The 112,500-nt window shown below is 43.0% G+C and overlaps 8 protein-coding genes across 13 annotated transcripts; 5 read left to right on the forward strand and 3 right to left on the reverse strand.

The window, feature by feature from the left end:
- The first annotated feature begins 8,567 nt into the window (after window positions 1–8,567).
- Window positions 8,568–23,920, forward strand: psip1a (PC4 and SFRS1 interacting protein 1a). 3 transcript variants are annotated; one of them, XM_056586266.1, is made up of 17 exons: window positions 8,568–8,631; window positions 9,100–9,188; window positions 9,288–9,364; window positions 9,684–9,822; window positions 10,149–10,238; window positions 11,417–11,554; window positions 12,306–12,365; window positions 12,637–12,697; window positions 12,809–12,902; window positions 13,795–13,981; window positions 14,397–14,479; window positions 14,611–14,666; window positions 15,117–15,187; window positions 15,298–15,399; window positions 17,584–17,785; window positions 18,571–18,664; window positions 21,160–23,920. In XM_056586266.1, exons 2-17 carry the CDS (start codon window positions 9,117–9,119, stop codon window positions 21,188–21,190), a joined length of 1,557 nt encoding a protein of 518 aa, XP_056442241.1. In that variant the 5' UTR covers window positions 8,568–8,631; window positions 9,100–9,116; the 3' UTR covers window positions 21,191–23,920. The 3 variants fall into 3 exon arrangements, with proteins under 3 accessions (XP_056442241.1, XP_056442242.1, XP_056442244.1); XM_056586267.1 differs by lacking the exon at window positions 11,417–11,554 and having other exon boundaries at window positions 21,160–23,919; XM_056586269.1 differs by lacking the exons at window positions 11,417–11,554; window positions 12,306–12,365 and having other exon boundaries at window positions 21,160–23,919.
- Window positions 21,426–26,166, reverse strand: snapc3 (small nuclear RNA activating complex, polypeptide 3). The gene is made up of 9 exons (XM_056586270.1): window positions 25,859–26,166; window positions 25,665–25,748; window positions 25,480–25,561; window positions 25,248–25,349; window positions 24,949–25,098; window positions 24,611–24,693; window positions 23,453–23,611; window positions 22,744–22,851; window positions 21,426–22,328 (listed from the first exon to the last, which is right to left on the reverse strand). The coding sequence occupies exons 1-9, from the start codon at window positions 26,083–26,085 to the stop codon at window positions 22,181–22,183; spliced, it is 1,143 nt and encodes a 380-aa protein (XP_056442245.1). The 5' UTR covers window positions 26,086–26,166; the 3' UTR covers window positions 21,426–22,180.
- An 84-nt stretch (window positions 26,167–26,250) lies between these two features.
- LOC130379436 (tetratricopeptide repeat protein 39B-like) lies at window positions 26,251–34,189 on the forward strand. Of its 3 annotated transcripts, XR_008895121.1 has the most exons (19): window positions 26,265–26,447; window positions 26,776–26,810; window positions 27,085–27,189; window positions 27,520–27,651; window positions 27,797–27,873; window positions 28,405–28,534; window positions 28,990–29,095; window positions 29,324–29,389; window positions 29,628–29,736; window positions 29,919–29,986; window positions 30,751–30,810; window positions 30,898–31,059; window positions 32,012–32,103; window positions 32,195–32,315; window positions 32,600–32,711; window positions 32,820–32,937; window positions 33,271–33,387; window positions 33,471–33,807; window positions 33,916–34,183. XR_008895121.1 is itself a non-coding variant. In XM_056586265.1 (18 exons), exons 1-18 carry the CDS (start codon window positions 26,415–26,417, stop codon window positions 33,583–33,585), a joined length of 1,755 nt encoding a protein of 584 aa, XP_056442240.1. In that variant the 5' UTR covers window positions 26,251–26,414; the 3' UTR covers window positions 33,586–34,189. The 3 variants fall into 3 exon arrangements, 2 of the variants coding, with proteins under 2 accessions (XP_056442240.1, XP_056442239.1); XM_056586265.1 differs by having other exon boundaries at window positions 26,251–26,447; window positions 27,088–27,189; window positions 33,471–34,189; XM_056586264.1 differs by lacking the exon at window positions 33,916–34,183 and having other exon boundaries at window positions 33,471–33,885.
- Window positions 34,190–34,315: 126 nt separating this feature from the next.
- Window positions 34,316–45,950, forward strand: dnajb14 (DnaJ heat shock protein family (Hsp40) member B14). The gene is made up of 8 exons (XM_056586271.1): window positions 34,316–34,508; window positions 36,322–36,502; window positions 39,467–39,612; window positions 40,145–40,333; window positions 42,001–42,083; window positions 42,339–42,448; window positions 44,206–44,378; window positions 44,933–45,950. The coding sequence occupies exons 1-8, from the start codon at window positions 34,376–34,378 to the stop codon at window positions 45,055–45,057; spliced, it is 1,140 nt and encodes a 379-aa protein (XP_056442246.1). The 5' UTR covers window positions 34,316–34,375; the 3' UTR covers window positions 45,058–45,950.
- A 213-nt stretch (window positions 45,951–46,163) lies between these two features.
- Window positions 46,164–49,775, forward strand: LOC130379443 (group XIIA secretory phospholipase A2-like). Its single transcript, XM_056586277.1, has 4 exons — window positions 46,164–46,515; window positions 46,685–46,761; window positions 46,891–47,056; window positions 47,606–49,775. The coding sequence occupies exons 1-4, from the start codon at window positions 46,302–46,304 to the stop codon at window positions 47,722–47,724; spliced, it is 576 nt and encodes a 191-aa protein (XP_056442252.1). The 5' UTR covers window positions 46,164–46,301; the 3' UTR covers window positions 47,725–49,775.
- A 7,087-nt stretch (window positions 49,776–56,862) lies between these two features.
- LOC130379442 (caspase-6-like) lies at window positions 56,863–69,482 on the reverse strand. Of its 2 annotated transcripts, none has more exons than XM_056586274.1 (8): window positions 69,376–69,482; window positions 69,210–69,251; window positions 67,935–67,953; window positions 67,307–67,444; window positions 66,305–66,381; window positions 66,036–66,214; window positions 59,123–59,270; window positions 56,863–57,630 (listed from the first exon to the last, which is right to left on the reverse strand). In XM_056586274.1, the coding sequence occupies exons 1-8, from the start codon at window positions 69,404–69,406 to the stop codon at window positions 57,395–57,397; spliced, it is 870 nt and encodes a 289-aa protein (XP_056442249.1). In that variant the 5' UTR covers window positions 69,407–69,482; the 3' UTR covers window positions 56,863–57,394. The 2 variants fall into 2 exon arrangements, with proteins under 2 accessions (XP_056442249.1, XP_056442250.1); XM_056586275.1 differs by having other exon boundaries at window positions 69,210–69,248; window positions 69,376–69,476.
- Window positions 69,483–73,283: 3,801 nt separating this feature from the next.
- LOC130379441 (caspase-6-like) lies at window positions 73,284–80,049 on the forward strand. The gene is made up of 8 exons (XM_056586273.1): window positions 73,284–73,409; window positions 74,248–74,289; window positions 74,904–74,937; window positions 75,125–75,274; window positions 75,427–75,503; window positions 76,206–76,381; window positions 77,402–77,552; window positions 77,949–80,049. Exons 1-8 carry the CDS (start codon window positions 73,379–73,381, stop codon window positions 78,182–78,184), a joined length of 897 nt encoding a protein of 298 aa, XP_056442248.1. The 5' UTR covers window positions 73,284–73,378; the 3' UTR covers window positions 78,185–80,049.
- Window positions 79,472–92,544, reverse strand: mcu (mitochondrial calcium uniporter). The gene is made up of 8 exons (XM_056586272.1): window positions 92,027–92,544; window positions 84,398–84,470; window positions 84,129–84,299; window positions 83,578–83,682; window positions 82,374–82,540; window positions 81,557–81,760; window positions 80,820–80,936; window positions 79,472–80,711 (listed from the first exon to the last, which is right to left on the reverse strand). Exons 1-8 carry the CDS (start codon window positions 92,132–92,134, stop codon window positions 80,634–80,636), a joined length of 1,023 nt encoding a protein of 340 aa, XP_056442247.1. The 5' UTR covers window positions 92,135–92,544; the 3' UTR covers window positions 79,472–80,633.
- Between the last annotated feature and the right edge of the window lie 19,956 nt (window positions 92,545–112,500).

Below are 112,500 nucleotides of genomic sequence, written 5' to 3' on the forward strand. Positions count from 1 at the left end.
ATAGAAAATTAACTATAATCAAATAAATTAATTTATAATATATAATGTTATTTTCCTTAATTTAAACTGCCAAAGCGTCAAGCATCAGCTATGATCGGCAAACATATATATACGGTTCCTCCCGTTTATCCCGTCATGGCGGGGAATATAGGGCAAAATAAAAACGAGATTCTATCTGGAGCAGCGTGTGTTCTACATGGCCGACCCCTGGAAAATCAGTCTCTGGCCAGAGCTCATCAACAACTCCTCCCCGCGTTGACCATCACCTCTGCCTCCTTCCCCCCCGCCCGCCGCCACGGGGACAGACCCTGGCCCCTCGCTCCTCATGTGACGTGACAGTACAGATGTAGGTGACCAGTGGGTGGCCCCCCGCGAGAGCCCGACCAGAGGTCAGGGGGGTCACTGTCCCTACGCGGAGGCCCCGGCGTGCACGGCTCTCGCCCTCGTTATTTATCTCACCCTGACAGTCCATTCCTCTTCCTGTCAGCCTCCCCTCGGTCCATCCCTCCTCTCCTCTCCTCTCCTCTCCGTCCCACCTCCTCTCCTCTCCTCTCCTCTCCTCTCCTCTCCTCTCCTCTCCTCTCCTCTCCTCTCCGTCCCACCTCCTCTCCTCTCCTCTCCTCTCCGTCCCTCCTCTCCTCTCCTCTCCTCTCCTCTCCTCTCCGTCCCTCCTCTCCTCTCCTCTCCTCTCCTCCCCGTCCCACCTCCTCTCCTCTCCTCTCCTTTCTGTCCCACCTCCTCTCCTCTCCTCTCCTCTCCTCTCCTCTCCTCTCCTCTCCGTCCCACCTCCTCCACTCCTCCTCCTACTCCTCTCCCCCTCTTCCATCCCACCAGCACCTCCCCTCCTCCCCGCCCTCCACTCCTTCACTCCTCTCCCCCCTTCCTCTCTCCTCTCAAATCCTTTTCTCCCCTCCTCTTCCCCTCCCTCCTCTACTCCTCTCCTCTCGTCCTCTGCTCTTGGTCCTCCTGACGCTCTGGCCCCTAGAAACAAGGTGGTGTACCACCACCGCGCGCCCAGGAGGGTGGCGGTACGAGGGGGGGGGGGGGGGGGGGGGGGGGGGGTCACACAGTGAGCCGTGACCCCTCTGCTCCGCCCCGGGGAGCCAGATCAGGTGACACCCTCGCCTCCAGCGAACCTATAACTACCTCCTCCAGGGACAGGGGAGGGGGTATAGGAGCTGTGCCCTGGACTGCCCGGTGGGAGGTTGGGGGGTTTCCTCTCAGCAGCCAATCCAGAGGGGTAATTACTGCCCCGGGTCAGACTCCAAACTTGGACTCTTTGCCCCCCCCCCCCCACACACACACACACTCCCCAAGCAGGTCTCACTGGACCGTCCGGGACATGCAGCTATCCTTTCATTAGACGAAGAGAGAAGCGGATGAAGTCAGAGGCATCCTGGCTGTGAGACACCGGGAAGCCCCCCCACACACACACACACACACACACACACACACACACACACACACACACACACACACACACACACACACACACACACACACACACACACACACACACACACACACACACACACACACACACCTCCTGCGTTGGCCTCCGGTGATAAATGGGTTGGACTCTCAGACTTGGAGGTGGAGGAGGATGACACTCAGAGGACGAGAGGTGGAGGTGGAAGTCACAAATACAGTTAGAGGGAAAAGGAAGATATAAATACCTCCAGTAAATACTATACGGACACGGGGTGAGAGACTCATCCACGGTGGCCCAGAATTATGACCGTTGACTATTTGTACTCCAGGTAAATGGCGTCTTCAAGTAAATGGCGTGTTCAAAAATCCCTCACACTATCCGTAACAAGCGTAAAGCGACACAGTGTTCGGGGGAAAATAAACTAAACCAAACCTGTAATTAGCGAGTGGTTTCATGTGGGTGCTCTTTGATTTATAATTCAGCATAGCAAGCACCCCCACCCGACGACTGGGAGAGGCCAGGGCGGGGCGGGAGGGACTGAACTCGTTTGAGTTCTGTTTGAGTTGGACTTAAAGGGAAAGCAATACGTGAGGTCCATAGCTCAAGACCTGGCTGTCTGACGCACAGGATTTCAAACCGTCTGTCCATCTGGATTTTCCTTCTTACTTTCCGTCTGTATTTCTGCCTTTCGTTATGTGCTACTTTCTTTCATTATTTTGATTTTAAGATCATTTTGGTCTTGCTCCGCTTTTTTATTTCTTCCGCTCATTCTCTCATCCTTTTTTATTTTCTCACGTTTCTTACTTTGCCTTGTTCTTATTCTCTCTTCCTCTGGATATGCTGGAAACGGCCAGTAGTGTGCCTTGGGAATCTCTGTGAGGGAGGCCACCCTTGTCCTCAAAGTGTCACCTCACCCCACACTGATCCCCTTACTATCCAGTGGCTTTCTCGCACTAAGACAAAGACAAGGGGCTGTGAACCGTATCTTGGAGGGAAAATAACCCCCATCTTGTATATTCGGTCGTGTTCTGTGGGCATTGGGAAGCTGTATTCCCACATTCAATAAAACTTTGATAAGGAAGCCTTCTCGTCTGCTGTGGCCTGGTTTCCTCCCCCTCCACTCGGGTCGGTACATGCTAAGATTCCTCGTCCTCCCGGGGGTGCCATGATCCCCTGATCATCGTATATTCTGCCGCCCGTATAAAGCTAATGTGCTGATGCGCTGTTTTCAACCTGCCGTGATCCTCCTTCAATCCCCCCCGCCCCCGACGCTTCCCCCTTCGTTCCCTCCAGTCCCGCTTTCACACTCAAGCGGGGATCTGTGGGCGCTTTGATCACAGTCCCCCCGCTAAAGGTTTAAAACGTCTCAATTCCTGATGATCGTCAGGGCCTCTGCGCTTTTCACTTTAAGCATTTCCCCCATGCCACCCCCTGTCCGAATTCACAACTGCTTAAACGAGGAACCCTATTCTCCCAGCTTCCCTTCCCCAGCGCAGCTTTCAAGTTACCCCCCCACCGCACCCCCCATCGGGTGCCGCGCCGGTAAGCCCTAGATTTTGTCTCCTCCATCGTTGTCAAGCCCATTTGCCAAATACGAAAAAAAAAGAGCCAATAAGCTGGGTCTTCATCGCTTCTCTGGAATGTAATCCCCAGATCTCCCACTTCTCGTGAAAATCAATGCCGAGGTTGAGTCGAGGTGAAACTCCCGTCTTAACTTATCACGCTGTAAAAGTAAGACAACCGAGTGTGGTGACTTTTTTTTTGGTAGAATGAGGAAACTAATTGTCTAATTGCATGCAGCCGTCCCTCCCCTTACCCTCTGCTATTAAATAAAGATGTTATCCGTATCTGCCTCATCAACTCCAAAATAAACAATGTTTGTCTCTCTCTCTGTGAGGTGTGGTCCTATGAATGTTGCGTTTAATTTATTATAAAACTTGAATGCGTGATTAAATGTCCTGGTTTAGTGTTTCCTGCTGGAGCAAGGACCCAGGGTTGCGTGTGTCTGGTGGATAAGGAGGTGTCTAGTGGGTGGAGGGGCAGAGCAGGAGCTGGCAGCCACCTCACCGTATGTCAAGCCCGACGGAGGCTCCGAACCAGTGGGGTGGGATGTTCCACTACAACCCTCTCTGCCCTATAGGGCTACCTCTGTAATTAATATGTTGTTGTATCAAAGTTGAGGCGTTTGCCTTCCGAAACGTCCCGCACGCAGCCCCCCTCACGAAAGGCCTGACCTCCAAGCAGCTGAAGGTTGGGCTGCGAAACTTGGCTCGCCCCCGAGTGAAAACATCTGCTTCCCTCGCAGGCAAGGACCGCCGCGGACCCCCTCATCTCAGCTGGCGCCCGTAGCCCAGTGAGAAAGAGCCCTTCCCCTGTCCTCACCAGCTGACCCCCACATTTATAACCCCCCCCCCCCCCCCCCCCCCCCCCCCCCCCCCCCCCCTCCTCTCCCAAACCTGAGTCTCCTGGTTCCAGGGCCTTGCTCCTCCTCCATCAGCCCCACAAACCCCCCCCCCCCCAACCCTCCTCCGATCACCCCGCACACCAGTGTGGTCACACCGTACCGCTGTGAGGACTGCTCTGCTCTTGTTATCCACCCCTCATCACAGCCTGTCGAGAAGAAGAGGAAAGAAAGCTAAAGGGAGACCTGGAGGAGGAGGAGGAGGAGGAGGAAGAGGAGGAGTAGGGGGGGGGGGGGGGGGGGGGGGGACGGGACGTGGAGGTGGATCTGCGCTGCTCCCACAAAGCGGCGACTGTTGGAACACTGACAGAAGCATCTGTCATCCCCCTGCCTTCACACACCTTGCCTGCTGTCCTCAGGGCTAGCCCCTCTCCCCTACTCCTCCCCACCTGCTCTCTCTCTCTGTACGCTTTCTGAGGTACGACGGGAAGCTCTACGACGCCTCCTTTGGAATTTAAGCGTCACACTTCTCCACCCCCTGGATTCATTCTTCATGTGATGACGAACATAACTTTAGAATCACAACACATGTAGTTTAGTGTAGTTGGCTCATTGGTTTGATTGAAATCGCGAAACGTAATCTACCCAAATAATGTCAAGAAAGTGATGTGTACAAAACACAGTAGTGTCATTTATAAATATAACTTATAGCAGCAAGACGCAGAACATCTATTAAGTTGGGAAATTAGGTCATGTGCTACACATGTGTGTTCTTCCCTGAGACCTTGGGACATGAATTAGTACTTTATGGAGAAGTACTACTTACTAAGGAGAGAGAGAGAGAGTGAGCAGGAGTTAATGAATATGCTGACCTGGCTGGTGACTACTTTATCATTCTCCAAAGACCCCCCTGCCCAGCCCCCTTCAACTAGCTGAAGCTTTGCCAGCAAGTATAAGGAAAGATGCCAATCCATGTATATGACACACACACACACACACACACACACACACACACACACACACACACACACACACACACACACACACACACACACACACACACACACACACACACACACACACACACACACACACTGAGCTCAAGGACACCATCACTCACGATGCATTGGAAAGGTGATCTTGAGACAATGTCACACTGAAGTGTGTTGTCGGTTGTCGTTCATGTTTTTGTTTTGATCAATAGATGGCAGAAGTACTGTGCAAGCAGACACTTTCTTACTGAAGACAATATGCATAGGTTTCTAACGCAGGTTTTAAAGAGCACAATGTGCGAGTGATTCATCATATAAAGTGCTAACAAGATAATTGCGAAAAAAAAATTGATAATGCGCATTATCACATCAAAAAAATTACAGCTGAAGGCTTTGCTTCGAAGTGAGATGGGTGGGAGTGAAGGTGATTATGAATGCCATAGACAAACTATAATGGTTCCTCTTGGAATAGAAGCATAACCTCACTGATTTTATTAAATTGGTTGTTTAGCCGAACTCAACGGCCCTAAGAGCGATCTGGACAGTTAACTTAAAAAATATATATATCACGACAGCAACACACAGTTATAAATATACGTGCTCCTAGCACACATACTCATCGACCTACACACACACTGACACACACACACACTTACAGGAGTAGGGCTGCAGATCAGATAGCTTTGTGCATGTATGTGTTCGTGTGTGTGTGTGTGCGTGCGTGTCTGGCTGGGTTCCAGCGTCAAGGTCTCTTACTCCCAGGCCATGCAGGGGGGCCGGCCAGCTCCTCTGAGTTATTCCTGAGCATCGGCCGGTGTCTCCCCTCTACCCCTCCTCCTTCCTTTGTCTTGTCCGCTCTCCTCTTGTCCATCTCGGCCCCCGTGTCTCCCCAATCCCCTTCTCTGGGACCCTGCGGCTAATGGACCTGTCCTTCACATTTATCAGCATCTCCTTCCATTGTGCTTAATGCGCTGGCATGCATTACCGCACATGGACATATGCATCCTCTACACGTTTTCAAACACACACATACACACTGATGAACCCATGTGTACGCAGAAACACACACACCTATCCGTACATTCCAAACAACTATACACAGACATGCATTCATTCACGCACACATTGCATTGTAAATCGACAAACAAACTGATAGAGATTATGTGTTTCGGGAACAAAGTTGAGGGAAACTCAACTCTGACAAAACCTCTTTAATAGTGAAAGAGTACAGTTGTACTGTCGAAGAGGGGCCATGATGGACTAAATGAAAAGATAACCACTGGAGGGCGCTAAATCCACACAATCCACCATGCTCTTAAATAAATGTATGCTTTGACAATCAAACAACATTTTTGAATAATGCCGAAAAGTTGTAATATTTATTAATAATAATAATAATAATAATAATAATCATAATAACATTTAATATTGAATTTATTGGTTTGTATCCTCCGTATAGCTCTATCTATTTCTGAAAAAAAACCTTTCAGAAAGCATTCTACTATAGAATATGCATCTCTGATTCAACATTATTACGATTACTCAAAATACAACGTCGACAACATTTCTTCTTTTCTTAATAGCAGATTAAATATTTTTATTTGAATCGGGGAAGTATATAGGTATTGTTTGGGCACCTTCCCTTCTAAAAAATATTATATACATCTGCCTTATGCACATATGACTACAACTGTATGCATTTAGTGGCAAAAAAAACATTTGACAATGTTGAACATATGAAATAATGTCTATATCGAAACGTATAGGCTACATCAATCACATAATATAACAATTTGTAGTGGTGAATACCACATAATTTAATATCTAACCATTATAGCAACATGAGTGATGTGTTTTATTAATATATTAATGCATTATGTGAATCTAACAGGTTAGTGTTATATATAGCACACCAAAATAAAAAATTAAAGTCAAAGAACCAGTTTGGATTAATATTCTGTTTTATATTTTTGAATAAAATAGGAATACATTTCAAAAATCATTTTCATTTTTGGATAGGCCTAGCATTTTATCCAATGCCGAACCTACTTGAAAGGAAAGTGGAAATCAATTCTTCCCCAACACTGACAGAACACTCTTACGAGCAAGCAAAATCTCCCTCAGGGGGAAAAAGGAAGAAACATTTTGATTCCTATCCAACTGATTGGAATGTTGTTATTTTACCTGTAGGCCTAATGATTTTTTGGATTGTTCAATTAATTAATAATGAAATTATTTTTAAAGCATTGGTTGAAACTGTCACCACGTTTTTCATGCGGGACGTGATAAAATAAAGTTTTCAGGTTATATTTTATTTAGATTAATTAAGGATTGCAGTATAGGCCTAATACAACTATAAAACAAAATATCTCTGCATTGATGTACAAGCCCTTTATCCATGCACAACATGTGAAACAAAATTAATTTAAAAAATAATAATAATCTGGAAAAATCAAATCCGGAACTACTACAAATAAAACTACTACTATAGCAATATTTTTATATTTTATTTGTGAAACAGGAATAGTCACCCCTTTCGGTTCAATTTCGAAATTAATTTTAAGATTACCTTGTCCACGAAAAATATTTCTAAACGGTTGGGGAAACGGCAGTTTGGTGTGAATGAACAGAGCCAAACGAAGTTCTCGCAGCAACAGGTGATTTTTCCGTGAAACCAAATCAAATTCACCAGATGCAACGGGTGAATTATTAAGTAAAATCAGACGAAGCGGTGAATAAAAGTATAACTTACTCTGGTTACCTTGGCGATAGTGAAATGGTCAATATTAAGCGTAGATGGCAAAACTACCCAATGTCCATAGCAAAATAGCCTCGCCTACTTTATAAATGTAGTGGTGTTAGTTTCAATGTGTTGTAGCAGAGGAGGCTGTCCTCTGGGGGGCGCTAGAAAGACACAGTGGGAATCAAGACGAAAGGCTTCGTTCCGTTCAATCCACTGAAGGTTGAAATAAAAATAAAATGCTCGGATAGGGAGGGGTGGGGGAATCATAATCCAACTACAACATTAAAATCAATAAAGTGTTGTGATAACGTACAAATAAATTAAAACAAATAAAAATAATAATAATGATAATGATAATCAAGCGCAGATAGGACTATTAATAACCACAGAGGGAAGAACCCTCATAATAAATAAAGCAATGTAATACAAAATAAATAAATTATCCAATTAAATTAGTTATAAGCGCTATTAGAGGAAGGATTAAATTATATTCAACAAGGAAAAATTAACTTATTGCAAAAGCAAGAAATTAATACACTGGAGTCGGATTGAGGAAAAATAATGTGTTATGGTAGGGTAAGTAATAGGGATAGCGTTAGTAATAACCCAAACCCTACGACTAATCCTCAACCTTTTACTTACCCTAACCCTATAAATAGCAGGGTTAGTGTAAGTAATACGGTTAGGTCTATTAATCCTATTTAGCCCCGGTTTATTCCTCGTGTGCTTCAGCATCAGTACCACCAAGGATCCTTTGCTCACCAGTAGTTGCTCATAAGAGTGACGTCCATTCGCATCCGGGGTAGCATCCTCATATGAGTATCATATATTTATTTAAAAAAATATCTTATGGCATATTGATTGTCTTTAAGATGTATTTTTTAAATCAAAGCTTCATCATAAAAAAGCATCAGCCTTATCATCCTATGAATACTTATACATAAATGTAGTCAAAATAGAACCTCCCCCCTGTTTTGCTTTTTTTTTGGTATAGTCCGTTGCAGGACAGCGCGGGAGCGGAAAACGTGCAGTGTGTACGGGAAGAGTAGTGCTGCGCTTTCAGGTAAACAACCCTTATACTTTTCGAATACATCCTTTAGTGAATTATTTCAGTTAATATTGATGTCGTTTAAGCATGTAATGAGACGCTACTGAAGGTTCACCGCTCGAACATATTCTGTATGTGTTATACGATGTATTTCTCGAGCTAGCTAGCAGGTTGCCTGTTACGCACACTAGTAGAGGTGAACTCTGTATCCCGTAGTAATGTTACATCTATTCACTTTAGTATTGACACATACACTGCGCTTATTGCTTGAACGACTTAACGGTATGTAATGACATGCACTGTGTGGATTTATTTGTTTGGACATCTAATGGAGACCGAACAGAATTCTCATGAATAAGTTCCGTCTTGAATGCGTGAAAGTACTTGAGAGGCCACACGCCCACTAAAGTCAGTGCGGCGTGTGTAAACTTTTTCAGATGTGAGGATGGATGCCGGTCTATTCACCTAATTATTGTTTGCTAGGTGCCAAAACTGTGAATATGGCTCGAGATTACAAACCCGGGGATCTGATTTTTGCCAAAATGAAGGGATATCCCCACTGGCCTGCCAGAGTAAGTAATGGTTAACGGTATATCTAGGAAATGAGTAATATAAACGGTGGCTTCTCTTAATTTTTGCTCTATTTACTGGTCTCTTTCTATTGCTGCTAGATTGATGAAGTCCCCGACGGTGCTGTGAAACCGTCCAACATCAAGTTCCCCATCTTTTTCTTTGGCACCCATGAAACGTCAGTATTGTTAATGACTTTAACACAAATTATGTATTTCTGACCTGATTTACTTTGATAGTTAGTGTGCCTGAAAGACAATCGGTCTCAGAATGTTTGCCAACTATGTTACTACTAACAACTATGTTACTATTTATTAACACAAAACATTTAAGATTTAAAATCACTATATTGCTATTTATTTTATGTAATATGACCTAAAGGTATGTATATATAAATAATTAAATGATCATGTGACACAGGAAACTCCTCATTAGAAAAAAACAATGGGTGAGATTGGCAACAACAACATTCCAAATACTCTTCTCTTTTTGAACAGTGCATTCCTTGGTCCAAAAGACGTATTTCCTTACCATCCTAACAAAGAGAAGTATGCAAAGCCTAATAAAAGAAAGGGCTTCAATGAAGGCTTATGGGAGATTGAGAACAATCCAAATGTTGAGTTAACTGCACCCAAGGTACACCATTCACTATTTTATTTTCCTTATTTCTTCCTTCAATCTACTCTATATCAAATTAGCATTTTATATCTGTAGACCTACTTGTTCTTATTTCAAGGATGTGTATAATATTAATTCTATATAGCTAAATACATAGTGTGTGTGTGTATGTATATATGTGTGTATGTATATATGTATATGTATCTGTGTGTGTGTGTGTATGTATATATTACAGTATGTGTGTTTTATATATTATAGCTTTCATGTAATTTTCTACTTTTGCTCACTGCTGGTGGAGGGTGTTGTTTGTGATGAATGTGGGTATTGTTCCGTGTGGTTTAAAGCCGACTACTCTGGATACGATGGGCGGGAAAGGTTCTGACGGCGGTCCAGAGGGTGACGAAGACTGTGACGTCAAAAAGCTGAAATTCAAAGTGAGTAGATCCAATCACACACATCTCCAATGATACACCTGGTTAGTGTCTGTCACATGAGGGACGAGGGTTTGAAACACTGCAGTGAAGCTCCAACCCCTAATAGTATTGCATGTGAACTCTAGTAATACTAACCTCAGAGTAAAATATGACTGATGAACAAAGATGGCCCGCAACAATGCGGGCGATTATTGCTTTACTTCCTAATTGCTGGGTGTTTTGTACTCGGACCATTAACAGATAGATAGGCTAAAATAAGTTATGTTTCATGAGTATAAATTCATCTTAGATTCATCATATCAAAGCAGGTATCTAAATCTGTTCTAAGCATATATGGTTAACAGTCTGCTCTGAACTGCCTTAACATTTTCTTATTTTAAAACGCATAAAATCATGAAAAGAATGCTGATGCAGGCAAGGCCATGCTTAAATGCCCACTATTCGACCGTTCGAATGAAATGCTCATTCTATGGAATTATTGAAAGACCAATTTTGAACATGCTGCATGCCAATTCTGACTTGTATGTCAATCAACACCAATACTGGTGTTATAATTGTCCAGTCGTCCAGGGTGCTCCCTTCGAGCCAAAAGGCCAGGGGTAACCAATATCTTCAGTCAACCTGCATGCTTGAGCAAGATGCCACCTCCTGCCTGAACACTAATGATAATATATGAATTCACTGTAAGTTGCATTAGACAAAAGCATCTGCTAAATGACTCGATAGTGAATGGCACTACTGGGCCAACTTAAGGGCAACTGAACTAATGAAGCCACAGCTGAAGATGTAATTTAATTTTCTTATTTTATCCTTAATTGTTGGTGTGTTTTCTATCCAAGATAGCCTTTTATGTTCAGTCTCTTGTATTTTATGCTGCCATTACATAGGTCTACGGCTCCTTCATAGGCCTTTTGTCTGTTCTCTCTCTATCTTACCAACTGCCTTAACATGCCTTCTGCTTCTCTGTCCTACGTGGGATTTGCACCTTGATGCATTGTACATGTTTCTGTTGTTTCTGTTAGTTTGGTTTTGCCCAAGGAAGCTGAAGGGAGCTTAAGACTGTTTTCCCAAGAAGTGAATAGAGGACGTAAGGACTGGCACTAACTTTTCTTTTTCTTCCAAACACTTGTTTAACCCTGCCCACACTCGGATCTATGACGTGTCTTGGGGGAATTCAGGTTCCAGAAAGTGAGGCTGGACAAGAGAATGAGGAGGAGGAGGAGATGATGATGGAGGAGGAGGAGGAGGAGGAGGAGGAGGAGGAGGAGGAGGAAGGGTCTCTGGAGGTGTCTGGTCAGGGCCCTGAAAGCCAGGATGTACGTACTTTGCATGGGGTTGGCCTCGTAGAACGTACAGGTTCTCCCGCCCAGTGTTGAATGGGTGCACGTGGTGGTTGGTTCCATTAGGCATTTGTAATTGATTTGTATGCTTTGGTTTTGGGGTATTTATGATGGCTTTTTTATGGTGCAGGTTGGACAAACGTGGAATCACAATTAAATACGTATGCGAGTTGGAACACAGTTGAATACCTGTGTTGTAAGTAGGCACAGAAGTTTATATGCCAGATGGGGATGGTTTGTTCTGTGCCAACAAGGAATAAACTGGGAATTAGTTTGAGGATATTTATGTCTTCTCTTATTGCTGCTTTGATTTCCATCCTTCTCACTGTTTATCTGACCTTTTAGTTGCATGGCAGTAATAATAAGTGCTAAAACAGGTCAGCTGTCCCTTTATACTGTTTGAATTGCTGTTTAATATAGCGTTTTAGATACGCACTCAATACACTTATCCTATCAAATTTATATAAATGTATTGCTCGAGAGCACAGATGTGTTATAGCTTTCTAACACTAGAGGGGTCTAAAACCCCAAACCCAGACTCAAACTATAAGGAACGCATATTTTGTCAAACTTATTTCTTTCTGGTCTTGCCCAAATTCCTATCTTGCTCAATTTTTACCTCACTTTTTTACAACATCCACCATTGGTGGTTTGCCAAGAACACCTATAGACAGTGAAATATGGTGGCTTGGTCAAAAAGGCATTAACCAAAGGTTTCATGTTCAAGGATTCTTCACAAAAGGGAACCTCAGACGCTGCTAACCCAAAAAGAGGGAGAAAGAAAAAGGTTTGTTGTTTTTTATTAACAAGTATGGAGGCCTGTTGTGCTGGCTGCTCTGGTGATGGAGTTGGGGATGAAGAGCTTCTAACATTGACATTGTTTTTGCTTCCTGCAGCAAATGGTAGCAATGGCTTTTCCCTTATTAAGGCCATTTAATTAGTTTAGCCCTTGATCACAGATACAGTCTACAAGGACTCACAGGTCCCCATTACAGTATATGACAGCCTTCTTAACATGGAAGTTCTTTCCTCTTCTTTTTTTGTCTCTTGGTTTCCAGGGTGATGGCGACCAGGACTCTGAGAAGGAGGAGGACCCTGCCAGTCCAGCCAGCCCCTCAGGTAGACCATCCCTTTGAGGACATCCCTTCACCCACCTTCCGCCTCCGGCATGCGTCCATGGAAATGTGAACATGAATGAAAGAGTCTTGTCTGTGGGCGTTGCTTGAGCAGGTGGAGAAGGTCCTAAGCGGCGAGGAAGGAAGCCCAGGTCTGAGAAGAGCCTCTCCCTCCAGCAGCAGGACCTCCAGGGCTCTGGCAGTGAAATGTAATCACATTCCACTACTCCCTCCCCCCTCCCATATCTACAAACGTACAGAAACAGGGATTCAGGGACATCTTGGTTTAGATATGTGTTCTAAAATGTGTGATTCAGGATAGTAGAAACCCTACTGGTTCAGAATATTTAGGAATCAGTAGGTTCCTATATAGGGCCCGACCGATTCATCGGCCTGCCGATTTAATCGGCCGATTATAGCCTTTTTGAAAATAATCGGCATCGGCCAAAAAGACGCAGATTACAACCGATTTTTTTTATTTTTTTTTATTTTTATTTTTTATTAAATGTTATTGCGCTTAGTATCCTGCAGATTGCGCTCCTACTCGCCTTGCTAACCAACAACTTTAGCTGGAGTAAAAAAGAGGAGATTGAATTTTACCGTACTACATGAAAGCACGCTCGCTCAGGCAGCTGCGCGCTCACCTCACCAATGTACACAAGACGCGTTGTTTGAGCATGTTGTGCCTGTTTTTCCTTAGGTCCCAGGCCATGTTAATTTGTTATACTGTAGACTCTTAACGGTGAGACCATACTGCTCAGCACGCACGTGTTAGTCACTGCTCACGAGCGCAGCACATTGGGAGTTAGTTATTTATTTTACATTTTACATTACACTCATTTTTGACTGTAAATGTATTCTAAAACACTCAAAGGTTCTGCATTCAATTCACATATTCGTCAAAAGTGTTTAAAGTATATTTAAGGTATCTAAAACTACGTTTTATATTTAATTTTTATTTATTTTTTTTTCTCTGAAAATAATCGGCATCGGCACTCAAAAATCAATATCGGTCGGCCCCTAATATATATATATATAGTATTTACAACAATTGATTCTCAATGGATATTGATATCCCAAGCCGTCTCCGTTCTCCCCCAGGGACTCTGCAGAGTCGGACAGGAAGAGGAAGCGGACAGCGGAGGAGTTCAGGAGTGCAGAGCAGCAGCAACAGGAGAGGAAGAGGAAGGAGGAGAGCAAGGTGAAGGAAGGGGACGGGAAGGAGCCCGAGGCCAAGAGGAAGAGGCAGCCCAAGGAGGACAGCTCCTCCGGCTCGGAGGACGAGGAGGCAGGTGGACCACTGTTTGACCGTAGAACGAGCCTAGAGGGACTCATGATGAGAGGTGTTTTAGTGCTGAGAGTACAAGATTGAAGAGGTGAATGTTGAGGGAAATGATACATGAACCTGAAATGAAGTAAAAGTATAAGGCAGAAATAGGTTATGACTTGAATTTTTCATAATTGAGCGGTTTAAATAATGTTTATTATAAAAATGTTTATGCGTTGTATTTATTTACTTGTATATGTTAGTCATTAAGGATCACTTACAATCTTGATGTGTTTCAGTGATATTTGACTAAAGCGGTTATTATCGCATTTATTTTCAAAAAATCTGCGTTCTAAGTCTGTTTTCTTGGAAATATAAAGGGAAGGTCGGATTTAAAAAAAAGCTTTTTAATGATGGGATGTTTTGTGATGACCAGAAAAGCAAGAATCGAAAGAGAACCCCCAACTCCATGGACAGTGACAAGGATGTAAGGCGGCGCAAGGCAGATGAATTCAGGGAGTAAGTGCACACATAAACACGCACTTCATTCACTCACCGACTCACAGTAGTTGTACAATACCGCTGCTCTGCTTTGCAAAATAAACTAAAAATGAAAGTGGAAAACTTTCTAATCTCACGTTTCCCTGCAGACAAAGCAAAGACGATGCAAAGAAAGGTGAAGAGAGGAAAGGGGATAAGAAAAAAGGTAAGCTTGTCATTTTCCTAAAGGTTCATAAAAGGCAAGCCTTAGAAACCTGTGATCCTTCCCTGATGTGATTGTGATGTCTTGAGTTTCACATGATTATTATAATTCATGGCTGTTATTTATGGATTCTGGGAACCAACAATGCGAACAAGCGGCCGTTGTGATGACTAATTACTTATGACTATCCTCTTATGACCCTTATGACTGTGGTATAGGTTGGTTTGATCGTTGTTGCGATAATTTGTTATTTGTAAATGATGACCTTTACAACCCAAACCATGACTATTATAACAAGTATGTCTAATTATTTTCCTAAAAATCCTTGTACGTCCGTAGTCTTCAATGAAAGGGAGCCTCAGTTATTGGCACGCAACTGTAAATGTTACAAACGTTGTATTTCCTCTTTAACTATGTTGATCTTCTATTGAATTTGATCATTCTTTTCTACAGAAATCTCAACAGAATCCAAACTGCAAAGGTTGCATGGGGAAATCAAAATATCTCTAAAAATCGACCACCCGGTTAGTTTCCGGATACGGTTAGCCATCACACTATATATATCGCACTAGGAAGATGGATCCCATTTCATTTGAACACGTGTAATCCCTCCCCCGACCCCCCCCGTCCCCAGGACGTGAGGAAGTGTTTGGAGGCGCTGGATGAGATTGGCACGCTGCAGGTGACCACGCAGCACCTGCAGAAACACAGTGAACTCATCGCCACGCTGAAAAAGGTGAGGACAACTCCCTCCTGGTCTATTGTGGTGTCTTCTAGGCAGTTTATGTATATAGTGAAGCAATATACATTGAATACCATTAGGAGTATACAATACTAATGGACTGTATGTATATTGATGTCAGTTCTATTATGGCGTTTTTCCACTCTACGGCACTGCAGCCCAACACTGCTCGGATTTGCATTTCCATTGCAACCGGGCCCCACACTTGTGTCTTTAACTGATGACGCGCTTGTCTCGTGTTGATGATGCAACAGTACTCACACTTTTATTGCCCATTTAGTTTTGCATTATAGCCCACAATAAAATCGGATTGATTTGTTTAAGACGCATTTGGAATACTCAGGTTGTTTCACACGGACGGCGACATACAATGATATCCGGACAAGGTATTTAGTTTGACGTTCAATGTTCCCCTTTGCTTCCCAGTCTCAATAGCTCATCGAGAGCCGATTTATTTCATAGTCCTCTTTACACACTGGACAATGTTTTATACATTTTTCCCCAGGTGCCACACGATGTCCTTGATGTAAAAAATAACTAATAGCTGGAATTATTGTACAATAACCATTCTTTACACAATGACTAATTCAAAAAAAATCTCTTTCAAAGAGCTACTTTGTTTTGCCAGTATATTGTCAAACTAGCGTTGCTGGGGTGCATTTCTATTAAACCTATATTACCCTTTATTATTAGGCTTTAATATAGTTCTAGAAAGCTGTTGAGAACTCTAGCCCTACTCTTCGTGCATGCATGGCGATGCGTCACATAGACAAGAACATATAGTTAATTGTATTTTTAAAGGTCTATATTCCTACAATTGGAGAGACAACTTCTCGCCCAAACGGCAAACAGGGCTGACGTCAGCACAGCCCACTTTGAGGCGGGGCTGGCTCACTTTGGTCCATATCGGGAGCGGTACGGTACACTTAAACCTGTAGTGGAAACGCTAATTTGCACGGCAGAATGACATGGTTGAATCAAGAAATATTGGTTTATTGATCTTTCAGGATTTTATTGGCTATATTGTTGGTCCAGCAAATAGCAGATGGTTGTCCCCCTCAAATCGCATTCCCTTAGAGGTGGCATATGAATAAATATACCAGCCTAGGTCTTCAAATGTGGTTATATAACATATACAGTGTTGTATCATTCAATAAGTTAACATGTCCTTCATGTTGGAAGTGGAACCCACAAGGAATTGACCTGTCGCTAAGTCACGCCCCCGTCGTGAGCCTTGACGAACTTGGACAAACCAGACTAGATAACAAAAACATATGGAAAAATGTCTGCTGACGGTATATCAAAACAGGTATTGGAGAAGTTTTGGGCAAAAAATAAATAAATTTCTTCCAGGAGGAATCGAAAGGGACTACATTACACTATGGAGCGGTATATTAAAAACTTCAAAAATACATACAGAAGGTGACAAGTTTAAATTCAGTTGGTATTCTGGCCTGCCACACAGTCTGATCCACATTACACTTTTTCTTGTCCTGTTGTGGCTTGGGAAAAGGGATGAAATATACCTCAGCCTCTCCGGATACCGACTTATTTGGTTTACACAAACAACATAAATCCACCATTAAATTAGAGTAGTTGAGGATGGAATGTCATTGGCTCATTTGCGTTCTAAGGGCGGAGCTTAGCGACAGGTCAATTGTCCCTGGATGCATTTACCCGGGGATTATATGGATGGAAAATTTAATGAAAATGAATTTGAAAGGGCTGTAATGTCCTGATGGATGTTTGATAGCATTAAACAAGGTATTTTTTTTGTGATACAATGAATTGAGTTTTGAAATGGTTGGTCAACTTTAAACTCAATCGATGTTGTATCTCATGGTAGGATATGTTGAGGCTTGCATGTCCTGTCCCCTGGGATTTCCTGTCTTATCTTATATACAACATGACCAAATCTCATTGAACTGTGGATGAATAATTTATGTAAAAATTGCAATACATAACAAAAATATACGTTTTGATATGTGAGTAATAATGATTAAACATTGATTTGTAATTAAAATATCCGTGGGATTCACCCAACACCGTTGGTTTCGCTTCATTAACCCGAGGCCACAGCATCGGTACAAGTGTTTCCATTCAACCCAACACTCTTCAGTGTGAGCTTACAGGACTCCCTATTTGTGGGTCACTTATGATGTGTGGTCTTGCTCCAAGATCCGCAGGTTCAAGGCCAGCCAGGACATCATGGACAAGGCCAGCATGCTGTACAACAAGTTTAAGAGCATGTTCCTGGTGGGGGAGGGGGACTCCATGATCAGCCAGGTGCTCAATAAGTCCATCGCTGAGCAAAGGCAGTATGAGGAGGCCAAGAAGGGAGCGCTGAAAAGAGCCGAACAAGCCCGGGAAATGAATGCAGGTGAGCTTACTGTGATGGAGCCAAGGATTAGTTTGAATTCAAAGCCAGGTAGTGGCTACTTTTTCAGATTCTACGCCGGTAAAGGTATGTAAATGTACTGCTGGCACAAATTAACATTGAAAATAAAGTGACAGGAAAACTGATGACCTTTTTTTCTATGGTCGACTGTCAACGACAAGCCTGCTCAAATAATTCTGTAATCCGACCATACCTGACCAGATATATATGGTCATAAATGAGCCATATGAAGAGTCTATGGGTGCTTTAAGCATGACCATGAAAGATTTGTTCCATACATCGATTTATTTCATGTGATGAAGAAAATGGTTGCTCTTCAGGCGTCTCACAGACTCGTCATGTGGCCTACTTTGATATCGTACGATCCCACTGTGATTACTCTGCATGAAGCACTAAACCAATCGGTGTGATCAGGAGGCTTTCCACCACTTCTTCCCGTCCCAGGCCCGACCATTCATTGGAGTAGCACCATCCACAATGAGAGGTTCTGTTTTAGACTAAAGCATGTCAGATTGACCAAACTATCCCTTTCACCTCAGTGGTGCTCAGGCTGAGGCATGTGTTATCACATGCACTTCTGAATCCTCCTCTTGAGTTGGGCTAGGTTATTCATTTGTGTGTGTGTGTGTGTGTGTGTGTGTGTGTGTGTGTGTGTGTGTGTGTGTGTGTGTGTGTGTGTGTGTGTGTGTGTGTGTGTGTGTGTGTGTGTGTGTGTGTGTGTGTGTGTGTGTGTGTGTGTGTGTTTTCTCTTTGAAAAAAAAAAAAAGATAACAAGATCTCCAATGGTGATTTCAACTTGTTAGACAAGAAGGATACTGAGAGGGAAAAGGCTGATGAGGAGACCACACTTGGAGATAATAGGTAAGACAAAAAGGGGTCCATTCAGCCATGGCCATCAATATAGCGGGGGCCATCAGAACAACTGGCTTAGTTCATTCTGGGGAAGTTTTCTAAAAGGCATACAGTCATGTGGAAAAGTTAAGACACCCCATGAAATTGTTTACCTTTTGTTTTAACACATATTTAGACATATGGACATTTAATAACAGAATTTAGAGATGGATGTAATATAACTATTATTTAATTATTTGGAAGATATTAATAGAAATTCGATTTTCTTTTGAGGGAAAAGTTAGGACAACCCTCCCATCGTCCTAACCACAACCCCCCCAGACTTGTGACAAGTGGAAGACATTTAAGACAACTGCAAACATGCCCAAGTCAGGCCATCCTAGCTCAGCCCAATAGCAGACCTCAAGATGCTTAATGAAGTCTCAGAAGATCCTAAAATGTCATCACAGGACCTACAGGTAGCTCTTGCCACAGTTGATCTCGAAGTACATGAATCTACTAATAGAAAGAAACTGCACAAGTTTGATTTGTATGGGAGGTGTGTAAGGAAGAAACCCTTGCTGTCAAAAAAACATCAAGGCAAGTTAGCCAGAGGACACCTAGAGAAAGACCAGGGGTCTCATTTATAAAACTGTGCGTGGGATCGTTGCTAAAAATGTGCGTACACCCAGAAGCCAAGTTTTGCGTGCGCCAAAAAATATTCCGATTTATAAAACCCTGCGTACGCACACCGTACGCAATCTTTGCTTTAGAAATCACATACTGACTATAATTGTGCGCAGCTGAATCAGCTTCACGTTCCGCCCTCTACACGCCCCTTTTTAACCATAAATGGTCAATGCAAATGACCTCATGAATGCGATCTGCATATAAAACAGACTCAGATGCCGGTATTATGTCTTGTTGGAAACAATGGCAGAAGTACTGAGAAAATCAAAAAAGCGAAATTTCACGGAGGTTGAAGTGGAGACACTTGTGGGTGAGATGGAGGCCCGAAAGGTAGTTTTGTTCGGCGGTCACGGGATTGGAATCGCCAACAACAAAAAGCAGAGTGAGTGGCAACATGTTGCTGCAGCAGTGAACTCTGTCAGTAGCACGGAGCGCACAGTCCCAGAATTAAAAAAGAAGTGGTCTGACATAGTTACATATTTTTATGTAGCCTACCAATAAATCGTTATGGTCCCTAAATACCCTCTCCCTCCGAATCCTGCATGGTCCGCCAGAAGTGCCATATGGTGCAGCATTACCACCGCGCTCACCTCTGTATTTATAGGGTTACGGTAATAAGACTGACGAGAACGCCTTGGATAATCAGTTTGTAATTACCCACGTAAAATGTTCTTGACCATAACCCCTTTTTAATGCCTGATTTGTCATGAAAAGCATCAAGAGTAATGGACAACGATTGTGATGAGTGTGGCTTGGTTTTTCACACTTGGGATTTAATTGACATTTGATCATGTGTTTACAGTGTCACATAAAAATATTGTTATTGACACATGTTGGACAGATGCTTTATTCCATGCAGTCGCGCCGTCAGTGGACAGTATGGAGCGACGCGATTAAATATAGAGAATTTCTTTTTATTTCTATTCTAAGGAGATATTTCTGGAGTTATAACTGAGAAATAACGCAGTGGACTTAAATTATTCTGATTAGGATTTAACGCATGATAAGGGTTGAAATTAAATTGATGAAGGGCGATGATAAAACATAATCGTTCTTCTCACTCTGCAATTCTTCGGTCTGACTTCAGTTCACCACCACACCGTCTGTCGCCAATTCTCCTTTTCCTCCAAACCATGCGTACGCATGGGTCAGAGTTTGCTTAGGGCTGCGCACATTTTCCCGTCAAGTTGGTTTTTTATAGATCACAACCTTGGCGTGAAAAGTCACGTACGCAACTTTCAGCCCCGTTTTTTGCGTACGCAACGGTTATAAATGAGACCCCAGGACTTCTGGAACAATGTTTGACAGATTAATCCAAAATATAGTTATTTTGGCACAGTAACAGTAGGCATGTTTGGCGCATACCAAAGACAGGATTTGAGCACAAGAACCTCATACCAACTGTGAAGCATGGGGGTGGAAACTTCATGGTTCGGGGCTGTTTTACTGCAGCAGGGCCTTGCCAGCTCAAGGCTCACATCATGTGACACCATCGATTGATGGACTCATTTGAGTTCTGTAGTGTTAGAAGCTGATATTCTGAGCACAAGTTTTGGTCCGATTATTCATGGATAGGTTCAAAATCAACCAGTGTTTGTTGAGAATGACGAAAGTTCACATACTCATTAAAGAAGGTTGACATTCCAGACTAAACCCAGACCTCAGACCGGACAAGAAATCGAATAAAAAGGATTCATAGAAAGAAAACCCAGTAAAACTGCTTTTTTTGTTTAAGATTCAGTGAAAAGTAATCTTATGAAACGAAGATCTGGGATGGGAAGACTATTTAATATTGTATTGATAACCTGCTGTTGATACTTCTTTTTTTTTTGCAGTACTGGGAAATGCGTGGAAGATGCCATTTGAGTCAACAAACCTTTCTGGAGAAATTACTTTTCCCTCAGTTTTCTTACATGACATTGTCTTAACGTATATTTAAAAAAACTGGCATCAGATTCCAATACTGCGCCTATCGATGTGCCTCAGTTCTGTGAAATGCATATGGTTTGTCCACAGGTAACATTGTCAAAAACTTTTTTTTTTTTGCTTTTAGTTCGGCTGTTCACTAGGATGGCTTGCTTAAAAAAGAAATTCAAAACGCACATTTGATTCAGAGAGGTTTCAAGCTGCCAAACCCTGGGTTTAATAGAGATGTTGAGTATTTGAATGTTGTTATTCAAGAGAAGAAGCTGTTCACAATGTTCTTTGTATAAAAGCCAAGTTAGTGGATTAAGTAGTTTCACCATTGTATTCTGAGGTCTGTTTTTCAGGTGTACAATAGAGAAGTGATGGACGCCAAAGTTTATTTTGCCAAAACGTGCTTTAATTCAATCATGTTTTAAATGTTTCTCTAACAAATGTAAATAAGAGTATTTTCCTGTCTATCATAGCGTCCTCTAATAAAGCGGCAGTTTCTCAAATGTTTCCCGTTAGGTGTTGTTTTGATGATATTGCAAAACAAATTTTTGCAATGAAGAAATACCTATTTATTAATCATCTCAAATTCATCATGTAATTAGCTACCACAGGTAACGATGTGGCCTTATCCGTCATTACTAAATAATATTCAATGGACACTCATGTGAAAGGTGGAAAAACATTTTACAAAATGCACATGGGTCAATTCAACCTTTTCAAACTACAGACAATACCTGGTTTTCCTTCATCAGAGCACTGTCCATACAAATAAGAAATAAACAGTGTTGCAAAACATTTACAGAAAGTGCTATATTGTTCAATTTCCACCAGATAAACTGAATGAGCATATTGGTTTTCCCCATGAAGCATTAACAGGAACATGAACAGTCTTGAACACAACATCCGAAAGAAAATCCATTTAAACTTTGTTTGGAGACTTCAGTTGAATGCACCTGGGTCGACGTAGGGGTACGCTTGGAAGTCCCCCAACTTGTTTCCCTGGTCGTCGTAGTGAAGCATCCGGAAGCATTTGTCACAGAAGAGGCACGGGTCGCACGGAGCGTACTTGTCGTTTGACGTCAGCCATCTGGATTATTACCAATACAAAAATTAATCTTCCATCATCTTTGAAAGTTCACATTAACGGACTTAAACACTTGTTATAAACACCTATTGTTGATGCACATCGGAGCCCAGGTCCTATTTTACGACTGCAGCCTTTTACTTTGACGAGGCTAAACTCTTTCTGTAGACGCCACTACTTCACAGACATTGCTGCAATGGGCTTAATAGGACCAAAACGTCAAATGTATAAACCATATCTATAAGTAGCAGATATTCCTTTTATTCACATATTACAACAACTCATGGTTCTATCTCAGATAGGAGGTTAGAGATTTCCATGAGAGTTGGCAGCACTGAAAGTAGTTATTTATTTGCGGTACCATTTTTCTTTCTTAAAAAAGCCTGGCCATTTGTTGTGACATGTGATTTTAACTTGCCTGCCAATGTAGAGATGGCAGACGGTGCATCTGCGTGTGGTCACCCTGTGCTTGTGGGTCAGGAGAGGGTAGAGCTTCTTATCCAGACAGTCAGTCTTATGGGACAGTCTGAAAGATTGCAACAAGAAACACACTGAGATGAGCCCAATACTTCCATTGAAACGCATACTAGAATGATAATTAATGACAAACATTGTCAATGGGCAGGACGCTGATCATAATTATTTGGCCTGTTAAGCTCTTTGAGACTGTAATGGTGATTAAGGGCTATGCAAATAACATTTTATCTTTAGGTCGGAGGTTTTTCCAGTCCAACGGCTCTGGTTCAAACCCCAATGTGTGCAACAATGTATGTGTCGACATCCCTTGACCCGCTCCATAATGTATCTTAAATTCATTGCAACTTGTCGATAAAAGCATCTGCTAAATAACAATAGCTATATTTGTTTATAAGTCATTAAATATTTCAATTCTTGATAATAAATTGCTTTGAGCTTTGAAATAAAAACAGGGTGCATTTGTCACATTCATGACGTGGATGCATTCCTGGTAAGATGTGACGCTGTGATCATGCCAGATATTTCCAGGAACTAAAAATGGATGCCTTTTTTATTTTATTTATAACCTACTTCACTGTATGTAGAAAGTAAGCATGTCAGAAATAACGTGCATAGGTGGTTAGAATTAGTCTTGAATTGATCGTACTTGCCTTACATCTGTGATGATTACAAGGTGCTCACAGTCTCCTTGGTGACAGTAGAGATAGGGGAAGCCCACTTTGATTTTCAGATCAATAAACTTGGTGTCCTCCATCTTGGCTTTCTCGTAGGAAGGGAAGTTGTGGCTCTTTGCCCATTCAATCGTGGTGCTGCGGAACACAACCATGACAATTCAAATAAGATATTTTCTAAATGTCTTTACATTTCACTGTTCTCTCCCTTGTAAGTTCTTTTGGATAAAAGAACCAAATTATAAATGTGAATCCAATATAAACGACAAGATACATCTAGAACATCATCGCTATGAATATCGCTATGTTACAATGCATAATAAAGGCTGTATACTGATGATTAATTACACACAGACATGTGGTTTTAAGTGTTCTACACATCGGTGTTGGCACTTCAAATTTGAATCAAATAATCATGAGAATACATAGCAGGTCTTTCATGCATGTACAACTTTCAAAAAGGATCATATTTGACTTTCCTTGTGATCCCTAACACTTCTTTCATCATCCACTTCTACTGTGGAACGTTTTAACAAATTAAGTGAATGAATGGAATCCTACTCATAACTCGTCTTGTGATAATGATGTCAAAATTGTGGCAAATTTATCTCATAGCTCATTATCACAAGATGAACGCTTCTGGTACTCAAACTAATTCAATATTCTTCACTTCAAACTGCTAACCTCCACCCCCAGGGCATGAATTAGTCAATGTTTATCACTAATAGAGATGAGCCTATACACGCTTTAGAGCCTTGTTTGACCACTACCTTGGGGAGGGCAGCAAGGCAGTATGGTGCGTAAAAGAGGCATTGTAGAAATGGCTTTATGTCTCGGTTGTAAATTGGGATAGCCTGAAAGTTAGCGATGTTCGCAACTACATTTTTGCTGATGTGTTTTTTTTAACAACTCCCCGTGTCATCCTTTTCATAGTCATCCCACATTTATCAAAATTTCACAACAGAACACCACATTTCAACACTAATGCAACAATTCAGTGTTCTGTGTAAAACATAATTTCAGAACTGAATATTTGATAATCTCAGGCCACCATTCAAGCAGTCATCTGAAATTTCAAATCACACAATTCATGTGGTTAGAAAAAAATGATTTTGTATAGTAAGTAGGCCAACTTACCTACTGATGTCCTGACACTCTGGGAATCTCATGTCATTGTAGAAAACTCCCTCCAGGTAGAAGAAGGATGACCTGTAATGATCCTAAAACAATAAGAATTAAAAAAGCACTTTGAATGAAGCGCTTGAAAATGGCATTCAACAAGCAGACAAATAATGCAACAAAACAGTTATTCCATGAGCTAGTTTGAGAGTACCCATTAATGCCACTTAATCATTCATAAAGTAGGAGTCATAATATCATTTCAAACAAAAGGGTGGCATTGAATGAAAAGTTGTGCTTGATGGTCGAATTAACCTGCGGCCAGGAAGCTTACATGGCCTCTCTGTGCTCATTACCTTGCTGATGAAGTCAGGAGCAATGTCGGGTGTGTTGCTGAATTCTCCACACACTTGCAGGTCACTGACACAGCAAATGGCGTCCCTTAAATTTGCCAATGTATGGGACCCGGTCATCAACAAAGTCATGTGGGGTCGAATATACTTAAACTAATAGAAGGAAGAAAGATACCATGAATATTGACAGCTGAATACAGTTTAAGCTTCCCATTGCTTTCTGCACTTGACTACATTTTAACTAGTCAGATCACAGCTATGCAGGTTTTTTGTTTTGGGGTTAGACCAAATCCATACTCAACTCTCTCAAAAATGGTGGGGTAGTAGACGTTGACAGAGATAATAACTTCTCCTTCAGGGATCTCGTTTCCTTCAGTGGGGTTCCTTCCAAATGTCAGTCTCTCCTAAATTCCAAACATCAAGCCAGAACTTGACTGACCCACTACATTCTGAATTCATAATATAACATACATTGATGTCAATGACTGATATTCACTATAGAGATAGTACTTTGTATTGTGACATAACACTCACCAGCTCATCCGCATAAAGGTCATGTCGACCAACTTTTTGGACTGTGAGATTTGATTTGTAATCCTGTCTCCTCTTCCTTTGTCTGTAAGAAATAACGACATTTTTGTTGAGCAATATGTTGTTCCTACGCAATTGGTTTGACTTAAGGATAACCTAAGGTAAAGATGAACAAGTGTGTAACCTACATTAGTGTTCTGAGAGTTGAATCGGGCGGCACAACGTTTGTATCTGTGGGCCGATCCACAGGATTGCAGCGAAGTGAATCGAGGCTTCAAGCAAAACAAAACGAACGGATAATCGTGTTATTGTGCAGAAAACACAAAATACGATGGTAGTAGAAATATGCTGTTTAGTTCGAACACAGCCTTGGGTTTATTACCTGCAAATGGATTTCAGATCATTAACGGTTTCAGCGTTGAGCCCGAATTCTTTGGATAATTCTGTCTCAAATTCCTCATCTTCCTGTTCTTTGTATGAGTAATGTGATGGCTTAAGCCTTTCTAACCATAAATCTCTGAAAGCACCTATATCAAAAGTTTTTGTGTTAACATCAATGTATTCGTAATCTGGGATGTTTTCCGACACCGACTTGCCGCAAGTCGCCATTTTCCACAGTTGATGTGACCTCCAGGAACCATGGGAAATGTAGTTTTTCGAAGGACGTCTGCTGCTTTGTCGACGCTAGATCAGCTGGTGTCCGACTTGGATGAGAGCCGTGTCAAGACGGACCTCATCGCGTTGAAAACGAGATAATTGGAAAGGGGGCGTGAGGTTTGTGTGTGAAAGTCCCGAGGGGCCATGGTACAACACATAAATGGCTCGCCTGTGGAGCGTCTTCTAGTTTAGCTCCGTTTAGGTAATTTGTATAAGTCCCAATAACGACATTTGTCAGTTAATCATTTTCGATAAAGAATTTTGCTCTTAACCTTTTCGCAATGGAGGATAAGAAAGAAAATCAAACTATACCGGTAACTCGTTTTTTTATTATTATTATTTAGAAAGAAATATAATGTGCTGCGAGCGTCTTAGTTAATTGTAGGCTTACCCAACTCAAAATGATGATGTTGAATATCAGTATTCCACGTTATAATTTTCAGTTGATGCATCTGATCATTTTGATTTGATTCTTAATGGTGACAACAAAATAATTAAAGACTGATGTTACGTCACATTAAACATTTCTATATCCGATAATTTTAGATTTTTACAAAATAAAACATGATAACTACTGCTAAATACACAGCTATTAGATTAACTTACTTTGATTGAATGAAAGCATGTTTTTTTCTTTTTCAGACGGAGATCAGCAGCCATTTTGCCGAGGACCTACTGTGAGTAGGCCTATTACAATATATTAATTGATGAATTCATTATAGTCCATCTCTTGGTTTGGGCTTGTCCAGATTTTCTTTTTATTATTGTACTTGGCATTACTTGTTCTTTTTAGCCAGGGTGAATGCATTATCCTCCTCAGATTTCAGAACAAAAAACAAGCCACTGATGTCATGTAACTGGCCTCTATTTTCCTTTTCATGATATTTTTAGATGTACTTGAATATTCATATAATGTAACTTGATAGCTGATGATCGTACTTTGGAATAAAGCAGTCCGCAGATTGATCTGGAGCATGCCCTGGTGGACTGCTCCGCTGGTCTGGAGTTATTCCTCAACAACCGCTTCTCTGATGCGCTTGCTCATCTAAAACCATGGTGAGTGCGATATTATTATGTGATATTTACTACTATAAACTTCCAAAAACGATGAGAGTGGGCTAGTAAGTAAGACGGAGACCTATGGAGGCTCATGCTGGAACGCCAATGTATATTCTGAAACGACTTTTCTCTTTTTTGTATATCTTTATCTTTCAATGTCAGTTCAATCTTTTATAGGCACAGATGCATCAGCTCAGGCATGACTTCTCTGTCCTTACTTATCTTGCATGGCCAGAATGGGGTATATCTTCTAATATTTGAGAGAATATCTTATTCTGAACGCACACATTGCACACCAATATCTGTTTTTGTTTTTCTTCCCATTAGGAAGGCCAAGAGTATGTACCATGCCATGGGCTACAGCAGTATGCTGGTGATGCAGGCAGGCATGACTTTTGACCCGAAAGATGTAGAAGCAGCCATGACTTCATTGAGGGAGTCTCTAGAGACATGCCAGAGGTAGTACACTTTTTATCGATCACTATTTATTCAATCTGTGCTCTTGTCAATGCCGAGTTTGGCTGCGCTATCGAAACTCCTTCAGACTTTTATCAGTCCTTCCTTCTTTAAATATGCTTCCTTTCTTTCATGTGTTCCTCCCCAGCTTTCGTAAAAAGAGTGGATTATTGGAGACCATAACGAACTTGTGGTACCGGCAATCTTCTGACAATCTGACAGAAGGTGAGAAAGATCTGATTATCTCATATTTGGATGGCCTGGGTCAGGCAAATCACAACCGATCATCCTACAAAGGGCTACTGTTTCGTTGCTCTATCCAATTGCAACTTTTTTTCTATTCATTTGAATGGTTAGTTGATTCAGAGCTGGTCAGAATTTGTTTGCTCTCTAATTTACTTCAATGTGTAGATAGAGTCTCTTTAATAAGATTGTTATTATTATTAAAGAGGGGCTTTCTTGTGTTTCTCATTTGAGTTTAGATATAGCTATTACCTACCTGGCACCTGCCTTTCTCAGAATGGTCCCTGAGAATTTAAGTATATTTGTGTCATAAAAGCACAGTATCAAATGCAAGATAATGAATATATTTTCTTTATAGTATACAATTATTATATTTCCTTTGAACATACGATTCATCAATCAATTTCTTCCATGCGTACATTCTCAAAGTTGAAAAAGGTTGGATTAGGGAACATTGATTTTCATTTCTTTTAACATTGATTTTCATTTCCAAATTAATTATTTTTTAAATAGAGGAGATGCATGCTGAGCTCTGCTATGCCGAGGTCCTTCTTCAGAAAGCCTCGCTGACCTTCATGGACGAGAGCATCATGGGCTTTATCAAAGGAGGGATGAGGATACGAAACAGTTATCAAATCTTCAAGTAAGGAACTCGGAGAGGCACTGTTTGTTATCGTTTTAACCAATTCCCATCCCACCGCCAAGGTTAAGGGTTTGGTTCCCACTACACCCATCCTGGCTGAGAATATTATGAGCATGAAGTATTTGATGGTGCTTTTGAGAAAAGCGTCCACCAAATGCCAATTTTTCTTCTGTTCAACCTAGACTGGGGGCTAGTCGTATTAAGGTATAAAGCTCCTTACTCATTCATCTTATTGTGATTTGCAATGCGGGCCAATAAGTTATTCACTTGAGGGGACAGTAATTCGCTCCCGCACCCCAAAGAACATTCTCTGGCACTTAAGAGATTCACCTCAGTGGTGCCCCCCCCGTTGGTGAAAATGTGAATACTGACTGCATTTGGTTCCACCGAGCGCTGTGTTCAGAACATTTGTTTCAATCTGACTTCACTATCGTTACTATATTTCCCTTTACCAGGGACTGTCAAGTGATTGCAAACAAAATGGATGAAGAGATGCAGCAGAAAGCCACACACCTTCACTTCAAATGTGGTGTCAACATGGGAATCGGATCGTTCAACCTGGTAAGCATGTAGATAATCTTGTGGAATTTTAATTTTGAATTTCTATTTATTTGATTGCACTGTGTCTATCTTTCTTGGATGCATTCAAATCAATTATGTAGTGGTATTTATTCCATTAATGTACATGACAATCAACTCGAAACGGTTGTGTTTGGAAAGATTGATGGGTAACTGTATCCTTAACTATTTGATACTATTGAGGTTTTTTTTCCCCCATCCCTCCGTTAGATGCTGTCTCTGCTCCCAACACGAGTCCTCAGACTGATGGAATTCCTTGGCTTCTCTGGAGACAGGGTAGGTGCTCCTGCCTGACTATTTACAATCTATATATTATTTTGCTTTATTCTATTCAATTCATTTTGTACATGTGTGTGTATGAATGATATGGCTGGATAATAACTGCTAGTTATTCTTTCATTTATTTTTTAGCCATCTTTAAAAAAGGCTTCAATATTTTGTGATCTTTAAATTCTGTATGGTTTGTGTTGTTAAATGAGCCCTTTTAAAGAACGCACTGTTGGTAATGTTCCAGGATGTGGGTCTCTCGGAGCTGAGAGCTGGCGTCGCCACAAATGGCCTGCGCTCCATCCTCAGTATGCTCACACTGTTGATGTACCATCTCTACATCACTGTCATACTCGGTAAGGGAACAAGAAGATATTTTCAGGAAACGTTCAGATCTTTTTTTTATTGAGAGAACCCAATATTGCCAATATATCCAAAGTTATTTTGGATGACAACCTTAGATATTTAAATGTATCATTATAAATATAATTTTTTTGGGTGAAAATAACATTTACAATCTCATTACTTTCAACAAAAGGCACAGGTGAGGTGGACTTGACAGAAGCTGAGAACCTGCTGGAACCTTATATTAAAAAGTTTCCCAATGTAAGTTCCACACCCTTACAATGGAAAGTTAATCCATCATACATTCTACTAGAATACCTGCGGGCGGATTCCGTGGGAATTTCAGACCACATCAATCATTTATTTTTAAACTGTTTTAAGAATAACGAGTAATCCGAAAGTATAACGATTAGGGTAATATATTTAGGTAAAAAACATACAATAAAATACAAAAAACCTACAACAAACATAATCCGAGGCCTCTCATTAATCGGAGTCTTCAGATGGGAGTTCGCCCTGCGACTCTCTACAGTGGCACAGGTCTCAGAAATGCTGAGAACAGGTCTGCTCCACACATGATGCGGGATGGAAAAATCCATATGTTTCCCCTTCATCATGTAAGCTCTGTCTCCTATTCCTCGCACTGTCTAGCCACCCTACATGTTCCTAGTTTTATCTAACGTTAACCTTTGTGCCTGGGGTTAGGGTTAGGGTTTGATCCCCTTATGCATTCTTCTTCTTGATGAGAATACAGGCAACTCTGTCCTTTTAAGTAAACATTATTTGATTGAATCATTGACAATTATAATGTGGGGTGACTTAGCGGTGACTTCTCAGTTGGATCCTTTGACCCTTGACCTCCCCAAGAGTGTCAGGGAGAAGGCACAATCAACAAATGGCAGTTACAGAAACTGAATCTGAAAATATAATTTTCCCATTACAGGAATTATTGAAAACTGTATACTGTGCAGGGATTTATATTTTTAACTTGACTTTTCTTTTGTTTATAAACTTTCCTTGATTAGGGAGCTCTGATTCTCTTCTACACTGCCAGGATTGCTTTGCTCAAGGGAAACTTCACATTTGTAAGTATCATGTCTCTCTCCTTTGTTCTTTTGAAACGATTGGAAACCGGTTTTAAAATAATTTTTACGTTTTACGTCCTTCTTTAGGCTAGGGAGAAGTACCTGGCCTGCATCGCGGCCCAGCAGGAGTGGCGCCAGATACACCACCTCTGCTACTGGGAGCTCATGTGGGCCCATTCCTTTGAACAGGAATGGAAGAAAGCCTACCATTACGCTGATCTGCTCTCCAAGGAAAGCAAGTGGTCCCAGGTAACCCGCTGGCACTGGACTTCAAACCTGTGTGTGGATGATGGCTGGTTTAAGCAGCCTTACTGGCCTGAGTCCGACTGATGATAGACTCTAGGGTTGAATGAGGCTACCAACTGTTGTACATTAAGCAATCAGTGTTAACAGGTTAAATCAACAATCACCACACACACTGGAGGAGATCTCCTGCAAGGCAACATGGAGCCCCCATAGTCATGTGTCGTTGTCTGCACATTTTACAGTTAATCGGATTTCTAACACCAACTACCTGCGTCCTTGTCTGGAGGTGAAAGCCATCTTGGTGGCGCATGGAAGCCACCAGGTGGTGTGTGAAGAACTATTGTTGTTACAATGGCCTCCCCAGACAAGAACGAAAGGTGGTTGGAAATCCAGCTAATTGTAGGAGTTAAAATGAAGAAAAGTGAGAGAAAGAATGAAGGAGGCTCCATTCTTCTTTGTGGCCGCTGTAGGCGTCATAAGGCCCTCCCTGTCTCTTCCTTCATTGACTCTGTAATTCTCCCACACTTATTTAATTTCTATAGGCAAGATAATGCAAACAACTTTGCTAGATTTCCCCATATTTTTCAAGTAAGCCTGTATGATGATCCTTACGTCTTCTTGTTGGAAGCACTGGGGGGATGGGAAGATAAGAAGGGCCTTCATGAAAACCTTATCAGGGGGTATTCAACAAACATACGTGCAACTGTAGCCACAACTGAAAGAGGTAGGGAGGGCATTCAGTTCAGACATAAATTGTTATTCAAACATTGTATTGAGGCAGATCTCAGATTTTCTGGAAGTTTGCGCTTCCTAAAAGCTACAAGCGTGGTTTGAGTTTTGGGAAACAGAAGAGGCCGGCCGTGATGACCTACTTGCTCAATGTCATACATTCCACATTGCTTTGATTTGTTATTGTCATTTTGCTTGTTATTCCTCATTTAAAATCTCTTTCCAGTCCACTTATATGTACCAGAAAGCTGCCCTCTTGAGCATGCTCCCAGACGCAGAAGTGGAGGCCATGGGACAAAATGCAGAAGACTTGTTCAAGTGAGTGAAGGGAGACTCCCCTGCTCGCACTACTCCTGATTTGGACAATTCTGCTCATTCACTGCTGTCGTCCACTGGTGTGGTTTAACAGACAGGTGGAAGGCCTCCGCCTCAGGATTGCTGGGAAGTCGGTCCCAACAGAGAAGTTTGCTGCCAAGAAGGCCCAGAGATGCTTATCCTCCAGGCCTACAAAACCAGTCCTCCCTGCATTGGTGAGCACCAGGCCCCCTGATATGAACTGTTATACCAGTATACAAAACCAGTCCTCCCTGTGTTGGTGGGCACCCGACCCCCCAATATGAACTGTTGTACCAGTATACAAAACCAGTGCTTCCTGTGTTGGTGGGCACCAGGACCCCCTAATATGAACTGTTGTACCAGTATACAAAACCAGTCCTCCCTGTGTTGGTGGGCACCCGACCCCCTAATATGAACTGTTATAGAAGTATAGAAATTTCCTAAAACTGTGATTTAATCAAACCTTGTGGGATTCCAGGAAATGATGTACGTGTGGAACGGCTTCACGATAGTAGGAAAGAGACCAGAGCTGACATACAGCATATTGTCCACCATACAGAAGGCCGAGGACCAACTCGCAAGTTCTGCAAGTCAGTGAATTCTTGTGAAGCTATTCATCGAGATGCTCTGAGTAAAACAAATTAATATCACCATTTTTAAATCCCCGAAATCGTGTCTAACGTTCTGACTGTGCCCAGGCCAGTCTGATCATCATGTAGACGACCAGTGTGTGGTCCAGCTCCTAAAGGGCCTGTGTCTCAGACAGCTGGGCAGTCTCGATGAGGCGGAGGGCTGCTTCAACCACGTCATCTCCAGGTGAGACCCCGGGGGACTGATCACACTACTCTGATCCGGTACAGGTCTAGTCATGCTACAAATCTTAGTGGAGCATGTGGAAAATTGACTATCTCCTTCCTAATATGGATGCTTTGATAAGATAGTGCAAAAAAAAAAGATGCATTATTATTCATGAGACTTTATGCAAAATGGAAGAAACGCATTTTAATTTACTCATTACTAAATAATATTGAATATAAGTAACTAAAGCATCTTGACATGTATTGATCAAGGGAGTATTTGGGAGAGCGAGGTCACTCTTCTGCTCTATCTCAATTCATTACTGAAGAGCCCTTTCTTTACTTTTCACAGTGAACAACAGATCAAGTATGATGACTACCTGGTGCCCTTCACCATGTACGAGCTGGGCCTGATTTACAAGCAGAGGGGGGATACCCACAAGGCAGTAGAACTCCTGGAGAAAATCAAGTGCGTCGTCAAGGCTTTTTCTTGCCATATCGTTTGGTTCAGCAGCGTCCTTAAACTATTGTATGTACTTTTTGTCCGAACAGGGTCACCTACAAGGACTACAGCATGGAGTCTAGGCTTCACTTCCGCATCCATGCAGCACTCAACACCATGGGCACTTTCCCAAACAAGCCTTACCCCTCACGCATCCAAGCCTAAGGAAAACAGTTGGAGTCTGGAACTCTCAACGTTTATGAGACTGGAAACACACACACACACACACACACAGACACAGAGAGAGAGAGGCGATGGTGTTAGTACCTGGTTGGTGTTGGGTGGAATCCGAGTCAGGAAATGAAGTTTAGTTTTCAATGTATGATGTATAAAAAGAGTTGCTCCTTCTTGCAAGAGTGTCTGGCTGCATGATCACTCAGGCGGTAGGTCTGCAGCCAGGTGCAGGTCTGCAGCCAGGTGCAGGTCTGCAGCCAGGTGCAGGTCTGCAGCCAGGTGCAGGTCTGCAGCCAGGTGCAGGTCTGCAGCCAGGTGCAGGTCTGCAGCCAGGTGCAGGTCTGCAGCCAGGTGCCTGTCCCCAGTTGGGTAGGCCAGAAACTAGTCCTTGAAGTCCCAGGGTAGGCTACGTAATTGCAATCGCAATAGTGACCTCTGTTGATCGCAATGGATAATCCACCCGTGCCAAAATATTTATTTTTACATTTATATTATTACTTTTAAATATTTAGGCTTTTTAATTCAAGCATTTTTTCGAGATATCTCTCATCTTCATTTTGGATTATGACACGCATGTTAATAAAACATTTTACGCTATGAATTGTCGCTCTTGCATTTCCTTTCGATCTTCTATATCAACAGGTAAATGCAAAATTATAGAAGTCAGCAAATAGAGATGGGTAAATTATCCTCTTATCTGCTAACACACTTGACAGTCCAGACCACGTGGTCTGGGAGATGATCAGCTGACCGAGCCGGGGGAGGAAGAGGAAGAAGAAAGATGGAAGGGAACAGGGACGAAGCTGAAAAATGTATAAATATAGCTTCGAAAGCGCTCGAAGCTGGTGATAAAGAGAAGGCGTCAAAGTTTCTAAACAAAGCGGAGAAGCTCTACCCCACGGAGAGAGCCAAAGGTACCGTATTCATTCAATGGCGTCCGACCTCCCCGTTATTTCCAGTCAGCATACGATTTAGCTAAGGGTTAAATGGACTACTAGCCAACTGCAAATTCACAGTAGCTGGCTACGATAGCCGTGCTACGTTATCTGTCAATTGGGTCAATGTTTTACGGTCTATAAATGTGTATATATGTAAATGCAATACAAGCCTTTCACACATGTTATTAATTTCGCCGAACGACGTTACGTTACTCTCGTTTCAAATGGTACGCATTTACACGGTGCTTTGCTAACATGAACGTTAGCTTGTGACGGTATATTGCCAAACAGTGTTATCTTTCTGTCAAACCGCTGCTGTGTGTCGGTGGCTGTACAATGCTGTGAATTTAATCATGACCGCGAGTTGAGTGAGAACAGAGTACACACACGGTTTAGAGAGGGTACTGTACGTTGGACTAGCTGTCCCCGGGCGAGCCTGGCTCCTGTCAATCCCTTCATTGACTCATCGACCCAGAGGCTGCAGTTGGAAGTAATGCATTAGCCCTGGTATAAGAGCCATGGTATATGGTTGGCTTTTATCTAAACGAGCAGTCTAATTCAAGACGTAATCGATTGATGGATAGAACGCTCTGCACTCGTACATATGTGAGTGCATTGTTGTGCAGTATTATGCGATGACCTATTTTACACCCTGGACAGAGCAGCATGCAATCTCTGACAATATCTGTGTTGACAATTGACTTGATTCAGCTGTCAATCTGACTATAGGCTACTTTAGTATTATTATCCAGTAGTTTAACAGAGTAAATCCCCTCACAAAAGCCATTGGCTTTGAACCATTTTAAATAGAAGTATCTCCAATACGCTTTTTTTGTGTAACTTTTGTGTAACTTTTTGTGTAACTTTCTGTCAAGATGTATGAAGGGCTCAAATGAAGTGTTCTGAGGTGATTGAAGCTTCATCAACTACCTCTGGCTTCGTTATTCAGTGACATTTGAATTAATGTTTTCCATCCATACCTAGACTTGAATCTGGTTCTAGAAAACATGTACATTTTTTGAAGCAACAGAGCAGCTACCGCTTCAATATTAATGAAACAAGGGTAGTTAAATCATACTACGTAACAAGTTATGTCATATTTGAAGGAAAGAGTATTGTGTCTGTGCTCAGTGTGCTTACAATTCATACTATCCCGAGTAGTAGTGTGGAGAAGATGGAGTCAGATTGACGGACATAAGCATAATTATGGACCTAATGAATACAACAATGGGTGTCTAGTAATTCATGGCTTACATCTGGGCTTTGGGGTTCAGAACGTTTTTTTTGTTTCCATTATGGCTCTTGGTATTTATTTTTGGGACTCGCTCAACTGGTATAAGATATTGCCGTTGGAATTTGTGTTGTACATCCTGCAACTTTATGTGAAGGTCCTAGGACCTTCACATAACTTGAGGACAAGTTGGCCTATGTTTATACTGGTATAGATAATGCAGGCGGACATTGTAGGGTTTATTAAGACGAATGCCACATGGTTGAGGAATAAAATGGAGAGCTGCAGCTAATTTTTTTTATTCGTTTATTTAAATTACATTTAAGAAATATTCACTTGAAATGTAAGTTGCATATTGTCTGAATTAGTTTCGGCATTATAACATTATGTAATATTGACGTTGTCAGTTTCTGATCTATTACGATTTTGAAAGTTTCCTCCAAAAAACACAGCAGGTATTGATTTTGTATTCCGAAACCTCCCATGCACACCAAACCATTCCCCCTGTCCAGCTGTGTGCCTAGCCTGAACCCTCACCCTTGGTCTGTCTCTCTCCAGTGCTTTTGGATGCGCTGACTAAGAATGGCAGCTCGGCGGGGAACGGAGCCCACTGCAGGCGGCGGCCTGCGAGCAGCGGGGAGAGTAACGGCTTGCACGCAGACCAGGAGGGCCATGATCCAGCAGGAGGAGGGGAGGCCGCCAAGATCTTCACCAAGGATCAGGTGGAGGGTGTGCAGAGGTGAGGAGCCCGCGAGCTGGTCTGGTTATCGTTCTCCACACACGTGTGAACACGTTCTTGTGTTTTTGAGTGGTGGTTTGTCTAGAACATGGGTATTCAGCTAAAACAGAAAGGGGTCAAGTTAGAGATTTTGTTTTTTTAAGCAAAGATCCGGAAGATCATAATAATGTCTAACTGTTAAGTGTGATGTATATTTTAGTAGCCGAGTAGTTGTATCAACATCTGCATGTAATCAATACCCCACTGTAAAATCAAATAACTTCAGTAGAACTCAAAAACGTTTTGCAAATATTCATTGTCACAGAACATAAAAATGAGCATACAGTACATGTATGACTGCAGATATACTGTAAATACAATTATAAAATGTGAAAATTGCCAATCAATAAAAATTAAAGTAATGTATTCGTGACAACACCATCAGTAAATGGCTTTTTGTGTTAACCCAAAATCCAAGCCACTCTGATGGAACACTCATGAGCAAGTTTTTGTGTACTGAATGTGTGGCTCAGGAGGATCCTGGTTGATTGGTCATATTGGGCTCTGAGACTACTTACTTTCTGGGATCTCACTTCAGATTTGAGTGGGGTATGTTTGTTTAAAACCTGTAGTTTTTTCACATTGGCACTTTTTATTATCCTCTGTCATTCGTCTGTATCTATCCGTCTCACTCGTCTGTATCGCTATCAGTGTTTCCCACAGAAATTGTGGAGACTATGGGGGGGGGGGGGGGGGGAAGGTATGGAGCGAATGTTGACCGGGGGGGGGGGGGGGGGGGGTGGTATGGAGCGATTGTTGACGGGGGGGGGGGGGGGGGGGGGGTTGTTGAGCGATTGTTTTGTCTTCAAACTTCGTCTGAGCAAAAGACGAAGTTTGTGGGAAACACTGGCTATCTTTTTCTTTCTGCCATATTTTCACGAATAACTTGCCTCTAACTCACTCATCTGTCTTCGCTGAGTTTAAATGTTTACCGCCTGGAATGCACAGACTTGATTGGCTGATTAATATCACGTGGGATGGCTTGTCTCACATGCAATTGGTCTGTGCGTTTCCTCAACCACTAAACCACTACCGTAAAGACTACAGATGCTGCGTCGGTTCAAATAGAAGCTAGCCGTCGTTTTATATCATAATCTGCTGTAGGTCCGAGTCCTTAGGGTAAGGCTTCTGGGTCAGGAACCGACTGCGGTCTTCCTGTTGGTGACCTCTGGTCTAGAATATGAACTATAACTGCTGCTGTTTCCATATCCTGTTGACAGGCTGTAGAGTTCTCCTAGATTTGGTCCAATGCTAAATATTGTCATTGTGATACTTGCCATGGTAGAAAGCTGATTTGAGAAGATATGGACTGAGATTTGAGAGGCCAGTGGGTGCTGTACATACAGGGGCTTTTGTTTGATTAAATTGTTCACCTAAGGCAAAAATCTAAGGTAGATATAAAAAATAAACGGTTGAGGAGCTAAACCCAGGAGCTGAACAGGTTGTGAAAAAATAATTGTGAACGGCTGATAATACGGGATTCCTTCCTAAGGGAATCTGAACCGCAAGGGTTTCAATTTTAATTTAGGATCAATCTTGTATGGTTGCTGTTAATGAGAGCCAGATGAAGATCGACTGGACGAGTTGTGATTGAAAGATGCATATGGATGGATATAGTGGTAATTTGAAAGAGCGAAATAAAGAAGACTTCTCAAGTCTTCCCAGGTCCTTCTTGGCCTTTACGATTGAACCATTGTCTGACCTTTCTGATCATGTGTTTATGGCAAGAGAACGATACCTAAAGTAGATCATTGTATTCCACCAGTTTCTTTTATGGAGCTAGGGTGAGAAATGGTGTTATATTGCATTGATGGTCATTTTCTATTTGTCCATGGTATTTTTCATAACAAATCTCTTCTGACCCTAGCACAAACTTGAAGCCACTTATCGCTCCACTCAAAACATGCAGATATCACTTGACTTCACTCCTTAATGGACAATACTAGCCCTGTCCACGGGTACTGCCCCCCCCCCGCCCCTGAGTTTATGCACCTTTTATATTCCCGGGCCATTTGAGGCCCCCACACGCTATGCAGTTCTCTGCACACACAGCAGATCTCCATGGGAACCGCCAGTGCTTGGATTCCTGCCCTTAAGGGGAGGGAGGACCACAGTCACACAAACACGTGTAGCATTTTGACCAGAGAAGAAGACTTTGCATCGAGCAGGAGTGTTTTGAATCACAATGCACAGTACAGTTTGATGATTGCCAACTCATTGGCCATGCACCCAGGTCTGGTTCGGTTGTATCATTTCCAAGTTAGAGAACATGGCATTTGTCGTCCCCTGTGCAATACTTTCAGTGTGTTGCAGCGTTCCTTTCTTTGCACCCACCCCTGGAGGTTTAAATAACAAACCCTTCAAGGGTCTCCAAGGTCTCAATATAACCCTGAGGAATCTCCTGTGATACAGTTTACTGAGTTGCTTGTTTGTTGTTCTCATTTAGAAAGCCTCCTCATGACAAAAGGAAAACATCTCCCACTCATGGCTGATTAACAACTAATGCATTAACAAACGATAAGCCTTGCTTTGAAAGCACAAGGCACAGTCACGTGTCGCATTCTTGGATATGCAAAACTTATAAGAAAGGTTTTGCTGTGTTAGGTTGCAGAAGACGCAACAATGTTTGGTGCCTCATTTACACATGTCTGCTCTGGATCACGTGACAAAACCTGACACATTTAATAGGTTTTGTTTACGTTCAGCTTCATCATGATTGGGAAATGGCAGCCTTTTTATGTTTTTCTGACCTACTGGAACGTGGATTGAAATGGATGTAAATAACATGTAGCAAATGATTGGTGAGAATCAAATGGTGTCACTTCAACTTGTACCGTGGAGGCGGTAAGAGCACTAGCGGTTTAATTCACTGACCCCATGAATGACGTGAAATGACTAATGTGGCCCCTGTACTCGTGTTCCCAGGATAAAGCGGTGTAAGGACTACTACGAGGTGCTGTGCATCAATAAAGAAGCCGGCGATGAGGACCTGAAGAAGGCCTACAGGAAACTAGCGCTCAAGTTCCACCCAGACAAGAACCATGCGCCTGGAGCCACTGAGGCCTTCAAAAGTAAACCGTCTTATAATGCTATAATGGATGTTATTCCCAATAACATAAGTTTACTTACCACCCATGGATACTTTGATATGAACCCAGACGACAAGGAGAAGATGAAGAAAAGGCTGTTTAACCATGTCCAGAGGCCAGTATAAAAATATTTTGTGTAGCAGAGGTGAAGGCCTTCACCCCTAAGGCCACCACTCTAGACGGCCGGTTACATCTGTTGTTCAGTATCCCAGCTGAATTCCTTCTGTATCAGGAAAGGTTGTTAAAATTGGCATGGTCTGATAATGTGCACGGTGCTGCTGATGTGCACGGTGCTGATGTGCGCAAGTGCATGGCGCCCAAGTGCAAGGCGCGCAAGTGCAAGACGCGGATGTACCTGATGCAGAGAGGTTTTATTGTAATCCCCGGTTATTCTATAGAGGCTCTGGGTCATTCTAAGACCATTGAGTTGTGTCAGTAAATTCCTCGCAAATTTTCCCAAAATATGTATTGGACCTCCTATCTACATTAACATATTGCTTTTGTATTCCTCCAGAGATCGGCAATGCGTATTCCGTGCTGAGCAACGCTGACAAAAGAAGACAGTATGACCTCACAGGGGGGGAGGAGCCTAGCAGTCCAGGCCAGGCCCAACCAGGGGGCTTCGACTTCCACAGGGGCTTCGAGGGGGACATCACTCCTGAGGACCTGTTCAACATGTTCTTCGGTGGCGGGTTCCCCTCCTGTAAGTAAATCCTATTGCATACAGTCAATTGCTCGCACAATCACATGCGTTTTCACCCAGTCACACAGGCGCACGCTCACACACACAGGTGAACTCACACATACACACTAGGGCTGTCACTTTTTATTCGAAGTTCGAATATTCGTTCGAAGGTGGGGTGAAAAGTTCGAATTCGAAGTGTAATTCTCCATTCGAACTGTAAAAATGCGCTATAAAGAAGAGAGCGGCGAGTGGCTTTTCCTCAATAAAGCGGCCCTCCTGGATCCCCGCTTCTCCCGGTTAGTCCACCTTTACCCTGAACAGAAACATCTCGTGACTGAAAGCCTCTCACACAAGCTCATTGAAACGGAGACCGACACTGATCGCACACGACAGGGAGAAAAGTCCGCTGCTGCGCTGGGCGCGATGGGCAGCCTGTTTGGGGACTTATACAGCACGGCTGACAGAAGCAGCTGCAGCGGTAACGGAGAGCTGCGAGACTACTTGTAATTTTCTTTCCGTAAGGAATAAAAAGAGCAGCCTGCCGTGTTGGAGGTCGGCCTCACAGATTGTTCGTTTATATAGGCTGTGTGTGCCATGGACGACATGCGTTCCGCATATCGCGCTCCGAGCAGTTATTGTTAATGCGTAAAAGACAGCCGCACTTGTGTGTCGGAGCTTCCTCTTGTTGTGTTTACAAATGTGTTATCAAAGATGTGTTTTTATCCTGTGCTGTTATGAATTCAGTAGGTATACGTGATTTCCACAATAAATAAAAAGAAACACGACAACAGTCGTTGTCGTGTTTTTTTTGTTTTTGTTTTTTTAATAGTTCTATGGGGGGGGGGGGGGGGGGGTCGAATGTATTAGAATTAATTATGGACATTCAAAATTCGTTCGAATTTCATTTTTGGAAAAAGTGACAGCCCTAATACACACGCACTCCCTCACACAATCATTGACAACCACACGCTAGCACTAGCGCACACGTTGCTCACAATCTTATACCATCCCTAAATCACTCTAACAAACGTGCACAACCTTTTTCTGCATCACACATCTCTACACAAATGTGACATGCGTGCCTTGATTCAATTATTTTCAGTAAAGTTAACATTGGGAATCCCCATTCAAATAGCTTTACATAATGGATAATGTATTCAGCCTTTGCTGTCTTTTTTTCAGGCTTCATATAGCTGGAGAGGGGTTTGGGTTAGAATATTAACCTTTTATGACTCCTCTGGCACACAGTATTTCTCTGCTCCACTGCACCAGCAGGTTTTATTTTGAGCAGAGCCTGCTAGGTAATTCACTTTTTTTAGTCGACGTAAGATATTTATAGAGCATATTCTTTTCATGACATTTTACACTACAAGTAATGAAACCAATCGGACCACAATGACGACAATATTTAGCTCTTCTGTTGCACAAAGAGCTGTGCAAACAAGGTACAAAATATAGATGTATTTATATGAAAGGTTTATGTAAACACTTTAGAGATTAGTAGACTTAGTAGACAATAATAGACTGATTTTGAAAGAGTCATAATGCAGGCTATGTCTGAATTTGCAGTCATTTTTGAATTTCTCCTGTTTGCCAGCAGATGTCACACTTGGACAGGTTTCTGCTATAACAAAACCCAATGCATAGTTGACTCCTGTAATCTGAAAATGTATTCCTTTCCACAGCGAGTACACACACCTTCACCAACGGCAGGGCACGCTACAGCCAACAGACGGATCAAAGACAGGAGAGGGAGGAGAGGGCAGACGTATGTACACTGGCATCGTTAACTCGAGGATTCATGTACATCTTGGAGATTATCAGGTTTTACCAAATGGAAGTCCAAGGAGAAATAATCCTGGACTGATTTGGTTCAATGCTTTAGCTGGAGTATGTAACTTTTCAGTACAAACTATTCACAGTTCTATGATAAGGAAATGGCAGCCATGTATTTTCAGTGTTGATTCTGCCTGTAGGGGGCTGTAGATGATACGGCCTCATTTCCTGTCTTGTTGTTGTGCAGGGTGGCTTCTCAACGTTCATTCAGCTGATGCCCATCTTGGTGCTGATCCTGGTGCCCATTCTGAGCCAGCTGATGGTGTCAACTCCACCCTACAGCCTGTACTCCAGACCGTACGTACATATTCAAATGGTGCATTCAAAAAAATATAGATTTGGAAAGAGGATGCACATTTGAACTGCAAAAACTAACCAAAAAATGATATTGCATTTGTTAAATATTTAATGTGGAAATAACCGAGCCGGAGATTTGAGATTTGAACTTGAGACTTGAAAACCGGGACTTGCAACTTGACTTACTCTAGACTGAACTTCTTAGAGAAAAAAATGTGCTCAGATTCTAAGGCCTGTGATGATTTGAGAATTGAATGCATGCTAGTTTGTTGCATTGTTATTCAATAAACAGCATTGTAGCCATGCACATTAATGATTGAATTGTATTAAAGGGGTAGTTGGTAGTGGACATAGGGCCTGATTCCCAAGTTAGCCTTATAAAGCCAGACTATAGATGTAAATGTCTGTGTTGATAGAATAATGGTAGAAATAAAACTAACTTTGCATCGCATGAATCATCGCATTTTGAGGGACTACTTTCTCAGCAGCAGCGGAATTTAACCTAGGTATCAGTCTCCCGCTGCCGTAGCCTACTACCAGGAATATAATGCCGCTTTTCCACCGCACATGTAGCTCGACACGACACGACTCGACACGACACGACTCGACACGGTAGCAGCACGTGTCCTTTTCCACCGCAAATAAAGTCAAAGTCAAAGTGTGTTTATTGTTGCATGTACCAAATTGCTTCAGCACAGCAAAATTCTTACGACTTGGCAAGCATCATTCATCTACGCAGTATACGTTATACATATAACATAAAACTCTATAACACTATGACAATAAAATAGCACTACCTCCTGGACGTGGGCGGGGTCGGCTGCGCGAAAGGGCCGTGACGTATTTTTGTACGCGACGCAAACAACACCTACGCAACCCACACATGGACAAAATCCACATAACAACAATGGAGGACATCGATGCGATGGTATTCGTGTTCGTATTATTAGCTGGCATGTTGAAGAAGTTGAAGAAGTGGAATATGTTGGCTGCGGCGCTGCTATGGCTGTTACCAGCATGGTTGCCATGTCGCTCTCGTGACTTCGTCACACTCTGGCCAATCAGTGGCCGGCCGTCTGCCGACGTCACCTTTTAGCATCGGCTCAGCCGCTTGGAACCTAGAGCGAGGCGGTACTAGAAAAAGCAGCCACTTCAGGTACCAGATACCATGTTTTCGCGGTGGAAACGCAAAAAAGGCGAGCTGAGTCGAGTCGTGTCGAGCTGGTACCATGCAGTGGAAAAGCGGCATAAGACTGCTGCTGAGACACAGCAAGTCCCTAAAAATGCAATGCAAGGTTGGTTTTATTTCTAACATTATTCGATCAACACAGACATTTACATCGACCGTCTGGCATTATAGTTGATTTGCCTCAGGTGTACTCTGGAGCGGGTAAGACTGTTTTATTAGCAGGCTAGTATTGCCCGTTGCCGTGCGCTAGCCTAGCACGAGCAAACTCTGCAACTAGAAGGACTGAATGACATGTGTTAAACTGTCTCCAATGATAAAGAACACCAAGGCTAACTTGGGAATCAGGCCCGATGTCCAAAATTCCGAACTACCCCTTTAAGTTGCCCCCACAATGTGCAGATTCCTTCTCTGCTTGATGAATGTCAAGCAAAGAAGTGATTTTTGGAATATGATTTGGGCACCTTGGAAACCATGTTCAGAGACAGCCGACCAGCAAATGCAATGGATGTACATGTGTCTTATGTCCTCCGTCAGCATGAGTTAGTATGTGCGCGTCCTCTCTCCCCAGGTCGACCGCGCAGACGGTGAAGCGGCAGACGGAGAATCTGCGTGTGGACTACTACGTCACCCGGGACTTTAGGTCTGAATTCAAGGGCAACAAGCTGCATAACATAGAGAAGAACGTGGAGGAGGACTACGTGTCCAATGTTAGAAATAACTGCTGGAAGGAGAGGCAGACAAGTAAGTATTCCTGTCCGTGATGAGACGCTCCTGAGATGGGCTAATTTCTGGAAAATGCTCATACACATTGAGTATATATGCATTTCAAACACTCGGGTCTGCTCCCTGTTTAAACGATCAGTCAATATAAATGTTAAAGAAAATCCTTCACTTGTGTCTTGAATAGGAAATTATATAGGATTATCATTCTTAGGGGGGTCAGGGTAATGTAGTGGCCACAGGGGTTGGACTTCCAGCTAAAAGGTACTGTGTTTGATCTCCAATGTTCACAGCATACCTTTTAGTTGTCCTTATGAGATCCCCTAACCCCTTCCTGCGCCAATAAAGACCTGATCTAGTCACTTTGGATGTAAGCGTCAGAAAATAAGTAAATGGCCCATTTCAGACCTCTGTTTAAAGGGGACATATTAGAACATATTATATGGCTAATGCCATTCACACCTTATGATCTAATAATATGTTGCCTTTATTTATGTGACTATCCCTGGCATGAGTACATTTTCGGAAGTGACTAACTTTTGCTCACATGAGTTTATTTTGCCCGTTTCTCCCAGAAACAGACCTCCTGTACGCTGCCAAGGTGTACAGGGACGACCGAATGCGCAAGAAGGCCGAACTAATGACCATGGACAACTGCAGGGAGCTGGACAGACTTAACGACCTATTCCGAGGGGGATGAGCTGGGGACGCCCTGTTTTAAATCTTATAAATGTATATGATAGATGTATGTACATGTTTTTTAAGGAAATATCTTTGAGGTAGACGTAAAGAAAATAAAAATGACTAAAATGCTTTAGCCTTACTGTTGAGATTTTAAGGAGTCCCGTCATACCCTATTTTTCCTATTCCTGTCACCCCACCCTCTCCTCTCTCGGCCCATCCGTGTCCCGGAATCTACCTTTTTTATTATTATTTTTTGTATTATACTGAACCATTCTCACCATATACTAGAAGCCTCCATGCATCCTGATTTTCTTTTTCTGGAACAAAGGAAAAAGACACTTGATTGTAAAGTGGAAAGGGACTTGTGGCCAACAACAGGGATTCTTCAAATGTCCTCATCTCAACCTGAACATCTACATTTTCCGCTTACTGTAAAAAGAAAGAAAAGCTGTATTTATTATGGAGACTGTCGATTTTTCTGAAGTACCTGTCCTAGCTGCCCTAGAGCGGCTTGTGGAGAACATAAAGAACCTAATTGAATGCTTCCTGGCTACCGACCCACCCATGTAGATGTTTTGGACATGGACCGAGAACAGTACAACTTTGATTTTGCTGCTCAAGAACATTGTATATTGTCTTCTCAAAATGTGAAGTTGTTGGGACATAGGCTGAAGGACTGCATTGAAGCTGTTATTATGAATACCTTGTTTCATTTTTGAATGTTTGGATTTTATGACATTATTTAAGTAGAGAAACTTTTTCTTTAATGCTCGACTAATCATTTGAATAAAGTAGAATATGTGACCATCTTGACACATTGGTCTTATGATACATTGAACCAATGGATCTGATCGAACATCATATGTATGTATGCATGCTGTTAATTGCTAGTTCATGTTATAGTTGGTTGTTACGTAATTGCGATTAAGAAAACTGGAGCAGTTTAGACTCTTGCTCTTTGCGGGCTTAACCATTTGAGATAGACTTCTAACTTGATAACAAAAAAGCAGCACCCTAACTAATGATGGGGAGTTGCTTCAATGTGGGAGGTAGTGTTTAGAAAATCCGACACGTTGGCGTTTGATAAACGTCATTTTCGTTATGTAATCAGTACCACGTGATTACACCGAACCCGGAAACTACTTGACAACTTCAGCAACCTTTGCCACAATATTCTTGAAGCGAATTAGGAAAACAATAAAGATGGAATACTAATATATACTAACAGGAAAATATTTGTAGTTGTCAATCAAGTGCAATATGCGCTACTGCGCCTCGGTGGGTGTTTTTGGTTTGTTTTTCTGTGGGGTCCTATTGCGTGTGTCTATGTCTAAACAAGAACCCGAAACGCCAGACTGGCGAAAGACTTTAAAAACAATCCGTAATGGAGTTCACAAGATTGATACATATCTAAATGTTGCGCTGGACCTGTTTGGCGGCTATGATGGTTTGTGCCAATATAAATGCACTGATGGTAAGCTATCCTTTCTGTCCTCGTTGGCATAGTGTAAGGTTTTCATTAAAGTTGCTGGCTGATTAAAAAGTGTGTCATCTGTTGTAATTCTGTGAAATATATTGTCACATAATCTTCTCGTAACAGCCAAAACGTGTAATTTGTATGGTATGTCATTTGCCCCTTGTAGGATATCAGCCAGCCCCTCGTCCTGGCTACAGACCACCGCCCCCTAACGGCTGCGGATCTCCACTGTTTGGATTCCATGTGAGCCTGGATTACATTATGAAACATTTAGGAAAAAATGAATTACTACAGTATACCTGTTTTTATGTCGCAATGTCTTACCATGTAAGCCAAACAAGAGTGATAAACGATACAAATGTCTGTTTGAAGTTTGACATAGGAATCCCATCCATGACCAAGTGCTGTAACCAACATGACCGTTGTTACGACTCCTGCGGTCGTCAGAAACTTGACTGTGACGAACAATTTCAAGACTGCCTTGATACCATCTGCAGCAACTTGCAACAGACTCTGGGATTGGCCCAAGGGGTCCAAGGTAATAACAACCGGCGACAAGAAAATATGTTATTCAATGGCACAACGTGACGTTTTAAAGCTACGTAGGGCACTGCTGAATTCTAATGGGTCAGAATCTTTTTTGTTTTGTTGCAATAATAGGTTCAGCATTGACATTCATATATTTTTAACTCTACTGAGCTCATAAATGACATTATTTTCTAGTAGGCTAATCTGAACCATCGACACAAACAGCTAATAAATAGGCTAGGGTTTTATAAATGACATTGAAATTGGTTTAGTTTGATGTTTCAACCCTTAGAGGGATTATTTCAACGTCGCGGTTGGCCGTCAAAGGCTAACTTTATTTCAGTAAAACCATGTATAACAAATATGACCGCTACAATTTTACAACTTTTCATGAATTGGGACATTAACAGATTTAAATGCACCATGAAGTGAGTAGGCTACACATGCTAATACCTGTAGGGTTACTTTATAATTACTATGGTGGTGTATTGTCTAAACGGGGACATTATTTTCCACTTGTGTGCTGCTGAGTGCTCATGTACTCCTTGTCTCCCGACAGCGTGTGAGTCCGCGGTGATTTTGCTCTTTGATGCAGTCATGCATTTGGGATGTAAACCTTACCTGGACAGCCAGCGGGAGACCTGCATTTGTCAGTTTGAGCTGTTGAAGGAGTTGTGACCAACAAAAAAACACTGTGAACTGGGCTGTGAAGAGCAAGTGATTATCTAAAACACTGGAAAAAGGAAACTACAGCTTTTCAAACTTTAAAAAGTATTACTCAGGGTTTAGTGGTGGGGTATTTCTGGCAAGTGAATGTGGATTATAAGCATTACTTTATTAATTATTTATGTATTTAGATAATATTTGAATTCTACAAATGTGCAATATTGTTTAAATCGATTACATTCAACTTAATACAAATGTTGTAGGACAATATCCAATGGAAAACAGCAAATAAATGTTTGTGTGGAAATACAATTGTTGTCTTCCAGGTCAATCGATTGTTGTTCGACCAGGTAACTACAGTTAACTTAATAGATAAGATTTTGATTTTGATATTAAAGATGACATAAAAATGAGAGTGTTAAACTGAACATGCTGCTGTGTTACCGTCGCACCAATCAGACACTCTGCCTTTAAAAACGAGCCATCGTTTTATAAATTACATTGTTATTCAATTATTGGAGGGATATTATCCTACACTCATACCTCTACTGTACTGTATCCTCCTCTTTTATAGAGAGGTTGACCGTTTTATTGACAAGTTTATTTAAAAGTCAGCAAGTAAGTAACAAAGTTGCTGGAAAGATCATGGGGCACCCATGATCCTCCAGCTGTGTTCACTATACGTTACAGGGCTCTCCTGTAGTAGTCAGTGCAGCTCCCGCCCCACACAGTGATGCAGCTGGACAGGATGCTCTCAATGGTGTCCCGGTAGAATGTGCACTTGATGGGTGGAGTTTGAGCTTGAGTTTGCGGAGGAAGTAGAGCTGCCGCTGTGCTTTCTTTGCCAGCGATGCAGTGTTGGTGGTCCAAGAGAGGTCCTCACTGATGTGCACCCCCAGGAATTTGGTGCTGCTCACTCTCTCCACAGCAGCACCATCGATGGTCAGTGGTGGGTGTTCGTGTTGGCATCTCCGAAAGTCAACAACAATCTCTTTGGTTTTGCTGACATTCAATAGGAGGTTGTTTTATCTGCACCACGTCGTGGTCAGAAGGTTGACTCCTTCCTGCAGTGGCTCTCGTCGTCCTTGGTGATGAGTCCCACCAGAGTTGTGTCGTCCGCAAACTTCCCCATGTGATTGGTGCTGTTGAAATTACATTGTTATTCAATTATTGGAGGGATTTAACTTGGCAACAGTCCCATACAATTGGAGCAGCAGTAATTATTATATTTACAAAAAATTATAAATGAAATACAACGTTGACTCTTTCATAAATGATTATCCACATGACTTTAACTATATTGCTTATACTTGATCTAACTCCCCCCATTCAGTAGGAGGTGGTTTTATCTGCACCACGTCGTGGTCAGAAGGTTGACTCCTTCCTGCAGTTGCTCTCGTCGTCCTTGGTGATGAGTCCCATCAGAGTTGTGTCGTCCGCAAACTTCCCCATGTGATTGGTGCTGTTGAAATTACATTGTTATTCAATTATTGGAGGGATTTAACTTGGCAACAGTCCCATACAATTGGAGCAGCAGTAATTATTATATTTACAAAAAAATATAAATTAAATACAACGTTGACTCTTTCATAACTTCACAACTTTCTAACTTACTTGCTGACTATTAAATGAACTTGGCAATAAAACGGTCAACCTCCCTGTAAAAGAGGGGGATACAGTACAGTAGAGGTATGAGTGTAGGATAATAATGTGTACCGTACAGTGAAGTCAGGGAAAATCATGGACAATGCAGGAGGAAAGGACAAGGAATCCAAGTTGCCAGCTCCCTTCTTTTTCTTTGTTCTTCATGTAAAAAAAAAACTGAAAACTGCTGTAAGGTATCTCTTTTTGATTTTATATGTTGTTGAAATAAATATATCCAGCCTCCAAAGGAATTGGATTAAGACTTTTCTAGTTTCTCCTATTCTTATCCATCCTCAATGAACATACCCCAGAAGCTTGTTGGGCACTAGCCTCTAACTTGGGAGATTGTTAACAAGTGACTGCAATTCTTCGTAGGAGGGAACAAGAGTTATAGTCTCATCTTAGAAAACCTTTGGATCACATAACAATACATATATGCATACATATTATTTTGCTCTTACTTCTGGCATGATTCTTAATGTTTGTTCATTTTAGGGTTAGCGTTAGTATCAGTTTATTGATATTATTACTGTGTGTCTGTGTGTGTTTCCTTTGTTTGTGTGTCTGCTTGCCCCCCCCCCCCCCCCCCGTGTGTGTGTGTGTGTGTGCGTGCATGGCCATGTGTGTGTGTTTGAATACCTATGTATGTGTGTGTTTGTGTGTGTGCATATGTGTGTGTGTGTGTGTGTGTGTGTGTGTGTGTGTGTGTGTGTGCGTGTGCTGCCTCATAAAGTGAGGCTATAATCCAAAATGTCTCGCAATTACATACATACATTTTTTAAATGGGTGGCCTCAGCAGGAATCGAACTCCTAGCCAATGGTGTATGGTCTATCAGTTGAGCTGCGGGCATGGTGAAGGCTGCCAGTCATTTGTCAGAAGAGGATACCTCCAATGCCTTGAATTCAAACAGATATTGTTTTTGTAGCAGACTTTCATCTCACTTTCATCACTTTGACACCAGTGGTACTATTTTCTTAATGAGACATATAAATGCATTTCTGTATGTCTGTCAGGATTCTCGTATGGACTGTTGTTTTTGTCTCCCCCTACCTGTTGGAGTGTGATAATTCTGGACTTTGTTTATGTTTGTAGCCATGTGTTGACTCATGTGCCCGGAGTAACACCATGTCCTTATTTGCGCAACTTCCTGCCTTTGTTTGTTTCCCCCTGTCTGCCTGCTTGCCTGCCTGTTTACGAACCCCGCCTGTACCGGAATCTGATTTGGCTGCTGGACTGTTTGTGAATAAATCATTTTGATCTGCAATTGATTCCCGTTCTGATTCGTGACAATGTCTGTTAAAGACGTACCTTTATACTCCAACACTATACTGTGTTGCATTATGTCTAAAGCAACTCAGGAGACATGTTTTCATCTATTTAGCCACTATCTTACCGTAAAGTATATGATTCCTCAACGATTTCTATGAAATAAAGCCTTTTGATTGAACATGCTCTGACTCTGTGAGATTATTTGGGGTCAAAAAGTAAAATGGGGGGAGAAATCATTTCTGAAAGGTGAAAGTAGCTTCAACATATGAGTTGAAGAAAAAATACATGGTTAAGGGATGAAGGGGACCTTTTTAATTCAGATTATATTTCAAGATCAGTTCTGTAACATTTATTTTTAAATACGTCTGTCTATTTGAAAGAATAAGAAACTGTTTGGATTTTTTTTAGTGTTTTGATAATATTTGATTGTTAGAATTCTGTTCAGTGAACTTGACTGTACAGTGCAGACTGTACAACTTGACTAATATGTTGCCATTAGCCTGGTTCTACCAGACTCTCGTACTTCACTTCATTTCATTTGTACAGAGAGGGAAATTAGTAGGCTACTGAAGGGACGGGCCGGGGGTTAGCCTGTCCGATGTGGTGGATACCCAAAACAACCGGCACAGTCCTTCCGTTATTCTTTGATTCTGCGTCCTAATTCCTTGTGTAAATCCTGCGTGCTCTCCCATTTTTTTTCTCTGCAAAAAAAGTAATTTGCAAAATACAAACGAAAAAAGAAATCAATTGCCCTTTTCATGAAAAATGTAAATGCAAAAAGTATTTGAATATAAGATTGAATCTCTCCCGGAAAGTTGATGTAAAGAAAAACTATACATCATTTGTCCGTATTCTTCCTGCATTAAATGTTCTTGATCCTATCAAACTATAGTCTGTGTACAGCTCATTCAAATGGATTTGTTCACCTCACTCCCACATGAACCATGACTCTGGTGACAGTGGCTTACTGACTAACAAGTAAGCACTCCTGCAACCCCTCATTGTTCAAAGGGGATTGAACATTGAGGGATGCAAGAGTGCTTACTTGTTGGTCTGGACTTGTGTTAGTTGGCCCTTGATACAGTATTTGAAGACGTTCAAGAAATTCAGCCATGGTGCAGAATTACAGCCACTTTGAGCCAGTCCCACAATGAGCTTTCCACAAACGTGCCGTTTTTTAGAGGCGGGTCAAGGTGGAGGGTGAGGGTGTGGCCCTGAGCAGCTTGCGGCCATGTTACCATGCGCTAGTGTTTACTGTGGATGTATCGCAATTGCTCGGATTCATAATTTCATCCGGAGGCGCACACAGCTTTTGGCCGTGTTCAGTAAATATTCTAGAACACTCCGGGTGCTCCGGAGGGAGTCCTGGAGATCTATATCTAAATCATGTCATATTATACATAGATATCTATATCATATAATATATATTATCACGGCCAAAAGCTGTGTGCGCCTACAGATGATATTATGAATCTCAAACGACTGCGTCGGGTTCTCCGACGTCTCTGATTCTTCCACTTCCACATCAATCTGAAGTAGACTGAACCGTGACATAAAGGACAAAGGGATCGTTGCCCACGATTATTGACCGCGATTGCCTCCCGCACCGCTGCCCGCTGCCGAGGCACCACCTCCTCGGCAGCGGGCAGCGGGCAGCGGGCAGCGCCCGCTCCGGCGGGTAACAATCGTGGGCAACAATCCCTTTCTCCTCCATGTTGCGGTTCATGTACTTCAGGGAGTCAATGCCAAAGTTCCTTTCCCCCAATTCCTTCTCAACCATGGCTGAGATACCCCCCACTACGAGTCTCGGACCTATAACTTTGTTACGTTACGTTCAGAACACCATATTTTATCTTTAGCATAAAATCAGCAGCTGCCATCTTGGCTGTTTTATTCAATGCCTCAACAGCACTCCAATAGTCAACATACCAAGCCCGAATTTCAAATTGTTGACCAACAATGGGCAGAAGTCATACACATAACACGCAAATTTGCAAATCAAAGGCCTTTGAAAAATGAAAGCATATTTTACTCAGATTTGTGTTTCTATGTGTGTATAAAACTCAAATACAATTTTTGTGATTCACTATTGCTGTCATGCAAAGACAGATATAACAGTCAGTGTGTGTGTGCGTGTGTTCAGGGTATTTTTCCTTTAGGGATCCCATCAATGGCTCCTGGTATATCCAGGACCTCTGCAAGACCCTGGAGGGGTACGGAGGTTCCCGGGAGTTCACAGAGCTGCTGACCCTGGTGAACAGTAAGGTGTGCAAGCGGTCCGTTGAGAAAAGCAGAATCCCAGATGCCATCGGGAAGAAGCAGATTCCCTGCTTCGCTTCCATGCTCACCAAGAACCTCTTCTTCCGACCAAAACAGTAGAAGTTTTATTTTTTTAAACGGTCGTAGTTGAATGGTGTTTTATCTTATAAGGCTTTACAACGAGACCATATTAGCATAGAGTACCTCCGGGATGTTTTTCTGTTAAAGATGTAGGTTTATACTCTGCATGAGGTCAGCATACGATACCAACATGCTGTGATGCATGTTGTATAGTGTCTACACAGCTTCATGTTTGAATAATAATCCAGTGCCTATCAATGGTGTCTAAAACAACTCAGGAACCATGTTTATCATCTTCTAGCCACCATGCACCTGTAAAATGTATGGTTCCTCAAAAGTTTCTATGAAATAAAACCATATGTTCAAGCTTTGACTTTGTGTTTCAATTGCTGAGATTCATTGGGGGCCAGAAGATTTATTGAGGGAGGTGGGGAGAGATTATTTCCGAAAATGTGAAAGTGTAGCTAACATATATGTTGAGTTAAAAAAAGTTACATAATGATTAAGGGTGATAGGGGAACATTTTAATTCATAATATATTTCAGGTCCAAGCCAATAGCATTCTGATGAAGGAATACGTTCCGGGGAAGATCCGCGAAGGTAAGACCCACTGACCATTGCTTACGTTGCACATTTTTCACTTTTGTTTTAGCTTTGATGCGCTAGCGCAAACCTAACCTAAGTGTTTGGAATTTTACAAACCGAAAGGATTAAAAAATGAAAGCTCTGAATGGTATTTCTCAAGTGAATTAGTTATAAGTCCGCCCCCTGTCAACATATGTTGCTAGGAGACTGAATTATATATTTGAACTTTGATTTACAACACATTAATCAGCTTTGGTTTCTCTTTCACATCAGTAGTTTTCTAGCCATTTTATCGTCAGACCAATTGGTTCCAAAGGACAAACTGGCTGTACAAACCAAACAAACGATTGCGATAACATTATATCCACTGGTTAAATGATTAATGAAGAAATGTACAACACATTTCAGTTTTACACCTCTAGGGGCCATTTTCAAGTCCCCATGTGCACGGATGAGATCAGGCTGAACCAACTTATTACAACCAGTGCAATGTTCAAAAATCGAATGTATTCAGTCATCATCGGTTGAAGTCAATGCAGCTTCCTGCTGCTTTTTGATGAACTCTGAATCGTTGTACACAAAGAGGTTCTGTGGTTGTTAATTCAAACTTGATATTTAAGGTGTGCCACGTGGAGAGAGTGAGCTTCTAATAGCTTGGTGGATGAAGCTGAGGGGAGAGGGTTCAGCTTCCTGACAGCCTGGTGGATGAAGCTGTTTGTTAGCCTGGTGGAGCGGGCACGGAGGCTCAGATACCTTCTCCCAGAGGTCAGGGGGATTAACAGACCTGTGCGGGGTGGCTGGCGTCGCTCTCAATCATGGTTGCTTTGCGGGTGAGGCGGGTGATGTATGTGTCTTGCAAGGAGTGGAGTGGGGCACCCATGATCTTTACAGCTGTGTTCACTATGCGTTACAGGGCTCTCCTGTAGTAGTCATTGCAGCTCCCGCCCCACACAGTGATGCAGCTGGACAGGATGCTCTCAATGGTGTTCCGGTAAAATGTGCACATTATGGATGGGGGGAGCCCTCGCTCGCTTGACTTTGCGGAGGAAGAAGAGGTGCCGCTGTGCTTTCTTTGCCAACGATGCAGTGTTGGTGGTCCAGGAGAGGTCCTCACTGATGTGCATCCCCAGGTATTTAGTGCTGCTCACTCTCTCCACAGCAGCACCATCGATGGTCGGTGGTGGGTGGTGGGTGGTGGGTGGTGGGTGTTGGGTGTGGCGTCTCCTGAAGTCAACAACAATCTCTTTGGTTTTGCTGACATTCAGCAGGAGGTTGTTTTATCTGCACCACGTGGTTAGAAGGTATTAATGTCGTGGATCTCTTTGTCCTTGTTGATGAGACCCAACAGAAACGTGTGATTGGTGCTGTAGGTTGGTGTGCAGTCGTGAGTCAGCAGGGTGAAGAGCAGGGGACTGAACACACAGCCTTGGGGGGCTCCTGTGCTGAGTGTGATGCTGCTCGAGGTCTTGTTGCTGACTCGTACAGCTTGTGGCCTCTCACTGAGGAAGTCCAGCAGCCAGTTGCAGAGGGAGGTGTTGAGCCCCAGCTGGTCCAGTTTACAGATGAGTTGCTATGGGATAATGGTGTTGACTGCTGAACTGAAGTCTATGAAGAGCATTCTCACATATGAGTATTTTGTGTCAAGGTTGGTGGGGGCTGGGTGGAAAGCAGAGCTGATTGCATCCTCTGTGGACCGTTTGGCTCTGTATGCCAACTGGAAGGGGGCCAGGGTTGGGGCGAGGATTGATTTGATATGTGACATGACTAGCCTTTCAAAACACTTCATGATGATGGGGGTAAGTGCCACAGGGCGATAGTCATTGAAGTAGGATGGAGCAGGTTTCTTTGGCAGAGGTATGATGATGTTGGCCTTGAAACGTGATGGAAAAGCGGTCTCAGAAAAGAGTTAAAAACATCCGTGAAGACATCCATTAAGCTCCTCTTTGCAGGCCTTCAACACATGGCCTGGAATGTTGTCTGGGTCTGTTGCACTGCGGGGGTTGATAGTGGAGAGAGTCCTCTTCACCCTGGCAGCAGACAGGCACAGAGAGTGATCGTGGGGGGTGGGTGGAGTTTTCTGTGGGTTTGTGGCTTCAAACCGTGCAAAGAAGCTGATGAGGTTGTTGAGCAGAGAGATGTTGTCGTAGAGAGATCTGTGGCGCAGACTTGTAGTCCGTGATGGTCTGAATTTCCGGCCACAGTCTCTGCTCGTCTCTGCTGTCTGTGGCAGGTTATCTTTTTTGTATAGTCCTGTTTTGCTTTCCTGATGGCACGGGACAGGTTGGCTCTCGCTGTTCTCAGGCCAGTTTTATCCCCGGCTCTGAAGGCGTTGTCTCTGGTCCTCAGCAGCTGGTGGACATCCCCTGTCAGCCATGGCTTCCGGTTAGCCTGAATGATGATAGTCTTTGTATGAGTCAAATCATCGATGCTCTTACTCATGTAAGAAGTAACAGTGTCTGTGTATTCCTAAATGTCTGTGTGGTTGTTGTATGTGGTTGAGCGAGAAGTTAACGGAGCCGTGCACTAGGCCCTCTCGAATGCCGGGCCGAAACAACATTTGTTGCACTACGACTCCTTTCAGCTGCCCACCCCTCCTTCTCCAGCAAAAAATAATTACAGAAAACGGCTAATAAAACGCTTGCGGTGGCGTTTTGAAAAGAGAAAACTTAATTTTTTTAGTACATGGCATAAAGATGATTATGAGCCTTTGATTGATATGATTGGAGACACATTTTTTGCGGAGACACATTCTTGTTCCCCACTTGTATTGGAGTGAACGGAGATATCTACTTCTGGGCCCCTTGAATCGAGGGACCCGTCCACAGCCCGCTTAAACAGCTGCAATACCAGGCTTGGCCGCTGAGCACTGGTGGATTAGGGAAGTATGCACTGTTACTGGGGGCTTGGGTGTGACCCACACAAAGACCATCACCACATGGGCTAAACCAGAAGCGATGGCTGACAGGGGATGTCCACCGGCTTCTGAGGGCCAGAGACAACGCCTTCTGAGCCGGGGATGAAACTGGCCTGTGATCAGTCAGTAACCTGCTATTTGAAAGACAGCAGAGACACACAGAGCCTGTTGCAGGGCCTTCAGACCATCACATGCTACAAACCCGCACCAAAGAACTGCGACAGCAAAATGTTTCTGCCCAACAACCTGAACAGCTTGAGATTTGTTGAGAAAACCACTTCCCCCCCACACCATATATTGAAGCTACACTTCCCCCTCTCCCCCCACCCAAAATACATTTTCCCAATGAATCTCAGCAATGAATCTCAGCAACTGAAACACAAAGTCAAAGCTTGATCGAACATAAGGTTTTATTTAAAAGACAGGAACCATGCATTTATACAGGTACATCGTGCTAGTAGATGGTAAACATGGATCCTGAGTTGTTTTTATACACCATTGATAAACATTATTATAAAACTTGAAGCTGTGTACTGATAGAACCCCCAATATAAAAAAAAAATTGGGATGAGATAAAATAAGTAAACAAAAAACATTTGTAAGGACTATGATATCTTTTAGTGATTTACTTTATTTTTGTTTCATTCTCCTTCATATATTTTTTTGAACCTTTAGGAAATCAATATATTTATATCCAAAATGAATTATGCATCATGATTGTTAATTACTCGCTATGAAGCTTTATGACTTCTATATGATGGTACATTGTCCATTTAGCCAACACATCAGTTCCAAATGATTGGAATGATTCAGGCAGGATATAAAATCCCATTCACCTACAACCCTTTCAAAAAATAAATCATCTGTGAATATTATCAAAAGCCGGGCTATACAATCACAGAAACCACTTTGAGATTATCGATCTGATACTACTTTTTTGGTCGGAAGTAGAGCTTCTTGGTGAGCATGGAAGCAAAGCAGGGAATCTGCTTCTTTCCTTCGGCCTCTTTGTTGCTGCATTTCTCAACGAAACGCTTGGCCATCTTACTGTTCACCAGGGTCAGCAGCTCTGTGAACTCCCGGGAATCTCCGCACCCCTTCAGGGTCTCGCAGAGGTCCTGGATGTACCAGGAGCCTTTCTTGGGATCCCTAAAGGAAAAATATCCTGAACACACGCACACATACACTGACTGTTATATCTGTCTTTGCAGGACAGCAATAGTGAACCACAAAATTGTAATTTGAGTTTTATACATACATAGAAACACAAATCAGAGTGAAATATGCTTTAATTTTCAAAGGCCATTGATTTGCAAATTTGTTTGCTATGTGTGTGACTTCTGCCCATTGTTGGGGAACAAGTTGAAATCGGGTTTGGTACGATGACTATGGGAGAGCTGTTGAGGTCTGGGCCCTTTGCTCCCACTGCACGTTCAGAGCAACAAGTAAGCACTCCTGATACTTGATAGTCGCATTAAGCATGCATGTTTACAGTCAATCGAATTGGAAGTTGAATTTGTGTTCTGCGCATGCTCGAGATCTTTTACGTGGGTCGTGAGCCGGAAGTAGAAGGAGACGGTAGAAGTGTTGTTATCGCTATTGGAAAACGAGAAATGGCGATTTATCTGAAAAGGTGTCGCAGAAAATGGAGGAAGCCAGTGTTGTGCCAATGTAGTAACCCCCTATAAGAAGTGTATAATAATCAACGTGCATTCAGTAAACTCTACGCTTTGATTTCACCCAAGGCTGAATTAAAAGTACATGTTTTTCTAAATGTTGGTCATCAACGAGGTTGTAAAGTAGTAACTTCTGGCACATCAAAATAAATGTTTCTTTCTTAAGACGTGTTAACGAACTTTATTCATTCATCGCGCCGCGGCCGAACTGAGAGGGCTATTCTCTGATGATATGAATCTAAAAGACTCCGTTTGGAGTACTCCGACTCTCTGGTACTTCCACAAGTAAAGACCCGAAGTGGGGGTTATCTCAGCCATGGTGGAGAAGGAATTGGGGGAAAGGTACTTTGGCTTTGACTCTCTGAATTCCACATTGAACCGCGACATGGAGGAGAAAGGGATTGTTGCCGTATGCATCTTTTTGTAGTTGTAAATGCCGCCTGAGTTTGTAGTTGCTGGTGACGTAAAGAGGTCAGCCGGTGGCTCTATAACCACTAGTTGAAATTGGTACAGCGCCACCTATCGTACCGGGGTATGACATGCTTCGGCCAATGAATACATTTTCTCACTGCCATGTATATTCTAAAAATTGCAGTTGTCCAATTGAGGAGCATAGTCGAACTATGGCTTTAATCTGATTAAGCTGTGCATGTAAACGTACTGATTCACCATAGGCATGGTTCATGTGGTAGTGAGGTGAACAAATCCTTTTAAATGAGCTATACACAGAGAGTTCAAGGAATAAGGACTATTGAATAATTTCCGGGAATAAATCTATCTCACATTTGATTTTCTTTTAGGTTTCCCTTTTTCGTGTATAGGGCAATTTTTTTGCAGAGAAAAAGCATTGAGCAGGTACGATTAACATGCATAATTAGGACGCAGAATCAAAAGAATAACTGAAGGACTGTGCTGGTGGTTTTGGGTATCCTGCTTGAGCCCACGAAACAGGGCATTTTCAGCTGCCGTACCCCGTCTCACCTTTGGCCACACAGTAGCACATGAGGAAGTCAGCACCAGCAGGCAGTGTGTGGAATACACCAGCGTCCGCCACCACCTGGTCCTCCTCATCGTCACTGTCCCCGGCCATGCCAGTCACAGGGAGGTCGTACTCACGCCCACGGCAGGCCTGGAGAAAGACAGGGTCGGTTAGTAGGCCTGTAGAAAGACAGGGTCAGTTAGCAGATCTGGACAGACAGTTAGCAGGCCTGGACAGAGACAGGGTCAGTTAGCAGGCCTGGAGAAAGACAGGGTCAGTTAGCAGGCCTGGAGGAAGACGGGGTCAGTTAGCAGGCCTGGAGGAAGACGGGGTCGGTTGGCAGACCTGGAGGAAGACAGGGTCAGTTAGCAGACCTGGAGGAAGACAGGGTCAGTTAGCAGACCTGGAGGAAGACAGGGTCAGTTAGCAGACCTGGACAGACAGTTAGCAGGGCTGGACAGATAAAGGGTCAGTGAGCAGGCCTTGGCAGAGACGGGGTCAGTAAGCAGGCCTGGAGAGAGACAGGGTCAGTTAGTAGGGCTGGCTATCACCCCTTACTTAGCATTTGGATAGCTAATCACATGGTCCCGGCTTGATTAGACTTTTATTCAATATGGAGAATCAATGAGGATTACTTCAGTTAAAATACCAATTGCTTAAAAATGGGATATGGGAACTATACAGTGAACTCTCTCTAACTGGTCATGTTCATCATTAATAATAGGACCCGAAGCATTCAATTAATTTACATTGTTATATATATAGCACTTTTCATACACAAGGCCGAATCAAAGTCCTTCACATATAAACATTATCATACAATTAAATAAAATGATAGATAAGTAAAAGAAAACGGAGTAAAAGACATTGAAAATAAATGTATTTAAGATCAGATCAACAGTCTCTGGTACCCACGTCGGGACTCCAACCCGACCTAAAGGAACTTTGTCCTTTCTCTGGCACTCTAACCCGGATTCTAGGACTCTAACCCAGACAGAACTAGGGTCGCAAACCTTTCAAAGTTCATGTCTCTCTGGTACCCACTAGGGATGAGTCGGTCGCGACCGATTCGTTCACAACGAACGAATCCCGAACGTGAACGACAAGAACTGGTTCCCCAAAACAAGAAGAACTGGTTCTTTGATTCTTTTTTTTTTAACATAAACCAAAAATATGGTCATGTAAATAAAATATACAAACGAACAGAGCTTTGTCTCCCCGCGACTTATATTGATTGAGTCTACAACGTTCTCAAAGATTCAGCCAATGAGAGGTAGCAATGGTGTTGCAATGGCAACTGGGTAAACAAATGACAAGGCGGTACCGTCGAATATGCGCGCTTTCTCTTTCATGACGTATCTTGGGTCATGAAAGTTCTGTAATGCCTGAATAATGAAGAATTAAATGTAAAGTAAAATAAAATTATAAATGTAAAACCATGAATAAAATATAGAGAGTAAGCAAGTGGTATAAATTTTGGTGGGACGTTTGGTTATACTATATAGTATATCTTCTCGATTTTCACGGGGGTTAGAGCCTAGAAATCGTTTAAATTATGCTCACGGCCGTCTCGCGGGGGGGGGGGGGCAGACACCAAATGACGTAATCTGACGTAACGAACGAATCAAAACGAACGAATCAAACAAACTAATCGTTATAGTGAACTGAACTGAAAGAACTAGTTCCCGGGAAATAATCATTTTGCCCATCCCTAGTACCCACGTCAGGACTCCAACCCAACCTAAAGGAACTCCCTGGTGAGCTTGGTTCCTGGCCGAGCTCACCAGGGAAAAAATCATGAACGCGCATTCATGAACGGGCGCAGTGCACCCGCACATGCATGTCCTTTCTAAAGCGTAGGCCTACACAGCTTTTAAAAAACATACTCGCGTGACACGTCGTATGGAGGCGCATTAGAGAGGATCATAAAAAAATAAAAAATTAAAAAATAGACACAACTAGGCAGTTCAATGCTTCTAAACTTTTAATCAAACGTGCAGACAAAGTTCGACTTTATAAAGTAAAGTTCATTCATGTTGCGTGCTGCTTAAATGTAATACAAATGAGCCTTAGTCAGTTGCCGCACAAGGCGGCAACTGAAGGCTAATTTGCTTAGAACGTTAATGAGAGAAATAGCTGATTTGTGATTGGTTGCAAGGAGTAGATGCGGCTGGCCGCCATTCCTATGTTTAAAATGGTATGGATGATTTACTTCGCAAAAGTGAAAGTGACTTGTGATCGGTTGTTTTTTATTCTCAAAGGCGGCAAAAGTGAGTTTTGGCCTCTTTGCCTCCCTTCAGAGGCTAGCCCCAGACGTAACATACTCAGGGCCCTATCTTTCATCCGGCACAATTGACTTTCTCACTGGTGCATGTGTCGTTGCTAGGTTGCAATTGGCGCAGAGCGTTCTTTTCCCTCCTGCGCCACGCGTCGGTAAATTAGGGAATGATCTTGTGACCCAAGGGGCGGTTTGGCGAAAGGAGGAGGCGTGTTGTGGCGCTAACGTTCCCTGGTGCTATTTTGCAGTTTCAGAAACCACTTGCGCTAAAAACCAGGAAATACCTGGTTTAAAGTCAGTGGTGCGTTGTTCAGATGCTATTTTAAGGGCACATGCATAATCTTGCTTGTGCACCTCGCGCATACACTTTGTTTCTCTCATCTACCTAGCCACACATTCTTGGTAAATTATTTGGGAAAGACCAGCTGATACAGCGGTAATAAGTTGTACTTTTAAATCAATGCATCTGCAAACACTGCACAGCAAACACATATTTTCTTGACACAGACATCGTGTACATGCCCATAACTTTTAGGATTGATGAGTATTTGATTGTGAGAAAACATTGTTTTACCGTGAGTGAGTGTTATTAAGAATGAATGAATGCCGGCACGCGTCTGTGTATGTGTAAAATAATGAATGAATGCGGGTGCGCGTGTGTGCGTCCATCTGTTTAAACACACGCAAACTAAACACGTAACGCATAATACAGTTCAAGGCAATGTATATTAACGGGGGGAAACATGCATATTAAGAACACAAGTCGATAACGATAATGCATACAATACTGATAAGATAATGTATTGCGTATATCATTAAATAGAACCACAGTTACCCACATATCATATGTGTGTTAAGTTTTCTTTGTCGAAATTCATTTGAGGACTCAGTTTTTCTGAAGTTGTGGAAGAAAACCTTATTCCATGTGTGAATTAGGCCATATTATTTGGCCATAAACTGAGCCATTTGAAGTTTGAAATTCATGTGCATCTGTCTCATCGGAGACTGCAGACGCACTGTCAAAATATAAACTCGTCAGATTCAAATGCGCTCATGGTTCTTAAAGGGAATGGGAGCTGGCACTCTCATTGGTTTATTGCATGTTACGCCCAAACCACACCTACTGGTAATTAGGCTACTTCAGACCAACCCTTTTTAGATTTGCGCCAGGCGCAAGAGTCAATTTTGCGCCGGTAAAATAGCGACATCGCCATAGAACCGGCCACAAAGCTACTTGGGCTTGGCGCTTCTCACTTGCGTTTCAGACCGTTAAAATAGGGCCATCAGAGTAACGTCAGCCAGCCTTCCGCCCTGCAAAGGCACTTGGCAATTATTTTTCAAAATGTTCATGCAATATTTCAGTAATAAAACACACATTGCATATATATAATTTTGAAAGTAAATTATTTTTAACAATAATTTCATCATTACGTAAATCTTTATTTATTTTTTTACATCACAAGGAGGTGTTGCCTCCGTTACTGCCTCTAAGGAACCGCCCCTGACTCCAACCCGACCTAAAGGAACTTGGTCCTTTCTCTAGGACTCAAACCCGACCTAAAGGAACTTGATCGTTTCTCTGGGACTCCAACCCAGAATCTTGAACTCCAACCCAGATTCTAGGACTCTAAACCAGACAGAACTCGGGTCTTAAACCCTTATCCTTTTGCTCTGGTATCAGATCATGATACTCTCTGGTAAAAATAGAAAATATAGGCAAAGTTAAAAAAGCATTTTAGTGCAATGTATTTAAAATTGAAAGCTAAAGCAAACATAAAAGTCTTCAGTCCTGTTTTAAAAGTGGTCAGAGTTTGGGCAAGTCTTAAATCCTCAGGGAGTTTATTCCAGCTATTTCTTGCATAGTAACTAAATCCTGCTTTCCCATGTTTTGTGTTTACTCTGGGGATAATTAACAGATTGGTCTCATAAGATCTTAGTGGTCTAGAAGGCTTATGTAGTGGAAGCATATCAGTTAAATATTTTGGCCCGAAACCATGCAAGGATTTATAGGTTAGCAACATGATTTTAAAATCAATCTTTGACCTACAGGAAACCAATGTAACTATTTAAGAATTGGTGTAATATGTTCACATTTTTTGGTCTTTGTTAGAACAAGCTGAAGTTTCCTTAGAGGTTTTTTTGGTCGACCTGTAAGGAGACCATTGCAGTAATCAAGCTTACTAGTGATAAAGGCATGTACAATTTTTTGTAAGTCTTCGGTGGACATGAGCCCTCTAAGTCTTGCTACATTTTTAAAGGTCCCATGACATGCTATTTTATGTATTCTTTAATATAGGTATTAGTGGGCCACTAACACAGTATTCAAAGATGTTCCCGAAATTCAGCCGTGGTGCAGAGTTACAGCCACGCCGAGCCAGTCACACATTGAGCTTCCCCCAAATGCGCTGTTTTGGCGTCTGTAGCTATAATGCAAATGAGGAGGAGCGAGGCGGGTCAAGGGGGAGGGTGGGGGTGTGGCCCTGAGCAGCTTGCAGCCACGGTACCATGCGCTCTGTTTACAGTGGATGTATCGCAATTGCGAGACGCACACAGCCTTTAGCCGTGTTCTGTAAATATTCTAGAACACACGGGAGTCCTGGAGCTCTATATCTAAATATTATCATATAGCTTACATAGATATCTATATCATATAATATATATTATCACGGCCAAAAGCTGTGTGAGCCGATATTATGAATCTCAAATGATTGATGCGTTGGGTTCTCCGACGTTCCTGGTTCTTCCACGTCTACATCAATGTGAAGTTGACTGAACTGCGACAAGGAGGAGAGAGGGATTGTTGCCGGGCAGCGCTTAGGCACCTCCCCCTCCGGCGGTGGTCCCTCAGCGGTGCTCAAGCAGGAGACATTCGCCGCCAACAATCCCTTTCTCCTCCATGTCGTGGTTCATGTTCTTTAGGGAGTCAAAGCCAAAGTTCCTTCCCCCCAATTCATTCTCAACCTTGGCTGAGATAACCCCCACTACGAGTCTCGTTGTAGAAAGACCAGAGACGAGAGTCCGACGTGTTATGCACCATAACACCAAAAGCAGAACGGTTATCCAAATAACAAGGAAGTGTACAACACTTGCGTTACAGTCCTGGAGCTCTATATCAAAATAATATCATATAACACATAGATATCGATATCATATCATACATATTATCATGGCCGTGTGGCTGTGTGCGCCTCCAGACGATATTATGAATCACTAACGACTTTGTCGGGTTCTGCGACGTCTCTGGTTCTTCCACTTTCACATCAATCTGAAGTAGACTGAACTGCGCACTGCCTGCTGCCGGCTGCCCGCTGCCGGGCGATGGTGCCTCGCGGCAACCGGCGGCATGTCGCAGTTCATGTACTTCAGCGAGTCAAAGCCAAAGTTCCTTTCCCCCAATTTCTTCTCAACCATGGCTCAGATAACCCCCACTACAGTCTCGTTGTGGAAATACAAGAGACGTCCAAGAACCGACAAGAAACACTTGCGTTACAGTGTGTGTATTCACAAACACACATGTGGCGCTCGCACGGTCGTGTCTCATTGGCGGGCCAACGTCTCTGGGCGAGCCAGGCAGTGTAAGGGGAGGAGCTTAGATGCTTTATGACGACATAAATAAAGACATTCCAAATCGGCGCGCTTGAGCCTCCGTTTTTTCAAAGGCGAGCAGAACAGCTAGTGCTCGTTTTACACCAAACGCAAGTTTTAGCCACTGGGGGACCTTAGGCAGGCTAGGGGAACTCATATATATGTTAGAAAACCTCATAAAGTGAGATTCTCATGTCATGGGACCTTTAAGGTGATAATATGCAGATTTTCTAACTGATTTGATGTGACTGTCAAAATGTAAATCTGAATCCATGATAACCCCTAGATTTCTGGCTTTGATTGAGGGACAGAGGGTGACGGTGTTGGGTTACTTTAAACCTTTCCATTTTAGCACCAAATACAATTATCTCGGTTTTGTCCTCATTTGATTGAAGGAAATTTCAGCACATCCGGTCTTTGACTTGCTCAATGCACTGGCACAGCAGATTTATGGGCCGATAGTCATTTGGTGATTGTTATTTTGCATGATTTGCCCTAGTGGAGCATGAAGCATGATGTTGAATAAAGAGGGTCCTAAGATTGAAACTTGTGGGAATGCACATGTCACGTTGGTTGACTCTGATACAAAGTCGCCAATGGAAACAAAGGAGTTCCTATTTTGTAGGTAGGACCTAAACCAATTTAAGACCGTGCCTGAAAGCCCCACCAACTTTTCTATCCTGTCCAAAAGTATTTTATGGTCTACAGTGTCGTCTTGAAGCATTAGTATTGAGGTTTTGCCATAGTCAAAGACGGATAACACGAAAGTGTTTAGATGGATGTCATAGTTGTGTAACTTTACACAACATTGTAAAAGTGAAACCAAAACTGTTAACTCAGTGTTGTCAATCAAAATGTTCCCAAAGTTCAAAGTTCAAAGAATAGTCTATACAATATATTATAGAATATACATTAGTAGTATAAACAGTATAATTCAGTGATGTTTAGAGTATTATTGAGTATTATGTACAGCATATTTTAGTAGTATACACATTAGTAGTACAAACAGTATAAGCGAGAATTGATGTTTACAGTATTATTGAGTATTATACCTGTAGTATAAAGATCTTAGGCTTCCCGACGAGGTTTCTGCACTTGTCTCCTTTGAACAAGGCGGTAACTTCGTCGATGCTGATGTCTTCATCGTGCGCACACACCTTGTCTTTCTCACCATGACTCAGGAAGACACACACGAAGCAGTCCGCGTTCACGTTGTGGTCATCCAGCGCCGCTAGTAGAAGAGCACATTTTAGATTTAAGTTTAAGAAGCTGTTCAACAGACAAGTTCATTGACGTTAGCAATAGAGCCTGTGTGTCTTACCTTCTTTAATCTTGGCCAGAATGTCAACCCTCCACAGATCCTGATGGACTGTGACATCAAAGTTTAACTCTTTAAATCTACGAAAAGGAAGGGATTTCCCAAACCACACGCACACACACACACACACACACACACACACACTGGTGTGTCTAATTTATTGTAGTGGGTATATGGTGATTGGGGTATGACAAAAACAGACATATAAGCTCACCGATTCAAAATCCAAACATTAAACCTGTTCAATATTTACTATCTGATATCCTGTAGTGTGGGTGGGACCCCGACCACAGCCAATCGCAGGCCACTGAACGTCACATGGGAACGATGATAGCCAATTGGAAGCCACGGTGACTTAACGTAATACGAACAATCCATTAAGTTATCATAACAAAATCCATGGCGGCAAAAGCAAATGTGTGGTCTTTGGAAATAGAGGAACAGCTTTTGATTGCGAGAGATTTGGTTGTTATGTAATGGAATCAGTTTGTGTGTTGTGTGCTGCGTTAGCAAATTAATTTCCTTCCACACACTTAAATACCAAAACAGTTAAATGTATCTTAATCTATGTAAGGTGTGTGGTCTTTCAAGTTTTCTAAATCATTTAGTGTGTACCCAGCATAAAACAGTTCTATTTGATTTTATTGAAACAGATGTGATTCCATAGCAGTGCCCCGTTAAAAGCAAGCTTTTAGTTTGTCAAAAAGCAGCAGCAGGCTGTTTTATTGTTAGATGACAACCGATGATAATTTAATCCATTGGATTTTTGAACATTACACTGGTTGTAATAAATTGGTTCTGATTTCATCTGTGTACAGATGGTTGCATACCTGTCGTCCAAATAATCGACTGCATTGTGCCAACCAGCAAACATGCTTCAAAAACTACAATTTATAGTGGAAACGCAGGCCAAAGAAGGCCAATAGAACTACAACCACCATGGCAATTGTTTTTTTGTCCAAAATATAAAACCTATACATATCCGTTTAAATAGAGACGTGTAACCTTTTCTCCAGATTGTCGCGGTCAATGTTGGTCCCAGAACGAGTCTTCTTTGGACGACCAAGAAAGGTCTCCTGGTTGAAGATGAGTGCCATGCCGCGACTCTTGTGGTTCATCTTGTACTCCCCCAGAGTGAAGTCACTTTAGACAGTAACCATGAGGCAGCACACGCGCGCACACACACACACACACACACACACACACACACACACACACACACACACACACACACACACACACACACACACACACACACACACACACACACACACACACACACACACACACACACACAGTAGGATCAGAAAGAAACAGATTTTGTAAGAGGAGTCCTATGCAACCAAGGAGATCAGGCCAGAAACATGTATGGATGGATGTATGGATGTATGTATGTATGTATGTATGTATGTATGGATGGATGGATGGATGGATGGATGGATGGATGGATGGATGGATGGATGGATGGATGGATGGATGGATGGATGGATGGATGGATGGATGGCTGGCTGGATGGATGGATGGATGGATGGATGGATGGATGGATGGATGGATGGATGGATGGATGGATGGATGGATGGATGGATGGATGGATGGATGGATGGATGGATGGATGGATGGATAAACATATTACCTGCCAGTAAGGGCATCCACTTCAGTTTGATTGCCAGAATATTGTATGAAAGAAATGAAGCACAAAATTAAATATCACACATCAAAATAGCCAATATCAATATGCCTTATTTTCCTTATTGTCTTATTTTCAAATTTTGCCCAAAACGATTTGACCTCACTATCACTATATTGTGTTAACCCGTCCCTAACCCTACAAATGAAGCGAAAGACCGGTGTTACACCGACATTTCTGCGACCCACCGAAAAGTGTGACCCCAGGGAGCGCTGTTGCACATTTTCTGCAACATGCGCGCAGCACGAGTTTGAAGTAGACAGGCATGAAGTCGAAAAAACGGTGTGCATTATAACAAAAACATAAAAACAACATAAGATCTACCCCCTACCCCTCACCTTGTTATTTGCAATGTGTTTAATAAATAGAGTTTGATTAGCATTTAACAGACCCATACAATGGATAGGGCGTATTAGACGGTCCATCACCGTTGCTTCTTTCCCTATAAAAAGCTACAGTCAGTGTTTAATTAGTTGATGTACCTTTGAGCATTTCCTATAAAATGCTACTGTGTAGAATTAATGTTTGTATCAAGAAAATAAAGACTCGCCCTCTGGGGTCACACTTTTCGGTGGGTCGCAGAACCGGGAAAAAAAAGCACTGTCATTGAGGCCCCGACCAGCACTTCCCAACCTTTCGCACTTGTGTAGGCCTACAGGTTGGATTGCTAACGCACGTATATTTATTTCTGTACTTGAAATAAAGAAACATAGGCTATCTATTTACAGCCATTCCCAAGTTTCATAACCACGATTTCTTACCCCAACCATAAAAAATGAACATAGAAATAAAACCATTTCTGGCCAACCGACAAATCCAATGGGGACATCAATGATCCCCATTGCCCACCACGTCTGGGTAACCAGACCGGACCTTAACAGGGCGCTTTCCCACAGAACAGTAATCGATTTTCAGTGGGCAATCCTTTGCTGCCACTTGCTAGTGCCAAATTAAACACAATTAAACACACAATTAAACAAATCGGTCAGTAAGGCGTGGCCGCGTGTCCGAACGGCCGACCCGAGGGCTGATGCACGTCAACCCAGCGCGGAATTCCGCGCTGGGTTGATTCCGCGCTTATCGGTTGATTCCGCTTATCGGTTTATTCCGCGCTTATCGGGCACTTAAGTGCCCGATAAGCCCGATGCAGTTCAGCCCAGAGTAGACTAGATGTAGCCTATATAGCTGCATGTTCTTCTGCTGTATAACAATGTCACTCACCTCCATGGTCGGTTGCCGTTTTGCTTTCTGAACCAACATCTGCTGTCAGTGGGGAACACAACTTTAATTTGTCTATATCACAAACAGTCCATGTTATCAATTGAGAGAAGATTCTGTTTGCAATTGAACATTATGATTAAAGATCAAAAGTTTAAAGGTGGGCTACCTCTACACGGATCCTTTTCCACTTTGGACATGGTCGTAGGCAAGTGATCAGCACACAAGACAGAGCTGTAAATGTGACTGTAAACGCGGAATCGCGTATGAATAATTAAAGTTCCCTCCCTACTGTTTGATTGGTTATGTTGTAAAACAGATAAACAATTGGAGCTAACTCCTGTCGGTCAAATCCATATGCAAAGGTTCGACGATTTGCATATGACGACCCATGGCAGCATATTAGTCAAGTAGAATAAAATTGGATAACAGAATTTGTATATAGCTACACAGTAGGCCTACAGAATTGTAACAGTGAAATATTATCAAAACACCAACAAAAGTTATTAATGTCCAAACTTTTTCTTATTCTTCCAAATAGACAGACGTATTAAAAGTAAATGTTACAGAACTGATCTTGAAATATAATCTGAATGAAAATGTGCCCCTTCATTCCTTAATCATTATGTATTTTTTCTTCAACTCATATGTTGAAGCTACACTTCCACATTTCAGAAATGAACTCTCCCCCCCATTTTACTTTTTGACCCCAAATAATGCAACTGAACAACAGGGTCAGAGCTTGTTCCATCATAAGGCTTTATTTAGAAATCGTTGAGGAATCATATACTTTACAGTAAGATCGAGCTAAATGAAAACATGTCTCCTGAGTTGCTTTAGACATATGCAGCACACATAGTGTTTGATTATAAAGGTACGTCTTTAACAGACATACAGAAATACATTTATACATATGTCTCATTAAGAAAATACCACTGGTGTCAAAGTGATGACAGTGAGATGAAGGTCTGCTACAAAAACAATATCTGTTTGAACTCCAGGCATTGGAGGTATCCTCTTCTGACAAGTGACCGGCAGCCTTCACCATGCCCGTTGATCAGCTCAACTGACCATCCAATGGTGGATGGTCAGTGGATGGTCAGTTGAGCTGATTAACGGGCTACTGGGGGGAGAGGGGTAGGGGTTCGATTCCTGCTGAGGCCACCCATTTGTATTTGAGAGACATTTTGGATTATAGCCTCACTTTATGAGGCAGCACACGCGCACACACACACACACACACACACACACACACACACACACACACACACACACACACACACACACACACACACACACACACACACACACACACACACACACACACACACACACACATGAGCATGCACACACAAATAGGTATTCAAACACACACACATGGCCATGCGCACACACACACACACACACACATGAGCATGCACACACAAATAGGTATTCAAACACACACACATGGCCATGCACACACACACACACACACACACACACACACACACACACACACACACACACACACACACACACACACACACACACACACACACACACACACACACACACACACACACACACACACACACACACACACAGACACACACACACACGGGCAAGCAGACACACAAACAAAGGAAACACACACAGACACAGTATTAATTTAAATAAACTGATACTAACCCTTAACTGAACCAACATGAAGAATCAGGCCACAAGTAAGAGCAAAATAATATGCTTGCATGCATGCATTGTTATGTGATCCAAGAGTTTTCTAAGATGAGACTATAACTCTTGTTCCCTCCTACGAAGAATTGCAGTCACTTGTTACATATTCCAAGTTACATGCTAGAGCCCAGCAAGCTTTTGGGGTATTTCCATTGAGGATGGATAAGAATAGGGGGCTGGATATATTTACAACAACAACATATAAAATCTAAAAGATACCTTACAGCAGTTTGAAAAACAAACCAATAAAAACAATCTGATGATCATCTTCTGAAGGGAGCTGGCAACTTGGGTTCCTGGTCCTTTCCTCCTGCATTGTCCGCACAATCTTGATTTTCCTCGACTTCATTGTACTGTACTAATTATTATCCTACACTCATACCCCTACTGTACTGTATCCCCCTCTTTTACAGGGAGGTTGACCGTTTTATTGCCAAGTTTATTTAATAGTCAGCAAGTAAGTTAGAAAGTTGCTATAGGCCTACCCTAAGTGGACCCCACTTGCCACGTGTTGCTGGAAGTTGAAAAGCCCCCAGCAGCAGATGCACTCCTCAGTGAAGTTTGGGTTCGGAGATCGTTTCTATTTTCATGTTGGCCAATGATGGTTGTTCTAGAATGCCAATATATGATCCGATCGCTAGGTTGGAGGAGGGGGTTAGGAGGGAGTTAGGTCAACTATAAGCAATATAGTTAAAGTTACGTGGATAAACATTTATCAAAGAGTCAACGTTGTATTTCATTTTTAACATTTAAAATATAATAATTACTCCTCCAATAATTTAATAACAATGTAATTTATAAAACAATGGCTCCCTTTTCAAGGTTGTATGTCTGATTGGTGCGATAGTATCACAGCACCATGTTAGGTTTGGTGTAAATATCGACGGTTCAACCGGTGCAGCTGCACTGGGGCCCAGACGCTGTCAGGGGCCCATGGAAGAAAAAAAAAAGGAGGGGCCGGGTCGGTAAGGTAGGCTAACGCTGAGTGTAGGCTAACGTTAGTCACCTGTAACATTAGCCTACACGGTGGTGACAATAGCAGTTCTCTCTAGTGGCTGTTTGTGTGTGTGTCCAAGCGTGTGTGTGTGTGCGCTTTTGTTTAGAAAAAATATATATGTTTGCACCGGGGCCTATCACCATGATGTTACCCTGCTACGCTTAACAGTGTGTGTGTGTGTGTGTGTGTGTGTGTGTGTGTGTGTGTGTGTGTGTGTGTGTGTGTGTGTGTGTGTGTGTGTGTGTGTGTGTGTGTGTGTGTGTGTGTGTGTGTGTGTGTGTGTGTGTGTGTGTGTGTGTGTGTGTGTGTGTGTGCGTGCGCGCGTGCGTGCGTGCGTGCGTGCGTGCGTGCGTTGTATAGCCCAGCTTTTGGTAATGTTAACAAAAGTTATATTTTGTATATTAGTCAAACAACCAGGCAGAAAGAAAAAAAGACAGAAAGTTAATCACTTAAAGATATCATGGGCCCGGCACAAGTTTTTTGTACCAACATACTGTGATGCAAGTTGTGTATTGGGTTGTTCTATCACAGAGCTTTATGTTTTAATAATAATCAAGTGCTTATAATGGTTTCTAAAACAACTCAGGAACCATGTTCACCATCTACTAGCCACCTCTTAAAGGTATGGTTCTTCAAATGTTTCTTTGAAATAAAACCTTGTGTTCATGCTGTGACCCTCAGCCACTGTGATTCAATGGCTGAAATGTATTGAGGGCTGCTTAGTTCTGAACATGTAAAAGTGTAGCTTCAACATTTGGAAAAGAATGACGGGTGATAGGGAACATTTTAATTATTATTATTAATATTATATAACGAGACCAGTTCTCCATCATTTACTTTTAAATTCACTTGCCTTTATTACAGTAAGAAATGAAACCCTGCATGCAAGGTATACTTCGAAAATGAGTCGACTTTTGGGGGCCTCTATCACAGATACGCATGAATGTGATAGGGCAGTGCAGATGTATATTTTTTAGTTTCTTCTATTCTTTCACTTCATTGACCTGTAATTGTGGTTTGGGGTTGGCTTGATTGTAATGGACAGCAAAAACTGAATTATTATTTATTTGTATTTTGAAAATATTTGACTGGCATTCTGCTTTGCAAATAACTCTTTATAGTAAAAAGAATAAATCTTACATGTTGAATATAATACATTTTAATAATATACCAGATATTGCAATAACAACCGAAATGGCTAATAGGCCTACCTATATTAGGCCTACCTGTTTATTGGAAACGTGTATTACAACAGGTTGACTCTTATGCGGAAGTCGTCGCAAATATGGAGTGGTGTGACCGACAGGAGTGAGCACCAATTGAGTCTCCAAATGTTACAACCTAACCAATCAGATTTTAGAGGTGGGTGGGACTATGTTTAGTTTTTATATGTTTACTGGACAAAGCAAGTTGATTTTACAACTCCGTCTCAGTTTGTGCTGGTAACTTGAATACAAGCATGTCTAACGCGGAAAAGGGTGGCTGTGGAGGTAACGTTGACATTTGACTAAAATATGATTCAAACCGTATCTCCGCAATGAGCTTGTCGTACCAAGTGATAAACTGCCGACACAGATTAACATTATGCCAGATCGCCAATTGAGTTTTATTTACTGTCAACTTGCCTATCATGTCTGTACCTGATGGGCAAGGCGATTGTACTCTAAAGATCTATTTTTAATTAAGGGGGGACTTTGATAAGTGGGTGTGCATTATTGAATACATTCATGTTGTGGAGACGTTGGTTTTTTGGGGTCGTTTCCCTGTTCGATAAGTTGGCTATCACTTCAATGTAGAAAGTTGTATCCAAAACGAAACTGATTCAAATGCACGCCTACAGGTTATCAAAAGCAACATATATTCACGTCCCGCAGTGCAATTAAACACTGCCTTATTGCGCTGATTACTGTCTAGATTAATGCTCAATATATTATGTGTTCATATATTTGATTAGCGCTTATTAAAGGTGTATAAATGTCGTTTACTATGGATTATGGATGCAATAAGAGGAATGTGCTTTGAGAACCATAAATGGGCTGTTACTTCCGCCATGTCCTACAACATATACATTGACCATGTTGACTGACAGAGGTACCTGATCGTGATTGGTTCAACTGATACATGAGCTGCCTAGAGACATAAAAAATCGACCTTGATACGGATACAATTTAAATTAAGGAAATACAGATTTCGCTATATAGTCCCATTCAGATCCATGATTTTCTTTATTGACGTGGGAAAAAATACTAGTTGTGGACAGCAATGTATTTCGTGACATCAACACATTTTCCTTATACAAAATAACTTTGTGTTCTTATACATTGACAGGAGGTATGGCTACAGACAGTAGAAAAGCACCTGGCCGAGCAGGTGAGTGACATTGTCTTCTCTTATTACCATAAGAGAAGAGACGTTATTAAAATATACTGGAAGGCATATATTACCTAGCTTTCTATTGTTATTTATGTTAACGTTGGTGGTCTATGCTGAGCACCCACGTGGATCTTCAGTCATTACAACCACTAGATCAAAAGCAGGCCTAACTATCCTCTTAACGAAAGGCCGCTTTGAGCAACCATACACAAATCAAAAGGTTTCTGTGCCTCTCCTGCTATGTCATCATATCATAACTCTACGATGTAACTCTACGATGTAACTCTACGATGTAACTCGGATGTATTGGAGGAAGAAGGTGATCCTGCTAGGGTGTGGCTTATTGCTCGTCACAGCACGTTCCATCTTTCTCTGCCCGTCACCGAGCTATTGACAGTGGCCAGGGCTGTGTGCGAAGGCAACAATGGCTGCTTGACCCCTCGGTAGGGTGGAGCAGTCCGCACACCTGCTGTATTTAAACAGCTTTTAAACAATTGCTCACCCAAAAGGTCAATCGGGTTTTCATGCATTTCTGACCATTTAAATTGGATGCTGTGGCATACACAATCGAGTGAGTTAATTCACACCTCGTGTCTTTATGCAACATTTAGGCAATCTAACAGAAGTGGATGCCTTTTATGGAAGGTAAGATTATTATTTATATTTATACATACTTATTTCTTTGATACCAGTAGTTCCTGTGGGATCCTTATTGGTAATTCAGTTTTTCAAACGGCAATTTGTGTTTACTTTGGCTTAAACTGTTTGTGTGTGTGTGTGTGTGTGTGCGTGTGTGTGTGTGTGCGTGTTGCCTTATGGTTTCTATCTAAAGTGGCATCTCTTTGGACCCTGCAGAGGAGTACAAGTTCGACCACAAGCGCCGTGGCCTGGTGCTCATCTTCAACCAGGAGAACTTTTTCTGGCAGCTGGGCTTGAACCCGCGCTACGGCACCAACGCTGACCGCTTCAACCTGGAGAAAAGGTATCGACGTCGCCGTCCCGCAAGCACCCATGTCTCCCCTGTTATCCATGGGTAGAACCTGTCTAACCCGGTCGGGTCTGTTTCCATGGTAATGTAGATGTTGTCTATTCTCAGCTATGCTAACTATTATGCGTGTGAAATCCTTGTTGTAGGTTTGAAACTTTGAACTTTGAGGTCAACGCCTATGACAATTTGAAGAGGGAAGAAGTTTTGGCGAAGATCACTGAAGGTAAGACAAATTGGCTTCCGCACTAACGTTAGCACTGTATTGCAAGTCCTCTTGTGTGTTCAAAAGCTAAAGGAATAATATGTAATATTCCCATTTTCAAATATCTTTAAACGACTAGACCTATGTTCTATATTTTGTTTTTACATTTTTATAAAATAATCCCAAATGTTTCCAACAATTTTCAAACCTAGATAGATACATTGTAAGGGGACGTGTGTTTAATTTGGTTGCCTGTCAATGCCATCATGTCCCCACTACTCCCTTAACTTCCGGGGATACACTGGAAACAGTAATCCATTAGAAAACAACTTTATTGATAGGATATTTCAATATAGCTTACTACGATGGCATTTGGCTCATGCCAGTCACCCAGCTAAAGCATACTCTAAGCTCTAAAGATTTTCACCAGCAATGGCGGGGAAGACAACAAGTCCCAGACAGACAACTGACCCTGCGCTACTTCACTGCCTCATCAAACTTCGCCTTTTGTTATTTCTTTGAGTGAGACACCTCGCGGCAGTAATTATATATAGTGATATCAATCTATATATCTTTATAGGGCACAACTCTCACACTTTGCATAAACATCACAAAAAAAAAGAAGCAAAATCAAGTCCTGCTTCTGCAGACAAACATATTAGAAAATAGCAGAGTGTGACTGTCCCCTTTAACTTAAAGCTAACCTGTCTGATCTTCCACTAGCGGCGGAGTCTAACCACGTGGACGCGGACTGCTTCATGTGTGTGTTCCTGAGTCACGGCGAGAACGACCACGTGTACGCGTACGATGGAAAGATCAGCATCCACGACGTCACCGCCTTGTTCAAAGGAGACAAGTGCCGAAGCCTCGTCGGGAAGCCTAAGATCTTTATACTACAGGTATAATACTCATTAATACTGTAAACATTACTCCTTTATGCTGTTTGCTTCTACAATATACTATATATACTACTCAATAGTACTGTATACATGACTCAATTATACTGTGTATACTTCTAAAATATATTCTGCAGAACTGCAAGACTTGCAAGGCCACATGTTTTTAATCCAAACCCCTATTGGGATTCTTTGGGTGTTGTCCCCCAGATAAGACCTTTTTGAATTTAAACATGTAAACAAAAGATTCTGGTGCACGCTGAGCAGAAAATAAAGCAGCAAAAAACACAATGCGGAACCTTTTAAAAAGGACCCCAGGAACCTAGTTTTTCGGTTTCCAGGGCGGCCCGCGGCTGACTAAAGATTGATTAAGTTGACTCTTAACTCGTCATTTCAAGTTTATTATTTCAAAATTTCTTTGTGGGGTTATCACCAAATGGTTTGGTTTACAGGGCTGAGAGAGTGATAAGAAAAAACACTGTTAGCATTGTGCTACGGATAATAAAAAAAAACGTTATATGAGCCGTTAAAATCTATTTTTTAAAAGCAACGGCATCAACAATGCTCAACTGAAAATTGGCCTAATGTTATCTGGTAACTATGAGTCTGTTGTTGCCCCTGGTACAGGCTGTTGAGTCATAACATACACAGTACATTGATAATAAGCCAAGTGCTCATAACATTTCTACCCTGATTTATAACACTGTTTTAATGGTGTTGGTTTCACTTTGACACCTTCAGGATATAACACAATGTTTTAACCTCAAACCTCAGACCTACTGTAAGTGTGGGGAGTTGATAGGATTTTAAATGAAAGCTGCTTCAAGAAATATACATACAGTCATGAAACTTGCCTTACTGTGCAGGTTTAATGATCAACACTAAAATGTTTTCGTTTCACTTTAACAACTCTAGGATATGATGACCCCCATTAATTAACTGTAAGAATATGGGCCCATTACACCTACTGACTTGAACTGCTGTTAGATGTTCCTAACTTCGCCTGTCTCTGTCCACCGCCAGGCTTGCCGTGGGGACCAGCATGACCTGGCAGTGACCCCTATGGATGTGGTGGACAGCGAGGCGAAGGTGAACGAGGTGGTGGTGGACGCTGGTGTCCTCCACACACTGCCGGCAGGGGCGGACTTCCTCATGTGCTACTCTGTGGCCGAAGGTGAGACACCAGGGCCCTGTGCACTTCACTTCCAGTTTCTTCTCTGGTGTGGTATGGTATGGTATGGTGATGTGTGGTATATTTAGTATTGATGTGTATTTTACTCCTACACATATCTTATGTTTGAAATTGGTTGATGGGGGGAAAAGTGGACAGAAGTTTCACATGCCAAATTATTTCTCAATAAAAGGCCTTTTAAAATAAAATTATATATATATATATATATATATATATATATATATATATATATATATATATATATATATATATATCTTACCCTGGTGTTAATATAAAACACATATAATCATAATTGAGTGATCTGCCATTGCTATCGTGCAGAGTATAAATAGGTGTGTGTTTGTGTATGTGTGTGTGCGTGTGTTTGTGTGTGTTCAGGGTACTACTCCCACAGGGAGACGGTCAACGGCTCCTGGTACATCCAGGACCTGTGCGACACCCTGCGGAGCTTCGGCGAGTCCCTGGAGTTCACGGAGCTGCTGACGCTGGTGAACAGGAAGGTGTCCCTGCGCAGCGTTGGCCACGCCGCCGACCGCAGCGCCATCGGGAAGAAGCAGGTGCCCTGCTTTGCCTCCATGCTCACCAAGAAGCTCTATTTCCGAACCAAACAGTAGGCGACTGTACGGCGTATCGCTGAGCCCTTGTCCCACTTTCGTTTACCTAAAGCCCAGCTTTTGGAGCTTTGATTTTAAAAATGAAATTTCTCTTCCTGTACGGTGTAACCTTCTGACCAAAGCTTTCATTTGAGTTCAAAGTGTCTTCTTTGTATTTGAACGAACGAGATTGCTGCATTGAGCATTCGCTGATAGTTTTTAATCAAGAGATGGTCACTTAGTGCAGGTTTAACAATGATTGAGTGGAATTCACGTGTTCAATGCATATCTTTGTTATTCATCAATGCTGTGATGCCACTTAGTCCCTCACCACTTCAAATGTCGGTACACGTTTGCTCAGTTCCAAATATGATTCTGTTGTTACTATACTGATATGATGCCAGCGCCATTTTGTAACAACCACATCTACATCATGAAGTACAGTGCCTTTCTTGTTCAACCCTTGTTATCACAGATATGCTGACGTGTTCAACCAATGAGCCTAACTTTACAAAAATGTCCCATTCTTGAAAAGTGTAAAAACACAACGGAAGACGTAGATAAAGTAAGACGGAAAATGTATCACTAACGGATCTAATGGACCTTTTAAGCATATGTCATCAAAAAAGGGAATTCATGTTTGTCTTGGGATGTAGGGCTTTAGACAGAAAATGTCACTGAGCTTGTTTTACAATCAGAGTCGGAGTCAAACACATTCTTAGCATAGAGGTGTGTGTATGTTAAAGATGTTGGTTTAAACCATGCACACTGTGTGACACACTACACTTCTCAGGGAGTCAGTCCACCTGCACACACTACATATGCGACACATGTGTTTTTATAGTGTTGTGGTATTCTATCCTTACACGGGTTTACATTAAACTACATATGCAACTGATGCCTACATTAAACAAATATATACAAATCAATCCTTTAAGCCTCTGACAAGGCAAATCCGTGTTTTCATTTTAAGTATGTAATTAAGGGCCGTTTATACATCTAATTTGCATTACAAATAGTCATAAGAATCAATCTTATGTACTTTCTGATACCAGGTTATGTTTGGGATTAAAAAGGGATCTGCAACGGCAAACTCTTGAACTAATGAGTGAATCGATTTCTGTGGGATTGCTGCCCGATGAACAAAAAAAATCGGATGCAACCAAACCTTATACGCCTCCGCGTCTATAGAATCAAATATATTTATACCATTCCATCTTATATACATGCAGCAAGGACATTTGACGATGGCATTCATTGTGTCAAGCCGTTGAGTAGACCCCCCCCCCCGGCCTAAATAGACACGTGGGCAAACCTACAGCTGAAATCCTGGTAAACAGCCTCATATTTGTTCAGACCAATAATATTGGTGGAGGTTGGGATCCAGCTATAATGAAACCGTGGACTGGATTGAGGCTCAGCCGCAAGTGTTTTAAAACATGTTTGACCGATGGAGACCTTTCTTAAGGATATGCTAATACGGTACCTGACCAATACAATTCTAAGGATTGATAGCTTGTCTTATTCTAATCATTACAATGTGAATATAAACACTTGCATGCTGTACTTTGGGTTCATATAAAGATATCCAGGCGTGGCTGGGTATAGGTCAATGAAGCGTGCCACGGACACTCTCACGCAATCCGGATCATAGGGCTGATAAGCTCATTTTATTTTTCTTAACAAAAATTTCTAATGATGTTTATTTACTCAAAGGTTATATGCACAATAAGACATTCAATTTTGCCACATATATGAATGTTATTTTTGGTAACTTGTCAGAGGCTTTAGGAACAACTCAGGAAAGTTGTTTTCCATCCACAACCGACAGACTTAAACTGGTTGGGAGGATTCCCCAACAGTTTCTCTTTTCATAAAACGTGTACCATCAGGGAAAGAATGCACAACAACATAATGTTCTGACAAACAAGCTGCAACTTGTTGCATTCCAGTTGCTCTGCTTATTGGGATACAGATTGGGACCAATGCATTGGCAACGTTTACCATTTTTAACAAAAAATGATCCTCTATTGTCTATGTTATGACGGTGTCATTTAGTTTGAAGCCCATCGTGGTTTGTGTGTGACCGGATACCGCATGGGGTGTTCCTCAGGTTGTGCGGAATATGAATTATGGCAAGTGTTTGGTTTGAAAGATCACTGAGGTAAAAAATAAACTATGAAACCACCGATGACTCAGCAATTTATTGTGTATAGCATTCAACAAAAATAACTAAACAAATTTTGTATGCGAATGCCCAAAATGACTACAGAAGAGTAGGGACGTTGAAGTATTTATTCCAATATTCTCAGACAGATCGTCTCTGGGTACACTTACCACCTTGAGATTGTGACAAACACAGTAAGATTTACAGTTGTAGTAAAAGGCACCATTATCAAAATAAATCTGAACAAATATAGGAGTGTTCTCATATCTCGAGTGTGTCTGTATGCGTGTGTGATTTTATTCTTTATGGCTTGGGTTGGATCTGCTGGATTGGCAGCTGAAGTTGAGTTGAACTCTGTAAACGTTTCAGATCTTCCTGAACCTTGAAGCCAGCAAGAAAAAAAGATATGCAGCATTAGTATGATAAGACAGCATCATTATATGGATGGCTTTCTTTCTGCATCGGATCACAGAGTGTTGAGCCACACACCTGGGTCAGCTCATCCCTCAGGCCGTTGTACTGTTCCACGTTGAAGCTCCTCTTCTTGGCACCTTTGTAGAAGTAATTCAGGAATTGTCTGTCTTTGGCAGCTGGGTAAATGTAATCCTGAAGAAATAATAGGAAGGCTGTTAATCTGAGCAGAAAAGTGAAAACAAGAAATAAAATGATAAAATATTAAAGTTGGAGTATAGTCTTAGGTCAAATGCGATCCATTTAAGATTAGTTTATACCGTCGTTGACAGATGATGGCCAATGAAATGATTGTAACAGCTTGCATGGTGCTAAAGGCAGTGTGCCTTTAGTGTTGCGTTACTTGGTCGCGTTTTTTAAAGATTGAAACACACTTTTAAATTAAGTCATTCAGGTGCTTTTAGCTGAGGAGAGATTTACGGTTAATTTAAGATGCAAGTCACTAGGGGCCGGTAGAGGTTATTGCATCTTGCACAATGGATGCCTTCAGGTCAGACTGTGGACCGAACCCAGTGCCTTTCAGCGAAAACCCTAACCACTAGACTACCCTGCCCCTCTGAACTAGAGAACCAGTTAATGCAGTCTGCTAAAGCCCAAACAAATTAATTAATGAAATTAAAGGATCATGATTGTATTGGGGATGTATTACTTCAGTCGCATCACATAGGACCGAAGTCTATTGTGGACGCGGAAATCTAAAAACAGTATATGCCGCCTGTGCCGACCCATTCGGGCTCTCGGGCTTAAAGGTTCACCTGGTTGGCGAGGACGCAATAGGCGAAGATCCCCAGGCTGGTGCCGTAGGTGATGAAGTAGGTGACGGGCTCCATGACGTCCCAGGAGTACACCCACCAGGTGAGCCAGGCCAGCGCCCCGCCCTGCACCGACAGCAGGGCCATGCCCCCCCACAGGGCCCTGGAGGACTGGGACTCGGCCTTGAGGGCCAGTTCAGCCTTCACCTGAATGGTCAGGAATACATGGTTGTAAGCAGGGATCTCGATCTCGTTTTCAATGGAATCCGTGTGCAAAGTATCGAACCAACGTGGACTCGTAATGAGACTCTGAAGCACAAGTAGTTGTGCATAGTGAAATTCCCCACATACTTCTGCTTATTGACCACAAAAGGAAGGGGTTTCGGTTTGGTTCTGAGTGCAAGGCTTAATGGTCGTTTTCTAAAGAAATACAGCAGTGCTATTTAGAGATGCTTCCTGTTTCATGGTCAACTAAACTTCTCTAAAAGATATTTTGGGAATCATCAATTAAAAAAAAATTAAGATATAATTGTTTTAGTATATACTACACGTGAAATAAACAAGATAACACTTTTTACCAGGATTCATTTGTTATTATTCAGTTTATTTGTTTTTGTTTGCGTGACGAAACGGCCGTCACGCACGCTGAAAACAATATCCCGAGATCTCAATCATGGGATTATTGCCCAATATCCTGAGAAAGCGAACCAATCAAATTGCGCCATTTTAGGAGGTTCACGCGTAGTATATACTAATAGCTATTATTTGAACCTAATACGTTGGAAATGGCCTAGTCGGCATTAGTGGGGGAGCGGCCTACCGTCTCCAGGGGGGACAGCTGCTGCTTGAGGCTGTCCAGGCGCTCCAGCAGGTGCCTCTCCTGCAGGACGTGGTGGTCGGGGAGGTGCAGGGCCGTGTGCAGGAGGTGCACCACGTGCTTCACGTCCCCCATCTCCATGGCGTGCTCGCGGCGGCCCCCGTTGGCTCCTGGGGAGGAGGAAGGGGAAGAGGTGGTCTGTAGGGCGGGACTATACCCACAGCCACGGGGGGGCTTATCTCGATCGCCCTAAGCAGGTATGAATGAACTGTATACCAGCGGTTCTCAACCTCATGTATTTCTGAAAAACAGACCCACTGTGAGGGTTATCAGTGTTTCCCCTACCATTGTTCAGGCCTGGCGGCCCGCCAGGCCAACGAGCGCCCCCGCCAGGCCAACAACCGGCCAAAAAAATGAAAAAGAGAAAAAAAAAAAAAAAAAATTTTTTTTAATTACTATTATTAGCCATAATATCATAACCATCCAAGCTCACCACCAGCTATCTCAATATGTATTGGTGCTTTATGCTCCTGTACATGAAATTAGTTTACATTAAATGAACTTTGTTGAATTTTTTTTTTTTTATCATTGATTTTTTCCTTATTGCCCAGACGAACTTTGAAGACATACAACCCCCCCCCCCCCCCCCCCGTCAACAATCGCTCCACACACCCCCCCCCCCCCCCCCACCCCGGTCAACAATCGCTCCATACCTCTTCCCCCCCCCCCCCCCCGTCCAACAAATACCAACAAATACTCTAGCATCCCGTGAAAAATTTATAACAAATCACACTATCAGCTCTTACCACCGGGCCTAAAAAAAATTCTAGGGGAAACACTGGCTTATTGCATTGAAATTAATTCAATAACTTGAATTTAGGCTTAAAAACAATCCTCTGTAACGATAAGTGAATATCTTAATTCCATATACAATGCCAGTCAAAGATGAATGATAATATTGAATTGTCGTCTTAATGTGACTTTTATATAGCCCTGAATTGTATTTGCTCATGTCAAGTCTCTGAGTGCTTGCAAAATTGCAAAATCTAATTTATTATTTTGTTTTGAAGGGTTAGGGTCGTTAATATATTGTTTGACTATACAAATATTAATGCAGTGGCAGTGGGACAGTTGGGATAACGCACACACTACCACAGTCAGCTGCAGCGGTGTATCAGTTTAGGTGAATCAGCGGGCGTCGCCGTACCTAATGCAGGCGTCTGCACGTGGTAGGACGCGTCGTTGATTACCAGCTGGAAGTCCTTGTCCAGTAGCGCGTCCAGCAGAGTGGTGTTGGCCACGCGCGCTCCGTCTGCAATACCAGGGTCAGGACGGTATAGATCAAGATTTACCTAATAAACCTCAGGGTGCCATGTCCCGCAAAGAGGTTGGTGGATGGTAGTTCTCATGTAACAAAATAATAATAATAATAAAAATAAAATATCAATAAGACACAGAACTACCATTCAAATGCAGAAGTCAGACCTGTGTTCCCATCGAGCGCATCCAATCAAGTGCAAGTGTGTGAGTGGGACATAAGTGGAACTGAGCAAGACGACTTACCTGCTCCTGAATGACACGTATCCTAAACAATTCACTGCAAGACACTTTGGATAAAACTGTCTTTTGAACTACTAAATATCAAGTAAAAAAATGTATTTGCAATTGAACAATCTTTTTTTCTTTATCAACACAAAACCTGTATTATACCTTCTCAATCTAGATTGTGACATTTGTGTCTTATTGCGGTTTTCATACCCTTTGAGAAGACGGAGGCGGTCTGTATTCCATGGTCCTCCTTCTGCAGATCAGCGATGAGGTCTCCTACACTCATCAGCATTGGCTTGAGGAAGAATAGACATTTCTCTTTCCTCGAAGGCAATGGCACCTCCAGCACCAGGCGGCCATACCGGTACTTCAAGGACGCATCTAGGAAACAACAGGAGTGATGTTTTGTCTTGAGCCATTGAAAATGACAATTGAAGTGGAACGTTTTTATTGACTTTGATGTAGTGACATCGAATTACCACTTGAGGGCGCCGCTGCACTGCAGAAAAAGACCTGATGCCGAGGGAGTAGAAGAGGTTGCCGCTGTGGAATCTAAAAGAGAGGGGAGAGGGCGGTTTAAATCCACTAACTACAGCCGTAGTGAAATTGTTTAAGTTACCACAGCATGTTTTGCTTGAGTTTTAGCATCTACGTTTGATGGTCAAATGTTCTTATGCACATTTAAAAAAATAGTAGTTAGAATAAAACAACACCAGCACCACACCCTAAACAAATTCCGCAATGGTGAACAGAAAATGGTGGAATGAATAGTCAAATCAGTAAGTTATCTGCAAACAGATGGCATGCCTCCCCTATTCTGGCAGCAGATGTATAATACACTTGGCTGAATAATATGCATCTAAATCACAAATAGAAGGATGTCCTTGAATGTTGAGTCTTCCATTTCATAAAGTTTTATCAATAACTTCAATTTTAGTTATAGCACATTTGTTAAAGAAATGCATTAATATAAAACCGAGATTAAATTAAAGTATAACCAAAAAACTGAGATTGAATCTTGTGTTATATTTAGGGTGACTGTAGACCAATGGTGACATGTGATGAAAACATGATTCGAGTAGCTTCCTGAGGCGAGACAGTTAAATTTCCATCATGGAAGTCGTGTAATCCATTGTAAACAGGCTGATTATTCAACCAATTTTAAGTGTGCAGACACAACAAAAATACATCCTGGGTCATTCAAAGCAAACACAATGAGTTATTTGCTCTATTTATTTTTCTTCTTCTTTCTTTTACGGCATGAAGTGCAGCAAATAATCTTGCCCTTGAAATCTAGGTCAATCACCTAGATCATTTGCTACAATTCTTCTCGTATTTCTTCCAGAAACAGATTCCCTGAACCCTTTGGTGTGCCGTGAGATCATTAAGACCTTTATCAGAACTTAGGGAGATCTTTGTCGGATCTAACTGACTCACTCTTTCACAAACCGTGGTGTCCAGCAGGAAGCGCCGGTTGTCTGATCAACATCACAATAAAAAGAGAGACACACACAGCCCTGGCGTTCAATCGACCCAGACCGGGAGCCTGCCGTGCCTGTATACCTTTACACACCACTGCTCTTACGATAGGGGGGCTGTCAGTAGGGAAACAAGCACCGTGACTTTCTATACGCTAAGCAAAGGGCTGATAGTCTAGTGGAAAAGGTTATTTCGCCACCCCTCAGTATCAAAAAGGTACTAGGTAGCCTTCCATCCCCACTGCCCGCCGTCCAACTGACCTTTGAGTGGGATGGCTAGCCCCCACCTGCTCTTTACTGACAGTTGTGCTAAATGACTGAATAGCAAAGGCAAGACCTGGGCCGTGTCTGCTGGGCCAGTACACTAATTGAGTGAGCAAAATACCCCTGGGATATGGAGGCGCTCAGTTGCTCTAGAACCTGCTTATGTGTCCACAACGCAAGGATAGCAAGTTTGTTTCTGACCTGTAATCATGTTAAAAATGATTCCCCAAGATCAACATGTGTCTGTTTTCATTGGCCCGCCCATAAGAAGATGCCTGTAAGAAAAAGATTCTGATCATGTATCAACATGTTTGGACCTGACAAAAGACAAATAATATGCAGCAGAAACAGTAAGCCCAAATGCACTTCCAGAGTTTCTTCATCTGGGACGATTTCTTCAGGAAATCAAGTGTTAATTATAAAAAGCCTCCAGAATAAGATTTGGGATAGTAGATCCAGGTGAACTAAGTGATCAAAATGCCAGAGGGATTTTCATGGTTGAGGAACAGCAGACACACCTTCTCAGAAAGCTTATCTGGGTGAAATGGAGGGGAGTAAAGGACCCACGCCCTGTTCAGAGGGAGGGACTATATGAGGCCAGACCAGACCAAGGTGTTGCTCAACAGATCATTACAACACTTGCCCATTTCCCCCTGCAGCCCTCACCTCTGTTCAAAAAGTGCCTCATGTTTTCTCCAGAGATCAATTGGATTTCATTAAAAAAATATATTGATTCGGTTGCACTTTAGCGGAATGCGTTTTCAATTCTTCAGACACTTTTAGTTCAATATTTCTGAACAAAGGTGTACTGGTTGCAAAGTAGTGCAGGATTCACAGATATTATTCTTGAGAGTGGCATTGAGATAGGAGAAGAACTAACCATTTAACATCTAGTTTCTAAACCATGTTATCCTATATCATGGTTAACAAAGATGGTTGAATCGAGAAGTGAACTGGTATCTGGCAGTACCAAACAGATGGTAACAAAGAACGGTCTTAATGGCATACTTCATGCAGTGATGGTTCCCAGGTCTAGCCAATGGTCTCACAGAGAGTGAGGGGGCGGTGGTTGATCAATTATTATTGCTCAGGACTGGCAGTCAGTGTCCAGGTCACTCCCGGATCAATAACAATCAGTAATAATAAGGTCCCCATCACGTAGGCCTGTGGCACTCCCTCAAATGGCCAACCAATCAACAAGCTGGCCGCCTGAACTCCTTGAGTCAGCGAGTGAGACAGAGTGAGACGGACTGAGCGCGTGCCAGGGGTGCGCACTGAGGAAATCTGCAGTCCTTGGCACAGTAGGGTGTTAATCACCGGAGAAAACTGCAGGACACACACCGGGCGACAGCCTTTCTGCTGACTGACTGAAAGAGAAACCAAACCCGGAGTGGCTAGCACAATCCAGCAGTCTTTGGTTCCAAGCCTCAATGCCATCAGGGGTATTATTGAGCCACGACACTCTAGCTCCTACCTACTCATTAATGACATTTATCTGAAGTCACTTTGAAATGAAATGAAAGAAACCGTCTGCTAAATGCCACTATAGTAAAGGGTATCTATCCTCAGATGTTATAGTCAAGCTTTGTTAGGAGACGGCTCTGTGGTGGTCGAGAGAGCTGGACAGAGGCGAGCTGAACTGCCAATCCAACAGATGTTTACAGGAAGTGCCTTTAGATAAAAGCGTCTTCTAAATAAATGTAATGTGTTAAGCAGATTGGAGCAGATACTTGTGCACATCCGCAAGGGCTAAATCCTTCCTTGTGATCCGGTTAACACCATTGACGTGCACGAAAGAGTGTCTGCACGTGCAGGGGCCGGCCGTTTACAATACATGGATGACCCTGGGCAAAGTATACATGCTCAGATGCGCAAATATCATGCGGATGTCTGGAATGTCTAATGGATGTCGGTAGAACCTAGAGCATTCAGTGTGTGATGGGGAAATAAACGTGTACTGGCTCTGAAGTCGGGTAGACTTCAGAGCCAGTAGAACATAGCCGTGCGATGCAGCTCATTGTAGCTACCTTGTCTTACAATCGATAACAGATGGAACCAAAGTGTTTGAGTGTGAGAGAGAGGAATGTAGAGTGGATTTCATTTTATCATGACAGAATGTTATTTGGAGTCCGCCAAGTGACGCCAAATAACATCTGTTGTTATATTATTATGATATATATATTATTTAATAATATTTCAAATAAATAATTTATGCATGACCAAATTTACCAGGTTAACAACAGACGTTGCAGTACGCCCTACAGTTTTGTTGCTCCTTAAAATCATCCCATCCACACACACAACTCTTCAAATAATCACCTGAATAGGTCATCACAGAAATAATGACAACCCCTCATTCAACCCCCCACACACACACACTTTAAAATAATCCTTTTCGCACACACTAACGCCTCCTTAAAATCACTTTCTACCACACAAATTCCTCATCATCGCAAAAGCAACAAAATTCTAAAACTATGACCACCACACCACACTTTAACTAATCAGTACCATCACAGAAGTCCTCATCCAATCCACACACAGAGCAGAGGTTCTCATCCAATCAGCCCAGTCCACGCCTCCACACCATGTGTCCTATCAGAGCCCTGTTTCCACATTTATATGGATCTATATTCCTCCAGCTCAAGGTGACCGTCACTCACACACGCATGAACGCACGCACGCCTCCCCTCTGGAAATGAGGCGTCCTCTACAGCACATGATCGCCTCCACTAGATTCTGCTCCTGAAGTAGCAGTATTTCTACCAAATATTATAAACACACACACACTCATTTCCATACATTACTTCACCATAGCAGTGTCAGAACAGAACCAGGGTTCAGAGAGAAATGGAACAGTCAGGGGTGAGAGCCAGGCAGCAAGGTGATAAACGACTCTCTGACTGACTGACTTTCACTCTCTCATGAAAGGATGCTTGTGCGTCCCTGTAGGCACCGTTCAGGGCCGTCGTCATCACCCCCCCCCCCCCCCCCCCCCCATCCCCCAACTCGGCAGCCTTAGTCTCATTACAGCCGCTGTCAGGTCTGAGCTACGACTATAGCCTGAAACCCAGCCTTGGTACGCGTACGCACACACACACACACACACACACACACACACACACACACACACACACACACACACACACACACACACACACACACACACACACACACACACACACACACACACACACACACACACACACACACACACACACACACACACACACACACGGCTGTGTGAAACTTTTATCAGATGACCGTTAAAGCAAGGTCGCGTTGAGGCTAAATATGACTAAATACAGTGGACCGTCTTCTTCACGAGAGAGAGCAATACATAGACAAGTATAGAATACTATACACCATGTTATTGGCTGGTGCTTCTATCAAAAGCACTGAACAGCGTGAATTCTGATACATGTCATTAAGGAGCAGACATGGGAATAATTTAGATTAATATTTTTCATTTGACCTCATCATTTCCAGCAGGTTACTGATAAATGAGTGATCAAACAATATAATTATCCTTGTTTCAATGATAAAAATCTAAGCAAATGTCGCATGACCAGACTAACGGCTACATAGAGTAGAGTGAGGCATAGTGAAGTCAGCAGCCTACATTGGAATAAGAGCAGAGAATACATTACTTAATGCTACATAGCCAGTTCTGTCCAGCTCTATCCCATCAGTCGAACTTCACTGCACTCTGCTGGCAGAGAACGCAGAAGGAACTGGCAGTATGTATGTATGTATGTATGTATGTATGTATGTATGTATGTATGTATGTATGTATGTATGTATGTATGTATATATGTATGTATGTATGCATGCATGTATGCATGTATGTATGTATGTATGTATGTATGTATGTATGTATATGCATGTATATATGTATGCATGTGTGTATGGATATATATATACATACACACACAAACGCATGTGATTGTGTGTGCACGTGTGTGTATGTGTTTGTGTAATCAACAGTCCAAAGGCTAGGTTAATAACATGGGGCTGCTGTCAGGAATGGAGGGACTAAATTACAGCCCATGGGCACAGAGACAAAGAGCAGGGGCGACGGGCGGATCATCACAATGATTTGTACTGAACCATTGGTAATCATGTGCCTAGAAGCTTATGCCCTTTGGAAGGGAAGACATTTACTGGAGAATGGTCAGAAGAAGCCTCTTTTCTGAACTGGCCAGTGAAAGGGCTGTGGTACCCTATGGAGGTACAAAGTAAAGCAGGTACTAGGACACACCATCTGAAAGCAAAGGCACTTTGGACAAGCCGGTCTGACAAGTCCCTGAGAGCTGTGCTGAAGGGTGATCCGGAAGGGGTGGCAACGATGCTGTCTCTGTCTGACAACAGCTCAGGGATTTACACATGCTTTTACTGCAGTGCAGAGAGAGAGAGAGAGAGAGAGAGAGAGAGAGAGAGAGAGAGAGAGAGAGAGAGAGAGAGAGAGAGAGAGAGAGAGAGAGAGAGAGAGAGAGAGAGAGAGAGAGAGAGAGAGAGAGAGAGAGAGAGAGAGAGAGAGAGAGAGAGAGACGGAGGTAGAGGCAGAGAGGGAAGGGAGAGGGAGAGGGAAACGACCCCTTTCAGAACACACAGACAAAAAGGACTAGATACACTTCCCTGCATGTGATTCATACCAGCCGTGCACCCCTAGGAGCCACAAGAGAAAGGAGCTAGAATAGAAAAGCTGCAGCTAACAGCTGGTGAATGCACGGACCGAACCAGATGGAGAACAGGTCCTTACTTCTTGTTCTGGGTAAAAATAAAAAGATAACTCATGGATACAGTGACGCCATGCATCCATTCCACAGCATCTTACGTTGCTTGCACCCCCTCTACTGTCCCAGGGACAGACTGCCTCATTAATCACAGCTGCTGCTGCTTATGACGATGTCCATTAGAATATTTGCTCCCCGCCACAGCGAGTAAACACCTGAGAATGTTCCAGTATCTTCAAAAAAACAACGGTGCTTGCATTTCACGTACAAGCAGGATGTGAGAGGGTGGAGAGCGAGTTTAGATGCAGTTTAGTTTACAAAACCCCTTACCTAAGCGCAAGAGGCGAGGCACTTGGCAGGGGCCCGGGGGGTTTGGGTTTGGGCCCGAAGTTCTAAATGGGGGCTCTGGCTTTTTGGATTAGGGCCCGGGGGATTTGGGTTGGGGCCCGACGGTTTTAGGGTTGGGCAACACTCGCTCATACAATTGAAAAGTGCACGGAAACAATGGGACAGAGTGCAACTGAACATCTTTTAGGTAATTGTTCTTCTAAGCCTGTTGTGCTTCCCGATGCATCACAACCCGTGATTCCAGGAACGCTTGGCTTGTCGCTGGTAACCCAAAAGGAGCTGACGAGCCGTTGCTCTGAAGCTGCCTTGGTGGTCGTATTGTCCCTGCTGTAGAGAGAGAGACCTCTCATCTCTCTCAACTCGCTCCTTTGGTCCACTGACACAATGTTTTGAGAACCATCCCAGGGCTAGACAGAGCTCCTGTACCTTCAGGAAGCTGAGTGTGTGCAGGTGCAAAACTCTTAGAAAGAACTCTTCTGAAAAGGATTTGTGTGTGTGTGTGTGCGTGCGCGCGCGCGCGCGCGTGCGTGTGTGTGTGTGTGTGTGTGTGTGTGTGAAACAGGGTTTCTTATGTTATGAACAGGGAATCAGGTCACCTGGGAGATGGAAGTAAGCATGACCTCTTAGCTAGCTACACATACAACCTGATACTTGCATTATAATACATCGTCAGACACCATAATCCTGTCTGTAAAGACCCGGAAGTGAAACGAAGGGAGAAAATAATAAACACGGTAGCCTGTCCCATCGATGCATTCTCATGCCAGTTCTGCTCTTGGCTAATGCCATAACGCTTAATGCATTAGATGCGAGACGGTTTCTCGTTTCATACGTAACAGAACATGTCTATCGGTATTGCATTTCCCCAACCCCCCAATCCCCACAGGAAAACTGCATTTAGTTGTGGCTTTCAGGGGAAGGATCACATATCCCACAGCAGTTAAACCCCTCACGCTACTCTTCCGCAAATGTGTTCACTCAGTAGCCTATCGCTACATTATTGCATTGCATATCTTGAACAATTTGACGAAAGTGCATATTTCCACCTTTGCTTGTGTAGTTATGGCGAAATACCACACAGGGTTCCTGCTTATAGAAAGATCAGTGTTAGTAAATATAACTTTGTTTGGAATAGAAAAAAGTACGCCGATTAATTTTTGAAATCGTGAAGAAGGGCTGCTATTGTTTCGAGTTACCCTTCTGACCTTTAAACCAACGTTGAGTTGATGATTGAACTCCAATCTCAACGACAGTTTATATCAATATACTCGATGACACATACCTTGTGAAGTAACGTGGCCGGGCGAGTCGATCTACAAGCGGCATCAAACAGCTTAATACTTCCGAAAAGTCGGCTCCGGACTTTGGAGAACATTTGCGTCGAAGCCATCACTGAATCCCACTACAGTCAATGCGCGTGTCTTTGCATTGTCCGCGGTCGAATAACTATCGAAACTGATCTCAAGAGGGTTCAATGTCCCCGTTTTACGGATAGAGTAGCCTCCTCAACGCCCCCGGTTCAGCGGTAAATATCAAAATTGACGAGATGAGAGGGAGGCACAGCCCAGAGCGCCCTGGTGGCCAACAGTTCCTCACATTCTTCTTCCTTCACACGTAAGACAGCTGCCAACCCTGCTCCCCTTCGTTTATTATGTCCAGTGTAGATGTGACTGTTAGGGTAACCAAGGAACTGTAACCTATCGTGATTATGGAGCAGAAAGCCTTATTGAAATGCGTTCTTGGTCATTGTTATGGTTTTTGTTATTATTACTGGGACAGACGCAAGGGATAGGGGTGGGATTCGTACTGACAAGAGAGAGGAAAGGCGTGGAGACTGGAGAGTCGGCCTCCTCCCATTGTACGCGGAACGATAGGGAGGAGCTCTTCGGGAGCGCAGAGAAAAGTTGACGCTCGAACGTTGAGGCCAACGCCCAGTTCAGAGTGACCCGAGTGCAGCGGAATGAGTTCAGCGCTTCGTTTAACAACAATTCGTAGCCAGTGTTGTACAGCATAGCGTAGCTTTATCAGTGCGGTTAGGTCTATTCCCTTTCCTTAAATAATTACATTTTTTAATTGAATTAAATAATTTCTTCTCACATAGAGAAAGTAGGCCTCATATAGAATGATAGGCCTACACATTGGTTTATTTTGTGTTTTTACTTAACATTAAGGGTCACGTACTACATATAGTCCTCCTAATATACACAAGAGCTCATCTAAAATCTCCTAATTCATTGTGTACTGAAGCAGATTGATATGATATTGATATTGCTTTCAATTGGATAGCACCCATGGGACTGGCTTCTTTGTGCCCCTGCAGACTTGTGAACCTCTCCTTTTTTTTAATTTTTTTTTATTGATGGACCAGCTGGCTCATGCATGGCTTAGCTGCCACATTCATGCATTTTCCCGGGTCTTATTGATTCTGCCCCTCTTTCAAAGGGTGCTCGGGCGGAAAACATACTGCTATAGGTACCCCCCAACGGCCAGGCCAGGGAAAGTGTAATTAACATTACTCCACCGTCTTCTCAGTCCATGGCCCAAATTGCCTTCCTTCTAGCTAGCTCATAAGCTGAGCCCTGCGCCTTGTCCATCAGTTCTCAGGGTTAGGGTTATAGCTCTTTGGACTGACCCATCGTTCCTACTTAAGAGACTGTCCACTGGTTATGTGAAGCAGCCTTTTAGTTTGGCAGCATGAGAGCCTCCTTCACAGGAGAGCAGGCAGGAGGTAGCCCCAGCCCTATGTTGGCCTGAGGTCCTATGTTGACAGCAAAGCTGGGTTTCTGCAGTCTGACGCATTTTGAGCGATGCAGGAGTCACTAGGGCAGGCTAATCAGTTATACAGGCTAACCGTGGCTTCCCGTAATCCTGTGGTGACCAGCATCTTATTGACTCCACCAAAGAGCACTTAAAGTGATGCCTATGGCTTCCTGCTGACCTAGTCGGTATAAGTCATCCAGGAATGAATTGGGAAGAGAGTTAAGAAGGTTATCTTGGCAAGGAATCGGATCTTGGCAAGAAGATTGCTGGGTGTTGGGCATGCCTTGAACGCTGGGGTGTGCGGCATTTCACTAAGGTCCCAGGGGATTTATTTAGTATAAGGTGTTCCACCTGCACAGGCGTGCAATAGATGTCGTAAGACACATTTAGTAATTGCTTACAGCAGTTCTTTGCAATCTGTGTGTAATACGATTTCCGTAATATACACCTGGCTGCTAAAGAATTGGTTTACAATACCTAAGTAACATACACAGTTCCAGATAGAGGTGTCTCGGATGGTCTGTGACAGGTTTCTTGCACTATTACTGAGTGGAGGGACAACAGCTATAGTTTAGTTTGGTGACTTATAAAACAACCATGGTTTGGAATTAGTGACCAGTAAACCATTTCTGGCACAGAGGTTAGGGTTAGGGTTAGCCTACATTACATATTTTTGGAAAGCTCTTATGTTCCCTACGTAAACCTACTGCAACTTCTTGTTGAGATGGCTTTCTATCTCTTCTGAAATTAAAACTGTCGCTGGAGAACATAAACGTAACAGAAAATATCTACTCCAAATAATAGAGACTATGCAAAGGAATTATTATTCAATGAGTTAAAAGTGCTTGCATTTCAATGGATCTGGTGCTCTTTGCTTTCATTTGGTAGATGAATAGAGTCAGTCAGGGCGATTTAATAGATGTCTGCGATTATTATGAAATCTGGGGCAATTTGTCTGAAACCTCTCCCTTTGACAGCGATCCAGGATATACTATTCATCTGGCAGATGAACTGTTGGCCTATACTGAAATCGTGCTAAGCTACACTATTCCATCTCACTAGGTAATGTTTGCCCAGTTTGTTTCATCCTCTACAAACTCCAATGTCATTGCTCATTTGGGTGATGATTATTGTTTGGATTAATTCTGTTTGGTTTGCCACAATGATGCTAGGATATCACCTTGCATTCAGCTGGGAATAGTTTTCTTTATCTACAATTCTTTTGCTCTATTCATTCACTTGTTATGGTACTTTAAGGGAGATAAAATGGTAAGCTGACCTACTTGCTTTTTGAATATACATTTCAATTTAGAGATATATTAAAAGATCGGCTAGCTTCCCTTCCTTTAAGGGCTGGCGGCCACATCTCCTTCCATAATGAGGCATAATAAATCAGTCAAACTCAATTGTACTTTGTTAGCCCTACATTCACAGTTTCAAAGGGTCTCAAACGAAAAGAAACCATGACAGTACAGAAAAAGGATCAGGGATAGTAAGGACGGTAATAGGTAGGGGAAATGTGAGTTGCAAATACAAAGCAAAGAATGGTGGCCCAAAAGCAAACATGTGGCTTCATGGGCTCTGGCTATATATAGGTTGAACCTGTTATGAAGGGTTGTTGTACATCACAGCTAACAATGAATAGCAAAAGTACATCTAGCTTGTAAGACGTTTGCATTATTAGTTGATTATATAAATGCCTATGGGTAAAGTGAGTGATCAATTATTTTATAGGCCTTGATAGACCTTCTTACTGTAAGCCTAATGCTATAATTTTAGTAAGTATATAAAAATAAAAAAAATCTATTTTACAATGGTGAAGCTGTTGTGGTTTTGTTTTAGATTGGCTTGAGCATGGACTTGTTCGGTTTATGCCTGAATTAGTGAAATAAATGGTATTTAGGCCTAATGGTAAATACTCTTGGATATTTGGCTCCATCTTGTGGTAGGCCAAAATCGGATGAGCCTTAAATCACGCGTACAAAAACGGTCGCGCTAATATGCTTTTATAGGTCTCATTAAATAGTACATGAAAGTGCTATTTTAAGTGTAATGAAGGGAAAGCTGCTAAACTAATAAGATTGCGACCGTCTGCTTTTTTTTTCTGCTACATCAAAGGCTTGTGGAAGATATTGGAATGCTCTTTGATTAATTGAAAGACATTGAGGAGAGGAGAGGAGGGAGAGTGGGAGTGAGGGAGGGAGGGGAGTTAACATAAACAGATCAGGACAGAAAAATTATGATGACAGCAACGTAGGCCTCTCAGTACCTGTGAGAGGCAGATCCTGTGATGCCTGTTTTGCGCCATCGGTGTTGTCATTCAACTAACCCCACCATGATCTACTGTCAGTTAAGTTAAGTCTCAAAGTATAAAGTGGTATTTTTATGTAGTATTACACAACTGATTTGGCTTTTCATATTTTAAACATTGTAAAAATGCTATCATGCCAAGAAAGAGAATGAAAGGAGATGGAGAGAGCAGCCAGTGTGAAAATCCATCAGAGAAATGGCAAACTGCAGAAATATTGACAGGTTTTACATTGTTTAAAGTTAGCTTAAGCCAAGACTATTTGGAAAATCAATATGCATTTAACTCGAAAAAAGTATCCCCAGATTGCTCAACTTTTGCATGGGGCAAGTTGAGCCACAACACCAGTTTTTTTTTAGAAGTCATGTACGTAGGCCTACAGACCATGACATAGATGCATTTATATTGGCAGGGGATATCCTGAAATAAAGCTAAACGTTTTTACTTGACTTCTGTATTATTGTTCCTTGCCTAGAGGACGCGTGAGTAAAAAAAAAAAACACTCTCCCCTATGTATAGATACATGGAACCTGGAGGGGTAGGTTCCATATATCCCCGGAGCTCCGCAGCCGGAGTACCACAGCTGGAGCTCCGGAGCTCCGCAGCACGGGTAACACAGCCGGGAGCTCTGCTCCAGGAGTCCGGCGGGAGTCCGGAACTCCGCAAACGGCAACAATCCCTTTTTTCCTCCTTGTCGTGTTTCAATCTGGATTTTTTTACTCATGTGTAGCCTAAGGCCCCGTGAGGAATGTCCCGTGTTCCGGGGGATGGGGTCCGCTGCCATATAACTATAGACTATGTCGATGTATTTTGTTTTTTTTCAAGCGATTGAACCTACACCTCCAGGTGCCATATATGTATAGGCTATAAAGATTACATTTTTTCAAGCGATAAATTGAACCTTCCCCCCCAGGATCCATATATCTATAGGCTATATAGAATAGTATTTATTTTTTCAAGGGATATATTGAAGCCCCCCCAGAGTCAATATATCTATAGGCTATATCGATTTTTTTTCAGAGCGATATATTGCACCTAACCCTGCCCGGGGCGCCATATTTTCATGCCACTTTGGGGGCGCCCCTCCATCTCGCCCCTGCCCGGGGCGTAACTGGACAGAGAACCGCCACTGCCCCATCAGGTTCCATATAAGAAAACTGGGTGGGGCTTTCAGGCACAGTCTTAAATTGGTTCAGGTCCTACGGTAGGACCTAAACCAATTTACAAAATAGGAACTAGCCTACTTTGTTTTCCTTTTGCGACTTTGTATCAGAATCAACCAACGTAACATGTGGAGTCCCACAAGGTTCAATCTTAGGACCCTCTTTATTTATCATCTACATGCTCGCACTAGGGCAAATCATGTAAAATAACAATATTGACCATCATTGCTATGCTGATGACACGCAAATCTATGTATCGCTATCACCAAATTACTATCGGCCCATAGATCTGATGTGCCAGTTCATTGAGCAAGTGAAAGACGGCATGTGCCGAAATTTCCTTCAACTAAATGAGGACAGAACAGAGATAATTGTATTTGGTGCTAAAACGGAAAGGCTTAAAATAACCCAACGCCTTCACTCTTTGTCCCTGAAAACCTCAATCAAAGCCAGAAATCTAGGGGTTATCATGGATTCAGATTTACATCTTGAAAGTCACATCAAATCAGTTACAAAATCTGCATATTATCACCTTAAAAATGTAGCAAGACTTAGAGGGCTCATGTCCACCGAAGACTAACAAAAACTTGTACATGCCTTTATCACTAGTAAGCTTGATTACTGCAATGGTCTCCTTACAGGTCTCCCAAAACAAACTCTGAAGCTTCAGCTTCATCCTACTGCTAGAGTTCTTCTAACAAACACCAATTCTTAAATCGTTACATTGGCTTCCTGTAGGTCAGAGAATTGATTTTAAAATCATGTTGCTAACAAATATAAATCCCTGCATAGTTTAGGCCCAAAATATTTAACTGATATGCTTCCACTACATAAGCCTTCTAGACCACTAAGATCTTCTGAGACCAATCTGTTAATTATCCCCAGAGAGTAAACACAAAATATGGGAAAGCAGGATTGAGTTACTATGCAACAAATAGCTGGAATAAAATCTGTGAGGATTTAAGATTTACCCCAACTCTGAGCACCTTTAAAACAAGACTGAATAATTTTATGTTTGCTTTAGCTTTCTGCTAAATCTTAAATATATTGCACTTTCTAAAAAGCTTTGATAACTTTGCCTTTATTTTCTATTTTATTGCTAAAATGCATATTTAACTTTCCCTTTATTTTCTATTTTTACCAGAAAGATACATGATCTGATACCAGAGAGAATGGATTTGAGACCCAAGTTCTGTCTGGGTTAGAGTCCTAGAATCTGGGTTGGAATCATTAAGAAGTCCCAGAGAAAGGATCAAGTTCCTTCAGGTCGGGTTGGAGTCCCAGAGAAAGGCCTGTGTTCTGTCCTGACGTCTGTCTGGGTTGGAGTCCCAGAATAAGGCCTTTGGTTCATGGTTAGAGTCCTGACGTGTCTCTGGGTTATAGTCCGAGAATCTTGGTTAGAGTCCTTTAGGTTGGGTTGGAGTCCCGACGTGGGTACCAAATTCCTTTAGGTCGGGTTGGAGACCCGACGTGGGTACCAGAGAGACTTTTGATCTGATCTTAAATACATTGCACTTTCTATTTTACTAATTTCTTTGCATATTTTTTTGTTTACTTATCTATTATTTTATTTTATTCTACGACAATGTTTATACGTGAAGCACTTTGAGTCTGACTTGTGTATGAAAAGGGCTATAAAAATAAAGTTGCCTTTCCTTGCCTTACCTATATGCTATATCGATTTTTTGTAATTTTTTCGAGAGATATATTGAACCCCCCCAGGTTCAATATATCGCTAGATTCTTTTTTTCATCAAGCAATATATTGAACCGAATCGATAGATCTAATTATTTTCTTTAGAAGGTATATTGAACCTACCCCCCCAGGTTCAATATATTGATAGATAAAGGAAAAAAATCAAGCGATATATTGAACCCACCCCCCCCCAGGTTCAATATATCAATAGATATTTTTTTCAATCTCCCCCCCCCCCACCAAGTTTGTGAAAAAGTCAGAGAAGGGAAAGAGAGGAAGGTAGCCTTCAGTGGGAGAGGTACAGGGAGATAGCGTAGAGAGAAATGGAGGGGGGCCAGCCTGGAGGTAACAAACCAGGGCAAAGCCCCCTAGTTTCCGAATTGCTGGAAGATCTCAAAGAGAGAGAAGGGCTCAAAAAAGAGTTGTGAGGAGTTTAGCCTATCCTGGTAAAAAGTCACCAAGATCAGTATGTCACATGGGAGCACAGGACTTAGGGCTTAGTATCTAGACTCTAACATGAACGATGGAGCATCAAAGTATATATTTGGGATATCTGAGGAACATAAAGGAAGATATTAAACAAAGTTACTCGGCCTCTGCAAACCGGTAGGAAAAGATTGGGGCAGTTATCTCCCCTACCGCTCATCCACAGAAGTCCAGGGGTCAACCAGCGCTGGGGACTCTTTTTAAGAGTTCAGGGAAATCCCCATCTCACCAAACTGAGGATAGGGACCCGCCCTAAAGGACCCTGAGGAGGTGCGTAGTTAATGCACTGTCCAGCAGACCTGATGTGGTCTTGATACATCCAACAGCCCCTGATTAAAGGGCTAGAAGTATTGTCTATGTCTTTAGCGCTAGCTCGTTGGGCCTAACTGACGTGTGTGTCTGTGTTTTGTGTAGATTGACGCGAAACACAGAACACATGTGCTCGAGACTGGTTGAGTTGTAAGCAGGGGTATATCGCAGCAGAACTGTTGAAATGTCAAACCGAGGCGAGAGGGACGGGCTGTTGTTTGAAGTTGGTGAGAGCGGAGACACGCGGGGATGGCTGGCTGAGGTAATTGAGTCTGACGGGCGATGATAATGATGAGGCGAGGATCACCGTCTCACGTTCTCCCCCCCTGCTGTTCGCGTTCACTCTTCCTTTCTACTAATTGACCGGCCGCGTCTCCCCCGAGCCCTTTGTTATTTTTTGTATTATTAATAATTCATTGATAAATAATTCACACCCTTGAGAGAGAGCGCTTGGACCCGCACCCTTAATTGAGCGGGGGGTGTGTATGTGGAACGGGAGGGAGCAACTTGAAAAGTACGAAATAAGCCGTATAAGCCAAAGCCGAAAGTTTTGTGTTACATATGCAATCTATTCATAATTTGTCGTTTTCTTAGCCACGGCAAAGTGTGTATGTGTCACGTGTGTGTGTTTGTGTGTGTGTGTGTGTGTGTGTGTCTGTGTGTGTATTTGTTTATGCATGTGTGTGTGTGTGTGTGTGTGTGTGTGTGTGTGTGTGTGTGTGTGTGTGTGTGTGTGTGTGTGTCTTTGTTTGTGTCTGTGTCTCGAGCAGGTAGCCTGTGTGTGTGTGTGTGTGTGTGTGTGTGTGTGTGTGTGTGTGTGTGTGTGTGTGTGTGTGTGTGTGTGTGTGTGTGTGTGTGTGTGTGTGTGTGGGTGTGTGTGCGTGTGCGTGTGCGTGTGCGTGTGTGTGGAGCAAATGTGCATAAGATTGGGTAAGGAAGGGGTTATATTGAGACATAACCCGTTCCCACCTGGGCTGTGCTCAAGCAGAGGGTGGGGGACGAGCGGGCCACGGCCACAACATAGAGCTTGCAGAATCAGGTGCTTCAACACAGCAACGCGGAGACATAATACGTTTGTTAACAACTTAATTCTTTGTATCTGTAAACTTTCCTCTTTTTTTGCAGATCTATTTTATGTAATCTGAAAAACATATTTGTTGTTGTGACTGGCCTACTCAAATGATGACAATAGTCAATACTTCTATAAATATGTTTGAGATTGAAATGGTATGTTTAGATCCGAACTATACACACGGTTTGATTTTTTGTTTATTGTACTTTCGTGCTTTTAGTTTGTGAAGTGCTGGTCAAGTAATCGGCAATGTTAGGTCACGTCCACTAGAGGTCAGTGTTAGACCAAGACCTACTATTACGCGCTTCGCTCGATCGTTTTGAGGAGAAGGGCTGAGGGTAATTTTGGATTCTGATGCATTTCTAATGCTTAATTATTAATGCGATCTTTGATTAACTTCATAAACAAATACAAATGGCAGAGTGTGGAGGGACCTTGGAGAATTCACAGTGCCAAAGAATGCTGTGAATTGAATATCCCTGGTGGTCTCACCAAATGTCCCACACTGTCACCAAACCTGTGGACAGCTTGGACCTCTGTTTCTCTCTGGCTTCTACTTTTCATCTATTTTTTATATTTGAAAAGGGGCTAACTGACAGGATAATTTAATTTTTTTTGTGCCTAATAGCACACATTTCTTACAATATGACAGCTTTTGGCCACCCGTTTCTACTATCACCTTTTATTTCTGAGAAATTGTGACAATTCATGGATATATTTAATGCCGGTGCTGCTCTGTAGGCAAACCACGACGGAAAAAAAGTCGCTGCTTCATCTCTTCTTTTTAGAATGAGTTTGAAATTTGTGCTTTTGGCACGAAAATAATAGAAATTACGTGACGTGACAGTGTCACGTATTTCCGTGAGACTGGGTTGATACTGCATTAGTCTCTTCAAAACACTAGCTACTTAGGGTATAGACTGCATACGTCTCTTTAAAACCCTGCCACGTACGATATAGACTGCATAATTCTCTTTGAAAACCTGCCACGAAGGATATAGACTGCATAAGTCTCTTTAAACCACTGGCCACAAAGAATATAGACTGCATTAGTCTCTTCAAACCACCAGCCACGTAGGATATAGACTGCATAAGTCTCTTTAAACCACTGGCCACAAAGAATATAGACTGCATTAGTCTCTTCAAACCACCAGCCACGTAGGATATAGACTGCATAAGTCTCTTCAAACCACCAGCCACGTAGGATATAGACTGCATAGGTCTCTTCAAACCACCAGCCACGTAGGATATAGACTGCATAGGTCTCTTCAAACCACCAGCCACGTAGGATATAGACTGCATAAGTCCCTTTGAGAGTTTAAAAGCAACATTGAACTTCTCCTAAAAGTTTTGATTTCTGGGGCGTGGATTTCTTAGGCCTAGTCATGTGGAAAAATATAAATGTTGCCGGGGACAGAAAAACAAGTAAAGGGTAAAAAAAAAAACGGCGATCTCCCTGGTTTGCGTTTCTATGGGGAATGGTTCATCCAGCGATGTCGGAGGGGTCCACACGGCTAGCGTTCTCCAGCTAGCGTCGAGTAACACACACAGCCTTTCATGCTGCGGTCGTCTGGGAACGGGATAGAGAGGGCCGGTAGTGAGGGGATGTGTCTGACTGTGCTCAGTGTAAACACACTGCGTGTATTTTTGTAGACATCGTAGACTTCGTCTAATCTAGGAGTTACATCAAAGCCCCCTGTGCCTCCTCTTCTTCGGCTAAACTCTTCACTTGGATACGTGCCTTCGGGGGATTCTCAGGATTGGAAAAAAAAAGAAGAAGAAAAGATCGAGGAGAACCAACAAATACAACAAATAAATAACATGTTTATTTGCTTTTATCTTTCTCAGAACTGTTTATTCTTTACAAATTAGCGTTTGGAGAGGAAGAGAGGATCGCTTTGTACACCGATAGATTCAAAAGGACATTTAAATAAACGGAGAGAACCGTCCCTGAAAGCAGAGAGAGAGAGAGAGAGAGAGAGAGAGAGAGAGAGAGAGAGAGAGAGAGAGAGAGAGAGAGAGAGAGAGAGAGAGAGAGAGAGAGAGAGAGAGAGAGAGAGAGAGAGAGACCTCTCCCCGACAGAGTTGCCAGTCTCAGAGACATGAAGTTTGGGATGGCAGGCGTGGCAAAGGGTTCCAGGAGATGTCAGCTAACATCAGATTAACAAATGGCTTGTATCAGGCTGCTTTTGATCAATTTTTCATGGTAAAGGGGAGTGGTGGTGGCGGTGGTGGTGGTTGGTTGGTCTCTCATGGATGCTGGGGGACGAGGGGGCCGGGGCCCCGACTCAGGGCTGTAAACAGGCTCATCGCGGGACGGGAGCCTTGCCGCGAGGATAGAGAGCTGAGGCCCGAAAAGATTCAAGAGAGTTCTGAAGCCTGGTTGGTGAATAATAGAACAAAGTGAGGACTAGTCTTCAGAGCATCCACTGCTCTTCTAAGTCCCAACATGCTATGGAAATGTGAATGTGTGTGTGTGTATGTATGTGTGTGTGTGCACGTGCGTATGCATATTTATCCATGTATGGGTGTGTGTGTGTGTGTGTGTGTGTGTGTGTGTGTGTGTGTGTGTGTGCGTTGAGAACCCCTGACACCATTACACAAGTAACGTTCACCTTTTCCCACTAATCGATTTCGAGCAACAACATCGCTGCACCATTATAACCTAAACACAAAGCCTTACCAAACCTGCACAATCGACTAACCTTTTCAATGACGAAACACGCAATCATCCTCCCAAACACCCCCTCCCCCTTTGTCTTTCTTTTTATTTCACTTCATGAAAAATTCACCAAAGCCACCTTTCCCCTCCCCCATTCTCCCTTCATCACCCCTACATCTTCCCTGGCACTGCACGCTCAGAAGTGACGTACACTAAAGGAGTGCGGTAAGGAATATTCAAAGCAAGTCCCACGGGCGCTCTTTCCCCCTCTCTCACTCCTCTCTCTATTTCTCTCTCACATGGGGGTCTCCCCCCCTTTTTTTTTAACCCTCTCATCGCCGCTGTGAAATCCAAACTCGTTGGATGTCACACGCGCCGATTGAAGTTGAGAAGCGCGCTCTGGTTGCCTGGCCGGGCGATAGTGCACACTTCATTAGAGCTGTCAGTCAGGCCCCGGGACAGGGCCGCGGGGCTACCCTCAGGGCCCAATCAATGTTGGGGTCCCCAGGAAGGAGCCATCACATCCCTCATAAGAGGAGAGTGAACCAGCAGCAGCAGCCGCAGCAGCATCGGTCCAAAACCAGCACCACCAACAACGCCCACCAGCGCCTCGTCTTTGTCGCGCATCTGCTGTGGATCAGACGATCAGTAGAAAGGGCTCCACATACCGCTGGGGTCTTCTGAGAGCTCGACGCAAAGGCTGTCATCCCTCATTTTACATCACTGACTTTAAGAAGCGGAGGGGATATGGACGTGCGTTCTGTGAAGATCTTCTGTGTGTCGGTGATGCTTAAGGACTCAGATGTTACAGTTAATTTACATCTCTTGTACAAGTTGTCGGGCCTCATTTCTCCCGGAGGTCGGTTTGGGAAACTTTGTTGTTGTTGTTTTTTGCAGGGGGGGGGGGGGTATTTATTCACATCACTTCAGTTTCCTCCCACTTCCAATCACAATGAGTCACATGATGCAAGCCAAACATACGAGCCGGTAGGCGCTCTTCTGGCCAACAATCCCAGAGCCGCTGGAACAATGCGATCTCCCCGCAACATCACGGTCCGCATTTCAAATACAGGAGCAAACAAAACCCAAACAAAACAAAAAAAAAAGGGAGCATGTCTTTGAAGAGGCCAGAACGCTCAAACTGCCAGAGTTCCTTTCAACAATATACACCGTGCAATATTCTCAGCACCGGCATGTTATTCAGAAGGGGACATCCAAATATTTGGAGAGAAGGAGGAGAGATGAAACGGCAGCAGAACAATGGACTTTGGATCTGTGTTATGGCGGTGCACCTCACCCCCCCGGCTCTTTGTAGTGGCCGTGTCCCCAGGTTGTCCGCTCCCCCCTCCCTCCCCCGCCCCCAGCCATCCCTCCCCCCCACCCACCCCCAGCTTGTTCCGAGCCCAGGTGGGGACCGGGACCCTATGTCCCCACAAACCCCTTTTCTCTCCTCCCCACCCCTCTGTCTGTCTTAAACACACCTGCTCCATCAGTGACACACGGACAAATAGAGACACAGGTGTAGACACACGTGCACGCATGAATGAAAACGCACGCACACTTAGATAAGCACACACACACACACAACCAAATATACACAAGCATGCACCCCGACTCACACACACAAACACACACACACATACACACAGGATCACATGTTTATGAACACATACACACGGTAGTGTGCAATTTATCTAGCTAACGTTCGACAGTATTTACGGTAAAAAAAAATGTTGGGCTACATAAAGTGTAGATTTCCTACAGCAATATATGCCTACTTTCATACATATTCATCAAAATTATATATTATTGATGGTATGCACAATCAGCCCTGTCAAGAGGTGTAGATATCTAAAGAAGCATAAAAGATGAGCTAAATTTATTCAGACAATTTCTCTTAAAAATAAGTGGTAGAAAAAAATCAAAGAAGCATACAAAGACACAATTCAAGAGGTGTAGATATCAAAGAAGCATACAAAGACACAATTCTAGAGGGTTTGAAGGAAAAAGGCCGCAATGTTATGTCCTTTGGAATGCCAATGCGTCCTCCAAAAACCTGAAGAATGTAATTCCAAACATTGAATTCATCCACCTCAATCAATCGTGATGCTGCTTACATGAGCCATCACGCAGTACCAAAACATACCACCTAATGTTACTGTGATTCCCCAAACACAGAAATTAAGTCAAATGAACATAAAGTAATGTTTAGGTTTCACCTTCCACCCATTAAAACGGGGGGGGGGGGGGGGATCCCCCATTGGATACTGCTGAGTGGACCCCCGTTTGTTGGCCATAATCTTCACTTGTATTGTGTAACTGTGGGTTGTTGGAAAGCTAACCTCATCCTGCCTGGAAATGGACTCCAGGGTTCACTGGTTCGCTGGCTAAACTCTTCCTACACCCTTCGTTTGACTTTCATTAGCCTTTTTGGGGGGGTAGTGGTGGGTGTGTGTGTGTGCGGTTGGTCAGTGTGTAGGGGCAGTGTCTGGGGTAGGTAATCCCTGATGATCGGTCCTAATCTGTCTCAGATAGGATGTAGAAGGCAACGGGAGGTGGAGAGGGGAGGGGGATTAAAGTGCGTCTTCTGTATTAACTCACCAGCCTTATCTCTTGAACACGCACTGCAGAAATAGCTTGGCTTATGCACGGGTATGGTGTGGTGTGAAAGATTGTTCACTGAGTGTCTGTGTGTGTGTGTGTGTGTGTCTGTGTGTGCATGTGATTGCGTGTGTGTGTGTGTGTGTGTGTGTGTGTGTGTGTGTGTGTGTGTGTGTGTGTGTGTGTGTGTGTGTGTGTGTGTGGGTGTGTGTGTGTGTGTGTGTGTGTGTGTGTGTGTGTGTGTATACGTATGCGTTTATGGGTGTTTAAGTGTCAGTGTATGGGTGTCTGTGTGTGTGTGTTTATGTGTCTGCGTGTCTCACTGATAGCTGCTCTTAGTTCATGCTAGCCCTAAAGGGCAGGGCAGTGTGTGTTGGTCTATTGTATCAACAAAACCCTGCCCAGTGAACCCTGTCCACCCAGTACTGCTGGAGCTCACAACACAATGGCAGTCTCCCTTGTCCCTACTTGGTCCCTACAAGGTTCATGGGTGCAATGAACGGGCACATACAGAAGTAATCTGCATTGTCAAAGATCATGGGAAATGGTATAACAAAGTCATTTTTAAGTGATAGTCCCTTGTGTAAACCATCTTGTGCAAATATTGTTTTTGCGATTATCGTAGAGGGAAAGATACATTTATTGTTGTTGTGGATGCAAGTCAAACTCATCTCATGTGCTGAGTGGCAGCCTGGCTGGGAGCCTAAGGTACCCAGAACCCGAGCAAACACAAGTCCTCAGACACACTCCCCCTCACACACACACACACACATCCTCAAAGTCAACCTCACACACACACACACACACATACACAAACACACACACACACACACACACACACACACACACACACACACACACACACACACACACACACACACACACACACACACACACACACACACACAAACACACACACACGTCCTCACACACACACAAACACACACACACGTCCTCACACATTCCCCCTCACACACATACACACACGTCCTCACACACTCCCCCTCCCACACACACACACGTCCTCACACTCAACCTCAAACACATACACGTCCTCAGACATTACCCCTCACACACACACACGTCCTCACACTCATCCTCACACACACACACGTCCTCACACTCATCCTCAGACACACGCGTCCTCACACACACTCTTCTTGACACACTGGCACATAGGTAGAGACAGACAGACAGATGAAGGCAGGCAGGCAGACAGACACAGACCTATAGGTAGATAGAGAGATATTTAGATAAATAGATAGACACAAGGACAAATAATACAGATGGACACACAGGCACACGGACAGACAACTCAGAGACACAGGAAGCAACTGACTCAGACTGAGAACACTCTCCAACATGTTTTCCGATGGAGACGCTACGATTGATTCGTTGATTGATCCAGGCTGTATGACACTGTGCTACACAAACACTTGTGGGGGACTCGTCACCTTCTCCCACAACCTCCATCAGTCTCAAGCCTCCGCCTTCCCCCCAACCCACCCTTCAGTCTCCTGTCACGGGAGGGTCACCCCTCTGAGAGAGAGAGAGCGAGGGAGAGAGGGAGAGGGAGAGAGGGATGGGTTGAGAGAGGGAGAGAGGGAGGGAGGGGGTGAAAGAGGAAGAGAGGGAGAGAGATGTGTGGATGCAGTTGTGTTTATGTTTGGGAGATTAGCAATGATGAAAGAATGCCTTTTCATGTCTGGTTGGGCCCCTGCCCAACGCCCCACCGTCTCACAACTCAAACGCACACACACACCACACACACACACACACACACACACACACACACACACACACACACACACACACACACACACACACACACACACACACACACACACACACACACACACACACACACACACACACACGGATACATACACAAAGTCACATACAATGCTATATTTCGAGCTGGTCTGTAGGGATTCCACTGTTTACTGATCATACGTCTATGCTACAGATACATTGCCATGGCAACGGCCCTGTCCTCCCTGTCATTGGACACAGAGACATGACAGAGTAATGCAGTTAAGCTAAGTATTACTCACACTTTAGCCTTATCTTAACCTTACCCCATCTTTAGCCTTCAACATCTGCCGGTAATATCAATGTTGCTTTGAACAAAATTGCTCTAATGCACAGTAAGTGATAATACATTTTCTTGTAGCTGCAAGTCATAAGGCGGATAGTTTGTAAATACAGGACGTCTGAAACACTTTGTTAAAAAAAAGAAGGATTTGGTCTGTATTTCTGTCTCGCTTCTCTCCTCCGCAGCCATCTGCTTGTACTTGCCTTCTATTAATCGTGTCCATCTTATTTCCTTGCATTAATCGTGTCTCCAGTGTCTGTGATGTTGATGTGATTGAGTATTTGTGTTTGGCTCCAATTACTGGGAGCCAAAGTGATCAATCAGCTGCCATTCCTCCCTCAACCACACTCTGCTCTGAAAAACACCAAACATAAAATATCTAATTTTGAACCTGTTATTTTCTTCTTCATCTCTCTCTCTCTCTCTCTCTTCGTCTCTATGTATCCATCCATCCATCTATTTATCGATCCATCTATCCATCTATCCATCCATCTATCTGTCTTTCTGTTTATCTATCTATCAATCTCTATTTCTGACTCTGAGTATTAAACCCCAACACTAGCCATATACCTTAAACCGAATGCTGTTGCAGTACACTAAAACTAGTGCTGAGTTTTGAACCCGAACACTAGTGTTGAGTTTTGAACCCTAACACTAGTGCTAATCAGGACCGGAGTCTCCGTAGCGCCAGCGCTAAGTCGCGCGATACATCGTCAAAAACTCATCACTCACAGCAGGTTTGTTTAAACAGGTATCAGGCTCTGTGGCATGACCCCCCTTTTCCCTTTATGTAAAGCTTCTACTCTTTCCCTTGACTGTTTCACAAGACCCACAATGGAGGCATTCAACTCATTGACAGAGAGAGATGGAGAGAGAAGGAGTAAAGAGGGAGAGAGGGGGAGAGAGACACAGTGTTTGTGTAGAGACTCAAGCCTTCGGACTCAAGCCTTTGATATCTGCGACTGTACCAGCGTCTCCGTCTTTGTTGTCTGCGCGGGCAAACCATTCATTCATGAAATGGTTGATTGGTTGTAATTTAATTTCTTGCCTGTATTGATGGATGACAGGGTGTACGGAACACCCGGCCGTACAGACACACATTTAGCGGGCTGTTAAGTTATGAGGGCAGGGACTGCCGTTCATTCTTTAACCTCATACCACTTACTCCTGGTAAGGTCTGAAGCCCATCCTAGGTATTCTAGGTATCCTGGCACACACAAACACTCACTCACGCACGCGCACAGACACACGCACACGCACAGACACACGCACACGCACGCACAGACGCACGCACGCACGCACGCACGCACGCACACACACAGACACCCACACACACGTAGGTGGCGCACATATGTTGATGTTACCTGTGATGAGAGAGAAGGACCTCATCCAGGCTCTGGACTTCAGATCTCTGGAGTAGGAGAGCACAGCTGGACCCACCACACAACTCCACCACGCTCCAACACACTCCACACTCCTCCACCACGCTCCACCACACTGTCATAACAAACAGAAGGTGCTGGCACTACAAAGATGGCCTCCGTTTAAAGAAAGATATTTATACTGTTCTATTAAAAGATGTATAGAAGGCAAGGAACAAGGACTGATGAAGTGACAGCCTAAAAAAAAACACAAAAATAATAATTAGACAGAATATTAACGCAGGGATGTATTTTTAGAGTTGCTCTAGGGACAGACATGCAGCAGTAGTGTCACAGACCCAACATATCTATTTCTAAACACATAGAAGGCAAGGAAAGAAGACAGCTAGGCTATATTTGATTTATACTACTAATACATTCAGGATAAATGTCATGAATTCTCTTATATTATAGATGAAGTATAGAAGGTGCCATAGAAACTCATCAGGTGGGGAGGGGTGGAGGTGGTGGTGGAGGTGGTGGTGGTGTAGGTGTAGGCGGTGGTGGTTTGGGTGGAGGTGGTGGTGCTGGAGGTGGGGGTGGTGCTGGTGCTGGAGGTGGTGGAGGTGGTGGTGGTAGAGGTGGTGATGGACGTTGTGGAGGTGGAGGTGGAGGTAGAGTTCATGGTCGAGGTGGTGGTGGTGGAGGTGGTGATGGAGGTGGGGGTGGGGGTGGGGAGGAAGGTGCTGCTGGAGGTGTCTACCTGGGGGCAAAGTTACACACACACACGTCGGCAGCTTGGCTCGGTGTCAGAAAGCAAAGTGAGACACCATGGAACCTTTTGGTGGAGAAAAAAACATTATACACTTGAGGATTAGAAAAAGAAAAATCGTGATTGCTCGGAGCTCCAGCATTGGTTGGGACGGATCATGTTGCAGGCATGTCAATCAGAGGTGAACACCAACACCAACACCCCCACACACACACACACACACACACACACTGAGTGACACTCAGGAATGTGATGTCATACATGGCTTTGCCCTCAGTCTACAGACGCTACGTGCAGGTAAGTGTGCAGTCTTGAGTGTTTTCTTCTTTCGTATGTGCTTCCATTTAGGAGGAATTTCTGCCTTTGAAATCCCCCTCGTGAAGGTTACTGTGTATGGACAGCGTGACCTTTTCACCTTGCTTTGTCAAGACACTACTAACGTTGGATGCCCACTCCTCACACACACGCACGCACACACGCACGCACGCACGCACGCACGCACGCACGCACACACACACACACACACACACACACAAACACATGCACATACACACAAACACACACACCCACACACACACACATACGCACACACACACAAACACATCGTGAGTGCCTTTACCTCCATAATGTATATTCACTACGCTGCGTGCAGACCATATAGACGTCCCGGGCCTGCACTGTACAACACACCCTCTAGAGTCCTCTACTGAACACAGGGAGAAAGGAAGACGGATAGGAGTGCAGTACCTCTGGATACATTGCCATGTGATTGTGACACACAGACCCGGACCTGGGTGTCTGCACGTAGGAGCGAGGGTCCTGTGTGTACACAGAGGGTGGCGGTTGTGGTGGTGGGTGGGGGGGTGGTGTGGGCGACCGGTTGGCACTGTCGTTGACCCCTCGGCGTGTCTTCCTGTCCGGGATCTGACCCGCAGAGCGAGCGGGGCCCTTATCTGGTCAAACTGGGCGGAGGGGGTGGGTGAGGGTGGGAGGGGGGGGCTTTGAAGGCACGCTTGTGTGACGATGCAATCAGGCAGGCAAGTGTGCTGCAGGGTCTCAAACATCCTCCGCCCCTCTCTATCTACACCTCTCCCTCTCTCTCTCTCTCTCTCTCTCTCTCTCTCTCTCTCTCTCTCTCTCTCTCTCTCTCTGTCTCTCTCTCTCTCGCTCTAAGGGGCATCCAATCCCAACCCCAGTATGTTTGTGTGTATGCATGTGTATGTTTTTCTTTTTGAGTGTGAGTGTTAGTCCGTCTGTGTGTGTGTGTGTGTGTGTCTGTGTGTGTGTGTGTTGTGTGTGTGTGTGTGTGTGTGTGTGTGTGTGTGTGTGTGTGTGTGTGTGTGTGTGTGTGTGTGTGTGTGTGTGTGTGTGTGTGTGTGTGTGTGTGTGTGTGTGTGTGTGTGTGTGTGTTGTGTCCACCCTGTGTGGGAACGTGGCCCATCTCTCTCATCACTGATAAGACACTCAAGGGGGCTGTGATGCCTCCTGGGGTGCGTTAGAAATTTTCCACCCTGGACACACTAAATAAACACTGGAGATCAGAGCCCGATAGGCTCTTCTGGGAGTTGACATCTTCTTCGTTGGTGCCCTCTGCACGGAGGAGTCGGATAAGACGTCCAAGAGGTCAGCCCCTGAGCAGAGGAGCTCAGATCAGGTGGATGATAAGTGTGTGTGTGTGTGTGTGTGTGTGTGTGTGTGTGTGTGTGTGTGTGTGTGTGTGTGTGTGTGTGTGTGTGTGTGTGTGTGTGTGTGTGTGTGTGTGTGTGTGTGTGTGTGTGTGTAGTGGTGTTTGGTGGGTCGGTTGTGTGTGTGATCAGAGGATTTATGTGGCGTGATGTGCTGTTTAACGCAAACGGGAGTTTGTCTTACAAGGAGAGGCAAACTGTATCCGTTTTGTACACTACATTTTCTTTCGGTTGATCCACCTCCGGTTTCTACATTACTGAAAATGAGAACTGGTTTGGTTCACATACATTAACTAGGTTGCATGTTGATCAACTTGTGCACAGATTCTCCTTCATTTATTATCCATCTATATATTTAATTATTCCTAATTTCAAAGGCGTCATTTCACCTTGTTCCCCCCTTTGATGCACGATGCAGCGTCATGTTAAATGTGCTCTGCGATGTAGCGAGCCATCTCTGCAGCTAGCCATCTCTGCAGCTAGCCATCTCTGCAGCTAGCCATCTCTGTAGCTAGCCATCTCTGTATCTAGCCATCTCTGCAGCTAGCCAGTCTGTGTCGTGGGAGTGGAACGGCGTTCCCTGCTACTCACAGATATTGATTTGGATTAGCTTTTGCCTCATCGTGAGGATTGCAAAAACGAGGCCCGTTCCTTCCCTCCCTCTCTCCATTTTCTCCTCCTCCATGTCTTTTCACTCCCTCTCTTTCCATCTCTCTCGCTCTTGCCCCCACCCACTCCCCCCACCCCCTCCCATGCTCTATCGTTCTCCTGTCACATCACCACGCCA

Source organism: Gadus chalcogrammus, chromosome 3 (assembly GCF_026213295.1).
Source record: "Gadus chalcogrammus isolate NIFS_2021 chromosome 3, NIFS_Gcha_1.0, whole genome shotgun sequence".
Taxonomy (NCBI): domain Eukaryota; kingdom Metazoa; phylum Chordata; class Actinopteri; order Gadiformes; family Gadidae; genus Gadus; species Gadus chalcogrammus.

What these genes read in the sequence shown, in the direction of transcription:
- LOC130379441 (XM_056586273.1), top strand. Translation starts at nt 73,379, where the DNA reads ATGTCTAACGCGGAAAAGGGTGGCTGTGGAG. An exon ending in AAAAGCACCTGGCCGAGCAG is followed by an intron (nt 74,290 to 74,903) that starts GTGAGTGACATT and finishes TGCAACATTTAG; the next exon opens with GCAATCTAACAGAAGTGGAT. An exon ending in GTGCTACTCTGTGGCCGAAG is followed by an intron (nt 77,553 to 77,948) that starts GTGAGACACCAG and finishes GTGTGTGTTCAG; the next exon opens with GGTACTACTCCCACAGGGAG.
- LOC130379443 (XM_056586277.1), top strand. Translation starts at nt 46,302, where the DNA reads ATGCGCTACTGCGCCTCGGTGGGTGTTTTTGGTTTGTTTTTCTGTGGG. An exon ending in CCAATATAAATGCACTGATG is followed by an intron (nt 46,516 to 46,684) that starts GTAAGCTATCCT and finishes TGCCCCTTGTAG; the next exon opens with GATATCAGCCAGCCCCTCGT. An exon ending in ATTGGCCCAAGGGGTCCAAG is followed by an intron (nt 47,057 to 47,605) that starts GTAATAACAACC and finishes GTCTCCCGACAG; the next exon opens with CGTGTGAGTCCGCGGTGATT.
- LOC130379442 (XM_056586274.1), bottom strand. Translation starts at nt 69,406, where the DNA reads ATGTCCAAAGTGGAAAAGGATCCGTGTAGAG. An exon ending in CGCGACAATCTGGAGAAAAG is followed by an intron (nt 66,382 to 67,306) that starts GTTACACGTCTC and finishes TCCTTTTCGTAG; the next exon opens with ATTTAAAGAGTTAAACTTTG. An exon ending in CTAAGATCTTTATACTACAG is followed by an intron (nt 59,271 to 66,035) that starts GTATAATACTCA and finishes GTCTTTCTCCAG; the next exon opens with GCCTGCCGTGGGCGTGAGTA.
- LOC130379436 (XM_056586264.1), top strand. Translation starts at nt 26,415, where the DNA reads ATGGAGGATAAGAAAGAAAATCAAACTATACCG. An exon ending in TTCTGACAATCTGACAGAAG is followed by an intron (nt 27,874 to 28,404) that starts GTGAGAAAGATC and finishes TTTTTTAAATAG; the next exon opens with AGGAGATGCATGCTGAGCTC. An exon ending in GAACTCCTGGAGAAAATCAA is followed by an intron (nt 33,388 to 33,470) that starts GTGCGTCGTCAA and finishes TTGTCCGAACAG; the next exon opens with GGTCACCTACAAGGACTACA.
- mcu (XM_056586272.1), bottom strand. Translation starts at nt 92,134, where the DNA reads ATGGCTTCGACGCAAATGTTCTCCAAAGTCCGGAGCCGACTTTTCGGA. An exon ending in CGGCCACGTTACTTCACAAG is followed by an intron (nt 84,471 to 92,026) that starts GTATGTGTCATC and finishes CCTCTCTTTTAG; the next exon opens with ATTCCACAGCGGCAACCTCT. An exon ending in TGCAGCGGCGCCCTCAAGTG is followed by an intron (nt 84,300 to 84,397) that starts GTAATTCGATGT and finishes GTTGTTTCCTAG; the next exon opens with ATGCGTCCTTGAAGTACCGG.
- dnajb14 (XM_056586271.1), top strand. Translation starts at nt 34,376, where the DNA reads ATGGAAGGGAACAGGGACGAAGCTGAAAAATGTATAAATATAGCTTCG. An exon ending in AGAGGGAGGAGAGGGCAGAC is followed by an intron (nt 42,084 to 42,338) that starts GTATGTACACTG and finishes GTTGTTGTGCAG; the next exon opens with GGTGGCTTCTCAACGTTCAT. An exon ending in TACAGCCTGTACTCCAGACC is followed by an intron (nt 42,449 to 44,205) that starts GTACGTACATAT and finishes CTCTCTCCCCAG; the next exon opens with GTCGACCGCGCAGACGGTGA.
- snapc3 (XM_056586270.1), bottom strand. Translation starts at nt 26,085, where the DNA reads ATGGCGACTTGCGGCAAGTCGGTGTCGGAAAACATCCCAGATTACGAA. An exon ending in TCAACTCTCAGAACACTAAT is followed by an intron (nt 25,562 to 25,664) that starts GTAGGTTACACA and finishes TATTTCTTACAG; the next exon opens with ACAAAGGAAGAGGAGACAGG. An exon ending in GTAATCATCACAGATGTAAG is followed by an intron (nt 22,852 to 23,452) that starts GCAAGTACGATC and finishes GCAATCTTTCAG; the next exon opens with ACTGTCCCATAAGACTGACT.
- psip1a (XM_056586266.1), top strand. Translation starts at nt 9,117, where the DNA reads ATGGCTCGAGATTACAAACCCGGGGATCTGATTTTTGCCAAAATGAAG. An exon ending in AGGGCCCTGAAAGCCAGGAT is followed by an intron (nt 11,555 to 12,305) that starts GTACGTACTTTG and finishes TTCATGTTCAAG; the next exon opens with GATTCTTCACAAAAGGGAAC. An exon ending in AAAGAGGGAGAAAGAAAAAG is followed by an intron (nt 12,366 to 12,636) that starts GTTTGTTGTTTT and finishes CTTGGTTTCCAG; the next exon opens with GGTGATGGCGACCAGGACTC.